This window comes from Podarcis tiliguerta, assembly GCF_965153285.1.
Source record: "Podarcis tiliguerta genome assembly, chromosome: 8".
NCBI lineage: Eukaryota > Metazoa > Chordata > Lepidosauria > Squamata > Lacertidae > Podarcis > Podarcis tiliguerta.
In genome coordinates, this window is record NC_139541.1 from 49,711,805 (window position 1) to 49,834,245 (window position 122,441).

The 122,441-nt window shown below is 48.7% G+C and overlaps 8 protein-coding genes and 1 long non-coding RNA gene across 17 annotated transcripts; 3 read left to right on the forward strand and 6 right to left on the reverse strand.

Annotated features, from left to right (window-relative positions):
• Window positions 1–2,985: 2,985 nt before the first annotated feature.
• LOC310683530 (uncharacterized protein) lies at window positions 2,986–7,599 on the forward strand (the record flags this gene model as incomplete). Its single annotated transcript, XM_083453462.1, has 6 exons — window positions 2,986–3,002; window positions 3,151–3,403; window positions 3,504–3,579; window positions 4,099–4,225; window positions 4,605–4,678; window positions 4,971–7,599. The coding sequence occupies 6 exons, from the start codon at window positions 2,986–2,988 to the stop codon at window positions 5,036–5,038; spliced, it is 615 nt and encodes a 204-aa protein (XP_083309588.1). The 3' UTR covers window positions 5,039–7,599.
• On the reverse strand, window positions 5,875–28,894 carry LOC310683128 (fatty acyl-CoA hydrolase precursor, medium chain-like). Of its 5 annotated transcripts, none has more exons than XM_083452689.1 (15): window positions 28,749–28,894; window positions 21,171–21,265; window positions 18,570–18,774; window positions 17,332–17,476; window positions 16,608–16,741; window positions 15,070–15,223; window positions 13,456–13,560; window positions 13,082–13,186; window positions 12,518–12,553; window positions 11,167–11,307; window positions 10,996–11,076; window positions 10,555–10,702; window positions 9,349–9,480; window positions 7,760–7,832; window positions 5,875–6,262 (listed from the first exon to the last, which is right to left on the reverse strand). In XM_083452689.1, exons 2-15 carry the CDS (start codon window positions 21,238–21,240, stop codon window positions 6,088–6,090), a joined length of 1,704 nt encoding a protein of 567 aa, XP_083308815.1. In that variant the 5' UTR covers window positions 21,241–21,265; window positions 28,749–28,894; the 3' UTR covers window positions 5,875–6,087. The 5 variants fall into 5 exon arrangements, with proteins under 5 accessions (XP_083308815.1, XP_083308813.1, XP_083308812.1 ...); XM_083452687.1 differs by lacking the exon at window positions 28,749–28,894 and adding an exon at window positions 28,686–28,747 and having other exon boundaries at window positions 12,521–12,553; XM_083452686.1 differs by lacking the exon at window positions 28,749–28,894 and adding an exon at window positions 28,686–28,746.
• A 3,845-nt stretch (window positions 28,895–32,739) lies between these two features.
• LOC310683129 (fatty acyl-CoA hydrolase precursor, medium chain-like) lies at window positions 32,740–49,876 on the reverse strand. Its single transcript, XM_083452691.1, has 13 exons — window positions 49,701–49,876; window positions 47,091–47,295; window positions 45,901–46,030; window positions 45,086–45,219; window positions 44,244–44,397; window positions 42,819–42,923; window positions 41,037–41,153; window positions 40,270–40,410; window positions 39,942–40,022; window positions 38,735–38,882; window positions 35,710–35,862; window positions 34,215–34,281; window positions 32,740–33,008 (listed from the first exon to the last, which is right to left on the reverse strand). Exons 1-13 carry the CDS (start codon window positions 49,774–49,776, stop codon window positions 32,822–32,824), a joined length of 1,698 nt encoding a protein of 565 aa, XP_083308817.1. The 5' UTR covers window positions 49,777–49,876; the 3' UTR covers window positions 32,740–32,821.
• A 3,705-nt stretch (window positions 49,877–53,581) lies between these two features.
• On the reverse strand, window positions 53,582–68,838 carry LOC310683130 (fatty acyl-CoA hydrolase precursor, medium chain-like). 2 transcript variants are annotated; one of them, XM_083452693.1, is made up of 13 exons: window positions 68,517–68,838; window positions 65,105–65,309; window positions 64,068–64,206; window positions 63,527–63,660; window positions 63,173–63,326; window positions 62,736–62,837; window positions 61,355–61,462; window positions 60,118–60,249; window positions 59,708–59,788; window positions 58,751–58,898; window positions 55,536–55,685; window positions 53,921–53,993; window positions 53,582–53,807 (listed from the first exon to the last, which is right to left on the reverse strand). In XM_083452693.1, the coding sequence occupies exons 1-13, from the start codon at window positions 68,530–68,532 to the stop codon at window positions 53,630–53,632; spliced, it is 1,620 nt and encodes a 539-aa protein (XP_083308819.1). In that variant the 5' UTR covers window positions 68,533–68,838; the 3' UTR covers window positions 53,582–53,629. The 2 variants fall into 2 exon arrangements, with proteins under 2 accessions (XP_083308819.1, XP_083308818.1); XM_083452692.1 differs by lacking the exon at window positions 68,517–68,838 and adding an exon at window positions 67,731–68,352.
• Window positions 68,839–69,291: 453 nt separating this feature from the next.
• On the forward strand, window positions 69,292–72,776 carry CIAO2B (cytosolic iron-sulfur assembly component 2B). Of its 2 annotated transcripts, none has more exons than XM_083452736.1 (5): window positions 69,292–69,525; window positions 70,076–70,155; window positions 71,006–71,131; window positions 72,309–72,354; window positions 72,562–72,776. In XM_083452736.1, the coding sequence occupies exons 1-5, from the start codon at window positions 69,375–69,377 to the stop codon at window positions 72,657–72,659; spliced, it is 501 nt and encodes a 166-aa protein (XP_083308862.1). In that variant the 5' UTR covers window positions 69,292–69,374; the 3' UTR covers window positions 72,660–72,776. The 2 variants fall into 2 exon arrangements, with proteins under 2 accessions (XP_083308862.1, XP_083308863.1); XM_083452737.1 differs by lacking the exon at window positions 69,292–69,525 and adding an exon at window positions 69,853–69,885 and having other exon boundaries at window positions 70,015–70,155.
• Window positions 72,777–74,843: 2,067 nt separating this feature from the next.
• Window positions 74,844–84,335, reverse strand: MATCAP1 (microtubule associated tyrosine carboxypeptidase 1). 2 transcript variants are annotated; one of them, XM_083452706.1, is made up of 7 exons: window positions 83,958–84,335; window positions 79,883–80,529; window positions 78,334–78,477; window positions 77,719–77,851; window positions 76,198–76,503; window positions 75,773–75,870; window positions 74,844–75,180 (listed from the first exon to the last, which is right to left on the reverse strand). In XM_083452706.1, exons 2-7 carry the CDS (start codon window positions 80,456–80,458, stop codon window positions 75,016–75,018), a joined length of 1,422 nt encoding a protein of 473 aa, XP_083308832.1. In that variant the 5' UTR covers window positions 80,459–80,529; window positions 83,958–84,335; the 3' UTR covers window positions 74,844–75,015. The 2 variants fall into 2 exon arrangements, with proteins under 2 accessions (XP_083308832.1, XP_083308831.1); XM_083452705.1 differs by lacking the exon at window positions 83,958–84,335 and adding an exon at window positions 82,343–82,470.
• Window positions 82,522–95,308, forward strand: LOC310683153. The gene is made up of 2 exons (XR_014514304.1): window positions 82,522–82,831; window positions 95,094–95,308. It is a non-coding gene; the product is annotated as an uncharacterized lncRNA (long non-coding RNA).
• LCAT (lecithin-cholesterol acyltransferase) lies at window positions 88,015–102,540 on the reverse strand. Of its 2 annotated transcripts, none has more exons than XM_083452703.1 (7): window positions 102,362–102,540; window positions 95,314–95,470; window positions 94,363–94,478; window positions 92,748–92,843; window positions 91,470–91,694; window positions 89,475–90,705; window positions 88,015–89,139 (listed from the first exon to the last, which is right to left on the reverse strand). In XM_083452703.1, exons 1-6 carry the CDS (start codon window positions 102,441–102,443, stop codon window positions 90,101–90,103), a joined length of 1,281 nt encoding a protein of 426 aa, XP_083308829.1. In that variant the 5' UTR covers window positions 102,444–102,540; the 3' UTR covers window positions 88,015–89,139; window positions 89,475–90,100. The 2 variants fall into 2 exon arrangements, with proteins under 2 accessions (XP_083308829.1, XP_083308828.1); XM_083452702.1 differs by lacking the exon at window positions 102,362–102,540 and adding an exon at window positions 99,560–99,728.
• A 558-nt stretch (window positions 102,541–103,098) lies between these two features.
• On the reverse strand, window positions 103,099–119,258 carry LOC310683122 (uncharacterized protein). Its single transcript, XM_083452673.1, has 6 exons — window positions 118,991–119,258; window positions 115,886–116,525; window positions 108,286–108,427; window positions 107,386–107,598; window positions 106,522–106,659; window positions 103,099–106,434 (listed from the first exon to the last, which is right to left on the reverse strand). The coding sequence occupies exons 2-6, from the start codon at window positions 116,475–116,477 to the stop codon at window positions 105,360–105,362; spliced, it is 2,160 nt and encodes a 719-aa protein (XP_083308799.1). The 5' UTR covers window positions 116,478–116,525; window positions 118,991–119,258; the 3' UTR covers window positions 103,099–105,359.
• Window positions 119,259–122,441: the final 3,183 nt, after the last annotated feature.

Genomic DNA, 122,441 nt, shown 5'->3' on the forward strand with positions numbered 1-122,441 from the left:
TCAAGGAGCTGCAGCATGGCTGAAGGGGGGGGGGATCTTGGTCTGCCAGGTCCTAGTCCAAAGACTTTTTTTTTACATCAGACTAAGTAATCAAGACCAATTAACATTACAAATACTTTTATTTTCCATATACTGTGTCTATGTGAATGCCTATACAGTGATACCTCGGGTTAAGTACTCAATTCGTTCCAGAGGTCCGTTCTTAACCTGAAACTGTTCTTAACCTGAAGCACCACTTTAGCTAATGGGGCCTCCTGCTGCAGCCGTGCCACTGGAGCACAATTTCTGTTCACATCCTGAAGCAAAGTTCTTAACCTGAAGCACTATTTCTGGGTTAGCGGAGTCTGTAACCTGAAGCGTATGTAACCTGAAACGTATGTAACCCGAGGTACCGCTGTATGTCTTGTTCTGATTTCATGTAAGTCACTGTGGGAGCCTTTTTGGCTGAAGAGGGGGGTAAAAATACGCTAAATAAATAAAGGCACAATGTAATAAATTACTGAGGTTAACTAGCATTAATATTTAATGCTGTATTGTTTTTAACACTCGATTGGGAGCTGCCCAGAGTGGCTCAGAAAACTCAGCCAGATGGGTGGGGTATAAATAATAATCTATTATTATTATTATTATTATTATTATTATTATTATTATTATTATCATTATCAGCATAGCCCCCTACCACCCCACTGCACCCCCAGTTGCAACAGGAGCTAATGTGTGTCTGTTGCACCCTCTAGTGGCTGCTTGGTATTTAAATTCACCCAGTTTCACTGGAAGTCATTCCTCCGCAAGGGTGTGCTTGTTTCATCATTAAAAGCCGCAACAGCCCTCTACAACTTCCAGTATCAGAGGCAGTGAGGAGTGCCCCCAAATACCAGTTGCTGGGACTCCCAAGTGGGGGAAGCCCTGCTGTTGTTGCTGCGCTCTGGTCCTGCTTGTGGGCTTTCCAGAAGAGGATCTGTGGTGCTACCATGAGGACATGAAGCTGGACTAGATGGGCTTTGAGATACAGGGGGGAAATGGAGCTGACAAAACAGGGCAGTTAAAATGATAATATACCAGGGTGTCCAGACCTGACTAGGACCCGAGTGTCCAGGGTTCAAATCCCCTCTTGGCTATAAAGCTCACTGGGTGACCTTGGACCAGGTTTCAGACTCTCAGCCTAGCCTACCTCACAGGGTTATTGTGAGGATAATTTGGAGAGGAATTGTACCTTGTACCCTACTTTGAGTTCCTCAGACAAAAGGTGGAGTTTTCATGTAAAAAAAAACAGTAAAACACCAAGAAAGGCCTCTAGGTGCACAAACATGTTTTTAAAAAGATGCCTATGGGTGAGAATCCAGGCAGAGAGAGAAGGCAGTTCTGTTACCAGAATTTTTATTAAGGTGTGTGTGTGGGGGGGGGTGTTTCCAGTTAAACAGGACACTGCAGCCCCAGACCATCCCCCAAACCAACACAATTCAATTTTGTAAATACTTCCGGCTTCTTCCATGTGGTGGGTGGAAGTCCTGTTGCAACTGTCTTTTGAATAAAGATCAGACCTACCGGCTGCTATGTTGCTCCTATATTCCTGGCTGGTGTCTTTGTCTGGCAATCCAAGTGAGCCCAAGGATTTTACTATAACAGTTCCATAATCCAATGAAGCCCACAAATACTAACATTTAATATAACATCCAAACCACTAGAACCAATAAAACACAATGACCAAACAATGGACCACTAGCCATCAACTCCTGGGCAGTGGCGTAGCGTGGGTTGTCAGCACCCGGGGCAAGGCAAGTAATTTGTGCCCCCTAACCCGTGGATTTGCGCCCCCTAACCCTAACCCCAGATGTTGCGCCCGGTGTGGCCGGCCGCCCCTGCACCCCCCACGCTTCGCCACTGCTCCTGGGCAAACAGGTGAGTTTTAGGAGGTGCCAGAAACTGGATCAGAGTCATGTCCTGCCTTATTTCCTTCATTTCTCCAAAGGAGTGCAAAGTTGGGAGGATTTGGGGGAACTCTAAGGGGAGCCTAGATGCAGCTGCCTAAGCCTCCTGCTTTGGGCTAAATGCAGGGGTGGGTCAGGGACTTGGCAGCCACCTGAAGTTACCAAGTGGTGACATGGGCCTGGCAGAGAGAGCATGCCTGGAGCCCAGAGCCCACTGGTTCCAGTCCTTGGCCAGGCTCTGACCTCACAACCGGCTGTGGAATGTTTTGTTTCCAGGGAGGCCATTTGAATTGTTTGAAATGATCCTTGTGTCAGTTGGAAGCCCTGTCAGTTGGATCAGTTGAAAAGCCTTCAGATTAGTTGACTTTGTGGACATCTTCAGAGAAACCTCTTTCTCCTTTGAATAACTGTCTTCATCTTTGGAAACCTCTTCTTTGAATAACTGTCTTCATTTGATCCTTTGACACGGGAACTATCTTGCTCCTTTGGAGAAATTTATTTGGCTTAGTTGTTGGTCCAGTGTGGTATTGGTTGCACAGAAGGTAAAGTCACGGGCTAGAGCGGAGGCATGCCCAGGTTTTAAAGATGCTCCTGGATTATTTGAGCTTTCTAAATCCCATGCTGGGTGTTACATGAGCCAACAATTTTACCAGGGAGTTTTCCAAAGAATTTCCCGTGTTTCCTTTTTTGTCACCATCCAAATTGCAGCAGAATTACCATCTCCCCCGTCCCAAATATTCAGTATTTTTACACTTTAAGGAAATGTCTGGATTTTTTGGGCTTGGGCTGCTTTGTATGCCACGGCAGCTGCCAGCCCGAGCCGGGGAAAGAGGTATGAGGTGCAGCAGCCCTGTGTGCCTCTTTTGCTGGCTTAGGTTGGCAGCAGCTCAAGCTGTCCTCCATTTTGCTCTCCAAGATATGGCAACCCTAGATGGGGAGGGTGTCCCAGGATACCTGCGTCTCTCAATGATTAAATGTTGACGTGCTTCCTAAATTTTGGAGGTTGTAAGATGCATTGAGCCTGCCTTACTAGGGAAAGACAGAACACAAAGGGATGATGGTGAGGAAGATTGGGCGAGTGTTTATACAACCCCCCTCTGCTTGCATTAGTCGGGCTGAGTCTGTAGGGTGTGAGTGTTGTTCGGCTACCCACTTTCCTATCAGCAAACCAGGATGCTTTTGCTTTCTGCATCTGGGCTGCTGCTGCTCATCTGCCTTTCAGACTTGTTTGCTTTGCTCAAACTAATAAAACAAAGCCAACTTTGCCAGCAGCCTGTCAGCCCCGCTGTCTCTCTCACCCTGTCTCTCTGCCTCCTTCGCTCAGGGTTGACCTGAGAGCACCAGCGCAACCAGAGCAAGGAAATCCTCCAGAGCGTGAAGAACAGGCTGAGGCAGGCGGAGAACCAACATCAACTAGGCACCTACCAGAATTGTCTCTGCAGAACAGCAGCCACCCGCTGGCCGTGGAATTCCAGGTAAGGCCTCCCCTCCGCCCTTTGCCCTTCTCTCAAGTGACTGACCTTAGCCTGCTCTTCCCTCTTTGAAATGATGCCTTTTCCTGTCCCTGCTGTGCAGAACCTTGACGTGAAGGACCATCAACTGATCCATGAGGGGCCTCTGAAGTTGTGCATCAGCAAGTTGAAGACTATGGGTAGGTGGTTGGAAGAAACAACCTCTCCTCCGAAACACAAACACAAACACACACACACACAGAGAGAGAGAGAGCGAGCAAGAGAGAGCACAGACCTCTTATAGTGGAGGGTTGTGTGTGCTTCCTCTCCGGTTGGCTTATTATATCTCCCTTTTCTATTAACATGAATCAATGTGGGCTGTGGGTCTCTTGAGTCTAAAAGACCTGGAGAGCCACTGCTGCCAACCAGAGGAGACAAGGCTGAGCTAGACAGACCAAGCAAAGGGACCTCAGGTGTATTTAAAAAAGATTAAAAGAACCAAGCAGTTTTAGGACATGATCCCTAAAACAAATAGAGCCTCAGCAGTTGAAACGCACATGGACTACATGGGTGCAAGGGCCTGATTTGGTCCGGCATCCTTTGTCCCTCTGACCTGTGGGGCCTTTGGTCTGATTCTGCAGCCTGACACCCTGATATTCTCCTTGGGGTAAGTGGAGCAGGTGAGCAACAACCCCCCTCTGTGTGTGTGTGTCTCTTAGGACCTTCACATCCTGCTCTCAAAGACCTGGTCATGTTCCTGAAGCGAAAGGGGCAGTGGCTGCGAGAGCTCCCCCTTAAGTCCCGTTGTTCCTCTCAAGACCCTCCTTGTCCACCCCGTGGCCAACAGTAAGAAGGGGGGCCATAACACCACGGTTCCTTGCTGCCCCCTTGCCTGGGAAAGGGTGCCTGGTTGATGGGAGGGGTGGTTGGGTGATGATTGACCTCCCTGCGGTTCTCTGACTGCAGTAGAGTTTAAGCAGCTCTGCAATGGGTATTTAGACTTGGAAAACAGGGCCAAGGTGGGCATCTGCTCCTCACTCATTGGGGTTGTTTGGCTCACAGCGAAGAGAGTTGGCTTGGGCCATCTCTACCACCCATGGAGCTCATGGGCACTGAAAGAGGCAAGACTAGGAAATGTCCTGGACAGCAGCTCCCTGTCTGCAAAAAGCCTGGTGGCACCTCAAAGGCCGACTCTTTTTATACAGAGGGTTCCCTGTCTCAACAGAGGTGGAGTGGCCAAGCATGCAGACCATCATGGACCTCATGGGGCAGATCTCAAGGAATATCAAGAGGCTGAAGGTGAGAGGAGTCTTTTGGGGGGAGGGTGTGAGAGGGTGTCCTGGCAGGCCAAATAAATAAGGGTGGGTATTCCAGTCCCACTTCCTCCTCTGAAAGCTCTCAGCCCCAAGAAGTTTCCCATGTGGGCATGTGGCCCTTGGGGTGGAATAGAACCCCTTGCCACTCAAAAGCGTCTGGTTTAGAACCAGGGAGCCTTCTTAGCTGGGTGAAGGGGATGGACACCCCCCCTGTGGCAGCTGCCCTCCTTCTTAGAGCCCCTAACTCCCCCTCCCCCTGGCTACCCCTTTTGCAGGAGATAGACAAGGAGTGGTGGCAGCGTTACACGGGAGAGTCCGTCACCACCTCTCCCCAATCATTTGAGATCAGCAACGCCCTGTGAATTGCTGCAGAAGAGGAATATCCAGCAGTGGTGGAGCATTCCCCGCCTGTGCCTGGGGTGGGTGCACCATGGGGGCAAGGCCGTGGGGATGGGGTGTGCTGCCAGAGCGACCCCTGCCCATTGCTGCAAAGCTGGGCACACTCACGGTGCCCCACAAGCCCAGCATCACTTTGTGAGCAGGCCCGCAAGTGCAAGTGCTGCTTTTGCAAGCTACTTAGGACAACTTTATATATGTCTCTAGGATACTTGTTTTAGCTTTACAGTCATACCTCGGGATGAATAAGCTTCGGGTTAGGCATTTTCCGGTTGCACTCCACGGCGACCCAGAAATAACAGAGCGCATTACTTCTGGGTTTCACCGCATGCGCATGCACAGAAGCACCGAAACGTGACCCGCAGATGCGGGTTATGTTAGCTTCAGGATGCGAACGGGGCTCCGGAATGGATCTCGTTCGCATCCCAAGGTACCACTGTATTTTGAAATCAAAAGGTTTTATTCAAAATTTGCAGTGTTTTGCATTCAAAAAAGTGAGTTTATAGGCCTTAATTAGTAACATTATGTTATGCGTTATTGGTTTGTTACTTTTTTTGTTCTTTTCATGTATTTTGTGCTTTTTTTAAAAAAAAATGTCTTCGTACATTTCCCAGATTTTTTGTATATACATCGTACATTTTCCATTATAGGTCACTTCTCTTAGGACTTCCCAGTCCATCACTCTATGGCATTCTACCTGCCCTGCACCTGACATATCATGCTTAATGGAGCTGTAGGGAAGGAGGGTAAAAATGGTCTTGTGGGCAGAATGAGGACGCTTCATCAGGCCTGTGGGCCTAAAATAAGCCCTTCAGTTATGAAGCTTGCAAATGTAATAGAACCCCATCTATATTTTGTTAGTGATCAACAAATTGGTGGGCAATGGACAATAACTGACCAAACATCAAACTGTGGATAACAATTCTCTGTGAAATCATTTCCAGTGAAACAAAAAAGTATCTCCTGTGTTGTAGCAACCTGAGCCTGGTTAAGGGTTTATAATTCAGTTCGCCTTTGGCTTTCAGCTATTTTTTCAGGTAAGGTCTTGGTCCAAAAGTTAACTGCTTGCTCCTTCAGCTTCTTTGCTGGCTTCTGCTTTAAGCCTATTTCCAAGTATTGTTCAGCCGCATCGTACCGGGGCCAGTTCACCAGGCCAGCACCGTTCGGGTTCCTAGAAAACATAAAAAGAGGCCATCAGCTTCCCACAGGACCTGTTTTCCCAAATATGCTCACTCTTGTGGGTGATGGTGGGACAATTTGGGGTCATTTCACTGGAAGTAGGACCCTGACCACCTCGCAAGGCACACAAGCCAACTAAACAGGCTGCTGCTCTTCCCACTACACCCTCCTGCCTATATTGCTGTGCAAATCTATGTTTTATGGCGCTGATTGTGGGTCAGGGGTTTTGCTTCACTGACACATCCTTAAGCCTATAGAACATATATCTCACCACCCTGGTCACTTGCCCCCCCAAACCTCCAGCCGGCCAATGTCCTTAAAATGTAGCGCCCAGAGCTGGAGACTAGACTACAGGTGCTGCCTGGCTAATGCAGGATAGACTGACTCTATATGGTTTTCAACAATCTGAACATGATTCTGTCAATAAAGCCTAAGATTGCATTAGCTTTCAAAGCAGTTGCATCTCACTATTGGCTTATGTTCATCCTGTGATCTTCTAAAACAGGGGCGGCCAGCCCTCATGTGCAAACACTCTTGTTGGAGTCCCTGGACTCTAAGCGTCCAATCTTTTTTCCTTTCTTTAGTTGGTCTCTGACCTTCCTAGAAAGAAAGTTATCAACCAAAATGTGCAGCCACCCTTTTAAGCAATTTTTATCTGAAATGAGCTAGCATGACATCTTCAATCTGCCAAGTGAAGTCAGACCTCTGATTGATAAATGAGATGTCTGACCACCATGCAGTAAGGACCCCCAGGGTCCTAAACAGCTGCTAATGTCCACTTGCCTTTAGTGTGCTTTCTTCACTTATGTATTTTTAGTGGTCCTTGAAATCTCCGTAGTTTATATTTCCTTTTCCTCCAGCAACTGGGATGCATTTCTTCTGTGGTCAGCCCTCCCTAGAAGTTATTTTATTGCAAATACTACACAGTAAGTGTGTGTGAATGTTAAATAATTCCTCACTCAGAATGGCAAATTCAAATGGTGAAAATTTTTCAAAGAAGCCGAGGTATGTCTCCTGTTTTGCAGGAGCTGGAAGCCAGGCCCTCATTAAGAATTTGCTGTATTTTCACTTACAGTACAAGGGTTTATACATCTCCTTCAAAGTAAGTGTTTAATGGAGCTTACTCCCAGGTAAATGGGCATCTGATGGCAGCCTAGACTTTAGTGTAGGATTGACACTGGAGAAAAAAACAGGGTTATTCTGCCTTTAACAGCTGTATCTCCACAATGAGGGCTAGCAGGATATGGCTGGCTTCAAATGCTAAGCAATAGATTGTCCTGTAGGAGTGTATGTGTGAGAGAGAGTAAAGGAGCCATGACTGTGGTCTAATTTTGTGTTATGCCATTTGTGTTATGCCACACCTTCATGGCAGCCATTTTGTGACTTGTGCCCATAACATTCTCTCAAAATTCAAAATGCACCCACTGGTTCAAAAAGGCCTATATTACAGTAACACAACACCAGCATTCTATTCTATTCTATTACTCACCCACTGCGAGCAAAATTAGCCCAATATTTCATAACCGTTTTGCTCAGTCTTTTCTCTTCCTCTGTTGCATCACCTGCAGACAAGAGACAAAAATACAGATGTAAGCCATTTTTAAAGATTATGGGATAGTTTTCAACTTTTACTCAGGGTAAATAATTGCAGTGGGTGTACTCTTAGTAAAGCTTCGCTGAATTTCACCCATTGGATACAACCATGGTGTTCCGCTGCCCCAGAAGCGGTATAGTCATGCTGGCCGCATGACCCAGAAAGCTGTGGACTAATGCCGGCTCCCTTGGCCTGAAAGTGAGATGAGCGCCACGCCCCATAATCGCCTTTGACTGGACTTAACCATCCAGGGGTCCTTTACCTTTTTTACCTTTTCTATGTATACCAAATACAAAAATGCAATACAATAATAATATCACAATAATAAAAATCACAACAAAGGAGCGATATAAAATATTGCTATCGGACTGGGTGGCTGGTGGTCTGGAGGATTACTTGCTCTCTGTGAAACCAAAGATGAGGCTTTGGAGATCTTCTTGGAAACTTAATGGGGAAGCAGAGTGTTAATGCTATGAGCCCTTCCTCCTTACGCTCTGCCTGTATACAGAAATAATTCAGTTTCTCTTGCGTAACAATAATAGCTTCATAACACACAGAGTGGCTCTTTGGGGGGGGGGCGGGGGAGACAACAGAAAAAATGAATTATATAAAATTCCTATACATTGCTACAGGTCACCTAGCCCTTAATACACTAGTGGCCAAAATTGTGGAAACCTTTTGGGAAAAGTGAATTTCCAAAGTTTGATGGCTCATAACACCTGATTGGCTCTCTAAACACTCATGCTCATTGGCTACATTCAAATTAAGGAAAGCTACTGCATATCAACCTAAGCAAGTTGTGCTTCCTTTTTCTGGTTATTTGGCTATAACTTTTGATAGAGTACAGATAACTGAACAAACTTTGCTGCATTCTTCATTATCTTTCCATTGATATATAATTTTATGGTATTACTCAAAAAAAGTGGTGTTATGAGACATCAAACCTCAGAAATGCACTTTTTCCAAAACGTTTCCATAATTCTGGCCAATAGTGTAGGTCACTTTCGTTCTGCTTGATTGCAGCTGGAGTCACAAGATACTCACTAAGGAGTCCTATAGATTAGGGAGACATGCTTCAAAAGAGCTTCACTGCCTGGTGCAAATGGAACTCCTGCAGCTTTCGTCCATAACTTCACTCCTCTTGCCATTTAGGCTCAGTGAGAGTCACTCATGCAATCAATGCTGGGATGCCAGGACCAGAAGTGAGAGGGGTGGGAAGTGTTGGATTGGCAACAGTGGCTCATACCTTCACAACCTTAAAATCTGACTGCTGTTAACAAATTGCATGTGGATCTGCCTTGGACAACAATTTAAGAGTCTTCAAAATGCAGCCACCCACAGCCCCTCTGTGACCACCAGCAATCCTGAGGTTTAAACATCCTGTTTAGATGTGATTACATGGCCATCGTTTGCAGATGAAACCAAAATATCATTAGTTGCTAAAAATAAAATGTAAAAAGTTTTAGAGAGCAGAAGCACCTCACCTGCTAAGAAAGGCTTCCCCAAGACAAAGCAAATTTCATCACCATGGTCCGCTTTAACATAGTCCGGTTTAAAGCCCAAGGATGAACTTGGACGGTGCTGAAATTCATACACATAGGCTGGATAGCCAGCATCTGAAAAAAAACCAAAGATGTTGTTAGAAGGGGGCATTCTCTGGCACATTACCCAAAATAAACATAAAGCAACATGTTGAGTGAGTAGCTGGTGGAAGAAAACAGGAGGAAACCTTAAATTTATTTATTTATTTACAAAAACCTTTTCATTTAGGTCCAGAATGGTCTGCTGTGGGGGAGAAGTTCTGGATTCAGTCTGTGAGCCAGTTCTAATTGCCCACTCTTGATTTTGGAACTGGAACCGGAAGTCATTTTTCAGAGAGTTGATGACAGTTTGATCACTGCTTGGGGGCAGGTGTTCACTTCACTTTATCTCTCGGGAGAAAGAGGCTTTGAAGAGTTTTTAATTGTTTCCAAAACCAGAGGGACTCACCCATACTCTTGACTTCTTTCCATGTGGAGGTTCCAGGGGATATTCTCTCAAATAGCATAGCCACTATTTCCCAGACTTCAAACTGAAAACCAGAGTTCCTGGTAGAAAGTAATCTCCATCCCTCTACCCCAACCAAATGCTTGCATGGCCATTCTGAGAGAGCCACAGGCAGTTAATGCTGAAAGCCAGCAGCTCAGCGGTGGAAGCAAATAAATGCTTCACACACCAACAAACCTGGGCTCAGCATCTGCAGCTGTCATGAGTGGAGACATCTTGGGTGGAGGGGGGAATCAATTCAGGAGGAAGGTGCTCCACATTTTTGCAATTTTTGTGTGAAGTCCTCATGAAAACCCACAAGCATTTTAGTGCAAGTTTCGCCTAACAACAAATTTTTGCAAGCAATTTTCCCTAACACAATGCATTTTTATGTGTATTCACTAATATATGGATTTTTTTTTCTTCAAACTTTCCCCAGATGCACACACTATTTGGTGGGGAAATTGCATCACAAAATTGGGAGAAATGCTAATTTTGAAGGCTAGCTATGTTTCACTTTTGTTTCAGAAAGTGTGAATTGGTGAGGTTCATGTTAAAATCCCAATGAAATCCAATTTATGCCTCATTCCTAGCGAGCAGCTAGCTCACTTCTAACTGGCCAGTCAAGGCCACCTGTGATGCAGCAACTCTGACAGCAAACTGACCTCTGTGGAGTTTCGCTGTTAGGATGGCTGGAGCAACAAATACCACATCTCCTAGCAGCTCGAGGAGTTTGTCCCTGAGCTGTACAGGGTCGCTAACATCCTTCAGATATTCATTGGCAACTATAGGAACATGCTCCGGAGCGACACCCTGCAATGGGCAGATAAAGGCAGGAAGAGTTATTGAACAGTAGCTTCCCCCATGATCAAGGACAAGGGCAACATTGAACCACATTATTCCCTTCTGCTGGGAACCCTGTAATTTCCCTTCCCTGCCATCCCCTTGATGAAGATGCTGAAAAGAGTTCTTTAGACGGCCAGAAAGCTGCCAGTGGATATCAAGCATCTCCAAAAAGCCCCCCCTTGCCACCCCAAGCAACAATTCACTTGGGGAAGTACAGCTAATGACATTGGAAAGTCCATCAGTCTGAGAAAGCCCCTTACCAAGATTTGCTCTGAGCTGCGCAGCACAAGAGTGACCGTCTCTCTGTCAAGCCCCTTGGTGGCATCCGGCAACTGCAGCATCTAGAGGAGAAGAAGCAGAGCTCCTAATTCTAGATATGAGCACTAGGGGGCTCCAGAAAGGTGCATGAAAATACACACACAATGTCTTACATTAGGAATAATCCATCCTGCTTCATGGTTATTGACGCCTATGATGAATGGAACATTATTAATCCTTTTCTCTTCAAGGAGGTCCCTGGGGTGTTTTGGAAGAAATACACCATCAACACTTGCAATGTAGAACACAGTGTGCTGGAGGGAGGGGAGAATAAAAAAAAAAATCAGTTATTCGCTTTTGCTTCGGTCTTCAGGGCTGGAACTTTCATTTATGCCTAACATAAATATGTCCGATGTTCTGCTCTTCCTCTTGCTCTGAAAGGCAGGAGGCATTCTTGTGGTGAAGCCTGTTTGTGGCCCACACCCTTGCTGGTCAAAGGGTCAATGCCATGAAGAGTACATGAGAAAAGGGCCAGCCCTGGTTGACCAGGCTGGCTCTGTTTAGCCAGGTGGGTGGGGCTCCATGGGCTGTTCTGTGAGACTGGAGCTGGACTAGGAGCTACTGTCCTAGGCTTTGTTTTCCGCAGAAGACTACCTCTCCATCAGTGGCAAGAAGTGAAGGTTTTGCAGCATCAAATGGCACAAGATGACTATCTCAGGCTGCATACATACACCCGTATCTTAGAAGCACATTTCCCCGTTCCCAAAGATCCCTGGGAACTGTAGCTTATCTATCCCAGAGTCGCAATCTATCCCAGAATGGTGCCCTTTGGCATCAATGAGACAGGGAGAGGTAGCCATGTGTGGGAGCAAAGTTTAGCTTGCTAAGTAGGAAGTTCAAACCCAAGGCTGCTTCCTCAGAAACGCTCCTTGTTCTATGCACAGGGCCAGCTAGGCAGGTGGAGCCGAGGTATCATTAATGCACAGAGGAGAGCCAGATATGTCAGGAGGGGTGGTTTCCATTTTGGGGGCACCAGGGAACATTTTAAATTAGGCCATGTCTGTAAAGTGGCTGGGGAAACTCAGCCAGATGGGCGGCGTATAAATAATAAATTATTATTAAATTATAATTATTATTACAAAAAGGTCTGGTTCCATTAAAAAGAAAAAAGGACTAGGATGCTGGTACTTAACATCAACAAGATTACAGGACATCTTATAAAATGGGGCTGGGGAGTCTTTTTCAGCTTGAGAGCCAATGCCAATAGTAGGTGGGGGCAGATGCAGAAGGGACATGACTCTTATCTTTACACAGATGGGGGTGGGTGGCATCCAGCCACATAAAAGTGTGCATCCAGATTCCATTTATGGATCCTGAGGTGCAGAGAACTCTTGCCTGCAGTTTGGAAAAGAAGCAGGCTTAGAGCTGCCCCCAGTAGGCTTCTGTTGGTGCCTGTTCTCATGGTAAGTGTTCTTCACTTGCTTCCCTCCCCTCAGGCCATCCTCATCCCATTGATTTACTCACTTCTTCTTCTGAGCCAAGATGCATTGTGGTGAAATCCTGCAATTACAGGAAGAGGAGAAGACAGGTGTCACATGGTCTTTTTCCTATTTAAAGGTCTGCAGACATAAATCACTGAGAAATTGTCCTACACACAGGAAAACGATGAGAGCTGTGCACAGGGCAGAAGAGGGCAAAGCCCCAGAAGAACACTGCCTTGGAAGGAAGCGGATTAAACAACCAGTGGGACATTTGCAGGAGCAGCTTCTCTTCTGGGCTTGTGCTGCCAGCCTGCTGGACAGGCTCCAAGGTGTGAGGAGCTCCACTCACACAGGGCGTTCTACTCTCTCCCTGCCCTTACCTGTAGTGCTTCCCACCTCCCAACTGGTAACATTTCATGGCCACTAAGCATAATCAATTCTCTTGCAGTGATGGAACAGGGATAGGAGGAGTAAAAATGATTGTGCCATTATTATTATTATTAACAACATCTCTACATTTAGTTCCACTCTGAGATTCCTTAACCTCTATCAATACTTTTATCTCCCTATCTAGGCAGAGGGCAGCATCAGATTGCAGCACATTTACCATCTTGAGAGTCGTCTGTAGGATCTCGTTCTCCGTCTTTCCCTTGAGGCAACGAATCATCTCAACTGAGCTGGATGTCGGACAATCAGCAGTCGCAGCAATTTTCTGCAACCATGAGAAAGAAACCAGTCCTGGCTGAGCGTCAGAAAGAACAGGCTGTTCTGCTCCATCAGGAGAAGCACAAATAATTTTAATACTTGTGTGGACACAGCGAGGTGTAAACAAAAGGAGCAGAGGAGAAGAAACAGGCCACTTCACGTTTTGGTTTTTTTGTTTTAAAAAGTGCAACACAGCTCCTTGGACCAGCACACATGCTCAGCTCTAGCTGCCCTCCCTTGCCATCCATATTATCAGGGCTATTTTCACACACTGACCTTTGCAAACTTTTGTGGATCAACCTTTGTGAGAGCTTCCATGACAGAAACGCCACTTTCAGAGATGGCTTTGTGGAACAAACCTTTTGACAGAGGAGATACGACCTGAGAAGGGAAGCAGGGAAAACAGACATCTCAGTCAGGGCCTTGCCATATCTCTCCTATTTCCAAAAGGGTGGCAATGTCCAAGCATTCCTCTTGAGGGCTGCTGGACTTCCTCAGGGTCTCCTCAGCGAGAAGATCTGTAATGCCGCCTTCACCCTGGGCCTCATCCCTCCAAAGTGCAGGCACAGGTGAGGGTGGCAGAACTATGGCACACCCTCAGTTAAGGGGAGCAACAGTGGGCCCCAACACACAGAGCCAGAGCCCTGCATTAACTATGTGAGTGGTCTGCAGTCCACTCCGATATTCTGAAGGTCTGCCGAAAGGAAGTTTGAAAACCAGCGCATTAGCGCATTGACCCTTAATGTGGATGATTAGCAATTCTGACACACTTCAAACCTGCCTAGGTTCAATTGTTCCCCACTAAAGCAGGGAGGGATGGTCTCCCCCAGAGAGACAGCCTCCTTGGCAGGTGACACCATTTGTTGCCCTTTGAATGTTAACCCATACAGCAGACCCTCCAAGTGTCCCTATTTTCCAGGGATGTCCCTGATTTAGAGAAGCCATCCCAGTTTCTGATTTGATCCCAGAATGTCCCTCTTTTCCTTAGGCTGTCCCTATTTTCATTGGAGAAATGTTGGAGGGTATGGAGTTATTTGACTCCTGAGCCGTCTGAAGTCAAGCCTGCATAGGGAGGGGTTTTTATTTTTAATTTGTAATGTTATATTATGTTTGTATACATGTTAGAAGCTGCCCAGAGTGGTTGGGGCAACCCGGGAAGATGTGTGGAGTATAAATAGTAAGATTATCTTTATGGAATGGGACATCCCTATTTTCACTGGAGAAATGTTGGAGGGTATGAAACAGCTGTCACCAGCTTGCCTCATAAGCAGGGCCAGGCCTTGAACCCCACCCCACATTTCACTATTGGTTATTATTATTATTATTATTTATACCCTGCCCATCTGGCTGGGTTTCCCCAGCCACTCTGGGCGGCTTCCAACAGAATATTAAAATACTGTACAATAGTTGATTAAACATTAAAATCTTCCCTAAACAGGGCTGCCTGTTTAGAGCCTGGGGGCGGGGCTGGTTAGAGAACCACTGACTGTTAGAAGGTTAAATATGCTTTTTCCAATTTCTATCTGAGTAATAGAAATCAGCTATAAGCTTATTCTCAAATTAAACTGCTTCAGAGTGACATTAACTTGCCAAAAAAAAAAAAAAAATGCCTTCAATATCAGTTGCCCATTTTGTTTTATAAGCTTTCCTATTCCAGTTTTTTTAATGCAACATTTCAATTAAAACACTCTCTTGAGTTGTTTTCAGGGTAGTTTCTTCACATTATTAATCTTAGGTTTATAGAGCAATATAACAAATGTAATATTTGCTAAGTTTTATAGCTAATCACTTGCAATAGAAGGCCTGGAAATTCTATGAACAAAAAATAAACAAATGAATCATAAATAATCATAAATTAAATAGCACATGTTATGATCCCCATGAACCTACATGGGCAGAGACACTGAATCCACCTGCAGACTCTCCAAATATAGTAACTGATCCAGGATCTCCTCCAAAGGCTGCAATGTTCTCTTGGACCCACTGGAGAGCTGCCACTTGATCCAGGAGGCCCCAGTTTCCACGTGCAAACTCATCACCAGTACTAGAATGAAAAAGAAGCACAGAAATGATAGGCTCAGATGGTATTTGGGGATTCAGAAAAAAAGACATCTACAAAAGGAAATAGTAAACATTCCTTATTTTCACTTTGTTGAAAAGCAAATGGAAAGGAGAGATTCTCCTAGCTGAATTACAAATTTTCATTCCTTCAAATGCCCTAAGGCTGTCCTAATATCTGTTGCCAATACTAAACCAGTTCAGGTAATGATCCACAGCATGCCTGTCATCCTGGACATGTGTAGTCAGCTGTAACATTTGCATGCAAGGACTGTATTGTGTATGTCAAATGTAACACACGTGGGCCAGAGCAACACAAACCACATCCCATATATCATCCTGAAATTCATAGTGCAATTTGTTTTTATATGCATTGAATCTTTACTTGCAGAGACCCTGTTTCAAATGTTATGCCTGCATGCAGGTGTTAAGAGGTCTTGGGACGTAGGACAGGCATGACAAGGAACAATGCAATCCAATCTTAGCCTGGGGGGGGGGTGCAGATGCAGTACAGCACCCTCCCCCATGGTGCAAAGACAGAAGATCTGCCAAACCTGATTAACTTTTTGAAAAACAGCCACAATACAAAACCTACCCATGGGCATGCAACGAGAAAATGCCCTGCAATAATTCCTTTTAATCTGGTTACCCTGAAATGAAGCAGCCTCTCCAGAAGCAATGATGTCTCAGTGGACCTGTCTAGATTTGACCACATGCACATTGGAGGGGAGGAAGGGGCGTTGCGGAAGATGTGAGTATCTGAATAGAAGTTCCACTTGCCCAGTCACTGACAGCCAGTCTTAGAGACCTGGGCTTGAAATCCAGGTTCAAATCCCCACTTAGCCTCAGGCCAGGCACTCTATCGCCTCTTCTACTTCACAGCTTGCTGTGACGGCAGAACAGGGACACGAAAGCTGTAATCCTAAAAAAAGCACAGTCCAAGCTCCTTTGTGCCCCTCCACCCAGCCCTGGAAGCCTCCAGCAGCCTCCTACTGGCCACCACCTGCAAAGGGCCACCACCCATGGTCACTTGATGGTATGATGCACGATGTGGTCTCAGTGGTGTGGCACTTTGCCTGCTCACTCTCCCTGTCCCCAGGGAGAGGGCTCACAGTTTGAGGCTCCAGTGTGTTGTCAGCAGTGGGAAAGGCAGGCTCCATTTTCCCTGTGGCCCTCCAGCACTGGCCGTGGAAAGCTTTTGGTTGCCACCAAGCAGTCCATTCTGTCCCCCACGAGGGAGGAAAGCAGCAAGGGTGGCCTGTGGGACTGTCCATCCAATCCCTGAGAGGAACACCCAGGTGGGGACCTTTCCTTCTGCTCCACTCACGTTTCAGGCACAGTCTTGAAGGAGCTGGGGACAAACATCTTACCTATAGAAACCAAGAATGCCCAGCCGGTATTGAATCGCCACCACCACCACTTTTTCAAAAGCCGCTAAGGCAGACCCATCGTATGTGGACGCAGCACCCACCAGTAATCCTCCTCCATGGATCCAGACCATCACCTGAAAGCAAAAGATAGAATTTGGGGCTCCTGCTGGGTTACCTGCCCCATCAGAGGGAAATAAAATGTTCAGAGTGGGTTTGATGTCATGCTTCACTTGTATGTTTAGCCTGGAAAAGAGGAGACTGAGAGGAGATAGGATAGCCACTTTCAAATATCTGAAGGGCTGCCACATGGAGGAGGGAGCAAACTTCCTTTCTCCTACTCCGGAGGGTAGGACTCGAACCCATGTTGCAGGAAAGGCGATTCCAACTAGACATATGGAAAAGCTTTCTGACAGTAAGAGCTGTTCAACAGTGGAACAGTGTCCCTTGGGAGGTTTTCGTCTCTCCTTCCTTGGAGGATTTTAAGCAGAGGTTGGATGGCCATCCAGCCATGGATGCTTTAGCTGAGATTTTTTGCCTTGCAGGGGATTGGACCAGATGACTCTTGGGTCCCTTCCAACTCTAAGATTCTCTGATTCCTTCAGTAGTTGGATCCTGAGCTGTTTAAGGCTTTGTATGTTTATATAGATGTGGACTACATTTGGCAGGCTGCTTGACCAAGACACATAATAGGGAGTGAAAAGCCCTGAAGAAGAACATGACTTACTGGTAACTTGCTGTTCTTGTCAGAACGAGCCGGGGTGAAGATGTTTAAGTACAGACAATCCTCAGAAATACTCAAAGAGACCTTTTCCTTTTTGTTAGTAAACATATCTGACAGCATTTGTCCCACTTCCGGATCCTGCAGACACCTTGACAAAGCAAATAAAAGAAATAAACTAATTCAGTACACACAGTGCGAAAAAAGCTTCTCATGTTTGACTGTCAGCAAACACCAATTGAGTAGAGAGGAAGCAAAGTGTTGCATGTCTTAATGCATGGGGGGAAGCAATTCTGGTGAACTGCTTTGTTGAAGAATGCCAACAAGGGACTAAAACCCAGGGCGGCAGCCTGTCCCCGCCTGATCTGATATAGTCTTTTCCTTAAGTGGTGCTGCTGAACAAAGGCCACCAAGCCTCTAAGACAAGCCTTCTGAGTAGCTGGCTGTTGCCCTCCCTTTGCTGGGGCACAAGTTTCAGCTTTCAGCTCAGTTTTAAAGCATTTAAAAGCTAGTTTGTTTCATGGAGGTTGGGGGGGGGCGTCCTGGGGAAGCAAAGCATCACTCTGGGGCGGGGGGAGGGAAATGCTGTCTTAAAAGGGAACAATTTCTTGGGGGGGAAGGGCAGGGGGATCCTTGTAGGGGGTGATTCAATCAATAGGGACATAAATATGTAGGTTTCTGATTGGCATGCAGAGTGCATGGTAACCTGCCTGCTTGGTGTGAAGTTGCAGATGCCACACACTGTCTAGAAAACTATAGATCAGGGTAGTCAACCTGGTCCCTACCGCCCTCTAGTGGGTGTTTCAGGATTCCAGGTGGGCGGTAGGGGGTTCTACACCACATGTTACTGCAGCACTAGTGGGCAGTAAATAAATTTTACCATCAAGAAAGATGCATTACTGGTTGGTAGGTATAAAAAGGCTGACTACCCCTGGTCTAGATAGACCTAATAAAAAAAAGAAAAGAAAAGAAATTGTGGGGTCTGGATGGCATTCACCCAAGAGACCTCAAATGCTGATCCTCTAACAAAAATAGGTAATTTATCCCTCAGATGAACCTCCATTATCTGAGGACTGGAAAGTGGCAAAAGTAACACTAATTTTCATATCCAGGGGATTTTCATATCCAGAGGGCATTCAGAAAATTACAGCCTGGTTAGCAAGTTCTGTTAGGTCAACTTTTCTAACAATCCCAGCAGGTAATACTTTTTCGGGGTGACCCAACTTCCCCTGCACTTGACTTACATTGGTGGGTAGGAAGTTGCATCTCTCAGATTGCTCCAAGGTTCTGCCGGCTGCGGTTGGGAAAACCGTAGTGGCCCAAGAGGTGGCTTTGCGTAGGGAATTCCAAGGAAAACATCCACCTTTCTCTCAGCACCACTGACTTGGACCTGCTGGCCCTGGAGCTTCCCATTCTTGGTAAGCACTTGTGGAGGAGAAGGATTTTGGCCTGCGTGTGCATGTAACAGAAATGTCTGAGTCAGAGAACCATTGCTATTCCTGCACAGGAGCTGCAGAATTTCAAGCTTCTAAATGCTAGCTATTCAGCTCTCCGGTGTCAGAAGCAGGGTTAGATTTCACATCTGGAAAAGCCTGGGAGTCCTGAAGCAATGCTGCTCTGGCCTTATGCCCTGGCCAAAGGTAGCACAAACTCCACTTTCCGCAAGCCGGGCAGAACTTCTCCTTTGGGGATATCCTTGACGGACTTAATGCACCTTTTTACACTTAATCAAATCGTAAATTAGAGGAAGACTCAATGGCCACCTAGGTTGTGTACACACCAGACATTTACACCACCCCCCAAAAAATCCTGGAAACTATATTTTATTAAGTGTACTGAGAGTTGTTGGGAGACCCCTCACGGAGCTACAATTCCCAGCAGCAGAACAACTCTTGGGATTCCTTTGGGAGAAATATCATGATTTAAATGTGCTTTAAAAGTATGGCATGTGTGCCACCCTAGTCCCCACCCCACCCCTGTCCACACTCAACTTGATCCAAGAATCACTGTCTTTGAAATAAATCTTCTCTTGCTAATATCTCTGCCTTGGTCAATGGGGACACCACTGTTTGCGTTTCCTCTGCCTCATCACACTGTTGACTGCTGAAAGCTTAGCATGTGTACCCACACAGGACTTCCCAACCTCTCTCTCTCCCTCTCATTCCTCCTGGCTGAGAACTGAGTGCAGATGGTGTAATTATCTGGGATTCATTCTGGGGAACTATTTACTCCACTGGAATCTTCCCACCCAACCAGCGCACTGGTTTTGTATTCTCCATGGGTGTTTTCTTAACAACAGTCCCACAGCTCCCCTTCCTCTTCCACCTTCTCAGCAGGAGGATTGTACACTCCCCTTCTCTTTTACCCCCCCCTTTTCTTCTGCACAATTTGCTTAGTAACTTCCCCTCCCTCCCTCTGTGTTCCTTTCGATCATATTTTAATCCCAGGCATCAACAGCAGCGGGAAGAGACTGTGTGATTTGGCAGCATGAACGTGATTGTAAATGCAACCTATTAGGGCTTCAGCATGCAAAACAAGAAGAATTGTCTCAGTTTAGCAAGTTTTGTCTTGGTAGCAGAGTTATATCCCAGGTGGAATTTACACACATATTAAAAAACGCCATGAAAATGTTTTTTTTTTAAAAAAAAGTTTTGAAAAATACATAGAATTTTGCATAGCTCATTCTCGCCATCTAGTGTCAAATTTGTATATTTCACTTTACAGCACAGTTAAAACGTTGTTTTGCTATTGTTGTTTGCAACTGTGTAGCTGAGTCCCCAGTTTGAGTTCCCTCACGTCAGCTTGGCCCACATGAAGCTCCCCTTCTGCACCTCAGTGTCCTCCTCTGCTACCATCTCTAATCCTGGGTTTGGGGGCTTAATGTGCCTCACAGGCCATAACTGGAAGTGGGGCAACCTTGCAGCTGAGGCAGGAGCCCAAAATGCCCACTTTCAAAGCTTTCCAAGTTGTCAGGTGGAGCCATGATGCCATATTAGACCTGAGGCTCCAGCTGAATGGGAAAGCTGTGGGATCAGAGACCTGTTGGGTGATGAAATATTGTTTGGCTCAATAAGCCAGAGGTCTAGAAGGATGGGCATTAGAGGGAAATAGCCACCAGAGCCATCAATTGCCCCCAAGTCAAGGCCCCAGTGAAGGGCAGAGTTACACACAGCTCAGGGACCTTCAAACCCTTCCCCCACCGCAGCATTTCCACTTCTGAAGAAGGTGCCTGGGATGAGGGAGTTAGGAAACTGCCTGACCCTCACCTCCAGCTGCCTTGATGAGCTGCTGGCAGGACTTCTCCACATGTACCTTTCCTCCACTCTTTCTAGGCATGAACCATACCTGCTCTGGAGGGTAGGACTCAAACCAATGGCTTCAAGTTGCAAGATTCCAAATAAGCATTCGGAAAAGCTTTCTGACAGTAAGATCTGTTCAGCAGTGGATCAGACTCCCACGAGAGGTGGTGGACTCTCCTTCCTTGGAGGTTTTAAATGACCTAGATGAACCTTGGGGTCCCTTCCAACTCTAAGATTCTATGATTTAAAGTTTCGTGTACAAGTGCCCTTTCCCCCCATCCTGCCACTTTCTCCACAAAAACCTGCTCTTTAAAGCTGAATTGGAGCAAACATCAATTTGTGGAAACCACGAAGTTGCTCCAATTCAGCTGTAAAGAGCGGGTTCCCATAGACAAATCTCGGGGGAAAGAAAACAAACAAACACTCAGACACAGAGCATTAAAGATCCAGGCAAAAGCTAAGCATGGATAATTGTTTTATTTGTTTGCATGATGGTTGTTTGCAAATTTGAATAAATTTTTATATATAAAAAATCTAAAATCCTACCTTCAGCTGTCAAAACGGTGGCCCAGGAGGCCAGGATCAGAGGGAGCAACCAAGCCATTGGGCCAGCCATCGAAATCTTCAGCCCACTCAGATGCCTGAAACACAAGTAGCTTCTTTCAGTGCAAAGGTTGGCATTGGCAAAGATAACCAGTAAGGATTGTGTAACATCTGATGCCAGGAGAGTTCAGTTGCAGAGGAGAGGCCTGGAATTAACCTTGAACAGGTCCAGCAGCATCAACAGCAGCAGCAGCTCCATCTCCTTTGGCAATGCCATTAATAATTAAGCAGGGGGTGCACTTGAACCCAAATTGATTCAGAAGGACGAAAAAGGCAGAAATTTAATAATACAAATTAAAATCTAGGGAGAGAAAGTGATACTGGTTGGTATTTACGCACCTAAAAAGCAATTCTTTTCAAAAAAACTATAAACAGAGCTACTTGAATTTACAGATCAAAATATTATTTTAATGGGAGACTTAAATGGAGTTCCAACTTTAGAGAAAGACAGATCAGCCAGGAAAAAAGACACCAAAGAAGGTAAACTGCCAAAAACATTTTGTATGCGACAATGGCCGCGAGAGTTCTACTAGCAGAAGGATGGAAGGATGAAGACTGAAGAAACCCCAACTAAAAAATTGTGGCGAGAAAAACTGATGGACTATGCAGAACTGGCAAAACTGACATAGAAGCTACAGGACAAGGATAACTGTGACTTTAAAGATGAATGGGAACCCCTTACAAAGTATTTGAAGATGCAACAAAGTGAACTGGACTCGTTGGCTGGTTTTGAATAAACATTCACAAACTTTTTATTGAGAATAATCAGCTAAATAGTGAGGATCTATACAACTTTGTAACATGCAGAAAACAGCATTCTCAGAGAAATCAAAGACTGGAACTGATGGAAGCTGGGGGGGGGGTTGTGTGGGAGGGTGGGGGAGGGAGGGAAAATGGGGGAAAAAATAAGGATGATACGTTTCTGGATAATATGTTTTGTTTTAATTTTGAATAAAAAAATTAAGCAGGGGGTGGGGGAGGCTGTCAAGGGAGGCCGGAGTCTGGAACACAGTCTGGTTTTAACCCCTGGAATTTGCAAGATGCAGGACTGTGCTCATTCACCAGCAGAACTCTTGGAACACAGATTGAGTTGCCCTCAGTTGACTTCTGGCTTTTATGCAATGCCACCCCTGAACTAATCGGCAATAGGGGAAAGTATTTACTGACCTTACACAGTTGTTTGTAAGAATTGCAACATTATTATATGCATGCAAAGTACTCTGTTGCCAAGGCTCTAAACTTTGTTAGACCACTGAATTTAGATCAAGAGTCTGCACAGAACTCCTCTTTCGGATAGAATGGCAACAGTACACTTAGCTTGGCCAGAGTAATGTGGCTCCTTCACACTGAACTGAATGCAAAGCTGAATTATGGGGCAGCAAGGCAACAGTCCTAAACACATTCTGCAGCAATAAGCAGAACTTCGTTCCAAGCACATATATTTAGCATTGATGTCTTTTATTGCCAGAGTTGAAACGTTACATGCACCCAATTGTGAAGCTATGAGATATTTCAGGGGTGCCAGCACATTTCTCAGGTTTGTTTTCCTTAGAATAAAGGTCACTAGGGACAGTGGCGTCTTTTTTTGCGATACATGATTTTATGTAGCCACACATGCAGCCTGAGCATAAGACAGAAGGGCTCCCAACACATCTTGCTCCCCTGTGAGCTTCCTATCTCCCCTCTTCGCTGCCCCAGCCTCTGTGGTTGCTGACAACCTGTTTGTTGAGCCTTCATTCTGATTTGCTTGCAGGGAGGCTATGCAATATTGTATCAAGAAAGTGTGCCTTTTCTGCTCCCTTATCACAAATAAGTGTGATGGTTTTTGTTTTTGTTTTGTTTTTGGAGTGGGGAGCAAGTGTATTAAGCAAGAACACCAAATCAACTCTAACCACACAACCTGAATCTGCTTCGGTATGGGACCGAAGACCTCCTCAAAATATCAACAGATTGGAAGTACCCCATGTCTCTTCCTAGCCCAGTTCAAGATTCGACTGTCACCTGGGACTATTCACTGATAACCTCCAGCCAGGTGAGGAGGACATACCTGCCCCCTTTCTGGAAGCATCTCCAGTTAGTAATTTCTGTAGCAACCAGCCCCCTGCAAATAAATATTTAACAGACTAGACCAGAGCCATTAACCTTAATGAAGACACTTAGTTTAGCAGGTCTCTTTTTCTATAGAAAACAGCCTCTAAAACAGAGTGATTCTGTGTGCTTGCTGCCGTCACTGTCTTGGAGTGTCATGTGCTGGGGCCACACAGCATGGAAAGCAGCACACAATAAAGATGGCTTTTATCATTACTGTATCACTTGTTGCCGCACACACCTTTGGCTTTACGTTCAGCGCCTGCTGAAGTGGTGTATCTGTCAATCACAGCATGCTGCCTCTCTTTGATTCCTTCTGGGTCTCTCTGCCTGTGCATGTGCGGCTGTTTCACACTCACACATCGTAAGAGTTGTGTGTGTGTGTATGTGAATAGAATCATAGAATCATAGAATCATAGAATCATAGAGTTGGAAGAGACCACAAGGGTCATCGAGTCCAACCCCCTGCCAAGCAGGAAACACCATCAGAGCACTCCTGACATATGGTTGTCAAGCCTCTGCTTAAAGACCTCCAAAGAAGGAGACTCCACCACACTCCTTGGCAGCAAATTCCACTGTCGAACAGCTCTTACTGTCAGGAAGTTCTTCCTAATGTTTAGGTGGAATCTTCTTTCTTGTAGTTTGTATCCATTGCTCCGTGTCCGCTTCTCTGGAGCAGCAGAAAACAACCTTTCTCCTTCCTCTATGTGACATCCTTTTATATATTTGAACATGGCTATCATATCACCCCTTAACCTCCTCTTCTCCAGGCTAAACATGCCCAGCTCCCTTAGCCGATCCTCATAAGGCATTGTTTCCAGGCCTTTGACCATTTTGGTTGCCCTCCTCTGTACACGTTCTAGTTTGTCAGTGTCCTTCTTGAACTGTGGTGCCCAGAACTGGACACAGTACTCCAGGTGAGGTCTGACCAGAGCAGAATACAGTGGCACTATAACTTCCCTTGATCTAGATGCTATACTCCTATTGATGCAGCCCAGAATTGCATTGGCTTTTTTAGCTGCCGCGTCACACTGTTGGCTCATGTTAAGTTTGTGGTCAACCAAGACTCCTAGATCCTTTTCACATGTACTGCTCTCAAGCCAGGTGTCACCCATCTTGTATTTGTGCCTCTCATTTTTTTTGCCCAAGTGCAATACTTTACATTTCTCCCTGTTAAAATTCATCTTGTTTGTTTTGGCCCAGTTCTCTAATCTGTCAAGGTCGTTTTGAAGTGTGATCCTGTCTTCTGGGGTGTTAGCCACCCCTCCCAGTTTGGTGTCATCTGCAAATTTGATCAGGATGCCCTTGAGTCCATCATCCAAGTCGTTGATAAAGATGTTGAATAAGACCGGGCCCAAGACAGAACCCTGTGGCACCCCACTAGTCACTCTTCTCCAGGATGAAGAGGAACCATTGATGAGCACCCTTTGGGTCCGGTCAGTCAGCCAGTTACAAATCCACTGAGTGGTAGCATAGTCAAGACCGCATTTTACCAGCTTCTTTACAAGAATATCATGGGGCACCTTGTCAAATGCCTTGCTGAAATCAAGGTAGACTACATCCACTGCGTTCCCTTCATCTACCAGGCTTGTAATTCTGTCAAAAAATGAGATCAGGTTAGTCTGACATGACTTATTTTTCAGAAATCCATGCTGACTATTGGTGATCACAGCATTCCTTTCTAGGTGCTCACAGATTGTTTGCTTAATGATCTGCTCCAGAATCTTCCCTGGTATTGATGTTAGACTGACTGGGCGGTAATTATTTGGGTCCTCTCTTTTCCCCTTTTTGAAAATAGGGACAACATTTGCCCTCCTCCAGTCTGCCGGGACTTCGCCTGTTCTCCAGGAATTCTCAAAGATGACTGCCAGTGGTTCTGAGATCACATCTGCCAGTTCTTTTAATACTCTTGGATGCAGTTCATCTGGCCCTGGAGACTTGAATACATCTAAACTAGCCAAGTATTCTTGTACTGTCTCCTTAGTTATTCTGGGCTGTGTTTCCTCTGCTGAATCATTTCCTCCAAATTCTTCAGGTCGGGCATTGTTTTCTTTATCGGAGAAGACTGAGGCAAAGAAGGCATTGAGGAGTTCAGCCCTTTCTGTGTCCCCTGTTTGCATTTCACCATCTTCTCCTCTGAGTGACCCCACTGTTTCTTTGTTCTTCCTTTTGCTGCGAACATACCCATAGAAGCCTTTTTTGTTGCTTTTAACCTCTCTAGCAAGCCTGAGTTCATTCTGTGCTTTAGCTTTTCTGACTTTGTGTCTACACGTGCTGGCTATTTGTTTGAATTCCTCTTTGGTGGTTTCCCCCCTTTTCCATTTTTTGTACACATCCTTTTTTAATCTTAACTCAGTTAAAAGTTCTTTAGATAGCCACCCTGGCTTCTTTAGGCACCTTCCATGTTTCCGTCTCATTGGTATTGCCTGAAGTTGTGCTTTTACTATCTCCCTCTTAACAAACTCCCAGCCATCATGAACTCCCTTACCTTTTAGTATTACTGTCCATGGGATCTCACCCAGCACTTCCCTAAGTTTTATGAAGTCGGCTTTCTTAAAGTCAAGAAATTGAGTCCTAGTATGCTTGGCTGCTCCTTTCCGTTGTATAGTAAACTTCAGAAGAGCATGATCACTTGCGCCTAATGATCCTTCCACTTCTACCCCATTAACCAGGTCATCGACATTGGTTAGGACCAGATCTAAAATGGCTGTTCCTCTTGTTGCTTCTCCCACTTTCTGGACAATGAAGTTGTCTGCAAGGCCAGTGAGGAATCTGTTTGACCTTATGCTCTTGGCTGAGTTTGACATCCAACAAATATCTGGGTAATTGAAGTCCCCCATTACTACTATCTCCCTTCCTTTTGCATGCTTGGCCATCTGTTCCAGGAAGGCATCATCTATGTCCTCCGTTTGGCTTGGGGATCTATAGTAAACTCCCACAATGAGGTCACTATTATTCTTCTCTCCCTTAATTTTGACCCAAATGCTCTCACTTTGGCTTTGAGGTTCTAAATCTTGGATCTCTTCACAGGTATACACATCCCTGACATATAATGCCACTCCTCCTCCTTTCTTGTCTGGTCTGTTTCTCTGAAATAGATTGTATCCCTCCATTTTTACATTCCAATCGTGGGACTTATCCCACCAGGTTTCAGTGATGCCTATTATGTCATATTTAGTTTGCTGTACCAAGAGCTCAAGCTCATCTTGTTTATTTCCCATGCTTTGTGCATTAGTGTACAGACATTGAAGTCCATTAGTCATTCCCCCGTGTCTCTTATTTAAGGATTTTTTCCTCCCACCACTAGGTCTGCTTGCTGTTTGCTCCATTTGGTCTATGACATTTGGATGATCAAATGTGCAATCACTCACTGTTGTAAGCAGCAAAGCAGTGTTTCCTTTATAATCTCATAATGGTAGTAACAGCAATCATTACACAAATACACAGGCTTGCTGTTAACAACCCATGTGGCTTGCATGCGCTGCCATGTGGTGCCCACGAGGGGAGAGATGCTGTCAGTCACAAGCCCTCTCCACACCAAACAAACACAGTGATATGCAAAAGCATCACATTTGCTCATCCGCAGGCAGTAGTGGAAGCAAACCCACCCCAGCCACTCCTCTTGGACTTAGGATGACTCTTAGGGAGCAGGCAGCACTTTGCCACTGGCAGCTCCTCTGAATGAAGCTGTAGGGGAGGGCTAGGGAATAGGATCTGGCTGCCAGGCTGTATTCTGAGCTCCCATCCCAACCCTTGTGAGCCCCCTTGGCAGGCAGGTGCAGCTGCCGACCTGCCACTCACCTGACCACAATGCTGGGTGACCCAACTTCAGGGGGAAGAAGCAGGAGCTGTAAAAACACACCTGACTCTTCCCTTTCTTCCCCTGCAGCCACACTTGAACTCAAAGAAAGAAAACCCACCCAAGGGGGCTTGCAGGTGCCTTTAGCAAGGATCTGCTGATCCTGCAGAGATTTTTGCAGGCACCACTGATCAATTGCTGGCACCTTCTAGTCCCACTTTTGGCCATTGACACTGATTGACTCCAATTATTATGATGACTGAAATACAGCTTCCTTATACAGTATACCAGATTTGCCTGGCTCCAAGCCCGGCCAGGATTCTGAGCCTCCCATCATGTAAGGCTGTCAGGGTAAAGAAAGCTGAAATGTTAATGCAGTTGCTATGTGCAAGAGCAGTTCTGCACAAAAGAGCTGCTTTAAGAAGAAAAACACAACAAATATGTTTCCACCAACAACCGAGAAGTGGGTGGGGGTGGCCGTGATAGATAGTCACCCAGCAAAATGTTACCACACATGTAACAAAAACCCTACAACCCACAGCCAACCAGCCACACTCTTTAGTGGATCCAGTGTTGGGTAATATGTGGATTTATATTGGATTTTCTTCCCTTCTCAGAATATCTGTGAATTGGGAAAATCCAGATTTAGTGGGTGTAAAGTAAGGGCTGCCACTTGGATGTGGAGGCTGTGAAGAAATGATATTAATAAACAGAGATATCTCAGTTGGTAGAGCATGAGACTCTTAATCTCAGGGTTGTGAATTTGAGCCCCATGTTGGGTGAAAGATTCCTGCATTGCGGGGGGGGGGGGTTGCACTTAATGATCTTTATGATCTATGTTTCTATATTTAAATGTAAATGCATCCATTAATTGGACACATAAATATTTAAACCTCAAATCCACATTACATTCCAATGTGGATGAGCTCACAGTTCCATGAGAAGGAAGTTTCCAATCCTAACCTAGAAGCGCGGACAAAGTTCAGAGCGAAATAGGTAGAGAGATAAAATCCCATCTCAGCCTCACAGCCTTTTGAGTTTGTAGGGATAAAGCTGCAATCCCTCTATCTATCCTCACAGAAGAAACGCCGCCCGCCCCCCGGACTCGAGAGGACCCACCTGAGCCTTACGGAACTGCCGCTTCTCGTAGGTCAGACCCAATGTCCGTCCTGCATTTCCCCTGGTTAACGTTACCACTGAAACCAGAACACAAAACCAAAGGTACGCAAGCCAGCGATTCCTCGTCTTGGTTGTGTACAAGACGACGCCACCACCGCCCGCACCTTAAGTCCGCCCAGAGCCCTGGCAACCTTCCACGCGCCCTGCGCGCCCACTCACGGAGCCCGTTTCCACTTCAATGAAGCAGCAGCCTCCTCGCCTGCTTTCGGTTCGTGTATTTTTGCACAGGGTTGCTACGTTACAGGTGATTCCTGGCGTTCCAAGGTGTTTATTTCAAAAGCACCAACAAACGCACAGGCATGGCAAGGAGCCATTTCCCTCCCTCCAATTGCCCCCTTCTGCCAGAATGCGCAAAAATAAAAGGTATTATTAAGTTAAATCCAGGGACTCACACCATCCTCCAAGGTGTTCTCTCATCTCCTGCAAACACGCAGCTGGCAAACGGACCTACTTACTAGCAGTTCAGGCTCAGAAGAACAGCGGCAGAGTGCATGCTTGTGATTGGCTGGGCGGGTTGCCCTTAGCCTTCCTTTATGAATGGAACTTCACAGGAACTGTTGCCTTCCCTGGATTTCCGAAGTTTTGCAGCCTCATTAATTGGCTTTTCATTCAACGTTGAAGATTGTTAGTGGTTCCCTTTTCTCAGCTCATTTAGCTTAATATCATAAATTCATTAAAAAAAAAAAAAAGGAATTGAGGGTGCCCACCTCAAAATTCGCTTTGGGCAACCGCAAATCATACACCCCTTCTTCCAAAACAGCATCCTCCTCTACTAGATGCTTTTGGATCCTGCTTCTACTTCCGCAAGGTACTGTTACTTGCATCAATAGTCAAAAACACTTAGAGTGGAAGGAATAAGTAAATGGAGAGGGGGGGGGACCAACCACATGTGGCCCAGAGAGTATCTTCTCCCAAGATGACATGGGCTCCTGCCCCACCCAGTGCGTCTTGTGGGCGCATGGCCCAGTCAAGGGCATCTATGCACACCAAGTCAAAATATGTTTTAAAAAACAAGGAAGCACAGGGCGAACACTCAAGAATGTGCTGTGGGACAGCAGAAATCCGCAAAGTCTACCCTAATACTGGGGATATCTTTCGCCTGCATCTAATTTACTCTTGTTAAACTTGTCTTCCTGCACTGCATTTCTGCCTCTAAACATTCTTACTGCTTTCGTTCATATGACAGCAGGGTGTTAGAAAAGTCATTCTTCACCTATAATTTCTTATGCACTTTTAAGCAGTCAGTACAAATAATTCTATGCTTCTTCTATTTAGTGATCATAGCAGATCTTATTTTAAGCCTGTTAATGTGTGGCTGTTCTAACTAAGCCTGTGTAGTTTTAAAATATATTGGAAAATTACTTTTACTGTGATATTTCAGTTTTTTTCCCATTTTACTAAAGCTATAAGTGAACCATATGTGCCAGCAAAACAAGTTATTTGGCAAAGCAGTGGCAAAAACCGCTTGAATAAAACTGAACAAGGGATCAAATCTCCACTGCTAAACTTGAAATGCTATTAATTTTTCACTATCATAGTAGTTGCCTTCTAAAATAAATCTTACTCTATTTTATTGAAATGTAACGTTGGGGCAGAAGAATGGAGAGTAGCTTTTTCTGGGGTAAGCGAAACAGAACTACAAAGGAGTGCATTTGGCAACCCCTGAGGTCATAAGCAAGCAATATACATGATAAGAAGGATGGCCAGGAGGACAGCGATCATTATCACCTTTATGTGAGACCTGTTTACTGGCCCTAAGATTAACATCCTAAGATTAACATATGAGAATAGCTACATCAAAGAAACTTGCCCACTATCTTTATGGCCCAGGATGCCTGCCTGGTGAAGCAACTGGGCTACGTATGTCACTTGTCAAGCAAGAGAAATGCACAGTAGAGGAAATGGCCAGAGATGCAGAGGGTTGTGGGATTTGGACAGAAATTATTGTCAATAATTGACCCAGTCAACACAATGCATTCATCGTGGACACAATGCCTTGATGCATATTTTATAATTCCTCATAGTAATCCCACCTGACCCCACGCTCTGTATATTTGCACTCCTACAAAAGAGAACCCATTCTTTGACATGGACAGTTTACCCAAAATCTAACATTTTGCTCTGTTGAGTAACTGTGTGGTAAACTCCATAAAATACTATGGTAGGGTATATGTGCACTTCTTCCTTTTTTGTATCAAGTACACGGTTTTGATTTGTGACTATGTGATTATGCTTTAAATTTAATTGGGCAAATTTAGTGATCACAGTACGGCCATTGTAATTGTTTCACTTATTTATGTAATAATTTACAATTTCTTTTGTATTATGGTTTTATTCTTTCAAAGCGAATATTTACAATTTTCACTATTTGTCAGGGGGTTTTGTTTGTTTGTTTTGCTATGGTTCTGGCTCTTTGAGCACTAGCCATATGCTCACTGGAACAAATTAATATTGTTATAGATTTGATGGGGCTCTAAACCCCAGAAATTAATAAATGGTAGGATTTTGATTATGTGGGAGAAATACAAGCTGCAGAGGAATTCCTGGGCTAGCCTATGCAAAACGTCCTGGCCAAGCTAGGGCCATTAAGAAACAACTCCATTGAGAGCCATTGGCAATGCAAGAGAACTGTCCTCCCTCATTGCCCTGAGGTGTGATCAGAGACTGGGGGTTTGGAAGGTTGCAAGGGTAACTGAATATAAGGTGACCGGGAAAAGAGAGTCTTTCTTGAGCAAGGGTTGCTGGGAAGAAGGAAGAAGAGTGGGATCCATCTTGGGCAGGCTGGCTGCAGGCTGACTGGCTGGCTGGGACCAATGCCTTGGACTCTAGGGCTGCACTGCTATGAGGTACAAGCCCCTCTTGAAATGACCATGCTGTAAAATCTGGACTCGCTCCATGCAGACTGAAGGTGTAAATAGTTGAATAAACCATATTTCTTAAAGTGACAGCAGTCTCCACCGTGTCTCAATTCTCCAAAGAACCACAGACCCTGGGCAAGTGCCTGGAACTCCATAGGCTTTTGCCACCACTCGGCTGAGAGAGGGGAAGACACCCAACTTTTGTAGCAATATAAACTGAATTTAGAACTCACTTTGCAGTGTTGGAGCCTAGTTAATTTGCAAGAACAATAAAGGCAGCAACTCTCCTCCACATGAAATGTGGCTCATTTTGCCAAGGAACACCAAGGAGATCTCTAAGTCATCCACGCCCCTCTCTATCTCTCCCCCTTACAAACCCCATGCAACCCATGGATCCTTTTCTTCCATCCAGGAAAATGTGGAAGGTTCTTTGCTTCCCATCGCCAGTGGTATCTTCAGGTAGGGCTGGAAAAGAAGACTCAAGCCAGACTCCCTGGAAAGCTGCTGTTGACATCACTGAATTAGACGGGCCAATGGTCTGGCCAACAGCGTAAGGCAGCTTTCTTTGCCCCATAATCTCTAAAGCCAGCCAACATATAGAGCCTCTGAATTGCCAAAACACATGGAACCGTCTGGCCAGAGGGAGAGAGAGACTCTTGCAGATATTCCCTGACCAGGTGCAAAGCCCAGTTCTCTATTGGCATGCATTGCTGATTAAGCAAACCACCCTTGGAATTCTCTCTGATCAGAGGCTGATCCCTTGGCCTATCCAACCTTGCCCATATTTATAAGGAAAAGTTTGAGACAGACTTTCTGTTTCACTTTCCATGTGCTTTTAACTGAAGCTGGTCAGGATCAGGCCCTCAAGATCCTCCCTGATCAATGGAGGCTGTCAGCCTATTATAAGACTTAGCTAGGAAAAGCACTGGTTTTTGCTTTTTGTTTTGTACTGTGTAACTGTGCTCTCTGCTTGCTTTATATGCTGCTGCCTTTATACAGGCTCCAAGGTTAAGAACTGCAGATTACAGATTGAATTTGAGCTGCCTGTCCACAGGTCAGAGTTTGCAAAGAGCCCCCACCCCGTTTAGATTCCTATCCAACCTGCCAAGCTTTGGATTTCCTCACTAGGTGTTTGAAAAGGGGGGAGGTGGTGGCAGGTCCTCCCAAGGAGGAGTAAATCGTGAAGGACACTTGTCCCACCCTCATGGGCTAGGCATGAACATCTCCCTTCTGTGACATCCTGCCCCACTTATATTTTTCATCTAAAACCCAACAGCGAGGAAGTCAACTTGTCAAAGTGGGCACAATCTTAGAAAAGGTGAACTGCCTCTCCTAAAATAATGCCAACTGCCTGTGCTTGTTTGCCAAGTATTTGCGTGAGAAGTTTTTTAAGATTAGTGACCTAATTGACTAATGAACAAGGCGTTGCAGCCATGCCCAGGGTTATGGGGCAATAAACTCGTTACTCTTCAAATCATTGGCAGGATTTCCTAATTGTTGATGTGAATCACCTGGCATTTCTGCTGTATAAATAATATCTCATAATAGCTAAGATTTTCGGCGTTAGAACATGCGTTGAACAAATGCATTTTTCAGACTGAAATAATTCTTGTTGGAAAGTGTTTGTTCTCAAAACAAACAAAAATAAGCTGGGGCAATTTGGCCACTGGTTACAGCTCCCCATGTTTTTCCTTTCCTTCAGCCATTTTCTTCATTTTTTCAGGCAGTGTCTTTAACCAGAAGTCCACCTTGTTCTTCCTCAGCTTCTCTGCTTTCCTTTGCTCCAGGTTTAATTCCAGATATTCTTCATTCAGACCATACTGAGGCCATTCCACCAAACCTTTGCCATTTGGATTCCTGAAAAGGACAGAGCCAAGAATTCAGTTCATATTCAGCATATTGGTTTTGTACTTTTTGGCATGTACGTAAAGCCACTGAGTGGGGCCATACTGTATCTTGGAGCGTATCACCATCCGTATGCTGACGGCACGCATCTCTCTTTCTGCCACTGAGATGGTTGGTGTGCTGAACTGGTGCCTGGTCATGGTGACGGACTGGATGAGGCTCAATCCAAAACAACGAGACGCTGTTAGTGGGTGGTTCCTTGGTAATCTATCCTCTAGCAAACTCTGTTTTAGATTACAACAATGCACTATACGTGAGGCTGCCTTTCAAGACAGCTTGAAAACTGCAGCTGGTGTAGGATGTGGCAGCAGGACTGATGAGGGAAATGAAGTAGTCTGAGCCCATCATTGGTTCTGGCAGAGCCGCACTGGCTGCCTATCTGTTTCCGGGACCAATTCCAAGTCTTAGTTTTAACCTGGAAAGCCTTATGTGGCTCAAGGCCCTAAAGCAGGGGTCGGCAACCTAATGCCCATGGGCCACAAACGGCCCACGGGGTCATTTTACCAGCCGCCGAGCCGCCCCTGAACTGAGCCGCCTGCTTGGTGAGCCCCCGCGCGCTGCGCTAAACCAGTGTGGGGACTCGCTTTCGCAGCGCTGGAAACCGTGTCTGCGCATGCACAGAAGCTGGAAATCGCATCTGCACAGACACCAGAAATTGTGCACCTGTGATCTGGCCCCCAGAGGGGGCTCTGTGGCAGTGAACCAGCCCAGGCAAGGTAAGCCTTGCTGACCCCTGCCCTAAAGCCTCTCCTCTTAAACATGGGTAGACCTTGTGCTCATTGTTTGAGGCCCTTCGCTGGGTCTCCCCTCCAAGATAGGTTTAGAAGGTGGTGACAAGGGAGAGGGCCATTTTGGCTGCAGCCTCCCCAGCGAGGCCTTCCTGGTGCTGACATTTATTTACATCCTTTCAGCATCAGGTCAGAACGTACATCTTCTCCCAGGCATTTGAGAGAATAGGATTACCAGGATTACTGATGCTTCTGTATTACAATTTTGCTGTTATTGCAGTTTATTGTTAAACTTGATTGTTGATGTCCTTGCATTTGTAAGACACCTACAGATGCTTTATGATAGATATCAAATAATAACAATTATTAATAACAATGCAAATATTTCAACCAGGGAGGCATAGTGTTTTGAAATAGCCAAGAATCTCACCCAGTTCGGGCAAAGTTGCTCCAGTATTTCATCATTTTTCTGCTGAGCTCTTTCTCGGCCTCTGTCGCTTTATGAGAGAAGTACGGGGGGAAGAACGTATTAGTCAAGTAGCATGTAGTAATTCATGTAGAATTTATGGTATTGACTATCAGTAGAGCTTTAAAGAGGTGTTTCATTGTTATCCTTTGCTTAAAATTTGTTTTGCTTCCTCATCTGTTTATGGTTTTTATTTCCTATCAGACGTAAACTCCTAGTACCCTTCCGATAAATTCCCAGAGTGGCTTAGTAACTATATCAACTATCAAGCACTGGGAGCTGTAGTTTGCATGCCACAGAGTTGCAATTCCCAGCACCCCTAAACTACAGTTCCTTTTTTTCTTTTGTTTGGGGGGCTGGGCAGTCTGACAAATATTGAAATCAAATTCCTTGGGCATATTTAAACAGCAGCCTGTGAACTGCTAAAGCTGGTTAATGATTAAATTAATCCTTGATAATGTTGTTATTCAGCCCGCTTCTCCAAGTGGGGAGAAGTTCCAGGTCAGCTCCACTCACCCAAGTTTGGTTGCCTTTGGAAGGAGGTCGCTGAGGCCATCTCATAATATTAAAGTTTCTTTACAGATGTATACAGGTTAAGCATAGCTGGAGGCAGCAGTTTAATGACCCCGAAAGCAAAACCCACATCAGACTTCCAGATAGAGGCAAACCCCCAAAAGGCACATTCCAGAGTTGCAAGACTCTGCCCCTTCCTGCTCACTTATCCTGAGCTAGAAGGGGGAAAGGCCATGTGTCTCTATGGTGCCCAGTATGGTGCCCCACTATGGGGCAGTATGAGAAGGGCGCACCAGCCATGTTCCCGTCGATCCCAACCTCACCAGCAAAAGTTGTTGCTCCCTTCTCAAGCTGCCCTCCCCAAGTGGCTTTGCAAGGCTGGGATATACCGTATTTTTTGCTCTATAAGACTCACTTTTCCCCTCCTAAAAAGTAAGGGGAAATGTGTGTGCGTCTTATGGAGCGAATGCAGGCTTCGCAGCTATCCCAGAAGCCAGAACAGCAAGAGGGATCGCTGCTTTCACTGCGCAGAGATCCCTCTTGCTGTTCTGGCTTCTGGGATTCAGAATATTTTTTTTCTTGTTTTCCTCTTCCAAAAACTAGGTGCGTCTTGTGGTCTGGTGAGTCTTATAGAGCGAAAAATACGGTATCAGATCCTAGTCTCACAAAGCAGTGCTAGCCTGGCTCAGGGAGGGGCAGGAGCAGTGCTTGCCCCACCCTGAAAAATGAACCCAGGGCGATTGCAGCCCCCCCACGCCATGCCTCCTACGCATTCAGAAGACTTAAGGAAAATCCAGCTATTGAGGCAATAATCTCCATTACAAAAGAAGCCAGTCTTGCCCAGCCTTAAGAAAGCCTTCTGACCTTATTGACTTTCTCCTGTGCAACTGCACCTTTCCCTGCCTTATAAAAGCAAAGCAGAAGAAAACATCAATAAGATTCTTACCCATGAAAGCGGTTGACTCACTGCCTAAGAATGGTACCCCAAATACAAAGGCAAGTTCATCACCATGATCTGCCTTCACAAAATCTGGCTTTGCGTGTTTCAATGCACTGGGCCGGTGCTGGAATTCATAAAGGTAGACAGGAGCTCCAGAATCTAAAACAAAAAGTGGGTGGGGGAGGGGAGAGAGAGAGAGAGAGATCAGTGTTTGCAGTGATTACTGGGACACCATACATTACGATGGTTGTGATGCACAGAGCACATATGATCACAGTCATTAGCATGCACAATGCATTTGTTAATATAATGTGTTATATTAACCGCATCACAGGGACACATGTCTTAGTGGCAGCTATAATTTGGACTCCTATAGCAACTGGCTCAGAATGCCTGGGCAGCTAGTCACTGCCAGCTACTGGGAGCAAGACACACTGTCTAGAAGTTGTCTCTGGGCACAAGTCAAAATGTTCATTATGACAGTACATGACTTGGGACCAGGATATCCAGAAGATTGCTCTCATACAAGTCTGCTTGAGTGTTGAGATCAGGGACAGAGGAGGAGAGAGAGAGAGCTTCTGTCTGTGCCACAAATACCTGAAGAAGTATATTTGGCAGAAATTTCAAGAAAGGGGCTTTTCAGTGACCGCTCCTGGACTTTCGAGATCTTGGCCAAAGGAAGCCCACACAGCCCATTCTCTGATGACCCTCTATCAGCAAGCAAAGCTAGTGTGGCACAGAGGGTGGAATGTTGGACCTAGAACCTGCGAGACCCGGGTTCAAATCCCCACTTGGCCATGCTGCTAACTGCGTAACCTTGGCTAGTCACTGCCTCTCAGCCTAAACTACAGCAAAAAGGTTGTTGTATGGGGATTAAATGAGGGTGCTACCTTGAGCTCCTTGAAGAAAAAAAGAGAGTGGAATATAAATGCAGTAAATAAATTGGGGGGGGGGAGGGGGAATCAGACAGGGTTTTGGTCTCCAAAGTTTACTTACAATATCAACTGTAAATATGGTGGCATTAGTTTCATGCAGTGCTTTTTCCTGGGTGGACACAGGGGGACGCACACCCCCAAAACATTTTGTGAATCTTTGCACTTTAGCCCATTTACTGTATTTATTTTCCCCGATTTGAACTACCGTATTTTTCGCCCTATAGGACGCACCGTCCCATAAGGCGCACCTAGTTTTTTGGGGGGGAAATAAAGGAAAAAAATTATTTTCCCCCCAGGCGCGGGGTTGGGGAAGCCCGAGCTTCCCCCGACCCCAGCCCCCAAACAGGCAGCTCTCTGCAAGCCGTGGGAGCCCAGTGCTGGCTCCCGCTGCTAGCGGAGAGGTCCGCGAAGACTGGACGCGCTGAGCTCAGCGCGCGCAGGCTTCAGCATGCAGGCACCCCTCCGCCAGCAGCGGGAGCGCTCCCGCTGCTGGCGGAGAGGTCCGCGAAGCCTGGACGCGCTGAGCTCAGCGCGCGCAGGCTTCAGCATGCAGGCACCCCTCCGCCAGCAGCGGGAGCGCTCCCGCTGCTGGCGGAGAGGTCCGCGAAGCCTGGACGCGCTGAGCTCAGCGCGCGCAGGCTTCAGCATGCAGGCACCCCTCCGCCAGCAGCGGGAGCTCTCCCGCTGCTGGCGGAGAGGTCCGCGAAGCCTGGACGCGCTGAGCTCAGCGCGCGCAGGCTTCAGCATGCAGGCACCCCTCCGCCAGCAGCGGGAGCGCTCCCGCTGCTGGCGGAGAGGTCCGCGAAGCCTGGACGCGCTGAGCTCAGCGCGCGCAGGCTTCAGCATGCAGGCACCCCTCCGCCAGCAGCGGGAGCGCTCCCGCTGCTGGCGGAGAGGTCCGCGAAGCCTGGACGCGCTGAGCTCAGCGCGCGCAGGCTTCAGCATGCAGGCACCCCTCCGCCAGCAGCGGGAGCGCTCCCGCTGCTGGCGGAGAGGTCCGCGAAGCCTGGACGCGCTGAGCTCAGCGCGCGCAGGCTTCAGCATGCAGGCACCCCTCCGCCAGCAGCGGGAGCGCTCCCGCTGCTGGCGGAGAGGTCCGCGAAGCCTGGACGCGCTGAGCTCAGCGCGCGCAGGCTTCAGCATGCAGGCACCCCTCCGCCAGCAGCGGGAGCGCTCCCGCTGCTGGCGGAGAGGTCCGCGAAGCCTGGACGCGCTGAGCTCAGCGCGCGCAGGCTTCAGCATGCAGGCACCCCTCCGCCAGCAGCGGGAGCGCTCCCGCTGCTGGCGGAGAGGTCCGCGAAGCCTGGACGCGCTGAGCTCAGCGCGCGCAGGCTTCAGCATGCAGGCACCCCTCCGCCAGCAGCGGGAGCGCTCCCGCTGCTGGCGGAGAGGTCCGCGAAGCCTGGACGCGCTGAGCTCAGCGCGCGCAGGTTTCAGCATGCAGGCACCTCTCCGCCAGCAGCGGGAGCGCTCCTGCTGTTTGCGGAGAGGTCCGCGATGCCTGCATTCGCCCCATAGGACGCACCCAGATTTCCCCTTCATTTTTGGAGGGGAAAAAGTGCGTCCTATAGGGCGAAAAATACGGTATAAAATGGTGCTTTTCTTGAGTCAGAATGAGAGTACCCCCTAAACATATTTTTAGAAGAAAAACACTGGTTTCATGGAAGACATTTTATCTGTGTGGGTCTAATGGTTTTGAATGTTATTTTGTATTTCACTTCGTACTTTGCTGTGGTTCCACTGGGCGGAAAAATGGGGTTAGAAATTGATCCATAATAAATAATCTGCATACTCCACCTGGCATAGGATCAGAGGACAGGTTGTGGGGAGAGCAAAAGGGTGAGGCAGCCTGAACCCACCCCCCTGGACCAGAAGCATCTTCCCTCCCCCTCCCCGCAAATATTTTTTTCTCATCCGGGTTGGGTTCCAAGACTAGAACCCAGCACCTCTTGACAATCATGGAGCCTCTAGAAATTTCCCCAATGCAAGAGCTTCTAATGAGATCTTATGATGAAGGTTGGTATATAAATCTAATAAATAAAATAGATAAATAACGCTTTGCTGTGGTCATTCCGTTATTTCAAAAGTGAATTCACCTCTGTGATATCTAGCTATCTCAACAGCAGGAGCAACAAAGACCATATCTCCCATCATGTCCAGAAAGCGATCTCGTAACTTGACACGGTCCTGGGTGTCTCCCAAGTATTCATCCAGTGCCATCTGCAGAGGCTCAGGTGATAAATTCTGCAAGGAAAGGAGGAAGCAGGCACATTAGAGAAGGCCATGGGAACCACCTCCCCTCGTTCGACATCCATTGCCCAGCAAATGCCGCCAGGGAAATGGGTGCAGCAGCTGGGCTCTTCCAGGAAACAACAGCGACAACACATGACAAGGAGAGGAAACCTCTGGCTTGTGGGCCACTCACAGCCCTCAAAGCTTTGGGATCAGCACCCACACATCTGCTTCCTGCCCCCAAACATGGCAATTAGGCTTAGGAGGAAATAGGTTTTTCCCCCTCCCCAAGGCTAATTTATCATGCAAGGAGAGAGGAATTGGAATGGGCTGGGGAGGAGCTGGGAAGAAAACAACCCTCTCCTCAATTGCACCTTTGCACAACGGGGTTAGTGAAAGCATCCCACTCATGTGAATGGGAACAATCTCAGGGATGTGGGAGGAGAAAAGGGGAGAGGCAAAAGAAAGGCAGATTTAAATGTCTGGGTTAAGGCTGTGTGTAGGTGGAGGGGTGTAAATGATGCACCCCTGATAGGGAAGGAAGTAGTGGGGAATGAGTGATGAAGACTTAATCCCACCTCCCTGGTTTCCATAAAAGCAGGGGAGGAGCCAGAGACCTCTACCAAAACTTGGAAGTAAAGAAGGGGTGTCCAACAGGTTGATCCAGATTTAAGACATGCAAAGCGGCAGCAGAGATGCCCGTTTGCAAAAGAAAGCAAAGGGGCCGCTGGGTTTTCCTCCACTGCCACCAGCTGCTTGTGGGTGGATCTCACACTCTGCAAAGGTGCGGAGGGTCCCCAACCCCCAGCCACCACACCCAGAGTTTTTGTTCTTGTTTCTGTAACTGGCACCTGATGTTGTGGATCATTTGATCCTAGATGCATGTTTAATCCCTGCTTTAAAGGCTGCAAAAATGAAACCACAAAGGGCTGGAAGGGAAAGGCCTTTGGAAGGGGCCGGCCCTGTTTTGCAGGTGTTTCTTCTGCCCCTCTTTATGTTATCTCCCCTTTCCCATACACACTGGAGCTTGTAGAAAGCTCAGTAAGTAGGGCTTGTTGGCTTCTCCCTTACCATGGAGGCGGTTATCCGCTGAAACAACGCAATGATGGTCTCCTTATCCATGCCTTCAGTTATGCCGGAGATGTTCATTACCTGTGGAATTAAATAGAGACTTCACATTCAATATCATCCAAGGAATATGGAACCCTGCGTTCACTCCTTTTACCTGAGTTTGTAAAGCCACAAAAGACATGGTAAATCCATAAAGAGGATGAGGAAGAAGGGAAGGAGGGGCAGGGAGTTGCAGCAAACATATTTTGCTTTCAAAATATTATTCAAAAGCACCAGACTCTATTGCAGCCACACATCAGGGTATAAAAATAAATTGTGAGCAACTTACCGCAGGAACAACCCATCCGTATTCGTGATTATTCACACCTAATAGATATGGGACAGTGTTGAGTTCCTTTGAGGCCAGTAGTTCCTCGGGTGCCTTTTGAATGAACTCTCCATCAACTACTGCGGGGATAATCCCAAATCCCTATTTGTTTTTAAAGAAAAGTTCTCTTTAATGTGTGTTGGATCCCTAGAAACAACTGCAAAAGTTATGTATAATAAGAATGAAGCAAAACTGGACAATTCCAAAAGTAGAGACCTAGGAATCTGCCTTAGTACAAGCCAGACCACAATATTGACCTCAATATTATCTCCACTGACTGGTAGCCACGCTCCAAGGTTTTGGGCATGGGCCTTTCCCACTCCGACCTGGAGATGATGGGATTAAATCTGGAACCTTCCACATGCAAGCCAGATTCTCTCCCACTAAACTGTAGCCTTTCCCCAAAGTGTTAATATACTTGAAACCCGACCAAGAAGGATTTGGAAAGAGAAAAATACATGTGTATTTGTATGAGGCAAAATGACGAATCGCCAAACAGAAAGACCCTGGAGAGGCATGGGCTTAGTCCAAACAAACCTTTTGGCATGTGTGCATAGTTGTCCCCTTGGATAACAATGCAAACTCCCTCATGTTTAAATGTTTTTCATCTAGGAAGATTCCAACAGTTTGTGACCCACGTACCTCCCGACCCAAATAAACAAAGGAGAGCAAAAACAGAGCGGAAGAGCATCACATTATGTGGATGTCGTTGAAGTTTTCAGACTCACCATGGTCAAGTTGGTATTCAGGGTTCTGAGTTCTTCTTCTGTTTTGCTCCTCAAGCAATGCACCAGCGCGGAACTGCTGGCCTCACAACCAGAGGCTTTTGCAATTTTATGTGAGAACTTTTGATGGAGGAGGGGTGAATAAAATAATAATACAGATTAGAAGAGGAGGAGTTTGTATTTGATATCCTGCTTTATCACTACCCTAAGGAGTCTCAAAACGGCTAACAATCTCCATTCCCTTCCTCCCCCACAACATACACTCTGTGAGGTGAGTGGAGCTGAGAGACTTCAGAGAAGTGTGACTAGCCCAAGGTCACCCAGCAACTGCATGTGGAGGAGCGGAGAAGCGAACCCAGTTCACCAGATTACAAGTCCACTGCTCTTAACCACTACGCCACACAGCAATTGGCACTACATTGACGGTGAACAGTCACAACAGCCTGACATTTCCATGGGCTTGTTTGAAGCAGAGCTTAAGGCTGTCACTCGTCTCAGGGTGGTTGTCATCCTGAAACAAGGACCCCTGTCTTCATGGACAAGGAATTTCAACATCTTTTAAGCATCCATGATAGGCCACAGGGCCAGTCTCTCTCTCTCTCTCTCTCACACACACACACACACCAAAACCGGGCAACGTGCTGTTGAAACAAAGCATGGCACGACGACATCTTTGCTTTTAAATCCCCACCCTCACTTACAGTATTCTTATTATTTCTTGTCTATAATTTCCTGTTTATAACCCACCCTTCCTCTCCAAAGGGCCAGGGTGGCTCAGTAATGAAACTGCATAACAGCATTTTTAATGCATTTCATTTCTCCCCTGCTTTCATCCCAAGGAGGCCCCCAGACCACCAATTCAAAACAACACTAAAACTTACTGTAAGCAGCAGTTAAAACCAGCAGTGTAAACCTTTTTGGTCAGAAGCTTGCATGATTTTTTTTTAAAGAAAAGGTGTAAACATGTTTCCTGAAAGCAGATAAAGTCATGTGGGGAGGAGGGCTGCTGGATTTCATGGGGAGAGTTACATAACCTGGGGAAGGCTGCCCTCATAATGCCCCATATCTGATTCCTGTTCTTACTGATAGGACCATGAGTTGGACGTTTCCCAAAATTGCAATTTTTGTGTTATTAATTTTAGCCCTAATGTTAGATATTGTGCTGAGTGATGAGGAGTGTAGGAGTGCAAATATACAGAGCGTGGGGTCAGGTGGATTACTATGGGGAATTATAAAATATGCATCAAGCCATTGTGTCCGTGATGAATGCATTGTGTTGACTGGGTTTAATTCATTGACAATAATTTCTGATCAAATCCCACAACCCTGTGCATCTCTGGCCATTTCCTCTACTGTCCATTTCTCTTGCTTGACAAGTCACATATGTAGGCCAGCTGCCAGTTGCTTAGCCAGTTGCTTAGCCTGGGGCATCCAGAGGTACCACTGTACTGTAAATCACAGTTCCATGTTCCCTCCCAGCAAATTATTGCAGGCTTTCCTTAGGCATCTGATTGGCCACTGTGAAAACAGGATGCTGGACTAGATGGGGCTCCCTTGGCTACAGAGCTCTGCTCATGCTCAGAGGCTCTCTCTCTTCCATCTTTTTGAAGGCTTTGATTCACCCCTTATATCAGTCTGTTTTGATTAATATCTGAGAGATGCTTAAGCTGCAAACTTTCAAACTCAAACTCAAACTTTCATTCCCTGAAACAGTCCAAAGCAATTTGGGAACCAGACTATTGCTCTCAAGGGTATTGTCTCCCCGCACAACAACAGCAGACTCACCTGAGCAAGGACTTCTGGGCAGCTAGTGATGAGGCCTGGAAGCTGAGTGACTCCACTCTCAGAGATGGCCCTGTGGAACAAGCCCTTGGACAAGGGGGACAGAAGCTGCAGCAGAGGAAGAAGGAGGGCAGGTGAGAGACACAAAACAAGGCATTCAAAATCAAAGGTGTCTTTTAATATGGCATTTACTGTATTTATTTTCAATATTTACATACTGTCCCCAAACTAAAGTTTTCTGTGCAGTTCAAAAGTAATAATTAAATACAAAAATACATTTTTTTAAATTTGGGAGCAAAATCCAAGGCAATGCATTCACGATCTCAAGTGGAGTGGAGTCACATTTCTCAAAACCTACTGGATTATCCCTGGATCAGGGCAATCTAAATTCACAGGTTCAATTCAATCTAAATATCAGCAGGAGAGCAGCTGTCTGAGGGGGATGTCTTGTGTAGGGCATTACAGTCGTACTTTGGAAGTCGAATGGAATCCGTTCCAGAAGTCTGTTCGACTTCCAAAATGTACAAAAACCAAAGCGTGGAAGCTCCTGCCAATCAGAAGCTGCGCTGGACATTTGGCTTCCAAAAATAGTTCACAAACCAGAACAGTCACTTCTGGGTTTGCAGTGTTCGGGAGCCCAAACGTTCGAGAACTAAGCTGTTCAAAAACCAAGGTACGACTGAACGTAAATGGGAATGCAAACAGCTTCAAACGCACATTAAGCTCAGGTGTGAACAATCCTTGCATTATCTCAGTGGACAGCTGGCTGTGCTGGGTGTAATGGGTGTGCATTTTACCTTTACTCACTGCTTTGGATGCAAGCTACAACCTTGTTTTGGTTTTCCAAAGCTTCAGGTGTAACCACCCTCCTCTCTCCATGCAAGTCAATGGAGACAGTACTGTCTCCATTGGCTGACAAGTGGAAAACAAAGCCTTGCAAGCCCTAAATAGAGTCTATTCTCCCAAAGGTGGATGTGGGCTCCCCCCACCAGCACTGTCTCCATGGCACAGGTGGCTCTGAAGGCAGCTTTGGCAGATCTCAAATGCCCAGTGAAGCTCCTGAGCTGAGCAGGTCCAGAGTTTTGGAGCCAACCTGCTTTGCTTCAGACTATTTTGTGGAAGACGTAACATTTCTTGCAAAGGCAGCTGTTGTGTCTGAGTACTAGAGCTGAACGGCCCTTTCAGCCCTTCCATACAAATACCCTTCTCTCCCCCAAACTATCTTAGTTTTGCCAGTAGTGTCCTTTAATATGGAAGAAGCACTTTGTTGTTGGTCTTGTTAAACCAGAAATCCTTGGAGATCTACAGCATAAAAGTGATTTGCAACTGGATTCAGATCTTTCTTCTGCCCACCTCCCAGCCCCAGTTTAGAGATCTCTGGCAGAGTTCTCAGAGCCTCTGCGATCTCCATATTTAGTGGATCCCTACCTGAGCACCAACACTAAATGCTCCTGCAGACTCTCCAAATATGGTCACGGAATTGGGATCTCCTCCAAAATGTGCAATGTTCTCCTGAACCCACTGGAGAGCAGCTACTTGATCCAGCAATCCCCAGTTTCCACGGGCATCACTGCTACCAGTGCTAAAAGAAAGGCAATAGTCAAGCGATGGAGAAACTACTAGATGGTTAACATGCACCCCCCACCCCCAAAATGATCTATCTCTGCTCTGCAAGGAGATAAGCTGAAGGTTTGACCTGAGAAGCGAGCAGTCTTCTGCCTCAGAACCACCACTCTGGAATGGGCAACAGCAGCCAGGTAGCGCAAAGTGAGAATTTCCTCCAGGATCCTTCTCATTTCAGCCATTCATGTGTCTCCTCTGTCGCCCCATTTTCCCTTTCATTCAGCCCTTCTTTCGGGACCCTATTGCTTGGGACTTCCAGCTTCTCAACTTTGCAGGCTGTTTTCACTAATATATGCCTTTTCTTCCACATTTCCCCTAATATGGGTTTCCACATGCATTTTCTGGCTGGATAACTGTATCACAAAATTTGGAGAAATACTAATTTCAAAGGGAAGCAGGTCTTTTGGTTGTGTCTTATTTTGCATGGTGCAAATCAGGAAGATGCAGCGATGAAGCAAGTTGGATTCCCCTCCTCTTCCCTTTTCTTTACACCTCCCTTCCTCTCCTTGCAAAGCTTTTTATTTATTACTCCTAGCAAGAGAAGCAAGAGAAGCAAAGGCAGATCTAATCTTCACAAAAGAGATTGCATGTGCCCTGTGTACCTTTAAGTTAGTGCGGTTTTTTTGAAGTGTTAGAAACTATCTCACCTGAAGAATCCTGGGAGACCCAGCCTGTACTGAATCACAACGACTACCACCTTTTCATAAGCAGCCAAGGCTGATCCATCATTCATAAAAGCTCCACCTAATATCAGAGCCCCTCCGTGGATCCAGACCATGACCTGGGAAAATACACAAAATAAAAGGAACTCGTTATAACAGCAACATCCCTGGCACAGATGAACTTGGTGTTAATGGGGCAACAGGGCCAGCACTAAAAGAGCTTTCAAGAGAAGTTGGGTGTTTTGCACCAGGAGCCAGTGGAGCAGCTGAAAGGCAGAATCCATGCCATTGCAGCAGTAAAACCGCTACCACATTTGCAAAGCTACTAAGCAGGTTCCAGTATGGTTTCAGATTGGATGGGGAATCAGACTCTACAAGGGGTTGAACCCAGAAGCCCAGCTGCAGAGCATCCAGAGTGGCTGAGGAGATCCAGGGAGTGGATGGGCAGCTGAAGGGCTTGGACTGTGAAGAGACGCCAGTCAAAAGCTGAGGAAAAGGAGGGGGAATGTCTCAGAGAAGAGTGAACTACAGACTGAAGGTAAAGAGTTGCTGCTGATTGTTTTCTTCACTCCATGTCTGCCAGCTGTGGAAAGAAAGGTGCAAGAAGCCTGTGTGCATGTGCGAGTGGAGCACGGGCAATTAAAGGGGGAGAGCAACAGCCCCATAATACTGTGGGTTGCTGTTTCTGTCCTCTGCCCTGCTGGCCTCAAGAGCAACTGCCTCCGATCCTGCACTACTTCTGGTTGCACATTTGCAGGCAGCATGAGGCAATACTCGTAAGGAAGGCTTTGTTTGCTTACAGGCAATTTGGCCTTGGTGTCTGGGGTATAAACATTCAGGTAAAGACAATCTTCGGCCATTGCTATGTCAGGAAGCGTCATATTCATCATCTTGCTAAAGTCAGGCAGCCATCCCAAGTCTTGCAGACACCTTTGAAACAGATGAGAAGAAAGAAAAGGACGGTAAGGAGAGCGGAGCTCTTATCTGTCACGCTCATGGCTGGGATGTGTGTGAGAGATTTAAACAGCTTTCACCACCACCTGCCTTCTCAGGAACCCGGAGAGATGTAGCCAGTGTGTGCCTGGCAGGGGCTCCAACTGAGAATTCAAGCTACAATTCACAGGATTACTCGGGAGAAACCAAATTGTTGTAGACCAGAATACATTTGCATGCGGGACAGAAGTTCATGGATCTGCTTGTCTCCAGTAGCCACTGCTCCTGTGTGCGTTTCCCACTGACTCATCGCTTGACAAGAGCCTTGCGTGCTCTGCTCCTCATTAACCAGAAAAGAGGCCTTGGGGCATTCAATGTGGTCAGACTGGAAAAGCTGGAACTGCAGTTCTTTTGCACAGAGGCTCCTCTGTCGCCTGCTGCCTTAAAGATGGACATATTTGCTTAGCAGCCCAGCCCCTGCTCTCAGTTCCATGGGTGGTGGTGATAGGGGAAACACCCCCTAAGCAGCACTGCTGATGCCTAGAAGCAAACTGTGTGGACTGTCCAATTTGCGCTGCTCCCACAATCACCCCCACCACCTGAAAGGAGGGCAGGTGAACAACACGGAGTAAAACCTCCTTATCCCTCAGCTCCAGAGGTTGGCGGTTCCTTGGGGAAATTGGTTGCCCTCTGAATGCTGGATTAAACGGGTGCAAAGTCCCTGTGGCTTGGAAGACAGATACTGCCCCAGCCCTTGGAATGGAGCCATGAGGAGGCTGTTGTTGCCTCCAATAGACTCATGACGGGTTTGAGGGCTAGGGACTATCTTCCCATTTGTTTACTTAAAGAGCTATAACCCTTTCTTCCCAAAGAACTGTGCTCCCAAATAGCTTTCCTATCTTAAAGCAAGCTAGAGTTATCCAGACAATGTTTCAGGTTTTGCCCCTTTCTGACCTGACCATTTTGCTACCAACTAAAAGCAAGACAGGAAAAGGACCTTCATATTAATCTAGCCCAAGGAGGATGTCCAGCAAAGTCACATTTGGCTCATTCTTACACGGGAGGGATAGACGTTGACTCCCTCACATGGCTCCACGCTTCTGCTGGTTGCGGTGGGGAGAATCTCAGGGCTCCGACCGGCGGTTTGGCAAAAGGGATCCCAAGGAAGACATTCACAGGCTGGTCGATGCCCTTCACGCTGGCCAGCATGCCCTGCAAGGGCCCATACTTGGTAACCACTTCGGGACGGTCATTTCTTTGGCCTACAAAAGATGAACATGAAGACCAGGGGCAGGCGGCCTTGCAAACAAGGAGGCGCTTCTCACAGCATCATCCATCATTAATTTTACTTGCCATAAAGACTTATAAGGGGGTTGCAAATAGAAAACAAGTCTTAAGAATATGGCCAAACACAAATGCAATGAAAACAAACATCCTTAATAAACAAACCCATGAAACAGCAAAACGTAATGGTTAAGAATGAATGGGAAGTCAGGAGATCAGGGGAATAGTTGCACCTAAAAAGGGGTGTCTTGATGGACAGATGGAATGCTACTATAAATTGGGAGAGCATTCCACAACACGGGGGCTGCCTGTGAAAAAGCCCCGCCTCTTGTGTTATTCCTCTTTTAAAGCCATCCAAGTTGGTGACTGTCAGCTGCCTCCTGTGGGAGCTAATTACATTGATCCTGTGTTTGCATCTTGCTTTTCTTCCCAGGAGGCCAGGGTTGTGTATGTTTTCTTTCCCTCCCTCTTTTTACATTCGCAACAGCCTTGCGATGTAGGTTAGACTAAATTAATATATGTACAACAGCTCTTGCCGACAGATTGCTGAAGCCAAAACGATGCGATGCAGGGGCCTCAATCCCCATACAATGTAGCAGTCCTGTCAAATCCTGTTGACACCCCTGTTTGGAGGATATTGAGTAATAAGCAGCTTTGTGGTATTCCCATGTGCTAACCCACCAAAGCACCCTGTATTAGCACATTTGAACGGAAACAATGGATGTGAGGAAGTCCTGATGCAATGTACCCACAGAGGTTAATGTCTCTCCCCAGCCCCACTTGCCCTGTTGTGAGGAGTTGAGCTGCATAATTCTACAGAGCCTCCATGTTCAGAGGCGGTCGTATGCCTTGGAGTCACAGGAGCTGGGTGCAAAGAACAAGGCGAGGCCTTTTGTGAGCTTTTCCAGCCTTGCACCTTGTCCTGGCTGGCTGGCTGCTCTTTGGACAAACCCCAACCCTGAGCAGGTGGATCTGATTACAGTGTAACAAGTCTTACGTAGTTCGTATCGTTTGAAGTGTTCCTAATAAGAGATTATTAAATTAGTGGCTCTTTTGCCTTCAGATTCTGCTGCCGCCACCATTACTTTTTTGCTACTCATCCTCAACACGCACTTCAACTTTTTTTTTCAATGAAGGTGTTTTATTAGTACTTTATCGTTACCATCAACTTCCCCAGGAACACTTTTGCAACTGCCCAAGGAGCAGAGGCTGAATTAAAATGCAGAACCACTCAGGGCTTAGCCACACTTCCCCTCACCCTGGAGAAAACTGCCTTTTAGCAAATGGCAATTCAGGTTTTCTCCGGATTGACGTTTGTTCCAATTTAGCACTAAAGAGCAGGGTTTCCTTGGGAAAGAAGCAGGGCAAGGGGAAAACTGCTTGGACCCATGCTGTCTAGGCACGGGACAAGCAGAAGTGTGAATGGGACCTCAGGAGTCACAGATCAGCCCCTGTCACCTGTGGGCTAAATGGCCCCTCACGGCCCACCCCCTTTGGAAACCTGATTTGTTCAATTGTACTCGAGTCTGTTTTTCAATTCCAGGCCAAAATATTTTGATTTGTCCAGGCTTCTTAAATTCACTGTATTGTCTTAGTTTGTTGAATAGTGGTTTGGCATATTATTATCTCAGCTTCCACAATGCTGTTTTTATTTCTTGTAATTGTTTTGATATAGTATTGCTATTTGATTTTTATTTATTTTTTTGTACACCCTGGCATTCACGTTTTGGATGAAGGCAGAATTGAGATATATTAAGAATAAACAAATACATAAATAATTCTAAAATAAATTCTAACTCTTAACAATAATACATAAATAAACAACTTCAAACAAAACAGCGGAGTCTGTATTGGGAATTCTGCCCCAAATATTTTCTTCTTCTTTTGCTATTCAACTCTTTTTTCTCTTTTTTCTTTTTTTTTTGACACACACATCTATAAAGGATAGATTAAGGGGCAAACTATACAATTACCCTGGCTAATAATGCACATGTCTCATTTGTAATAGTGCAGGTTTCCTATGAAATATTTAATTTCAACAGCTCTTGACTCACCCACTTCAATATCATTTTTCCTCTGTCAAAGAAGTGTGTAAAGCTATAGCATGCATTTGGTGGTATCCCATTTCCCCTACAATAATCAAGACTGTTAATCCATCTTAACCTAAAGTTGTCCTGCCTGTTTTTGTCCTCCAAATCTAATAAAAAGAGTTAGTTGGCTATTGAAGCATAATCCCTATTGAAGCATGAACTATGTGTTCAATGAGGTTTACTCTTGGGGACCTACGCCAAGGATTGCAGCCTATGGGTCCCATCAGCGTAGCCTTTGCCTGAAAGGGGTCTTCTTAAACTTCCCCACAATAAGCAAAAGAAGCTGTATTTACCCCCTGCTGCAGTTCCAGCGATGGACAGGCCACAGAGCAGAACTCCAAACAGCCAACTCTTGCCAGAAGCTGACATGTTCTTCCCTGCCTGAGAGAGTTTGTTGCTTTGCTTTCAAAAGCACAAAGGTCTCCAAGGGGGAGGAGGAAGTGCCAGCTAAGGGTGTGTGGTGAAAGGAGCACCAAACGTGAAGGGGGAAAGGGCCCAAATAAGGGCTGAAAATTGAACTGCCTTTCCATTACGCCCTAGGGCAAAATAAATCAAACAAACAAAAAACCCGCCTGTTCGGAAGCTGTCCAACTGGGTCTTATCAATGCAGCCTAAACAGAGCGCTTCCAACATCTGACACAGGGAAACAGAATTCCTCACTGCAAGAGGGAGCGGTCCTGGCAACTCTCAAAGAGGCCGTGTTGAAACTCACCTCTCTGCAGAAATGGCCTGGACCCGGGAGCAACCCTGGGCTGGTTCGTTGCAAACACTCCCTTCACAGGCAAGGCTCCCAGCAAGCTCCCGGCTCCCCAGGACTGCACTGACTTTCTAGATCCATTTCAGCTGAGCTTTAGGCTTGGTTTTAAAACAGAAAGTATTTAGGTCACATTGTCCAGCTGGTTGAGTTTTATCTGGATTCTTCTCATGCCACCCAGCGTCTGTTCATGCCTTTAGCTAGCAAGGATTCCCAGCTTTATACTGTGGTACCTCGGGTTACAGACGCTTCAGGTTATAGACGCTTCAGGTAACAGACTCCATTAACCCAGAAATAGTACCTCGGGGTAAGAACTTTTCTTCAGGACGAGAACAGAAATTACACAGTGGCAGCAGTGGGAGACCTCATTAGCTAAAGTGGTACCTCGGGTTAAGAACAGATTCAGGTTAAGAACGGACCTCCAGAATGAAGTAAGTTCTTAACCCGAGCTACCACTGTATAGATATGTGCAGGTTTTTAGCACTATTCTTCCAGGCAGCTGCAATCATAGAAATAGGAAGTCCCCAGGGTGTGAAATGGATCTGTGACTATAGATGCTGTTGTGTCTTCATAATTGTAATAGAAGTAGTAGTAATTGCTTTCATTGTAGTGGAACAATGCCACCCAACAAATTTGTTAATTTCACCTGGACCTGCAATGTACAGCTGTTCTATTGCTATTCTATTGCTATTTCCCTTACAGGTGGCCCTGTGCCCAACTGAGGCTAGCAGTCAGGCTGCTGTGCTGGTTTGTAGTCCATAGGAGGAAGGACTACAGGGAAGGAAGGAGGGTTGTGAATGCCTTTTCTTCTCTGCTCTGCACTCAACCAACAAAAGTACATGCCCCTCCTTGGCCATTCATTAGCCCCAGTGTGGGGTAGGAGGCCCGCCTTATCAGCGACCTCTGTCCTTATCAGGAATCTACAGTTGTTTGCAATTCTTCAGCTCCGGATTCTCCGCTTGTATTTGCACCTGGAGCTCTCTTGGCCCCCTACTACAGTTTTGCACCAGGGTCCAGTGCAGCCTGAGCTTATCCTCCCTCTTCCGTTTTTGCACCCAGCCCTCACTTCTCTTCCCTAACCTCAACCCATTTCTATGCTAGATCCAGCCTCTCTGGTCACTTAGAATGCCAATTTTTGCTTCCCTCCTCCAGCCCAAGTGTTGACCTGGCTCACCTTTCTTCAGCAACCCTCCCACTTCAGGAAGCAAGTTATTTAAGTCACCGTCCCTTTAAGTCTTCCAGCCACTGCTATGGGGTGCTCCAGAACAGACTTCTTTGGGGCCATCTTGTTTCCCTCCCTGGCTTCTCTCCACCACACTTCCCTTCTCCTTGTATTGGTTGCCTTTCTTCATTCCGGTGCGAAGCTCTAAATTCCCTCTTAGACACCTGGTTTCCCTTCTGGTTAATGATCTGTGTGGTTGTTTTGCTTCTTTGGGAGGATTTGAGGAGAGCACAGGGGCTGAGCACCACACCATGCAGGGCTCAGGGCAACCTGCAAAGGGGTGCCTGCATTTGGCCACCCATCACCACGGCTTTTGGGGACAATCCACATTTGCAGACTGTGGCTGGTTCGAAAAGGTTTATGCCTAGCACCTCCAATAACTCCAACACACAGTCACAAGTCTTTAATTGAGGAAAGTGCTTCCTCTGAGCGCATGCAGCCTTCCGTTGCTTTCTACCTGCTTCATTTCCCAGGTCTCGCAGTCCTTTCTGCCCCTGCACAGCCCAAACATGGGTCATGTGCATTCCTGTTGTCTGTCCTGTCTGTCCATCTTCTGCATCCTTAGCGCCCCTCCCTGCTCCTTAAATGGGAACAGAAGACCTAGTGGCATAGCATGGGTGGGGCCACAGCAGCGGTTGCCCTGGGTGCAAAATTCTTAGGGACACAAAATTTCAACAAGAAAAAAATAAAGGTACCCCTGCCCGTACGGGCCAGTCTTGACAGACTCTAGGGTTGTGCGCCCATCTCACTCAAAGAGGCCAGGGGCCAGCACTGTCCGAAGACACTTCCGGGTCATGTGGCCAGCGTGACATCGCTGCTCCGGCGAGCCAGAGCCGCACACGGAAACGCCGTTTACCTTCCCGCTAGTAAGCGGTCCCTATTTATCTACTTGCACCCGGAGGTGCTTTCGAACTGCTAGGTTGGCAGGCGCTGGGACCGAACAGCGGGAGCGCACCCCGCCACGGGGATTCGAACCGCCGACCTTTCGATCGGCAAGCCCAAGGCGCTGAGGCTTTAACCCACAGCGCCACCCGCGTCCCAAGAAAAAAAATAGTAGTAATAAAAAAAATAGTGCACCTTTCCCCTCACACAGAAAATCTCCCAATGTTTGCATGGGCGAACGGAGGAGCGGATTTGGGCGATGGCTGGGTGCCAGGGCATGCTCTGCACAGGCTTTAAAAAGATACCTGCTCCTGACCAATCCCCTGTCCTGCTCTCTGCCATGCTTGACACTCACGGGGCACCGTGACTGCCACTTGGGTAGGTCGCTGTGCCATTTCCCCTTTGTTCCAACCTATCAGCTGGTGGTGCAGGGATATTTGCCTTGCCCCGGGCGCTGGCAACCCACGCTATGCCAGTGGGGGGATCTTCACCCCCCAACTTAGTCTGCCCATAGAAATGAGTTGGTGTAAGCTTTTAGTCTGGACAGGGTGGTGTGTTTATGGAGTCCATGCTCCGCTTTTCAACGGACTAGCCAATTAATTATCTGTAGCTGTTTTTTGCAGTTTCACCCAGCACAGGTGCAACTATTTTGGCGCTATGTGATAATAAGCAGTCTTTTGTTTTTATCCATATTGGGGCAACAGGATGTTTTACTAACTTTCTGTGGTACACCGTCACTGTAGGCCCAATATTTTGAAATATCACGTTTCTGTTGGTACATGTTTGCATGTGTGTTGGTGCATAACAGGGACACATGGAGGTATGGGTCACGCACAGAGTCCTGATCCAAAACGGGGGGGGGGCATCTCTTGCATTTGCCCCTTTAAAAAACGAGAGGCTGCCCCATCAGCCTATTTGAGCCTTTTGTGAAGGGTGAAACTTTTGAAGGAAGACCAAGGAACAGATACTTTTCTGACAAAAAAATGGCATCTCTTTATTCTGAAAGTCTAAATGTAACACTCTATTCATTTTTATCATTATTTTTCAAGTTTTGTAAATCAGAACTATTGTTACTGTATACTTTTGACAATGCAAAGATCTGAAAGTAAACATTGCATAAAACAAAAGGTAACTTTTATCTAGGCTTAGTAACAATGTGCATAACTCCTGCAGGAAAGGAATAAACATAATTTACAAGATAGAGATGTTTATTTAACTAATTTTTCTATATTACCTACTCTCCATCATTTTGCAGCTCAGAATAAAGAAATATGGTGTATTTGTTTTGTGGAAAAATATATTTTAACAAGTAACTATCATTTGTGATTTTGGTGCTCTGTTTATTGTCCGTAGCTGCTTGTGAATTACAATTCCGTGTGTTTTCTTCTCACCTCATCCACCTTCTCAGGGACAGTCTTTAGCCAAAATTCCACTTTTTTCTCTTTCAGCTTCATTGAGACTTTCTGCTTCAGATTTATCTCTAGATACTGCTCCTGGGTGTTATAGGCCGGCCACTCCACCAAACCTTCTCCATTAGGGTTTCTAGGAGCAGAACCAACAACAGACAGTGTTCTGTCATGTCTGCCAAGGCATCCTACATGCCTTCCAGCCAGCCCCACACACCCCCATAACTATCACGGTGGCCCATGACTCACCCGCTGCGAGCAAAGTTAGCCCAATATTTCATCATGGTTCTGCTAAGAACTTTCTCCTCTTCCGTGGCATCACCTGAAGAACAGAGGCAGGCAAATTCATTACGCAGATGGGATCGCTGCAAATACAAATCCACTCCCAACGGTTACCCAGTTCAGTAATTCATTCTCTGAAGCAGAATGTGGGGGGCATGGGGAGCTCGGGGGGGGGGCACACATGCTGCAGCATCCATCAGAATATCTGCAGGAAAGCTTGTGCGTGAAAAGGTGCCTGTCATTTGTACTGATCTGCAAGCACTCCAGTTGGAGAACAGCCTTTACCAAAGGTGTCATGGACTTTGAAGAAGCATGAACTCAGGGCTAAAAGGAGAAACAAGCTAAAGGAAGGCATGATTGCAAATCCTCTCCATGATCAACTCCTGCCTGGAAACCTTGGCCTTCACAGCCACTTACGGACTCACTGTTAAGCCTATGTTTGTGAAAGACCATCTTCCTCAGCTACAAGTGATCTCCAAAGAAGAAGGTCTGTTTCAATGTGTAGTCTTGCCTGACAGCCCTGACACCACATGGCTGGTGATGCTCTGTTCTGAAATGGGCAGGGAAACCTCACATGAATATATAGATTTGTCCATGTCAAGGCAGAGGCTGCAGAAGTGTTTGGTTGTGATGGGCCAGGTGTCCTGGGGTTGTGCCGGAGCCATGCCCCAGGCCAAATGCCCAAAGGGGACTGCAGGAGGAGAAAAGGCCACTCAAAACACTTGGCAGAGGGGGAAAGTGAGGGGGTAAGCTGCCTCCCAGAGAGGCAGAGATGGGGAAGGCCTGGAGGTGGGAGCCTCCCTTGAAGCACAGCCCAGGGCTCATCCAGAGCTGTACTTGTCCTGTGCCTTGAATGTGTGGATCCAAGCAGGTTCCTGCTTGTCCAGAAAAACCTGCTCTTTAGCGATAAATTGGAGCAGGCATCAATCCGGAGATGTTTTCTCCAATTTGGCAGTAAAGATTGGGTTTACGGGGGTGGGGGGGGAGCTGCTAGTTTGGATGAGTGCCAGTATCCTACAAGCTTCTTTTGCCTAACAGTGAAGAAGGAGGTGTCCTCCCCATCTTCCCCCCACCCCCAGTTAAAGGTGAACTGGTTTGGGGGTTTTCTGGTCCTTGTGCGCCCCCTACTGACCACAGGTGGGAGTGGCTTCTTCCTGCTTCTGCTTTCCCCCATCCCCACTGTTGGTTAGATGCCCAGCAGAGCCCCAGAAAGTGGGCCACCCCTATAAGAACCGCTCAGGCCCTTCCCATGTTCTGCGCCCAAAGGGAGCCTTGCTACATCACCCTTTGGTTTCAATTCACTTTGAATGTATTATATTCCTAGAAAACAACATGCAAACTGTTAATTAGAAAAGCGAACAGGGCAGGTGATCAGTCTGTCCACCTCTGCCGCCAGTTCTTAGCGTAATCTGCAGGCACCAAATTCCTGTCACGCCAAAAGGGTTTCAGCACCGCAGATGACGGCAAACCCAACAAGCTTTGAAGGGGGCGCCATGCCTGCCTCCTGTGCCTGGAAGCTGCCCTGCCCTACGGCAACCTCCCCCAAAAGAGAGTCCTGAGTCACGGGATAGCCGCTCTTTACCATGCAGGCGAATGTCACCGGTGAGAAATGGCCCTCCAAAGACGAACCCAACTTCATCTGCGTGATCCGCTTTCACGTAGTCTGGTTTGGTATCGTGGTACAAACTGGGACGGTGCTGGTACTCGAAAAAGTAAGTGGGAGCCCCGGTCTCTAAAGAGGGAACAAAAGGAGGAGGAGGCTGAGAGAGAAGGCATTCCCTAAGGACGGTGGCTCCCTGTCCTTTGCCTTTCAGCTGCTAGGGAGGGGGCAGCCTTCAATTCAGGTCTGAAGGGTCTCCTGTACAATCAGAGGGGCTTTCTGGTAAGATCCAGGGAGGCTTCATTTTAGCTCACCAGGCACTCTCTGCTTCAAAAAGCCCCAGGGGAAATTATAAGGCTTTCACATCTAAAAGAAGACAATATTGGCACCCTCTGCCCAGCTTCCCTGTGGAGGACATTCCACACATTCCACAGGTAGAGGTGCCACAGCTAGAATGCCCCCCTCCTTCCTTTTTCACCCACTTCACCTCTGCCAATGAGGAGCCAGAGAAGTGCCTAGAATAGACCTTTACAGAACTCAATGGTTTGTGGTCTGGGAGAAGGCAGAACCTCCTCCAGGTGCCCAGAGGCCTTCCAAAAACTGTGTGTAATTATGACAAGGCACTATGATGCTGGGAACTTATAGATTATGGGGAAAACAGAAAGATCAGCTTCTTCGTGTGGTATCCCTGGCAGCTAGTACATATCAGAGAGGATTTTCCTGGTCTTGTGGAGTCTGCAGGGCCAACCCTTCCTGCAGGCACATGATCCAAAGCAGCTCCTTTCAGTCCACTCACACAGCCTCCTCCTCAGAATGCAGCCTCATGACTTTGCCTCTTGAAGGGACAGCATGTTACTGCCCTCTGGGCCAGTCAAAATCCTGCCTGCTGAGGTCTGTACCGACTGAAGCTTCCAAGAGGTCTACAAAGGTCATTGGCTCAGAGGGGCAGCCATTCTTCCCTTCCCACTATCTCAGAACACCCCAGGAAACAGTGCTACTAGTTGCATTCTTTTTCTGGGTGCTTCTGTGGGACATGCTGTTAGAAAAAGGGGAAAGAAAAAAAAATCCTCAGCCTGTTTGTTTTTCAAGGTAAAGCTACCCACCACTAAGGTTCTAAGATTTCAACTCTGATCCTTATCTGACCTTAGGGGAGTTTCCACACCATCCCCACGGAAATGACCCCCAAAAGCAAAATACTTCTGATCACCCCTTTCAGCTGGCAAAAGGGTCTGCAGCCACGAAGGCCGCTTGAGTCTCCTGTGACAAAGTTGGATCCAGGAGAATCCCTCAGCTTTCTCGAGGCAGAGCAACCCTGTCCAGAGCCGACTGTGCACCATTCCTCTGAATCTGGAGACCATCTGCCCACAGCCTTGTCAGGATGAGTTTCAACCCCACTTGGATGATAGCAGCCCTCAAAGGCTAGAGGTTGACAAACAGAGGAGGGAGGAGCATGTGTTTGGCTTGGTGGTTCAGAAAGATGCCACCAATGACCCCTCCACAGAAGCTGGACTGTCCATACCTCAACACCAGGGGGCCTATCTTGCATGCAGAAGAGCTGGAGGTCCCATCTCCAGTGAAAAGGATCAGGACGGGAGGAGAGGAGAGGAGAGGGGAAAACCCTCTCAGCGTCAGACACCAGAGAGCCACTGCTGGCATAGATGGACTAAATAGGCACAGTTGATCCAAGGACTTGATCCTGTACCCCTCTTCTCAGGAGCTTTGTCTAGAAGCTTGTAACACACTTTCCATTTGCACAAAAACACTATCTAGATCCATAGAAACATACAAAGCCTATGAATCAAAGGCTTTGAAAAACTACCTTGCAGATTTAGTGCATTTGAAAAGAGAAACCCTGAAAAGGTGCAACGGGGGTTATGCGGGCACTTGTGAGATGGGTGCAGCCGTTGCACCAGAATCTCATGTTACTCCCGGTGGGACTTCTTCATGACCTGTTCCCAGTGGCTCAGTCAGCCTTCATCTTTGACCAGGCCTGTATCTGCTAATGGGTGAGGAAGTTCATACCTTGGCCTTTTTCACCCACAGGCTTTAGTCCAATTCAGGAATGATTTACTCATCTTGTTGGTGCAGGGATCAAAGAAGCTGGCATTGAACTCAGCCAAGTGTACTCTCCTTTGGTAAGCACAGAAGCCCACGTGACCCCCAACGATGGGGGGTGGGGATGTGCCATGTGAGGAAGGTTCTGGGTGTGATTGCTCGCTCGGTCGCTGCTCAAGGGCTCACATAAATCACGTGCCGCAGAAAGCAAAGCTCTACGCTATAACCAGGCCAAGAACCAAAGGTTGCTGAAAACTGACTAGGACTTAAAATAGTTAATAGAAATAGTTGCAAAAAAAAAAAAAAAAAGCTTCTAACTAGGAAAGAAACACCACACAGGAGCTGGTGAAACTTAGCTAGGAACTCTCATTGCAGCTACACAGAATAATGATTGCAATTCTGGGGTATCATCACAGGAGCTCTCGACAATACAGATGAAGGAAATAATTGCTGCATCCCTACAGTTACTTAGGTAAAATTTGTCTTCTGAACTTTCAGTGATGCGACTCATGAGCTGCAGAATGCCTACGTGATGTTTCCATCAGTGGTTTGGCAAGAAGCAAATCTGGTATCAGAAGCAGATATTGTGCCTTATAGTACAATTTAAACCAGAACAATTTAATTCTCCCTCCCATCCGAACTACTCAGATAAAATGCTGACTGAAAGTGCGTGACCCCTCTTGCCTATTTACTCACATGGATAAATCTGGTCTTCTCCCTCAAAGCAGTTGTGGTGCCAGCTTATGTAAATCTTAGACGCAAGGAATTACAGACCTACTGGATGTCCTGAGTTTACAGTGTAAAGTACTGAAGTGGCAGAGGGGGAGACAATGCTTGCTTGCCACGCCAGCACTTGGAAACTGCAAACACACACAAGAGCTCTGACTCCAGACTCCCCACGCTAAATTCCTGAAAGTCTTTGATATCTGGAAATAATTTTGTTCCTTCCTCCAAGTAGAACTGAACTTGAGAAATTACAGAGAGTCTCTTGGAGCCAAACTCCAGACACCTCACAGTCTGGCTCTGGGGATCCTCTGAGGGAAATGGTGTGCCTCAAATGGCATGCGTCACAAGTGTTTTAATGTCAAGGGGAGACTTTATTATAAGTGACACCTGGCGGGGGCAGGGGACACTCTTTTTACCTCTGTGATACCGTAATGTTTTTATGGATGGGATAACAATGAACACATCTCCAATCAAGTCCAGGAACCCATCTCTGAGCTCATCCAAGTCGTTGGTGTCCCCAAGGTACTCATCAAGTACCATTGGCAGGAGTTCAAGTGGGATCCCCTGCGAGAGAAGAAAAGAGATGGTGGGAAATGGCCATTGCTGGGGCCGGGGGGGGTCCCCTCCTTTCTCAAACGTGCCCTTTGTTACTTGATTTGTGCTACAAGTGTGTAAGAAGCAGGCTGACCGAGAAAAGCCAGCCGCTGGGGCGGGACAAATGAACTGGATGCTTATTTCTGTTTCTGATCAATTTGCCTTGGGATTCTGGAAAGCACTCCCCTCCATGTTAGAGGGGGCTAAGAAGGGTGTGCTGGTGGAAGCATAACTGGCCTTGGGCATCATGTCTAGCCTACCTTGGGAAAGGGAGTCAAAAGGTTATTCTCCCCAATCATACTCTGCCTCTGCTACACCCATGTTCTTCTGAATGGAACTGAAGCAGAAGTCCTAAGGCCCCCTCCCAGGATTGGGTCAGGAATGATCTGGGGGGCTTTGGGGAAGGCCACTGGCTGGGAACATGTGAGGGCTGTGAAGCTTCCCCCCCCCCCCCGTAAGCAGCTGCTTCTAATGGCCTCAGGAGAAGGAGAGGGACAGGGGTTAGTTCCCTCTCTTGCCCCCTTCTCCTCCTCCTCTGCCAACCCTGCAAGCAACCATCAGAGCTAATGCCAGAGCTCCCATTCCATCCCTATGAAGTCAGGAGAGGACTCCTCTGGATCCTAACTCCCCCCATCACCAGTCACCTCTCAGCCTAGGCATGAGTTGCCCCATCCAGGCAAACATCTACAGGGTGGTGCTCATAATCAATCCTATCTGCAGAAAATTTATTCTCCAAGTTTCTCAGAGAAAGGATGCAAATCAACAAAATAAATAGTTACCAAAATGGGGAAGATTGCTTCTGAAGTAGCACGGATTCTGTCCCTGTCTCCCACGTCCTTAAACCCTTCCAGGGACCCAGTCTGCATCAAAAGAAAAAAGAAGGGTTATCTGTGCCTTTGAGAGAAACTCCAGAGTAATTCTTGGTTGGGAATGTTCATTTGTCCGTGTTATTTAATTATTAAAACATCTTTGTTGAGATCCATTATTGCCCACAGTAAACCAATTCGTCTCCAAGAACTTCTGCTTGAGAACATCTAATGAGCCTTTGGGGTCTAAAGGAGTAGGTTTATGCTTAGAAACCACCACCAACCATTAAATTCATAGCCTAGTTGTGAGGCCCCTCTTGTCACAGGGATTTCATGCAGACATTTGGGGGGAGAAAGAAAAGGCATTGCTAGCGGAAACTTACCACACGCGAATTCCAGCCAAATTCATGGTTGGTGACTCCGACCATGAGGGGCACAGCACTGACCTCCCTCCCAGCCAGAATCTCCTCTGGGGTCTTCGGCATAAACACACCATCCAAAGCTGGCCCTAAGCCCTGAGCAAAGGGAAGGAAAGAAGGTGTTTAACTGAAGGGCCCAGGACCACTCCCCACCCTCCACCCTGACCAAGCCAAAATAGTCCGGGAGGAATGAGGAGCTCAGCCTGTCTTAGCACCTCAGTTGCCTCTCCTGATTCAGATGGAGCAGAGGGATAGAGCTGGGTGTCACCTGCCTATTGGCAGCACCTTCAAAAATCCTGATGACAGCTCCCAGCAGTTTCATAGATGTTCAATAGCATGGGGGACAAGATGGAGCCATGAGTAACTTCCCATGAGCAGAACCAAGGAAGTACAGTGCCCCCAAACCCCACTTCCTTGAGTGACTCCTGAAGGCTGTTGTGGTTAATGGCATTGAAAGCCACCAAGAGATTGAGAAGAACAAGCAAAGTTGTATTCTCCCCATCTCTCTGCCAACTGTTTAGTGGACTGTTTAGTGCAGCCTCACCCTCTTCAGTCAGGTTTGGATCAAGTCTTACGCCGCCTGAGCTCTAGCCACCAACCCTCCTGTTTCAAGGCACGCAGGATACCAGAGAACCAAGAAAACTGATGTGTTCCACAGTTTTTGTCTGTTTTTAGTTGTTTTTATTGTACATCGCCTTGAAATTAATAAATCAATAATATTCTGATCAAATAAAAGATATATTTAAACATGTACACAAATATGTATTTAAATCCAATTTCTGCACTTTTTATATTCTGTATTTATATTGCAGTGGTACCTTGGGTTACAGACTCCACCAACCTGAAAGTAGTACCTTGGGTTAATAACTTTACCTCAGGATGAAAACAGAAATCGCACGGCAGCCACGCAGCGGCAGTGGGAGGCCTCATTAGCTAAAGTGGTACCTCAGGTTAAGAATGGTTTCAGGTTAAGAACAGAGCTCTGGAATGAATTAAGTTCATAACCAGAGGTACCACTGTACACTAGGACAAAAAGGAAGCTATAAGACGGGCTGGTCCATTCCTCCTTGCCCTCATAAACAGCAATACACACTTGGAGCAGAAGGTCTTAATGAGCACTCCAGGTGGTTCCCCTCACTGGGAGGGGAGAAACAACTGAGCAGGGCATCAAGGCTCTTTCCTGATCACTCATGTCACTTACCTGCCTGCTAAGGTCAGCATGGATCAGCTCTTGCTCACTCTTCTGCCGGAGACAGTGGACTAAGACGGCTGAAGTGGTCATCTCACAGCCAAAGATACGGGCAATTTTCTGTATATGTACACAATGACAGGAACTCTTATCTGCTGCCATCGCTGGCACAATAAGCATTCAAAGGGTGGAGAACAGAGAGCCCACCATTTGCCAAACTAAAAAGTGGCAAGTGCCCCACCCCATTTTCACTGTAATTCCCACCTCCTTTTGAGGGTCGCTTTAGAATCCACCAGAAAGCACTATTGTGGTGTGCCGGCCTTAAACATGGCTTTTGGGGTGAGTTGTGACCCCAGTATGCATTCATCTTGTTGCCAAGGAAACCTGATGGAAAGGGTTTCAAGGCTGCCCAACCTGCTGTGTTGCCATGGAACCTTTGGGGCCCCAATGAGAAAAAATGTCATTTTGGGGTATTATTTAACCTCTCTAGGTGACTACCCCAGTCCCCTGATCTGAAGGAACAGCTTTCAGCAGGTTTCAGTGCCCTCCATATATCCTTAAGAATGCTGGAGCTCTGGTGACACAAAGCAATTGTTTTGCCTGTCCTTTTATCCCTGACCCAAAGGAACAGGTGTTTTGAGTCTTTACAGTGCATCTTGTCCTCAGCATGTAGGCCCCAAGACCAATATACCCACATTAAAAATTCCCCAGTGTGTTATTTTCAGGCCCCTAGGAGCAGCCTGCCCATTGCCCAACCATCATGGTGGGCATGAACGGCCCACCATCCTCACCCTATAGGAGTAGGGCCCTGTCAGGGTGCTGAGGGACCCATTTTAATCACATCTCCATGGCAGGCCTCCTCCCGTCTATATACCAACAGGACCATTCCTATGTCAGTGGTCCCTCTCCCTCAGCCGAAAGCAGCACAACATACCTCCCAGCTCCATTTCTAAAGGGCAAGAGTGCATATTGCTACTACCTGGTGCCCTTTTGTTTTAATCCAGATTGGCCCTGTGCCTCACCTGTTACCTGTTACTAATTCCAGTCATGGCACTGAGAGAAGCTGTGGTGATGGGTTGTGGTGAGATCTCGTGAGATTTCAGTAAGATCTTGGCAAGAGCTCACCGGAAGTTGCCACTGTTTCGTTTCTGCCAGAGGTGGAGGCAGCAAGGGGGACAGGGCGCCTGCAGGGCACCGCCTTTTGGGATTCCACCGCCTGGGGCGGTTGCCTCAGTCTACCTCATATGTGAGCCGGCCCTGCCCTGCCTTCATGACACTGGGGGACTCCACCCAACTTTTGTGACCTGGGCCGTGTTTAAAAAAGAAAAGAAAAAGCCAGCATCCTTGGGACAGAAAACATTTTGGTCTCATCTGGTCAAACAAACAAACCTACTTCAGCAGACTTAGACCTGTTCTGGAAGACTATTGGAAGCTGTGAGACACCGCTCTCCAGGATGGCTCTGTGGAATAAACCCTTTGACAAGGGGGACATAACCTGGCAGAGGAGAAAGGACACCATTGGCAACAGACATTATGCCCTGCCACTGACCTAACAAAAGCGCTGAACATCAAATTAGGCCTCTGAGTCCCCATAGAACTTACACCTATTGCACCCAATTCCTTCTTCCTAATCTTTCCTGTAGCCAGAGCAAAAAGGGCCACTTTATGGGTTCTGCAAGTTAGCAGTGACTGCTACCCCCACCCATCCTTTCCACAGCTTTGAGAGTATGTCAGAGATCATTCTTTTATGTTTTGTAAAATGTCCACCTGAGAATTAAGCAGTCTATTACTATAATAGAAACCCCCACCATATAACATTTGGGAACTCACATGGGCTGAAGCACTCATGGATCCTGCAGAGACACCAAAGAGAGTCACCAATTCCGGATCGCCCCCAAAAGCTCCGATGTTTTCCTGGATCCACTGGAGAGCTGCCACCTGGTCCAGAAGGGCCCAGTTCCCTCGAGCACTCTCGTCCCCTGTGCTGAAAGGAAAGCATTGGCAAGGAGCAGCAAGCTCAGCGCTCGGGTGGATTTTGGAGAAAAGGTTGGCACTTTGAGTCAATGCCAGGTCCTTCCGAGGGGTTTCGGATGCACAAGTGGAGAGAAGAGCTGACCCGACAGGTCAACCCAACGCCCCTCTAGTGAAAAGGGCCCTGGAATACCTTTAGCCAAAGCCTCTTACCTGAAGAACCCCAAAATGCCCAGCCTGTACTGAAGGATGACCACCACCACATCTTCGTAGGCAGCTAGCGCGGAACCATCAAACCTGGAAGCTGCCCCAAATATCATGTTCCCTCCGTGAATCCACACCATCACCTTCAAAAGAACAGGGGCGGCAGGGAATGACCGGAAGGTCGCTAGAGAGCATTTTTCATAAAATGTTTTTGAAATAAATAGCACATAATAATTGGACATGTAGACAATTTCAGAATGGATGGCGAAGATGCATCATCACAGTCAGGCAATTTTGCAACAACAGACCTCGTGACCATTTAGTTTTGCATGCAGATCAAGATGCAGTTATCCAGATTTTATTTTATTCAGAACAATTAAAGAAAGGATGTGGCGTAACCAATCAAAATTGCCCTTTGTAAGAACAAGAGAGGCAGAAGAGTCTTCAGAGTAAAATGACATTGGCAAGAGCCACTGCCATCAACCCAGAATCTGCTGCCAGCCCCCTTGCTTTCAACACTGCTTTCAGTCCATTTAAAATATGTGCTTACTGGCAACTTGGATGTCTTGGAGGAATCTGCGGGAGTATAAATGTTTAAATACAAACAGTCCTCGGAACTTCGGAAGGGCGGGTGCTTTTCTTTCCATCTCTTCTGAATTCCTTTGAGTATATCCAGATCCTGGGGGCACCTGCGGAAAGGACACCCCCCCACTCAGCAGTACTTTGGAAATAACAGAGTGAACATACTAGCTCAAATATAAAGATAATAATTTGCAAGAGGTCGCGAGAGGTGGCGTCAGGGAGAAACTGACATTGGTCAGTTTAAAGGTTTACTGGCAAAGCTGTGGACTTAATCATCTGTTCTTAGTTTTTTTGTTTTTTAAAAAGGGCAACAAGAAAGGGGTCTTCTTGACACTCTAATCTTAGAAAATGGATGACAATGTTTCAGTCAATCAGAGAAGGAGCACTCAGCCTTTCTGTTCAGAGAATTCAGTATACATTGTTTTAGTCTGAAAACAGGATATCCTCTGTTAATAGATCTAAATGCTGGGAATACAGATGTCTTAGGAAAGATGTGCTACAAATGTGATGGGACTATTAGCCTTCACAAGCTTATTGGAACATAATATTTCATGCCTTCTATCAAATAATTAACCACCCTGAGTTTAGAGCCTATTAGCATTGAATTAATATCATTGCAAATTATTCGTCTAACATGTTCAAATAATTAATTATGAATTTACTGAATGCAGCTAAAATGTTGCGGGATTAATAGTGAAAGAGCTCTCAGCCTCCAATGGCTAAGGGCTGGTTGCTGAAACGTCTGGACTGCTCCGACCCATTAAAGTTACAGATACTGGAATTTCTGTGGTGTCCGTTCTAAGTTAAAACAGAATTTTATTTCAGCAATTAGACCTGCTTTGTTTCCAGTGATTTCTTTCTCAAAAAATATAAAATGAATGAATTCTTTTAAAAAAGATGATGATGGAAACATGCTGGTGGTTCCCAGCACCTCCCCTCAAACATTCCTCTGCTGGTTTTTATTTCCCCAGTGCAGCCAAGAGGATCCAACTGCATCTCTCTTACACCGCTGGGTACGTGGTAGCATCTCTCACGCCATCCCATGGCTCAGGCGGTTGAGGTGAGGAGAATCTCAAGGAGCCAGTGGGAGGCTTTGCAAAGGGGATGCCCAGGAAGACATTGACCAGCCGCTCTGTGCCCTTTACACTTGCTTGCGTCCCTCGAAGCCGTCCATATTTTGTGGCCACTTCTGGGTGGGCGCCTTCTGGACCTACACAATGCGTGCATACAAATAAAGTTTTTTAAATGTGTGAAGTCGCAAACACAGAGGCAAAAGTATAGAATTATATAAAACCAGGGGGCCAGAGAGCATTGGGCCTGACCACACCCCTCCCCTAGAAAGGTCTGTGCAAAGCCAAAAGCAGCCTCCCTTCTCCCACCACACAAAGGACATAGAATCATAGAGTTGGAAGAGACCACAAGGGCCATCGAGTCCAACCCCCTGCCAAGTAGGAAACACCATCAGAGCACTCCTGACATATGGTTGTCAAGCCTCTGCTTAAAGACCTCCAAAGAAGAAGACTCCACCACACTCCTTGGCAGCAAATTCCACTGTCGAACAGCTCTTACTGTCAGGAAGTTCTTCCTAATGTTTAGGTGGAATCTTCTTTCTTGTAGTTTGGATCCATTGCTCCGTGTCCGCTTCTCTGGAGCAGCAGAAAACAACCTTTCTCCCTCCTCTATGTGACATCCTTTTATATATTTGAACATGGCTATCATATCCCCCCTTAACCTCCTCTTCTCCAGGCTAAACATGCCCAGCTCCCTTAGCCGTTCCTCATAAGGCATCGTTTCCAGGCCTCTGACCATTTTGGTTGCCCTCCTCTGGACACGTTCCAGTTTGTCAGTGTCCTTCTTGAACATGAGAGCAGCCATCCTCTGCAGTCAGCACTTTGAGTTAAAGTGGGTTTTCTCTGGTTGTAGCTTTTTAAAAATATACTATTTCATTTTAAATGTTGGCAGCTTTTTCTGTTTAACGCCGTTTTATGAAAGAATCTTGCAGACAACAGCCCTGAGGATCATCCCAAAGAGAGTCCTGCAGTCACCTGGTAAAAACCATGAAATTGGGGAGCTGGAGAGGAACCCGAAGGTCATCTAGCCCAACCCACTGCAATGGAGGAATCTCAACTAAATTAACTATATGGCTATCCAACCTCTGCTTTAAAACCTCCAAAGAATGAGAGTGCACCACATCTCATGGGAGTCTGTTCCACTGTTGAACAGCGCTTACTGTGAGAAATATCTTCCTGAGGTTGAGTCAGAATCTCATTTCTTTTAACTTGGAGCCATTGGTTTGGTTCCTCGCCTCCAGAGCAGAAGAAAACAAATTTGCTCTATCCTCCATGTGACAGCCCTTTAGATATTTGAAGATGCCTATCATGTCTCTTCTCTGTTTCCTCCTTACCAGGCTAAACATAGCCAATACCCAATTCCCTCAACTGTTCCTCATAAGGCTGGGTTTCCAGACCCTTGATTTCCTTCTTTGGCACATATTCCAGCTTGCCAATACTCTTCTTAAATTGTGGTGCCAAAAACTGGACACAGTATTCCAGGTGTGGTCTGACCAAGGCAGAACAGAACAGGACTATTGTTTCCCTTGATTGGCACACTATACTCCTCTTGATGCACCCTAGAATAGTGTTAGGTTATTTTGCAGCTCCATCACACTGTTGACTGATGTTAAGCTTGTGGTCCACTAAAACTCTAGATCCTTTTCACATGTACTACGGGCAATCTTATAAGAACATGCGGTGCAGAGGATAGTGTAAATAAAATGCTACAGAGCCTCCCCCAATGGCTTTGGTCCTGAAGCCAGCACATGCAGTTAAGTGGCGGGATATCACTTGTTTTGATGCCTTTAGCTATCAGGAGGTGGGGAAGTCTTCAACCAATGCAAATTGCCTTTCCCTGCCTCTCCACCGCCCTCACCTCCTATTGGTAAATCTTCACCCTACCACTGTCATCTGCAACCCATCCCTATGCATTTTCCAGATACTGTACAATGGGATTTACTGCCAAGTAAGAGAGGAAACGTAAGAGAACACATCACAGAATCAATTTCTAGTCCCTCTTCTCTCTCTCTCAGACATACACAAAACTCCCTCACCCCAATCTTTTTTAAATCCAGCAACCATTTCCCCCCCCTGATGAGTGGCAGTTGGAGCAATTGAAGTGCTCTTATGCAGAGTGTCAGATACAGGAATGAGATGGGCTGCTCTTTGCAAGAGAGGGGTGAAGGGTGGGAGGGAGCTGCTGGTGAATTCTAAGTTATATTTCTGAATAATGCATGAAGATGATCTTAGATCAAGTCAGACCATTGATCTATCTTGCTCAGAACTGTCTGTGATTGCCAGTGGCTTACTGGAGTTTCTGACAGGGGCTTTCCTAACCCTACCTAGAGATGCCACTGGGGATTGAAGCTGGGGCCTTCTGCATGCAAGACAGGTGTTCTACTACTGAGAAATGTCACTGTATCTTCTACAAACTAGAATAATAATACAAAAATGGTGTAACTGGAAAAATGTAAAGAGGTGACTGACACAGACAGAGATGCTCCTCTTCACTCTCCTCAAGAGTGGATTGCAAGGGGCTATTTCACTCTTTATCAGTTAAAATGAAACACTCCCCTTACCTTTGCCTTCAAGGATTCTGAAGCCAACAGTGCTAATTGCAGCAACCCAGAACAGGGCACTCCATGGGGCTGATGCCATCATGCTTTACTGCCCCTGGGCCGCTGCGCCTTTATATGCTTTCAGGGCAGGGTACAAAGATCGGCATCCCTTGCAAAGAAAAACCGGGAAAACGTCCAGATACACCTAGCATCAAGCTATAATAACACCAGACCAGTGATTCAGCTTTCAACAAAAGGGAAACATTAACTGCAATGTGAGGAAAGGTTACACAAAAGCTGCCAAACCAGCTGGCGCCAATGGAAAGGGCAAAGTCTAAAGCAGGAAAGGGTGCCCGTGCCCCGCTTGGGCCCTCTTTGGCTGGCATTCCTGCCAGAGGAGCAGGAAGGAACATGTGGTGGTCCTTTGGGTGCTGTGACGGGTGAGAGAAAGGCTCCTAGGAGGATAAGTCAATACCTCTTCCCTCACTCCCTCTCCTCCCCACCAAGTAAAATGTTAACTGATGAGGGCAGATCCACGTCATGCGTTTAAAGGGCATCCAAACCATGGGTCAGCAACCTTTTTCAGCCATGGGCCGGTCAACGACTCCTCAGAGCATGTGGTGGGCTGGACTTTATTTTGAAAGAAAGAAAAAAAATCCTATGCCCCCCAAAATAACCCAGAGATGTATTTTAAATAAAAGGACACATTCTCCTCATGTAAAAACATGCTGATTCCCTGACCGTCTGCGGGCCAGACTGGGAAGGCGATTGGGCCGTATCCAGCCCATGGGGCCTTAGGTTGCCTACCTCTGATCCAAAGCATACAGTTTCCCTATCAGCCTTTCTCAACCTGTGGGTCCCCAGATGTTGTTGAACTACAACTCCCATCACCCCTAGCTAGCAAGGCCAGAGCTCAGGGATGATGGGAGTTGTAGTCCAACAACGTCTGGGGACCCACAGGTTGAGAACCGCTCTCCTGGGAACTGTAGTTCGATAAGGACGATGGACATTGTAGCCCCGTGAGGGGGAAGCGACAGGTTTTTCCCCCTTCTTGCTGCAGGTAGCTTTCTCCACGGGGTGGGAAATGCGGCTTATGGGCTGAAAAGTGGCCCTCGGCCTCCACCCATTTCCCTTTCACAGCAGAGCCACCCGTGACTTTTGGGGCTCCGAGAGGACTTTTTCCATTAGTAACTCTCAGCCTGCGACTCTCACAGTGGACTCTAGGCTGCTGGGTGGCCTTCCTGGCAGGGAGGCTGAAGCCGCAAAATCCAGCACTGAACAGGCAGGTGCGACTGGATGGCCTCCCAGCGACCCTTCAAACCGCGCAAGGAAGGCAGAGGCGGCAGTTGCCCAAGGTAAGGGGAGAGAAGTCTGTATATGCTCAGAGGCTACTATCTGTCTGTGCACGAACACTCAGGCGTTTCCTCCCAGCAACTCGCACTTCTGCAGCGGGGAGAAGGAAAATTAGAAACAAAGCGAACCCGGAAGCTCCCGCTATAGGCAGCGAGATGGGCTCTTCTACACTCTTAGCTCCACTGCAGTAAGGCTGAGCGCGTTACCGGAAGCGCGTCACGCCGAAGCCATCTCCGCTCAGCGTCCTTCCGGTGTGGGGAAGTGCTTGGCAACGGCGTTCGATCTAGTGGGCTGAGTGCCGCCGCCGTCGCCATGGTGGGCCAAGATCCGTCTGCCTCGCCGGCGGGCGGCGCCCTGGAAAACGCGAACCCGCTCATCTACCGGCGCCAGGGCGAGCGGCCCGTCACGGCGCGCGAGGAGGACGACGAGCTGCCCGACGCCATCGACGACCGGGAGATCTTCGATATCCGCATCTGAGCCCAGCCGGGGTTCGCCTGCCAAGGGGGAAAGTCTCCCTGGGGCGGAGGGGGCGGGCCCGGCGCTTCTCGTAGTTCTTAGAGCTTCTCCAGTGGCTCATGGAAGTGACGCCTCCCGCTTGCAGCGGCGCCTGAGTTGGGGTCGGGAAGGCGGGTGCGGAGCCGGGCAAGAGGGGCTGAGCCCGGGGTGGGGCTCTGGGTGGAGCAGGCGCGGTGGGTTTGTGTCCGGGGTGCGCAGATCGTGTCACTTTCACACGCTTTCACTCAATAAGCAGGTCGGTTGAAGCAGGTCACATCGATATACAGTAGTCGTTTCTTAACGCACTTCGATGCGTTTTTCGAGCCGAGTAAGTTACAATCTGTCAGGAGGAGGCAAGTTCTACCTCATGAACCTATTTAGATTTCTTTGAGGGTGTCAACAAGCATGTAGATAGAGGTGATCTGGCTGACATGGATTTTCAAAAGCATCCCCACAGGGCCTGTTGCTTTGTGCCTGGCCATGCTTTGCTAGTGGAGTGTTTTTCCTTGACTTTCTACATCTCATTCGTTCCATCAACGACCCAGAGCATCCCTTAACATTAGAAGAACTAAACGTCGTAGAACAAGTTCGAGTCAAGGTGAGTGTTGTTGGCCTTTCTCTGCCTTTTCCAAGCTGTAGAGAAAAAATGGCCACTTTTTGAGCCAGAGGCCGGCTGAACAGGCTGTAGCCCATGTCACTAAATTCATGAAAACCAGGTACAAACAGATCCTTTAGGAGAGATGCAGCTTCAAGGAAGAACAGGTGTCTTTCCAGTTTTGCCTGGCCTGATTCTTAAATTCCCCATTTCACTTCCCCACTGCCCAGGAGGCTTTTTATATAACTGCACCTGTGTGACTTATCCAAGCTGCTACCATCATGCCCTACGGTGATGCCCCCTCCCATCTCACCACCACCTGGTTAGCTCAGTGGCCCTTGGCTCAGACTCAGACACTATATTCTTTTAGATAGTGTAAGTGTGGGGTTTTGTGTCAGCGTCAACTGGGTAGGTTCTCTTTCTATTCACTTGTTACATTTCCTTGGTGGTGAGAGGGATGGGGGTGGGGCCAGGGTGTTGGCTGTCTGTAGTTGGCTGCAGTGAGGTTTGTTTGCATTTGTAAGGGGGTGGGATTGTTGGGTCAAGTTAGCCATATTGATTCTTGTGCTGTGGATGGGTTCTTGTTGGGCTATGTATGTGATAAAGGGGAGCAATTTTGGGGTGAAGGTGTTCTCTTCTATTTGTCCCCAGGTTGCTTGGTTTTCTTTGTGAATTCCTGGGCATCATCTTCAGACTGAGAGGAGTCTAATTCTCAAAGTACAAATGCAGAGTTAGTAAGATGCAGGGAGACAAGCCAATTAGCTCTTTTTCCAATTAGAACAGCATTTTATCTGGTTTAAATTATGACTCTCTGTAAAAAAATTGTGATTGTGTCGGGATGGGTCTTTCACAGGTAAATGATGCTGAGAGCACCGTTTCAGTGGAATTCACCCCCACCATTCCTCACTGCAGCATGGCAACATTAATTGGCCTTTCAGTCAAAGTGAAGCTGATCAGATCCCTCCCAGAAAGGTTTAAGGTGAGTGAATGTAAATGGCCAAAAGGGCGATGGAGAAATTCTGTTTTCGTTGCATTGGGTGGACATGAGGGGCCTTTGGGGCTGTTGAGGCATTGCTCTTGAGTGATCAGCTGGAAGTAGAATTGTACTGGTAGTTCTGCTTTTACAGTGTCTGCATTCCCCATTGCAAACCTGCAGTGCTCACCAGCCATGAGGAGAAATTAGAATTCTGCAGAGGGGATAGAAAGTGCGGTGGCAGCTGCAAGTTCCTGTAGCTCCTCAAAGCATTGAAAACCAAGACAAATGTGGGAGACAAAACAATGACCTGGGTCAGCAACCTTCAAGGGGAACTCCAAAGTGCTGCTTTGACTTGACATTCTAGAGTGTTGTGAAGGTGTTGCAGGGGGTGGGGTGGGGATATAAATTCAAACAGCCAGTGGTGCCAGAAGACTTGATCTGCCCTAGGAAAGGGCCCCAGACAAACAGCTGGCTTGGCCCTTGGGGAGTAGCTCATGTTTGTGAGACCACTGCTTGGCTCCCAAGAGGCAGCAACTACAGCACCCTGGACAGCAGCATGAATTTCCCCCTTACTTGCTTCCAGTGACTCCCAGTTTCAGAAGCTCTTGCTCATATTGGCACTTGACAGGCTAGGCATCAAAGGGATATGTGGGCTTTCCTTCTCCCCTTTGTTTCTCTTAAAGCACCTGAGGCTACCAATTGCAGGATCCCATGCAGCTTTTTGGAATTTGACATGCTGTAAACCAAGTGCCGTTTTTTCAAATCAATAAGGAAAAGGGTCCCTGGCTGCCCCCCAGCCCCACCATTGATCAGATGCCTTCTTTCAGTTGTTTCAGCCCCTTCCACTCCTGCTCCCTAGTGGCTTCTTCATATCCAGTGGTGGTGGGGCATTCCAAAGCTTTTGATCAAGGCATTCTGCCCAGCCAGAGTATTTATCCCACTAGAAGAATTCTTGGGTTGGAATTAGAAACAAAGAAACTGCCAAAGTGACAGCGCATCCTCACCAATGAGACACAGAATGGAAGGGAGGGAACTGGTGATGGTGTGCATCTGAGCAACCAAATTAAATTAAGGTAAAATTGGATTAGCGAGGTATAATTTTATTATTCCTCCAGCTGGTTCAACCTGGGGGAACGTTATTTGGTGACACAAATGATGCTTCTTCTTTTCTTCCTCCCAGGTGGATGTCCACATAACCCCTGGAACACATGCCTCAGAGCATGCAGGTACGTTTGAAATTCACCACAAAATACCCCTCAGAATAGGTCACTTACATTCCCTTCTATATTTGTTTTGAAGCAAAGCTGGAAGGGAAGAGTACAAATACCACTTGGAATTTTTTTGGTGGGGTCCTAGCCCTTGAGCTATACAGCAGAGGAGGATGGATGGGTGGGTGTCTTCACTAACTCCTCTTGTGGGGTTCTTTTTCACAGTAAACAAGCAACTGGCTGACAAAGAGAGAGTGGCGGCTGCCTTGGAAAACAACCACCTGTTGGAAGTGGTGAATCAGTGTTTGTCTGGGCGCCCCTGATAATGCATGCTGGGTGGGGGTGGGGTGGGAACAAGCAGGAGATGCTCTTGTACTTGTATGTGAATAAAATAATTGTGATTGTTTTGTTTTTAAATAAAGACAATGCCCTTTTCCCTACTTAAGCTTGTCTAAAAGTATTGGATTAGAAACACACGTGAATCTGAAAAGTAAATCATGAAAACTGAGGAACATGTTTATATAGTATAAATTGAGGACTGGACATCAAAATACCACTCTTACAAAGCTGAATATTTTATAAAGGTCTGAATGTTTCTGGATTAGAAACATTCCCACGGACAAAACTTACTGTTCTTGGGTGGCTTAGAAAACAAGGTGGAAGAAAATCCTGCAACCAAGTAAAATCCTATTTTATAAATGTGCTTCCATCTTTTAGGAAATGGGAGGGCACTTGGAAGGAGATTTTGTCAGTTATGAAAGAGGACAGGTAGACAGGTGTGTTTTCCAGAGCCTTGGCAAACAGGGCACATGATAGATAGACAGTATCTGACATTCTGCAACTGCATTGACACATCCTACCACATTTTATGGAGATGGCTATGGCTGCTGTTTAGCCTTCAGATTGAGGCAGTTGCAGAGGCAGCCTGGTGGGTGAAATCTACATGGGTAGGAAGGATTTGATACCAGGGGTCAGGATTGCCCAAGACCCTTTACATTGAAAGGGGTGGGTTGTACCATCCATAGGTTCATGACTGTTGGTTGCTTACTGGAGGGCTAGTAGAAGCTGGTGAAGGGAATGACATGGGGTGTGGTGGGAGATGCCCCTTCTCATTAGTCAAGGCGGGGGGCGGGCACATGTGACTTCTTTCTAAAGTATTCAGAGAGCAAAAAGGTTACCCTCCCACTTCAGTCTGAGCAAGGATTTGAGCTTGGCCGTGCATGAAGATTTCTGCCAACCTCCCCAGCTAAGCACAACAAAAGCAGAGGAGAGTCTTTATTGAATGGAGCAAAATCCGTTTTACACCAAGGAGCCCAGCAGTGGAAATGGCTTTGACAAACAGTGTAGAAGCACAGGTAACATCACCCCCCAGTTGAGGTAGCATCGCAGGATGGAAGGGGTTGTTTTAATATGAATTTATATATCACTTAATGCCAGAAGAGACTGTTAAAGCAACAGCTTCAGACTTGACACCCAAGGTGGCCCCTGTGCACCTTTACTCCCTCAGATTCTCCCATTTTATTTGCTTGAGAAACACTACCAAGGTCCTTGGCTCCATTTAAAAAGGACCTGCCCTTGCTTATCAAACACATCCTTTTCTAAGCTAAAGCTACCTGCCCTCCCACACCTCCCTTCCTTGCCTCCCTCCTGCCTCAGGGTGGCCACCAGTCTCTCTCTGCACCTCCCCCAAAATCCTTGGGCACAAACATGTTTGGTTGTCAAAAACACAGCTGAAGCAACCCCAGAGCACCCGTCACACTGCACATGCCAACTACAGACAACTGCTTACACTGGACAAAAACTTTTGTCAAAGGACTAGACGGAGCTACTTGCGTCTACTCATGGACCAGCAGGTCTTTCAGAGAAAGCAGCTTCCTGCATTCAAGGCTGTGGAGTCCTGCTGCATTCAAAGTAATTCAGGAGATGTCGAGTGCAGCTCATTGCCTGGCTTGTGAGCTCCCAAGGCATCTGCCGAGTTGGAAGCAAAAGATGCTGGCCAAGAGAGAAAGATCTCTGTCTGATGCAACAAAGCAAGTTTTTCTGAAAAGCTGCAAGCTGACTGAGATGGATATGAAACACACCTGAAGACATGTTCTAACTTTGCGTAAATGGGTTCTGTATCTAATTCTTGGCGGTCAAACCCTGGAAGACATGTCCTTGCGGCGGCTGGTGACCTCTGCGCCTGCTCTCAGTCAAATGGTTGAATTGGTGAACCAAACACACTGGCTTGTGCAAACACAGGACAGTCAACCTCCCTTAGAATTGCCTTTTTTGTTTTAGCAGGATCAAAAGTGATGACTGCCAGCCTGCTCCGCAGAAGGGGAACATGCCACATTCCATGTATCTTGAGACATTTTGAAATTACTTTAAATGGCTCCAGATTGGAACACTCAGCAGACCCACCTGCAAAGGTTTCTCCTTGAATAGCTGGAAGACTGCCTCATCCCAGTCTTCATTCACCTAATATTCAACCAGAGACCCCAATAAATAAAGAATAAATAGTAGGCTGTAAGCCAGTAAACTGTTTTCAGCAGGACCACAATCTGACACAACAACTTCTTTGAAGACCCCCAAAGGGCCTATTCATGATTACAGCACAGCCTGTCTTGGGTGACAGCAGCAAAGGCTGGAGGAGCCATAGCCCTCTCCCTCCCTCCCTCTTCCCCCTCAAAGGCCGGCTCATTCTGGCAGCAGCTGTTCCAGTTCCTCGTCACTGAGACAGTTGGTCGCGACAATGTGGTTGAGCTGCTGCATGTACCTCTCTAGATCGTGCATGAAGTGAGGGATTCGAGCCTTCTCCAGCACCCCGTATTTCTGAAGATTACTCACATCTTCGTAGGAGACCTGAATTTATTTATGTATAAGAAAAAGAGCAACTGAAAATTAGCAACTCATTCAAAGATGAGGTTTCAGTCTTCTTGCTGGAAGCCACCCACCCAGAGTGGCTGGGGCAACCCAGTCAGATAGGTGAGGTACAAAAAACATCATCATCATCACTGCAATACCAGAGAGTTTTGTGTAACAGACCAAATTTACCTCACCTGAGAGCCAGTCTGGTGGAGACTCCTACTGAGGGCCAGACAAGATGCATTGTGGGAGATTCACAATCAGAACTCCCTAGTGCCTCTTGGGTTAAAAACAGCCATTTTGAGACAGGACTGTTACAATGATAAAGGGGGAGTGGGGAGAGAATAGACATTCTATGCCCTTTGGAGGAGGATCAAGATGAATTGGAGGGCCTCACTTGGATGGAAAAATTAGGTTTTCTTAGCTGAGGACTGTTAGAGGACTGTGCTGTCCTCCCTTCTTGGTCTCTTCCTGCTCTATCCACCTGCCTCCAACTGGAGGAAACACCAGAAGCCAAGCCAAAGAAAGCCCCCCACAATACACACACATGGGGGGTGGGGGAAGACCACAGAGCAGGCAGAGCTGTTACCTTCCCCAGGGCAGCCAGCAGCTGGAAGTTGATGGTTTGTCGATGTCTCAGGATCCGGAGAATTCCATCCAGGTACACTTGATCTTTACTGAAACACCCTGAAAGAGAAAAACCACTGACACATCCAGCATAAGCAGGACACTTTGGGTAGGCTTTTCCTTTCAAAGTGACGTCCAAATACTGGCAAGAAATATCAGTGCCCAAGAGTGGAGCTGTCCTTCGCAGGTCACCTATACACCATCCCCCAAGCAGCTATCTTCTTGTGATGGTGAAGGGTGGGAGGGTGGGGATTGAGCAAGGAGTCCTAAATCGGAGAGGAATTCTAGCAAATGCTGCTCAAGTGGCCAACCTCCAGAACCCTGAGGGCTGGGAACATTTGCATCTCTCCAATATTGAGCATCCTCATGCCATGCAAAGGCCCTTACCTGGCTCGGAAGTGTCTGTCTGGCCTCTCTTGGCCCGCACACAGTATTCCCAGCGCACCCCAGGGTCCTGCACGTAGCGCTCCAGGTCATGGAAGAGCTCGCAGAAGGACATGTGGCTGGCCCGGTAGACAGTGTAGTAGAGAAGGGCTGCCCTCCACAGGAAGGGCTGCTTGCGGAAGAGGACGCTGTGCAGGCTGGCCAGGCCTTCCTCAGTGGGATTTGCTGGCTTCAAGCCATAGTGCTGGCGACCTTCTGAGCTGTGCCACGGCTGGTGGGCATTGTTGACCCCGCGGATGTAGTGGGTGCCTAAGGCAGAGGAGAGGCATTTCCCCATCATTACTCCTCCTTCACAACTGGCTTGCCTCAGCTTCCCCCCTCCCCCACTTTCCAGTCCTTCGCTGGGTCAATGAATCACAGCGCAAAATAGGACTCACGTCCTGGGTTTTAGGCTGCATGTCCAGGGGTAGGGAAGTGGGTCTATCAAGCGGGTGGGACCACTCCGTGCCCATCACCTGATGCCTTTATGGCATCGGATGACAACTCGAAAAATTAGAAAGCCTTGAAAACCATGAAATGAATCACTTAAAAATGTGTTATGTCAGGCTTCAGGGAATCAGCTTCCTTCCCCATGGCCATAAATGAGGAGATCAAACAAAATGAATTCTTACCAGTTAGTTTCTTTAATAAGCACAGCAAAGGACAAAAGAAAGCGTCAACCCAGAGTGGCGGTGCTCCTAATTAAGGCTTACACCCTCTCCGTCCCTGTTAATCTACGTCACTCCTACGTCTTGTAATTTGAGCTTGTGCCCTCTGAGCATTCTGTTCTGAGACTTTCTGAGCTCTTTTCGACCTTGGGAGGGCAGAGGAATGCTGTCCAGAGACTGTGAATCTGTTAACCCTCTCTCTTCCAGTGTTTCTTCTCCTAGCTGTTCCCCAAAGAGTATTTCTCAGCTTCTGCCTTCTGAACTATGCCCCTCTGCAAACCACTGTTCCAAATCTATCTGTCCTGCTACTCCTGGGAATATTCTGGAGCAGGAGTGGGTGGAGGTGGTGGCTTCCACCATTCCTCCTCAGCATGGTCCCTGATAGTTCATTAAACTAGATAAAGCCTGACTTATTATTAAGCAGCTTCTTTCAGTCTGAGGAGGCTGAAATCTGTTCGGATATAGCAGTGGTATCATAATGGAACTTGTATTAGACATGAGCCTTCCCTTGATTTTCACAGCCAGACAGCATTTGACAACTAGGCCCCTGCCAGTCAGCACCCAGACCCTCCTGCTCTTCAGAGTTCTAGGTCTCTGTGGCACCGAACAGAATTATTAACCCTCTCCAGAAACCAGCCAGAGTTCAGGGCTGGGTAGTCCAGCTGGTACATCCTTCCCTTGGAAGAAAAACTGATGTCCCAATTCCTGGCAGACAATTCTCCACTCTCCTCCCACCCTGTGCTCCTTTAATGCCCTTCCAGGGCACAGAGGGTTGGGGAATGTCCCGGGACTTTGCTCCTTCTTCACGGATCCTGACCTATTTCATGGCGCAACATGCCCTCCAGCCAGTTCTGACGAGCCCCAGAAAGGTTGATGGCTAATGTTGGGCGGCTGTTTTCCACCATCATCACTGCCTGAGACAGCAGGTCCTCGGTCAGCTGAACCACCACCTAGAAGAAGATTGGGGAGCAGGGCCTGTATTTGCACTCTGAATTGAGCTGTGAGGGAGTTCCCATCACAGGGCCCAGAATGGAGAAGAAGCTTTGAAACAGAAGAGGGAAACCACAGGCCATCCATCCATGCATGCATGTGACAACCAAGACCATCCCAGCATTTATCCCCCAAGATTCTGAGCCTGCTTAGGAAACCCAGCACAGCTCTTGGGAGGTAGGTCAGGCAAGGAGCAGCGCAGAGCTCCCATGCAGATTCCCGTCCTGGCAGGACTCCAGTCAGTCCATGCAGTCTCTAGGGGAGAGTCCAGGGCTAGTCCCAGATGTGGCTTCCCACCCTCACCATCCCGGCTGGATGCAACCCCAAGCAATTAATGCCTGGGGCAGGAAGGATTTTGGGGTTTCCAAGGGCACTGCGCAAAAGGCTGTCAGGGTGCCTCCCTGGGGTCATGCAGAAGGTCTTTTGCCAGCATTGGACTCACCTCTCCAGAGCAGCCTTCCTTCTGCATGTACTTCCTGACAATGGACCAAATCTGGCATTTGCTGAGCAACTTCCCTCCGTTGGATGCCTCAAAGTTCTCGTAGGTGCTATATTTCTCCAGCACAGCATCAATGATTCCAATAGCCTGAAACATACACAGCAAGTGAGTTTCAACCCAAAACTGTCTGCTTCTTCTATTTAAAATAACAACAATATTTTTAAAATGTTTTTTGGCTACCAGATACAACGAAAGAACTCCCCACCCACACCTGAAGAGAGTACACCTGATATAGTCAAGATTAATGCATAATGTTAAAGGAGGTCCAACGCAAGCTAGTTGAAGGTGTCCTTCAGGTGCTGGCAACCTGGATTCATTCTGCTTTTTAACTTTGTAGGAATTAAAACTAAAGCAAGTTGAATAATAGGTGTCTGTCCATTAGTTATTCCATTGTTCCTGTGGCTTATTTTAAAAGGCACAATCTGTATGCATGTGTTTTGCCTTTTTCTCCATTATGTGTTTCCCTGGATAACCAGAGACTATCTTGGATATTTATGACCTGTAGACCAAATAGACAAACTGAAGAGCATGAAGGACAGGTGGTTGCCATCATGAGATCACCCCTTCCTCTGCCTCAGCTAGGAAGCCCTAAGCAGCCCAGCCATCAACACAGAGAACTGAGGCCATGTTGCTCCACAGCAGGCAGACCTGGCTAACCAGAGGCAGCAAGCCTCTGTGATTCCTCAAAGTCTGGCAACTGAAGGAGCTGGTCAAGTTTTATTCTAGCCTGGCAAATGTCTTTCAGCTCCCCTCTGCAAAAGACGACTATGGACATCTTCCCTCAGAGGACAGTTGTGAGAATTAACAAGAGGACTCAAAAGTTCTAACACCACCACAGAAAGAAGAAGTAGAAAGTTTGCTCAGCCCAAAACAGGGTAGCACCAGCTGTGAGCAGAAGACCCAATTCAAACTGCCACCATTCCCTTAGTCTCAGCCCTCCAGTCTGCAATATGGAGGCAATGATCCTGACCCAATGTGCAAAGGTACGAGAGTCCAGTCACCCCTGCTGCTTGCCACTGGTCCTAGCACCTGGGCTGCTGAAAGAAGCATCTGATTTCCAAGTTTCAATCTTCACCCTGTTAAATCCCTGAGTCCTGGCATCCCACAGTAAAACACTGCCTGGATGTTGGGGGAGTGGGGCATGTGCTTATGTGTGCCAGGATCAGAGCAGGCTCTCTCCCTCCAGTGGCCTGACTCCGTTTCTTTGGACCCCCTTGCCAAACTAGAATCTAGAAAAGTAGGTGAGCCTCTAGATTCTGCAAAACATTTTGCCCCCCTGCTCCTTACAGGGTTATTGTGAGGATTACTGGTGCACACAGTATAATGCCAGGATGGGTGCAGCTGCGCTCCTGCTGCTGAGACCCAAAGCATCTTTCCTGCCTCTGGGAGGCAGAGACTTGCTGGCTCAGTCTCCTCGCAGCAGAGCAGAGGGAGGAGCAGCCATTTGGAAGAGAATGGCAAAGGCAGAGGGAGCAGGGGGAACTTTTCTTACCTGTGAAATAAACTGCCCAGAGGCCTCTTTGTATTTCTCCAACACGGCTTCAGGGACAGGCTCTGCGTATTCAAACTGGGGGTTGTAGGCGTAGCAGGCCCCAAAGAACTTCTCCCTCTCTTTGTCAACGTTCACCGGCCGCAGGGCCACCAGCAGGCAGGGACTTTTCCTCTTGGCCCCGATGCACCTCTCCGCCTTGGCTTTGGGGAGGTGAGGCAGGGAGGCGGCACTGCGGATCTGCCCCCGCGCGCGGTCCCTCCGGTTCACTGCGCAGATGCTCTCGCTCCGGCGCATCCAGCTGCAGGGATTCTGGAAGGCAGGGCAGAGGCCCACGGGGGGCGGCACTTGGGGCTCTGGGTTCTGGAGGCACTTGGTCTTGGGGGGCGCCCGCTGGCCCGGGCTGGAGGAGTCTGAATCCAGAGAAAGGGAAGGAGAGAAGAAGGGAGGCACCCGCAGCCCCTCATAGGGACGAGAGGCCTCCTTCTTCCCGCTTCTCCGCTGCTGCAGGCCAGCACCAAAGACATCAGGCTGCTGTTCCTGCCGCCGAAAGGACTGCCGACCCGAGTCCAGCACCATCTTGTTTGGGGGCAGCCCTCCGAGGGGATGTCATCAGGCCAGCTCGGAGGATTCTTCGCTCGGAGGAAGCCCTGGCAGCAAAGAAAAGGAGGCACAGGCTTCAGGCTAAGATTCCCTTCTCCACAAAAAAATGGGTAGCTAAGTTTGATCAGAGTCATTAAAACAAAAAGAGAATTTGAAGAGCTCCGCAAGGACCTCTGCAAACTGAATGAATGGGCTATAAAACAGCAAATGCAAATGCAAGTGAAAGCAAGTGTAAAGTGATGAAAGTTGGGGCAAAAAGACTGTTAATTTCACAAGTGCACTCATGGGGTCTGAACTGGTGGTGTCTTACCAGAAATGAGACCTTGGGGTCATAACAGATAGCTCAGTGAACATGTTGACCCAGTGTGCAGCAGCTGTGAAAAACACGAATTTCATGCTAGGGATCATTAGGAAAGGAATTGAAAATAAAGCTGGTAATATTATAGTGCCATTATACAAATCTATGTTGCAACTTCGTATGGAAGAATGTGCCCAGTTCTGGCTACCTCATTTCAAAAAGAATATTGTAGAATTTGAAAAGGGCACCCAAGATGATAATGGAATGGAGCGACTCTGCTATGAGGATAGTTGCCACATCTGGGGCTTTTTAGTTTAGAGAGAAGATGGAAAAGAAGTGACATGGTCAAAGTTTCTAGAATGAGGCAAGGCATGGAGAGTGGACAGAGAAAAGCTTTCCTCCTTCTCTCATAAGACTACACCCCATGGGCTTCCAATGAAGCTGAATGTTGGAAGATTCTGAACGGCCAGAAGAAAGGACTTCTTCAAGCAGAACACAACTAAATGATGGAACTCACTCCCACAGCAACAGCCACCAATTTCAATGGTTTTTTAAAAAGGATTGGACGGATTCATTCAGGAGAAGGCTGCCAACAGCTGCCAGCCACAATGGCTCTGCCCTGCCTCCATGGACAGACTCAGTAATGCCTTTGAATACTGCAGAAGGGGAGAGTGCAGATATTGTGCTGAGGTCCTGCTTGTGGGTTTCTTCCCTTTGGGGCATCTGGTTGGCCACTGTAAAGACAGGATGCCAGACTAGAATGTCTACCATCGACCTGAGCCAGCAAGTCTGCTCTCACGTACTTCACAAGCTGCGAGGCGGAAGGGTGCTGCTGCTGCTGCTGCTGCTGCTGCTGCCAACAGCAACATCTCTCCTTTTGCCTGTTCTCCTCGCAAGAGGCAGCTATGGATGGTGACCCAGTAAGCACCCCCACAGGCTTCGCATTATCTGAAAACATGAAGAGGGACCACAGGTCCTTTCTAAAGTCTGATGTGCTAAGCTTGGCTGCCATTACTCAGTGAGGAAGAGCAGGAGGAGACTCTCAGTGTGTGTTCAGTCACCCTTGTAGTGACTACTTTGCATGTTCTATGGCCAGGTTATTGGCACTAAAAATGGGCTCTAAGTTTCCTCCCTGGCTTTGGGCTTCCTCCCCCTAAGCTCTAAGCTCTACTCAGAGTAGAACTAACACTGGCTACAACCCTTAGCTGTCAGGATCCATCAATATTTCCCATCTGAATATGTTTCTAGGGTCCTTCTGAAAGGCAACTGTATGCTCTGCCCTTGAGCCTGCCGCCACCCACCCTGAGCATGTTTGGCCATGGTAGAGAGAAAGAGGAAGAAGGATTTCTGCATGCAACAGGGAACTGATTTAAGGGATTCCCATCACAAAAAGCAAAAATGGATCTCTGAGCCCTGGTTCCCAGGAGCACCTGGCTAGCCAGAGGGACCTTTAAAGAGCTGGTTGACAAGGGGTGAAGTCAAAGGGCAGAATGGGCAGGTCTAGTAGCCACTATTCAACAGGACAGCTAAGGACTGTGTCTCCATGTCCATGAGCAATATACCTCAGATCTTAGGGGCTAGCTGCTCCTGAGCTTCTCAAAGGCAGGCTTGGCTGGCTGCTCTGGGAGACAGAATACTGGCTGGGGCAGGCCTTGGCCTGATCCAGAGAGGAGATTCTTATGTCATCATAATGGACAGGAGGCAAGCAGGGAAGTGGGGGGGGGGGCAGGAGGACTAGTGGAAACCCCAGCACAGCACAGCAAACTCACACCACTTGCACCATCTGTGCAATTCCACAACTGAAGGCAGAGTCTACCTTCAAGCATTACTGAAGGGAGCAGCGAGCAGGGAGCAGGGAGGAGATGCCGATTCAGCTCCTTGCCAAGGGCACAAGGAGCCTAGGAATGCATCTGTATGTAGGAAGCATCCCTGGAGCAAGGCAAGGGAAGCTGCCCCATCCAGATTGAGCCCCATCAGCTCTGCGAATGGCCTGGGGACCACAGGAATTGCAGGGGCTCAACAGGCGCAGGTTTGCCCAGCATGACCCAAAGGTAAAAGGTAAAGATAAAGGTACCCCTGCCCGTATGGGCCAGTCTTGCCAGACTCTAGGGTTGTGCGCTCATCTCACTCTATAGGCCGGGAGCCAGCGCTGTCCGCAGACACTTCCGGGTCACGTGGTCAGCGTGACAAGCTGCATCTGGCAAACCAGCGCAGCACATGGAACGCCGTTTACCTTCCCACTGGTAAGCGGTCCCTATTTATCTACTTGCACCCGGGGGTGCTTTCGAACTGCTAGGTTGGCAGGCGCTGGGACTCAAAGGTGGCTCTTGCCAAATCTGCTCCCCTTATTTATGGCAGAGCAAATAAGCAGGCTGATGTTTGCTTGTCCTTGCCTCTCAAAAGGAATCCAGGGCTCCTCCTCTCCAAGTAGGGGAAGCAGGTGATTGGAGGGTGCTCCAAAAGGAGCACTTTGGGCTGGGACAGCTGCTGGGGCATCTCCAAGGAGACAGGCAGGCGGTCAGGACTTAGACTATGATTTGGGTGAGGCCAGACCTTATTCTCTGAGCCGGGTGGGAAAGAGCATGTAAACCAAGGGTCCTTGAGGCTACTGTTAGTGAGGTTTCCATGCCTGAGGGATCCCTGAAACCACCGTCAGCCTCCCGTTCAACCAGACAGGACCACGAAATTTCACGCTCTCCCCCATCACACAATAGATCCTGGAGGTTGGGTTTCCCACACCTTCTCCGCAGCTGGATAGCAGCACCTGCAGGAAGACCCCACGCAGAAACAAAAGCCCTGAGACACCCCGGAGCTGAAGCTGCCTTTGGGGAGATCCTGAAGATCAGGATTTCATCAGACGGGGGTCCGGGGGGAGAGAAACCGGGTTCAGACGCCTTGCTCAGCAATAGGCACGTGGGTCGCTAGGTGGATTTCGGCCAGCTGCTCTGTCTGCGCCAGACCCTCCTCGCAGGGCTGTTGTTAGGATCACTGGGGGGTTTGTCCCTCGGAGGCTCACCGGGACTTCTTTGCAGGGGATCGCTTTGTGGGCCCGCAGCTATCCAAGAAAAGCGAGCCCCCGAACCGCCTTTTGTCCTTGGGAACCCCGCCCCGCCGCGAGAGATCCCGCCCGCCGGGGGTTCCCTTCCTCCACCCCACCGTAGCCGCCCCGGTACCTACCCGGCTGCGCTCCCTCCTCCTCCTCCTCGGCCCGCTTGATCGGTGCGGCGGAGGAGGCGCGGGAGGGTCTGCGGGGCGGGCGGCGACGGGGGTGGGGAGAGACAGACCGACAGACAAGGGCTCCGAGCATGCTCAGTGGCGCTGCGGAGGGAGGCGCGCCCGCGCAGCCAGACCCCTCCCCGGGCAGGCGGGCTCCAGCGACCCCCGAAGAAGCGGCGGCGCCAGGGCGGCTCCCGCTCTGGACCAGGAGGAGTCCGCCGCCCTTCGGAAGCCGAACCGGGCTGGGGATCCAGGCGCTGCCCTCTCCCTTCCCCTCGAGGCTGCGGGAAGCCCTTGGAGGGCCGCCCAGGGCAGCGCTTGGGCGAAAGCCTTGGGCGTGTCGCAAGGGGCGGGTAAGCGCGCTCTGCCCCCTCCCCGGGGACCCGAAAGGAGGGCCGCCTCTCCAGTCCCCCCATTGCGCGCATCACCTGATGGCATCGGTGCGCCTTTGTCTCCCAGCAGCTGCCGGCCCGTGGGGTGGGGGTGGGGGTGGGGTGGGGAGTCCCGGGTCCCCGTCCCTCTTCCTCCCACTCCAACGCCTCGTTTCGCTTCTCCTTTTCTTTTTGGGAGCGTTTCATGGCTGGGTATTTTTAAAAACATAAATTGTCTTCAGGGGTGATGCGCCAACTTTAAACATTTTAAATGAATAGATAATTAGGCCGTTTAATCCATTGACCCACTGAAACACAGGCGCTTAATCAACTCGGGTTTCGTCAAGCGGGCGCGGAAGGCACAAAGGCTTTCTTCTTCTGTCTGCCTGGGACAGGGCAGGTAATGGTCCAGATCTCTTCTGCATTGCCTCAGTGCGCCTGCGCTCTCTGGTGCCTTCCTTGCCAAGGCTGGAAGGGTCGGCTGGCGAGGATTAAACCCAGGCACTGCTCAGCGACTCTCAGCTGATCTGCGGGAGGGGGGCGGCGGCATTAAGCTGCAGCAATAAATAGCAACAACAAGCTGCTTTCACTTCTGCCATTGCAGGTCATTCCACCATTTAATTTTAAACTGTCATGGTTTTTTACCAGGTTTTGCCCTAAAGCACAGCCATAAGCTGTATTGTTGTTTTTTTGTCTGCGTTGAAGTGCAATTTCAACAGCAAATCTAAACACAGAAAGAACCAATTCCCTCACACCCTTTCAGAATGAGTCCCTGCAAAGGCCTGACCCCAGGTGCAAAGCAGGGGCTGGCCCAGCTGACTGGGAATTTAACATATCACAAATGTTTGGCAGTGTGTTCTCTTAAAAATTAGCTTTTACAGCTAATTTTAACAAACATTTGCCATTTTATTATGTATTTATGTTATGTATTTTTGTGTTTTTATATTGTACACTGTCCTGAGATCCTCAGAGGAAGAATGGCATAGAAATAAGGCTGTGTTGCCTGCAGGCAACAGCTCAGACCTCAGGCAGAGATGCACAGTTGGGAGACTCAGGAGTGAGGCTGGTATGCTGCTAGTGTTCCGTCAGCCTCCTTCTCACAGGCAGTAGGTGAAGTGGCCAAGTTGGGCTTAGGCAGGTGGCAGCTAATGTGAAGGAATGCTCCTCAATATGCAAGGCCCTGCCAGGGAGGAACTAAGATAGACTGAAATCAAGATACACTACGTCCACAGCATTCCCCTGATCCACCAAGCTTGTAACTCCGTCAAAAAAAGAAACAAGATTTGTCTGGCATGACTTGTCTTTGAGAAACCCATCCTGGGTCTTAGTAATCACAGCATCCTTTTCTAAGTGCTCACAGACAGACTGGGGTGGTGCTGCCCCACTCTTGGGATAAGAAAGGTTTGGAAGGGTTGGGTGGGGTGGCCACTTCTCCTGCAGAAAGGGTGGGAGCTGCCCCCTATCTTGGGTTGGAGGGAGTGGGAGCAGGCTGCTCCCTTATCTTGGTTTGAGGAAGGTTTGGGGGCTGCCCTTTCTATTGAGGTGATATGAGAGCTGCTCCTTCTCTTGTGGGGGTGCTCCTGGTGGAAGCTGCCCTCTTCTCCCCTGGGGGGCTTTGGTGTTAGCTGCCACCTTCCCTTGTGGGGGGACCTGGGAAGGAGAGGGTGTTGGGAGGAGCTGCTTGCCCTCAGGGTCTTCCAGGCACCCTGTGGGCTGAAAGGGAGAGAAAAAGAGAGGGACACTTAATTCATTCATAAAATTATTTTTATACTGCATTGTCTCATACACATGCGTGCATGCACACACACACACACACACACACACACACATTCATTGAAACTGTTTACAGCAATCCAAGCCATAGAATGATTAAGGCAGGCATTCATTAACCCTGTGTCATGAATATAACACATGTGGATAAGTGCATGTTTACAAGGATACAGAAGCACAAACAGTCCCATTCGAGGAAAGAAAGTGCTACTGATAAAATGCCAGTTGTCCTTTAAATTTTAAATCCCCGTAGGAAACAGCAGCCTCTATAGGAAAAATGGTGTAAGTAGCAGGCTTGGCTCTGCAGAACAGCTTGCCGACATCTCATCCATCAAACAGCATGGGGAAAAGCAGAGACACACACCTTGTGGAAGTTGGTATTATTAAATGTATTTCTTAAAGGTGTATACTGCCCTTAATCCACAGATCTCAGGGCGCTGACTACATAAAAATGCAATATAAAAGCACAAAATACATGACAAGAACAGGAACAAAATATAAACCAATACCCATCCCAATAACCAATAACCCCCCACATAATTAATAATGTTATTAATTAAGGCCTATAAACACACTTTTAGGAATGAGAAACATTGTACATGTTTGAATAAAATGGTTTGGTTGTAAATGAAAGCCAAAACAAGGATCCCAGGGACAAAGTAGTCCTGAGTGGCTGTGGTGGTCAGATCAGGGGCAGCCACAATCCCCTGAGTGTGACAGCACATTCTTGACCTTTCCAGCAAACTGCCAATGGGCAATACTAGACCTAACAAAAGACCTAAAGAGGGCTATCTACTCATAAATAAAGGACTATGTGAACAGACACTAATTGTAATAGCAAAGAGATATACTAATGTTGGCCCCAGAGGTGAAAGAGACACTTTGACAGGTCAGGGCTTCAAATTTCCTCTTTTTGTGATATAATATGACCTTGTAGTACATCTTTGGGGAGTGGATTTCTTTGGGAAATAGAACTCTTTTCCCCCAAATATTTTTTATTAATATTCCAAATTTTTAACAAATCAGTACCTAATTACATCATTTTTAATACATTTTTTCCATTAAGTTGACCTCCCACTCTCCATCGTCAATGTGCTCCTTCTGTCCCCTATTTACTGCTTTAATATTACGTTATTTATTTTCAATTCACATTCCATTTCAGATGGAATCTAATCTTAAATCCAAAATTATTTTTAGTTTACATTTTTGTCCTCCCTTATCCCATCTCCCTCAGCTGTCTATTTGTCAATTCCCTTAAAAAACCAAAACAGAATGAAAACAAAACAAATGAGGTTACTCTGCCCCTTGCCACTCTACCTTAAATCATTACTTGTTGTCTCTGTATTATTTCTTTCTTTTCATCTTGCTTGTATGTAAATCTGGATGCATCCTTTCTATCATTGTTCTCCTTTCACCAAGTCCACACCTGACCACCTTGCAGTGTACACACATTAACATATGTACAGACAGAGATAAGGTACATCCAATACTCAATCTTGAGATTACTGAGACCCTGGGAATGCAGCTAAGTCTGCAATCCTGAGTAAGCCCAACTGAACATAGTGAGATGAACTTCTGAGTAAGTATGCATAGGTTTCTGCTGTGAATCCTAAAGACTGACTGACATGAAGCAACCAAGCAGAGCAAGCACAGAAAGGAAAAGATAAAAATCAGCACCAAGCAACCAAAAACAATTAAAAAAAATATATCAAAATGCCTGTGCCGTGATCATTCCAAAACCATTTCTCCTCTTTAAATTAAAAACAAATAATTGTGCCATCCCCAAAGCCCCAGTGTCAGGCATGAGACAGAAAAAACAAAATACATTCATAGAGCTTTCACAAACATTATCTCATAAATCCTTTCAACAGCCCTTCATTCCCATACAGAATTGGTGGAACAGAGGACTAAAATTATTCAGGGGTGTTACCAAAGAGAGAACCAAGAGCAGGGGGAAATATTTCAAGTGAGAGCACTTTGGGAGTACTTTGGGGGGACTTTTCTCTCTCTCTGTGAAAGTTGTCTTAAAACTTTTAGCGTCCATGCGGGTTTCCTTCCTTCCCCAACAGCACCTTCCTGGAAGCAGTATTGGCTTGGGAGATGGAGAGTGGAAGGATCTAGCCCCTAGCCTCCGCATTCACCACACATCAGATAAATCCAACTGGGCAAGTTCAAATTTAGCTTGTCTCCTTTCCCATTTCAATGAGTCCTAGGCTAGAACCTGTTTACTGCATCAGAACTTAGCTGTGCAACTTGCCAAGTAATAAAGGAGAGATATTTTCCACTCGTGGGCAGTGTGCTGTTCTACCCTATCTCGCTAATGTGATTGGGCTCTCTCTTGGAAATTTTCAGGATTACAGAGTTAGTTAAAATGAATCCTGCCTTCCTTTTATAACAATTATCCCTGCCTTCATATAACCTCCCACACCCCTTTTCCTCACCAGGATCTACCTTACCTGGATAGGTGAGCCCAGGGTCACTCCAGGATTAACTGTGCATAACTACAGGCCATAAGTTGGGAGGCCGGCTGGGCAGCTTGGTTGGGGGCTTGGGGTACCTAGACACGGCCTTCCCTTCCTTTAGGAGGGGCAGGCCAGTGAGGAAACTGCAGGCAGAAGTGGCTGTGGCCATGGGTGTGCTAAGCATGTTGCTGATGCCATGCAGCTTGTCTATGGGATCAGGGTGCTGAGGCTGCCCAGGGCAGGGGCCTTGAAGCTGGCCAAGTTCTGCACAGCATAGGGACGTCCTCTAAGAAGAGGGATGTCCTCATCACCACCATGTTTGGCAGTGCAGCCAGAGGTGAGGGCACCTGGGCAGCTGCCCTCCATCTGCCCCACAGCCAACATTGGGGAGCCAAGGCCAGAAAGGGGTGGCAACCAGAGAATGAGAGAAGCCCAAAGCCAACGTGATATAAAGACTGTGTAAAACTGCGGCTTCCAGATTTGTCTTTAGTCTTCCGGAGGGGGGGGGCAGTTGGAGGAGATGGGGAGGATTTTTCTCCCCTCCTGTTATGTACTGGGTTGAATAGGATCCAAACTGCAGCAGTCTGATTGGTCCTAGAACAATAGGATTCAGAATGCAGCAGTCTGATTGGTCCTAGAACAATGCAGCAGTATGATTGGTTGGCAGGGACCACCCAATCATGCTCCAGATAGAAGTGAATCCACAACCTGATTGGCTTACAGTAGAATTCCGGCATTAGCCAATCATGTGCAGCCCATTGTGTAAATAATGTATATAAGGCAGATACTTTGAGGGGACTTTCATTCATTCCTCCTCACCACTATGAGCTGAATAAAGAGCATGAAATCACTTTGCGACTCTGAGTATATTTCACCTCCTCTTGCTGCCACCCCTTTCTGGAAGATGCAGTCAAAGCCAGAAGCCACTGTTGGGCAAAGCCTTTACATGTTGGCATTAGCTCATCATCCTCTTCTTCTGGCTGCCACCCTTCTCGGGTGCCCTGTTAAGCTTTAATAAAATTGATACAGCCTATACTTCTTGTGTTTAATGTGTCTGACGATGTGTATGTCTAGATATACCCACAACTCCATTCATACAATGAAGGGGCTGCAGCCCAGGAAGGCATATGCCATAATAAAATGTGTTGGTCTACAAGGTGTCCCAGGACTCCTTGTTCTTTTTGAATTGAGTAAATAAAGCTCTGGGCTAGTTCACCTGCCTACCAAACTGAAAGCATGCTAGGGGAACATGAACTCTCAGAGGCCCCAACAATCACACCAGCGATGGAAATTTGCCATGCAGCTGTTGGCAGGAGCAATTTGGAGGAGTCTTTCCCTCTCAGAGCAAGCGGGGAGGCAGGATCCTGCAAGGCACCTCTGCATCCAGCTGTGTTGCACATAACACTGTAGACTTTGGGGGGTGGGGGGCACGCATGAGTCATCCTGCTTCTTGTCTATGCAGGAGGAATAAAGTGACCCCAATCTCCTCAGCGCAGGGCCTTCATTTCTCCTGTTGGTCTTTGTGTTGGGTCTCTGAGAAGCCTCTTCCTCCTTTCCCTGCTTCATCTTCTGTAGCTGTGGCTTCCCCAAAGTTTCCCAGCAGGATTTCATTGATGTAGTTGAGGGTGCGGTTGTCAAAGATCATGTTGAGATGCTCCACGCCCGGCATCTCCACCACGTGGACCTTCTGTTCCTGCTGGCCATGCCATCGCTTGCAGAGCTCTAGGCTGCGGCGGCTAACGCTGTTATCCCCATCCCCATACACAAAGTCAATGGGGTCCTCGTAGGGGAAGCGGTCGTTGTAAATGTAGGTTTCCACAGTGGGGAAACCCGTGCCATAGATGCAATACACCTCAACCCCTGGGGCAGGCAGCCCCTTCAGCAGGTCCTTGGTGTCGTTCCACATGTACCAGCCATCCTCAAAGTTAATGTCAGTGAAGAGGCGTTGGTAGTCCCGGTAGGTGTAGTTGAAGGAGGGGGTAGAGATGAAGGCATGGGTCTCGGGCCAAGCTATTGTGTCTGGGAACATCCAGGGGCTGGCTGTGGTCATGCGCTTCTCCTCACGCAATTTGATGCTGGACATAATGGGGATGCCCTGCTCATCACCTGAAATGCAGACCAGCTTGGTATCAACTGCAGTACTGGCATAGACCTCCAACCAATCTCCCAGAAAGCTCAGGAAATGGACTTGAAGGCACATTCAAATCATGTTTCCCACTTCAAAGAATTCTGGGCATTGTAGTTTGTTAAAGTTGCTGAGGATTGTAACTCTATGAGGGGCAAACTACAGAGCCCAGGATTCTCTGAGGGAAAGAAGGAGTTTAAAATGTGCTTTAAAGGTATAGTGCGTACATAGCTTTAGTCTTTTTATGTTTCATACCACACAATAAACCAAGTATATTGCAGTTGAACAGCACACATCTGGAAAACTGCAGGAAAAAGAGACTATGGCTGTGTACATTCTGCATCTTTAAAGCTCAACTGAGTTTTATGGAAAACACTGAGAAATCCCAACACAATCCAAAGAGAAACATCTCCATTTTTTTAGCAGCAATAATAAAAAGAGTGGGAGATGCATCCCGCCCCCCGAGATACTCATGTCTAGATTAGTTTAGCAGGAGGCAATAAAAGACAGTAAATCTGTGCTAGAGGCCTGAGAGCATTTTTGTTTTTAAAAAGTGCATTTAAGCTCCACCCCCATTTTGATAGCCCCACCCCCATCCCTGAGCCTCAAGGGGCCTGGCAGCAACCCCAGACAGTGGAAGAGGAGGGGAGGGGAGGTCACGCAAGTAAGACGTGCACACAGCCTTTTTTTGAGTCTGGAGGGACCAGATATTCCGGCCCACCTCACCTGCTGGCAAGCAACTCACCTGAGGCCAGGACCCTTATGGGCTTCACTGCTCCCCCCCAAGGAGCCCCCAGGGAGATGAAGCCCCGGATGTTCTGGCTTTTCCAGGCCTGGGACTGCTGGAGGAGGAAATAGAGGATGTTGAGGTTTCCCAGGCTGTGTCCAATGAGGAAGACAGGCTTCTGGTAGGCCTTGCGCATTTCCTCCACAAGGCTGCGCAGGTCGCAGAAGTATTCCTCTTGCTGATCTGTGGAGACATAGTTGGGGTTGCTGGATCCGGCCAGCCACATGGCCTTGCTGGCCACCCCAGTGGCCATCCAGGCTGCCCCACGGTGTTGCAGCAGATGGGGCTGGGATGCATCTTTTCCCAGCCCTATTTGGAAACACTGCCATGGGGGTCTGAACCCGAGCTATTCTGCATGCACAGAAGGTCAGAGGTGGAGATTTGCGCAAGGCCTCCTCACGAGTCCTTGCCAGTTGTGTGACTTGAACAGTGTGTTTTTAAAATGAGGTGCTGAAGAGGCTCAGGTCCTTCAGAAGCCACACTCTCCTGTCTGCAAACTCTGACCACTAGTCAGGGAAGCCTGGTGCTTCAGAAGCACCAGATATTGTTTTCTTGTATGTTCCCAGCAGATTGCAAAGACTCTGACCCTCAAACCTGAGGCAGCCTCCGCTCTGCTGAGCAGCCAGAGGCGGTGGAATGTACGACCAGACCTCATTACAGACTTCCAGTTGGTAGAGCATGGGACTCTTCATCTCAGGGTTGTGGGTTCGAGCCCCACGTTGGGCAAAAAGATTCATACATTGGACTGGATGACCTTTGTGGTCCCTTCCAACTCTACAATTCTAAGATTCTGTTTTTTAAAAAAAATCAGCCATGGGAGGCGGGATTTGCACCAGGGCTGTTATGATGGCGAAGGAAGGTAATAGTTGCCCTTTCCTTCTGTGCTGTTTCCCTAAAAGCTGCCTTAGCCACACAGCGACAGGTATGTGTGTTGGGGGGGGGCATTTAAACCCCCCCACTCAAGAGGGCTGCTTTCACCCCTCTCTCCTTGCCTTGACCTCACCGTCATTCCATGGTTGCTAACAACAACAACAATAATGATAATAATTTATTATTTATACTCCGCCCATCTGGCTGGGTTTCCCCAGCCACTCTGGGCGGCTTCCAACAAAATATTAAAATACAATAGTCTGTCAAACATTATGCTTCAGGGGAAAGCATTCCTGCTTCCCACCCCTTGGCCCATCCGCTGAGTCCTCCTCACAGCCCCCTCCCTAGTTACCCATTTGTACTTACCGGGCCCAATCCTCCAGTCATAGGGGGCGGCGCGCACGGTTTGGTCTCGCACATAGCCATTGTTGACGAGGTGCTGCACCAGTGTGTGCATGTACCCTGGAGGTAGGAGGAGAGAGGAAGAGGTTAACAGGAGGGGGGGCAAGGGGAGGAAGGCTGGGTAGGTGACCTGTTGGAGGGGACCACTTCCTGCTCTGAGGGCTCTCTGGGTTGCTCCAAGCCTCATTTGGTCCAGCACGTTAGGAGGCAGGAGTAAGGATGCCAACTCCTCAATATATAGCTCCCCCCGACCCCACCGACTGAAAAAACCCTCTGGTACCTCAGGTATGGGCACAATATCCACTTCCCAAGGTGTGGAGTGAGCAGCTTTTTATTGTTGTTGAAGCAGGAAAAGGCAGAAATTGCACCCTTTTAAAAAAATATTTTCAAGAAAGTAGGGAAACCATAATAAAACACTAAACATACATGTTTTTTCCTAGCTAAAGATTCTTGTATTCTGGTAAACGCCTACAAAAAGGAAATTCTGGACAGTGGGAAATGGTTGGGCAGAGTGGGTGGTGCATCAAAAATTTCTGGAAGGTCCTCTTTCTTGCATGCCTACATTCAGTGCTTTTTTTCTAGAAACACAGTGAAGTTGTTACAGTAAGTGGCACACTTTTTAACAAAAGAAAAAGAAGAGGTGCTGGTACTGTGTATGCTTGAATACCCCCTGGGAGAAAAACACTGCCTACATTACAAACTGAAAGTGGCACACACAGAATACCTTTTTCTAAAGAAGAGGAATGAGGGAAAGCCACAAAAGATCATGAGCAAGGAGGAAGAGAAGCCTTTCCCAGCTAACAGATGCCCCCTAAAAACCCACAACAAACCTACCATAACCTACCCTGCACTCTAGCTCAGAAACAACTTCCCCATGTCACTTCCGAAGTAGATTTGAGTCAGAAGTGGGCACGTGTCATTCACTCAGTAATAAGTCTGTTCCCAGTCATTGCTGGGGGTGGTAATTACTGATTTTCACTAATTGTTTTCTATGCATTTTACTTTAAGAAAGTAAAAAGAAAGTAAAAAGAAAGTGAGGAAGTGTCGTGAAGTGCCCGCCACTCCAAGGGGGAAGAGGAGCAAGATCTGTTTGCTACTAATCCCGGAACAAAACTGGACAAGAATCAACCAGGGGAGGATATTGCAAGGAAGATGACCCTAACCAAAGTTTGGGGGTGGGGAGGAAAAACCACCTTTGCTTCCCAAGGCTCCCTGTTTACTAGCGAGCACTGCAGAAGCATCTTGGAAATGGGCCTTGCTGCTAGATAAGGCAGCTCTCTATGACATGCCATGTAGGGCCCTCATTTTAATCCCATTGTGGAAAAGCCTCTCTTTAGCAATGCTCAAGGCATGGGTGTAGCCAGGATTTTTGTTGGGGGGGGGGGGCAAGCCTTTCATTAGGGGTGCAGAACCTCAGTTTGCTATGTATTTTTATTGATTTTTATTGATGGGGGCAGCGGCCCCTCCTTCCACCCCTTGGCTATGCCCATGGCTCAAGACGACTCCAAGCAGACTGAAGCAGCAAATTTCCTTCCTCCACCAGAGAGATGACTGATTTGCAGGTAGCAATGCTTCCTACCAGCCAGTTTGCTCCTGTCCAGGTATTCCACTGTGTGGGTTTTGCCAAACCCAGGGACTCTGATTTGGACTCCAGGGGCATTGGACACCCTCCGAGTTGTCCTGTTGTAGATCACTCTGTGGGCAGAAGGCAGATTCAGGTGCAAAGCAAAGCAAAACACAACCACCATGCTGGGATTTTCATTCCTGGCTATTAAAATGTCATAGAAAATACTTTAAAATAAATAAATCGTAATGATTACTATGTCCTGCCAACCTAGCTCACCTTGGAAGGGACGAGAGGATCAAACCTTTGTTCCTTTCAGTCTACCTGAGAAGTTCAACATGTGAGGAGGTCTGAGCTGGTTGCTCCGAGCTCAGACGGCATGGCTCTCACAAGCAACTCTTGAGTTCCTATACAAATAACTTTTACCACTTTGTAACAGCCAAGTTTTACTGCCTGTGCAACTTTTCTGACTGATGTATAGAAAAGCACATGAACCTGACCTTTGAAGAGTTTGAAAGTAAACCAGTTTTTAACCAAACATGTGGTCTTTCCTATGCTAGGACAAGAGGGAACTCACAAGGGCCCATATTTTAAAGGTCTAACAGTGTATATTTTTACACTTTACTTGGTGTTGTGATTTTAAATCTTGACTGTGGTTTTCTCATTGATGAGTATTTGCCCCAGGTTGGGATCTTGGCATCCAGGAATACTCTTTTTATACCTATTTTTTTCCTTGCAACCAACAGACTACAGTCTCCATCATTGGCCATGCTGGCTGCTGGGATGGAAGAGAGTTGGAGCCCAATGCCAGCACACCAGGTCCCCGTCCCCTTCCTGTGCTACTTTGTACTTCCACATACTTCTGGCTTCCACCATGGATGAAGCGTCCCTCACCCTGTTTTGGCTCAGTTTTCGCAGACCCTCACAGAATAACAAGCTATAAAGTGGCTTCAGCCAGCGACGTACTTGGTATTGTCAATCCAACAGTCAACCCCAAGAGGCAGGAACATGTTGAGGTTCAGCCAGATGGTGAAGAAGTCATCTGTCTGGCGGTAGCACATCCAGTTCACCACATCCGGCTTGTCCAGCTTGGCCTCTAGTTGGTTTCCCAGGCAACCAGGCACTGAAAGGGACCAGAGAAAGAGGAGTGGTAGCCTGCCTTAGTGGTGCATCTAAAGCCACCTGTGAAATGGACTAAAAGTCCTGGAGAGATTGCAGTTCTTTTGTAGCAACTAAAGAATGTGAGCAGGGTGGGATGGGAGGTTGCTATATTTTCTAGAGGCCCTGCTCTTGGTGCATGGGAATTTAGAACTGATGAAGCTTTCCCCATCATGGATATAAATGGTGGGCAAAGCTTCACCTGTCTATACCTTGGGAACAGGAGCTAGGCCACCAAAACAAGGTGGCAACCATTTTCCTAGCAAAAATGTACAGCCATTTGCCTGTGTGGTGAGGAGAGTTTCTTGCTAGGCGCTCCTGTCCTTGTTAGCCAATTATGCGCCTTCTAGATGTTGTGGACTACAACACTCTTCAACCCCAGCTAGCGCAGCCAAGGCTCATTGGCTATGGAAGTTGCAGCTCACAGCATCTGAGTGTACAATGTTTTGGCCACCTTCTGCTGTAAAGCACCCAGCAAAAGCAAGACACCATTGAGAGTCTTTTTGTGAGGATCTTGCGGTAGGTGCAATGCCTATAGGATATTCATGTCACTCAGGTGTTTTGGAAATGCCACAAGAAAAGAGGATGGTGGTGGTTCCCAGCCCCTCCCAGCCTTTGCTTTATTCCTTCTGAATCTCAGCCTCTGGCCTGTGCCTTTGTCTGGGACAGGGGGATTCTCGAGTTTGCCTCCATGCTGGGTCCTGGAAGCACAAGCAGGCCTGAAGCCAGTTGCTTTGAGGTCTGAGGAAGTTTCTGTCACCTCCTGTGGCCAGCCTGCGCCTTGAGATCAGCTTGTTTACTGATCTTAATTGTTTTTATTTATTTCCAAAACTTTTTTTTTTTTGCTATGGCAAAAAATATGTTTTTAAGTAAGTTAAACAAAGCAATACAACAAAAATAATAGTGCAACTACAAAAAAGCTCAGCATTTCTGGAAGAGACTTAAATCGTTGAGTACATAAGACTACAGTATTAGGGAAGCCAAATTTTGTGCTGTACCTTGTCCTGTGTGTATGTATTTGTTGTATATATGATAAAATCCCACCAAATTTCTTTTCAAAACTTAACACATAAGGATATTCCCAGTAGCTGCAGCCCTGCCAAGTGGTCTTGAAGGACCGTACAACCTGGAGTAAGTAGCAATTACAGGGGAAGAAGAGCCTGCCTGAGCATTAGTTGAATGCTTTAGTCTGGTAAGTCTTTCCACAGGTTACCCTGTGAGACGACGTGCTTATTGCAAAAAGCAAGGCATGAGGAATCACTCCTGTTTGTGTGCTTGGGTGTCCTGTGCCCCCTTAATGTAAAAAATATACCTGTTGATCCCACATGGCCAGAATGCCCGTCTTCCTCCAAGAGTGGCTTCCACAGAGTCTCCTAGTGGATTCTGCCCAAAGGGCAGAGTGAGATTTCAGTCCAAGGGAGCTGCTTTGTGTTTTAGACTCCTGGCAAGGTCTTCCCACAGATGCTCTGAAACAGGTGCCCTGGTGGGATCTGGAGTCCCTTACCTCTGGGGGTTGCAATAATGTGATTTTGCCCATGCTTGTCCTTAATGAACCTGCCATCCAGTTGGAGTCTCAGAACCTGCTGTCCACATGTCAGATGGAACAAGATGGTCATATTCCATACTGTACCACTTTAAGGGCATATGGGGGTGGTGTCATATTTTTGAAAGCTCCCACACATATATGTGAAAAGCCTGCACACAATGAAACTCTGAAGCCACAAAGGATGGGGGCAGCATTGTCATGGCCCACACCATGGGATGGATGTTGCTGCCTTTGGCCTAGCAAACACTCCTATCTGAAGCTAGAAGTAGTGCAGTCCAGGCTTCTGCCACTTTGAGTAATGTTCTCCACCAACACGTGCAACAGAGAAGACTGTACCACTTTGAGCTGTAGGTGTGGAGTGCTATTTTTACTGTCCCCAAATGTAACAAAGCTCTCTGTAAGTTAAGCGCATCAGATCTGGGAGGAAGATTCTGTCAGGGCCCTGGGGTTAGGTTCAGAATGGAGGAGGGAATTGCCCTCAGAGGGGGAAAGTAGAAAGTAATGCAACAAAATACAGAATACAAGTTTAAATGATAAAAGTTGCATTAAATTTGTATGTAAGGCTATATAGGAAAGGCTGGGTTGAATCCCACAGCCCTGGCCCTGTCAAAACCTCTTCATGGCAGGACGCTGGTGATGAGACTGGGGGTGGGGAATGCTTTAAAGACACCTCCTGGTGCTTGTCCTTTTTTCTTATCCTTTCCTAGGAAAACAGGAACCAACTTAGATCACTTTTGCTCTCTGGCCAAAGAGACCATTTTTTCAGAGCGCCAGGCAAACAAAACAAAGTCCGGTCAAGGCCATTCAGTGGGACAAAATACTGTGCAAGATTATTGCAGGCAGGATCAAAAAGGACGGAGACAGGAGGAGATTCCCAGGGGGTGGGGGGGTGGGGGGGTGCACATACATGGGATGGAGAGGCCACTTTTGGGCCAGGAGTCAAAGGTAGCTCACCAGATTCAACACAGGACAGAGGAGGTCCTCTGCCTTTAACTCTTGCATTATGGAAGTGCTGATTTTTCTGCAGCGGGGGAGAGGGAGAGAGCCACCAGCAAAAATAAAATAAGAATTGCCTTCCTAGGTCCCGCCCTCTTCCCAAGATGAAACATTTCAATCCGCTCTACAGTCTCCCACCCCAACCTATGGACAGAAAGGAACTTGCCACCCCAGGATGTCCTTCTGCTCAGCTCTCCCTGGTCTATCTAAGCATGACAATGCTGTACCTCTCAGAAAGGGGAATCAGACACATTTAGGAGTTTGTGCTTGATTAACTTGGAGGCCAAGAAGGAGGAGATGCCAGGCAAGACACACTGCCTCCCTCTAAGCAAGACCCAGCAGCCACACTTCAGCTCAGTTAGGGGGCTCAGGCAGCTGGATGAACCAACAGAGTTTATTCCCAGTTTGACCATCACCCTGCTAAGCATGCATGTCAATGGGTTGCTACAAGGTGAGCTTGTAGCTTCCATGTTAGATGTAAATGGGATAGATCTGCCTCCAGGTACAATCAGATGAGATGGACCATCTCATCCAGCCCCACGCGCTCTTGCCAAGGCCTCCTTCATGTGGGGCAATGAGGGAGAAGCAGGGCAATGCAGGACTCATGGAGAGGTTACTGGCCTGTGTGGTGTAGTGGTTAAGAGCGGTAGACTCGTAATCTGGTGAACCGGGTTCGCGTCTCCGCTCCTCCACATGCAGCTGCTGGGTGACCTTGGGCTAGTCACTCTTCTTTGAAGTGTCTCAGCCCTACTCACCTCACAGAGTGTTTGTTGTGGGGGAGGAAGGGAAAGGAGAATGTTAGCCGCTTTGAGACTCCTTCGGGTAGTGATAAAGTGGGATATCAAATACAAACTACTACTCCTCCTCCTCTTCTTCTTCTTCTTCTTCTTCTTCTTCTTCTAGCGTCTTACAGGAGTGTCAGGCAAGGTGCAGTCAAATGCTGGGAGGACAGAGGAGAGCTTGCAGCCTTTCCTCTGGGAAAGTGTCCCCCACATGCCCTTTCCTCCAAGGTACTCCTCCAAGGGAAATAATAGCATGGCTCTCCTCTAGACCTGGGAATCCCACTAGTGGTTCTGTGACATCACTTTGATCACCGTTTCACCAATCTTCACCTTTATCTCAGACCTATTTGCATACCAATGCGTACCACAGAAAAGGCCAGCAGCCCAGCACTGCCCACATCCGCTTCTAGGTATCCCAGCTGAGCATGTCAGGCCCTGAACTATCCTAGCTGTGAGCTTAATCAGACCCTACAGATCTATCTGATTTGACTAGCATCTTTTCCGTCATCCACGTCTCAGGGGAAGGGGCACTACTGCAGCCAAGCAGCCAAAGCAACCCAACACAGACTCTTCTCAAACCTCACATCAGCCGGCTGTTCACAAATGACCACCCTCAACTATCCCACTGACCCCTCCCACCATGCCAACACTTTGCCTGCAGTGGGGAGCTGGCCTCCCCAGCCCCAGGACTGCCACTGCCCCCCTTGTCATGTGCCCCATGCCAACTTACCAAGCACCACAGGGGGAGTGTTGTTGGAGAGAGCTGCTTCTGGGGTGGTACTGGGTGGGAAGAGCACGTTGAAAAGCCAGAAGGCATCTGCTGGTTGCCAGAGGACAAGAAAAAGGACAACTGCAGCCCCAGCTGAGCTCCCCATTCTGGACTCTGCTCTGTCCCTCCAGCCACTGCCTCTGGTGTAGAAAGCAGCAGCCTTTCTGCTGGAGTACAGTATTTGTAGGAGGGAGGGTGAGAGGGCGGGATGTGGGGAAATCATTAGCAGATTCTGTGCATAGAGCAGCCCCATTGGGCTGCCTGGGCCTCTTTTCCCCAACCGTTCCAGGAATGGGTGGCAGAGGAGACGTGACTTGTCCTCCCAGTATTGAAGGCCTTGTTCTCAATCACCCAAAGGGGTTTGGTTGGCGCTGGAATTTGAAAAAGCTACCCTCAAGTAAGGAGGAAATCTTACTGACTGATTGATATTTCCGGAGTAATCAAAACCATCTGATGCCAGAGATTCCTGTCCATATGACTACAGCTTGGAGCCACAAATGCAGCTTTCAGCAAGACCCCTTCTAAAAGCTTTGCATTCCTCACTGTTTGTCTGCAGGCTAAAAGCCAACCAAAAATGGGACTTCTGTTTGCAGGAAGCTTATGCATACTGTGGCAGTTCAGGGCAATCAGCTGCAAGTATCTGCTCCACACCAATGTATAATCACTTCCTGGCTCAGAAAACAAAGAAAGATATAAAGGTTAAGGTAAAGGGACCCCTGACCATTAGGTCCAGCTGTCGACTCTGGGGTTGCGGCGCTCATTTCATTTTATTGGCCGAGGGAGCCTGCGTACAGCTTCTGGGTCATGTGGCCAGCATGACTAAGCCACTTCTGGCGAACCAGAGCAGCGCACCGAAACACCGTTTACCTCCCCTCCTGAGTGTTACCTATTTATCTACTTGCACTTTGACGTGCTTTCGAACTGCTAGGTTGGCAGGAGCAGGGACCGAGCAATGGGAGCTCACCCCGTCATGGGGATTCGAACCACCGACCTTCTGATCGGCAAGTCCTAGGCTCAGTGGTTTAACCCACAGCGCCACCCGCGTCCCAAAAGAAAGATATACCACATCAAAAAATCAGTGGCACTTTTTGTATCAGTGTAAATTCAGTGGAACATAATAGCAGAGCCCAGTGCATGCTAGCTAGCACCAACTGGTGTGAGCATGAAGCAGGAACTGTTGGTATTATCAGCAAATGGCTTCAAAGCTTCATAAAAATTAAGTGGTGTATGTGCCCTTGAGTGAAGTGTATGTGCCCTTGATGGGGCCGCTTCTCAAAGCAAGCACACATCTCTCTCCCCCACTCCCCACTTGCCCCCCTACACAGTCTGTCAGCCAACTTACTGACTGCCCTGACCATGGCTGTTTTACCATGCTGCGAAATACAAAGAGAGAAACTGACCTCTGAGCAAAGTACACAACTGGATGCAAAGCAGCCAAAGTTGTGCCCCACTCTGGGCTCTCTCTGTATAGGGAATGTAGTGACCTTACCACTTTATTCTGCAGGTTACAGAATCTCAGATAATTGTATTACCTTTGGCTATATGTCAGCTTGTGCAGATGCCTCATACAGAGTCGGAGCACTGAACCCAGCATGGTACTCTCTGACAAGGAGGCCTTAGGCAAAGTACCTTCCCCAGCCTGACTGCATAGGAGACCCCTTGCAGCCTGGCTGCAAAGGATTGCTCAGCTTGCAAAATTTGTACATGCCCCAAACGTATTTGGCAATTTTGCGATGGCTTTTGGCACACCTCTCTTAGACTGCATGTGCCTCACTGCCTACCCTCCAGCAACTGTGTGGGTCAGGGGCACTGGTGAGACCTGGCCAGCCCTTGTGAAACTTAGGCTGGCCAAGACTGGCAAGAGTTTATATAATAGGCAAATGTGGTGTCTCCTGACATTTGTTCTTTCCCATTGTTGCCTTTGGCAAGCCATTTGCAGATTCTTCTCTACCGATATGGAGTGGAGAGTGGCTGTTTTCATTATTTTTATATTGTTATTGCAAGCTGCTTTGATTCCTTTTAACAGAAAAACAGGACCTGAATAGAAACTAAACTAGCATCATTACTTCATGCCCAGAAGCAGCAAAGCTCTAAATGTCAGATACTGGAGGGCATTTGCCACCTTTGTTGTTTCTTGGAAGGTTATGAAGGTGAACCAGGGATGGGGAACTTCTGTGCCCTTCCTAGGTCCCTACTCAGAGCACCCACCACCCATGAACCCCTGCAGGTCTCTCTGCTCTGATCCATCTGTTTCCAAGAGCAGATTAGTTGGAGGGGCACCATTTCAGCAAAACGGGCTAAGTCCCAGCAGGGTTGTGACTTCCAGGATGTGTCTTGGAGCAGGTGAAGATGCCTGGATGTTGCAGGACTTAAGCCTTACATAAAACAGGTGTTGGGATGAGAAGGCTCAGCCTGGCCTGACTAAAAGCAGCCCCTGCAGACCAACAGCTGCCAGTGTGGTCTCTGTGCCAGAGGAGAGGAGCTGCTTGGCCTCTAGGGCTGGAAGGAGTTAGCCAGGCAGGCACTGAGAACCACCGGGGAAGCCAAAATCAACTCCTGAGCCTGAAAGTGCTCAGCACCTGGAGACCCCCCCCCCCCAGCCAGCATAAGCTGGAGAAATGTGGCAGTCAAGAAAAGGGCTCTGAATCTGACGAGAGAAAAGCTTGGCCAGGGTCTCTGCCAAGGCTACCGCCCTCAACCCCCCCCACCCCAGGGCTCTAGCATGGAGAGGGGCGACTCTGATAAGCTGACACCAGCCTTTACCTTCAGTTTTGTAACCCCAGGTTAACGCAGCTTTCCAATTTATCTGTCCTCCGGTAAAAAATAAAACAGAGTTCTGTCTCATGGCATCTCAAGACTTAAAAGAGTAAATATGGCTGAGGCAGGGGAGGATGAGAGAGAGAATGGTAAAGTGTGAGGCCAAATGGCTATGAATTCACAAGCCTCTCGCCTTTCATGCTTTCCCTTTCTAGAACAATGTGCGTATTTGTACAGCCAGTAACTGAGAACAGCACTTTGTGGGGACTCTGATGAAGGGGACTCTTGTCCACAAAAGCTCAGGCCGTGAGGAACCACCTCTCAGGCTTCAAAGGCGCCACTAGGCCTCTTTGCTTCCAAGAGGCTCTGCCACGGCTGCTTTATTCTGTCCCACCTTTAGAAAGGGTCGCCATTTAGTCCAAACTTCCCAATGCCAGCTGCCCTCCAGATGTTTGGGCAGCTGTGCTGGCTGGGAATTGTAACCCAAAACATATGGAAGGCACCATGTTGGAGAAGGGCAGTTTCAGGTGTTCGTAGGAGGCAAGGTGTGGAATTGCCGCCTACATCACTGTCCCTTGTCCTATTCAGAGACACAAACTCCCCTGTGGCAGCAGCAATGTTGAAGGTGGAAAACAGCCACAGGGGCCCCTCTGCAAGGCAGGATTAAAGTGGGATCCTCCTCCTGCTGCTCACACCCATCCCCACCCAATGTTCCCCTGAGGGAGGAAACACACAGGCGGCTTCAGAGTCCAGCACAGCCATTTTATTGGACTCCACTTGCTGCCTTAGATCCAGTCAGTGCACTTGATACAGAACCCAGCGGGAGCTCAGCAATCAAATCCCCAATTCATTTCTTGCCAGCAAGAAAGAAGGATAATAATAATAATAATAACAATAATAACATAATAATAATAATACACAGAAAGCTTATTTTCCTGGAAGAGTTTCAGAGAGAAGATGGAGGTTTTGGTGTAGGGCATAAATGGGGAGGCGGATGAGGATTGGCAGCACTTCAAGGGGGGAAGGAGGGAGGAACACAATGGGGAGGGGGGTGTATGTGATGCACACACGCACACACACACAGAGACACACACAGAAGTCCCTCCCAGCATGGCCAGGAGCCATCCTCTGTGGTGGCATCCTCCTCCTTTGGCCCTCCTTCATCCAGCCCACCCAAACTGGCAAAGTCCTTCAGGAGGACAGAAGAAAAAGAAGGGAAGGGAAGTAGGGGCAACATTGCTGGCAAACGGGGGCGGGGGGGGGCAGGAACAGGCAGGGAGAAGAGCATGGCTAGTTGACTCCTAAAAAGTGCATTTGCTGCCCAGGGAAACCCCTGGGCTTGCGGGGGGAAAGGGATACAGAGCCTTCTCTATGTTACATTAAAATAGACTATTCTTAAAAAATATTTCAATTGCTATAAAAACCTCACCTCTTCAGGCTTGGCAGAGCTGGGGTGCTTTGGAAGAGAAATGCATGCGGCTCCTCGGAAAGCGGTCCAGGGGGACTGGCCAGAAAGAGGCAGGCAGCTCACAGCCAGATGCAGGGGGTCCTTCCAATGCACAGGCCAGCAGGGACTCAAACCAAGCAGCTAGTCCGTAAGGGGCAGGGCGAAAACAACATGGATAGTGCTAAAGGAGAGGGATGCCTTCATAAAGGCAAAGCAAGAGCCCCATCAGCACCCCTTCTGGACCCACACCCAGCAGTTAGGAAAGACCAAGAGGGGGGCGCTCTCAGCCCTGCCACGGGTGCAGTGCCGCAACCTCAATCACCTGGCCCATAGGAGAGGTGGTGACATTAGTAGCCGCTTTTGGCATTGATGCTCAGGAGTTGTCCTACCCCACAGGGGGGGGGGTGTCTACTTTTGACCCCAGATTGGTGCTTGATCTGCACCTCCCCGCAGCCTGGCTCTGATTCCAGCTGGACTGGGAGGTGATGGGGTAGGAAGAGGCGGCCTCGGCCAGCCAACACTGTTGGACTCCTAGCCCAGGGAGGAGAAGAGGCAGCCAGGGGCCTTCCCAGGGCACCTGAAGAGGAGCTTGAGTCCAGGCCTGGGTCTGCTGCCCCTTTGCAACTACAAAGCTTGCCATGTCAGCTTAAAGCAAAGGCAGCCACTAGCAAATGCAGGCCAGAGTTGGCTTTTTGGTCCTTCCCTGGCAGGAAAGGGGAAGCAACATCCAGGAGCTCAGCTCAGACAGTCACAATCTGGGATGCCTCGACAGGCACAGCCAAGCAGCATTTGGAGGCCGGGGCTTGGAAGCAGAGCAAAGGTGGCCGGGAGCAACGTGGCTTCCATCTGAGTTGGCCTTAGGGGCAAGAATGGCGGCCGCTGAAGCTGACCTGTTTAGGACAAGTAAACCTGCAGGGACCCACATGGCAAGACTCACATGGGGAGCCTTGCTGGGGTGGTGGGAGAGAAAGTTTGCCCATTGGCCACTGTAAAGGAGGTTGAAAGAATCTCCACCCACAACGCCTCTGTCAGCTTTAGGACCAGGGACATCCGTTTTGCCTCTGCAACAGGCACCCTTGGCCTCTAGCAGGGGGACATAGGAGGAAACAGGCCTCCATAGACCCACTGGCCTCTCTCCAGCTGAGCTGCCCCAGAGCTCCCAGCGGAATCGGAACTGCCGATTTGCTGTTGAGAAGCTCTGGGCACACAAACACCCACACCCTGGTCTTGGGTGGAGATTTAGGTTCAGCATGCTGTGAACTAAGGGGGTGGGGTGGGAGCTGTGGCCTTTGGGCAGCATCAGCTGGGACAAGGGGGGAGAGGGACAGCCATTTGGTTCACCCGATTCAAGCAGATATACAGAGCGAGAGTCAAAATGCAATTCTCAGGCAGGCAGGCAGGCGGGTGGGCAGGATGGTGGCAGCCGTTCACTGGGAGCAGAGGATGATGGGAATGGAGCGACCCGAGGCCCTCTGGCTGGGGGCCTTGCCCTTTCCACCAACGCCGCCATCCCCCTCCTCGGCCCACATCCCTCTCTTGCAGATGCAGACACACGGCTCAGATGACGTGGCAACAGTTGAACTGTCCCAGAGAGAGGAGGCTCTCCTTGGAGGCAGGCCGCATCCGGAACGCGAGGGCCTTCTCGCAGAGCGGGAACTGCAGGATCCGGTCCTTCAGGTTGGCGTTCTTGCCCTTGGCAGGGTCCAGCTTGATCACGTCTGCCAGGCCCTCACTGCCGTTCCGGTGGCCGTCCTGCTTCGGCCTCTGGGCTGGTCCCATCTCAGGGCTTTTTCGGAATTGGCCTTCCGGGTCTGAGGCTGGGCTCATCTCAGCAGCTCTCTGGCCACAGCTGCCCCGAGCCAGAGTCTCATCGTCATTCCGTGGCCCGTGCTCTTTCTTCAAGAGTCTTTCTTCCTCCCCCTCCCCAGCACCTCCTTTCCCTGGGGGGGTGTTGTTGTTGGCCTCTTCCTCCTTCCCTGGGGGCTGCTCCCTTCTGCCCACTGCCTCCAGGTTGGCACTGCCCTTCCTCCTCTCCTCACTGCCTCTTGGGTCTCCTTCTGCTGGCATTTCTGGGCCCACCTGAGTGCCCGTGCCTTCCTCCCGTTCGCCTTGCAGGCATGGAGGCCTCTGTGGCGCTGCCAGGGAGAGGCCACCCTCAGGCCCTTGAGGCTCCGGGCCACCGCGGGCCTTGGGGAATCCTGGGCCGAGAGCCTTCCCTGTTTTGTTGTGGGACGCAAGACTCCGGCAGAAGAGCAAGGAAGCCTTGGCACTCTGGAAGTCGCTCATCTGCTCCTGGTTCAGGGAAGATGTCCTCCTGCGGAACAGGCCAGGCTTCCCCTCTTCTTCCTCCTCCTCCTCCTCTTCCTCCTCCGAAATCTGCTGCAGGGCGGGGGTGCTCTTGGCAATAGGGGTCTCGATGAGTGAGGGCCGGATCAGGGCTCTGATGGGCTGCCCGCACCCGTGGAAGCTGGAAGGTGACTCGTCCTCCCCCAGCGCAGAGAAGGACAGAAGGGACTTCCCAGAATGCTCTGCAAAGGCCTCCAGGGCGCTCTTGGTTGTGGGCAGTGGCTGAGGGCTTTTGCCTGCGGTGGGCAGCGGTAGGCTGGGGTCCCCCACAGCGCTGAAGGAGCTTCTGAGAGAAAGAGGCGAAAGGGAAGATGCTCAGAAAGCTGTGATAACGGTCAAAGCAAACCCTGGCCCTAAGGAGCCCAAGACTTGCCTGCTCTGGACGTGCTGCGCCAGGTTGTAGGCCAGGCTGGCCCCAGGACTCTGCTTCTCCTGCTTCTCCCGCAGGATCCTCTCAGCCAGCAGGAAGTAGGTGGCAGTCACGTGGTTGTAGCGGTTGGCCTCCAGGGCTCTGTGCACAAGGGACGCAAGGGACAGAAGTCAAGGGGACCCTCGGAGGACCCTGCAAGGGGCATGTAGTGGTGATACAAGGGCAAAGGAGGTGGGGAGGGGGAAGCAGCCTCAACTCCAGGAAGGACAAAAGAGGCAAGATGCCAAAAGCCTCTCCTGGCAGAAAACCCCCAATGCTCAGAGGGCACTCACTGCCAACAGGCTCGTCTCAACCAATGAGATGCTTCAGGTCAAAGAGGACCAGCCTATCCCAGCCTGAGACCCCGCAAGGTTTTGGACTACAACTCCCATCGGCCCTAGCCAGCACAGCGGTGCTGGAAGTGACAAGCACTGGCTGGGTCTGATGGGAACTGAGGTCCAAATAATCTGAAAAGCCTCAGGCTAGCCAAAGCTGACCCAACCCAGGAGCGAAGGCAGGTGGCTCCAGGGCAGAAGTCCTCCACATGAGGAAGGCAGGTGGCTCCAGGGCAGAAGTCCTCCACATGAGGAGGACCGCTGCGTCATGGCTGCTGCAACCTTCCTTATGACTCTTGAGGACAGCAGCCCACAGCATCTGGTGAGGGGTTAGGAAGGAGGGCAGGGCTAGCTTGAGGAGGCAGCCCCCAAAGCACTTACTTCCAAATAAGTCCTCTCTCCCTGCTTCCCCCCCCCCCCAATTTCCTCCCAGCCAACCAGAGCCCCGTCGGATGGAAATTCAGATTCCTCCTCCCACCCTTGGGAGACTCACTCCTGGATGGTCTCTTGGTCCGCAATGTTGCCGCACATCATGGCTTGGATGATGATGCCGTGCTCTTCCTCCGAGACCCGCCTGTGCGACGTCAGAGGCAGGAGGGAGCGGCTGGCAGGGGAGGGGTCCACACCTTGCAGCCACGGGTGGCTCTCAATCTGCTCCAAGGAGGCCCTTTTCTGGGGGTCCCGCTGCAACATCTGGGCGATCAGGCTGTCCAACAGAAGGGGTGTATGGGGGGCAGTCACGCGGAGGCCCTCAGATATCACATCTTTCCCGCTCCCCTCCTATGAAGCCCCACACCACCCCAGTCCCCACACAGATAGGCAGCAGCAGGCTGAACTCCCCACCCCACCCCAACCCAACCCATGGCAAGATCTCTTCCCACCCCATGTGTTCATGTGACTGTTGTCATTGCTGGTCTCTGAGCGGGGGCAGTCAGGTCCTACAGGGCTCAGTCAGCCTTAACACCCCCCTCCTTCCCCATGGACAGAGTAAGCCTGGGACAAAGGGGGAGCATGTGAAAGGGCCCTGTGTCCCATCTCAGGCATGCCTGCTGACCTCCCACACCATTCCCCACAGGGAGCAGGCCCAGTCCCGGGGGAGGGGGCGAGGACGGAAGGATCCAGAACCCTCATTCTTCCCCAACCTTATGCCCACTAGGGTCTACTCTACAACAACCATGCTGCTTTGGGCAGAGCCTGGAGGGCACAGGGTCAGCAAAGGGGCAGGGCTACAATCTGGGGCAGGTAACCCAGGTGCCTTCTCTCTGTCTGGAGGAAGGAAGGAGGTGCAAGACCCGGTTGCCACACCTGGTGAGGGCAGGTGGGGTGATGGGGGGACACCCTGCCTGCATGACAGGTGAGGGGGGAGTGAGTTGGGAGGGGGGTCTGGTCGTACTCTGCACACTCGGAGGAGACATGAGGGGGGGTCTCATAGCGACAGTCCAGGATCATGGTCAGCGTCTCGCTGTCGTTGGCTTCCTGGAAAGGCGGGTGCCCACAGACCAGCATGTACAGGATGACTCCCAGGCTCCAGACATCTGGAGAAAGACAGAAAGCAGGAGAGAAACGGTGATCATTTGCCTGAAATAGAGAGACCCCCACACAAGCACTCCAACAAGTTATTGGCTTTCCACCACAACACCACTTTGTAAAACTAAGGCTGCTGCGGAAGAGGCAGGTAGCCTCAATGCCACAGAACCATGAGAGGGATCATAACCTCTCCCCAACCTCTGCTGGATGTCTACCCAGTGTCCTATGGAGATCCTGCGAGTGTCAGACTAGGACCTGGGAGTCCCAGGCTCAAACCCCCACTCAGCCATGAAGCTCCCTTGGTCCCTTGGCCACTCACTCTCAGCCTAAACTACCTCAGAGGGTTGTTGTGATGACAGAATTCGGAATAGGAAAAGCAAGTACACTGCCATGAGCTCCCTGGAGGGAAGAAGGTGGGGGATAAATGGCATAAATGCAGGTGAGCACTCCCAAAGTTCACCAGCCCATCTCAGTTCCACAGCCCTGAACCAAAACGTTGTAACTCTTCATTGATCAAGCTCAAACAACATGTGGCATTAATTGCAAGCATTTGATGAGCTGCATGGGGCCTTACAGGGCAGGACCAGCACTTTGACCTTGGCCTTGCAGCAGCTTGGCAGGCAGTGCAAATACCACAAGCAAGGCGTTTTATGCTAGGGGGGTCATTTGCCCCCAGAAGCCCCCTGGCTCCCAATGTCTGCACCAGCTGCAGCCTCCAGATCAGTCCCAAGGGTAGTCCTACTTACACCTCATCCTGTATAATGTATACCTTCCAGCTCAGGACTAAGATGAAAAAGGACCGGCACACCATAAGCAAAAAAAGCCTGTTATTTGCAAATCCCCCCAAAATGGGGGAAAGGGGTGCTCAAGGACCTGGGCTGGCCTGGATTTTGGAGGGAGGGAGGGAGGGAGGGAGGTGCAGGGCCAAGGAAGATGAGAGGAGAAAGAAGCAGCAGTGAAATGTGTGGAGGAGGACAGGAAAAGGCTCCTTCCATCGCCCTCTTGGCCTAAGAGCCAGAGCCCACCTTCCTGGCTGGATTCCAACTCCTCCTCACCATCCGGCTGAATGGCTGGGATGCTGGCTGAAGGGAGGAAGAGCCCAACAATGTCTGGAGGGCCACAGATGATGTTGTCTCTTGCCCCCTGCCCCCAACTCAAGATCCACCCAGATGAGCTCTGGGTTTGGGTTCTCTGCAGACGAGAGCAAGTTGGACTCTCCCAGTAGGGCTGGACAAGGCAGGGAAAGAAGGCAGCTGGAGAGGGGGGCGGGCAAAGCTCTTGGAGGCAGAGGAAAGGAGGGGACAGAGCACAGATGGCCCAAGAGATAAGCAGTGTGGTGGGGGCCTCAAATCCTTTGGAGCATAATCGGCTCAGGCAAGCCCTTGGCAAGAGCTGTTTCTTCCGCCTCCTGCTAGGCGCTTCTGCCCAAGTGGGTCAAAGGACCCCAAGGCCACCCAGGGGACCTTTCCAATTTTACACTTGCATGCCCACCCGATAAGCCTAAAGCTGTTCCCCATCCCACCCAGAAAGACTGCAACTGCAGCAACCCTCTCTGTTGTTCTGCTATGCATTTAAATGACTCGGGGCACAGTTCATAGCATGCATTTGCATCAAACTTGCAAGTGCTACTTTATCAACACCTGCAGGAAACTGTGATATGTGCCTGGGTCTCCCTAACTCTGCACCCAGGTTTAAAAACTAAGGAAGGGGTGGTGGAAGGAACAGGAAATGTCGGGTCCTGCTATAAGAGAACTGAAACTCGGCCCCCCTCACAACACCCTTGACAGCACACTGCCATTAGGTGGACCCTACAGAAAGTGGGGGTGATTGTCTACTGACAGTTGCAGGCAGGTCCGAGATCTGCGAGGGATGTGCGCAGAGGTAGGAGTGTTGTTGGGACACTCCCTGGTTTCAACAGAACAGGTTGCAGCAGTAGCACTGCCATGCTTGTTGAAAGAGTCTTCTTACTTCCCTTTCCCAAATCAACAAGGAGAGAGACAATAATGGGCAACAGTCTCTCTCTCTCTCTCTCTCTCTCTCTCTCTCTCTCTCTCTCTCTCTCGTGTGTGTGTGTGTGTGTGTGTAAATCTCAGGGTGGAGAGGTGGCTGTAATATTAAAAACACCCACCCTCACTGTACAGCCTTCAGCTGTGGGGTGAGCCATCTCTCCTCCTACCAGCAGCATCTGAAGGGCACATGAAGGTCCTTGGAAAGCAAAGGCTTCTCCTCCTCAGGTTTTTATTATTGTATGGGTTTTTTGTTTTTTTTAATGGTGAATGAATATTCACACAACTATCTGTGCATTCATTGCAACTATCATCATCATTCATTATCATCATCAACAAAACTGCTCCAGACATGGGGTCCCACTGGTGTCATCACTGGTGCTCATTGCCAGCACTGGGACTTGCTTTCTTTTGCAGAGCTGGGCCCTGGGGAGGAAAGGACCCCCTGAAATCAGCAGAGCCAGAGGCCCCCCTTCAAAGCAGATGCCTGAGAGGCTGCACATGGACACACCCACCCAGACTTCAGGGCCCTACAGCATAGCTATGATCTTTCCCTTCCAGACCAGTGTGAAGGCTGGCTATCTGGCTAATTATTCCAGGAGCAGAATGTTGGCACTTGCAAGGGAGATGCAGGCAGGGAGAGGGCTGCCCCTGCCACTCCATGGCGCCCCAGAAGTAGTTCGGGACTAGGGAAGCCCCTCCCTGCAGTGAGGAAGGCAGCAGTGCCTGAGGCAGAAGGGTGCTCTGGAATGCTGATGCAAGACTAAAACCGAATGCTTAACAAAGAATGTGGCCTGCAAAAGCTGCCCCCAGGTGAGAGATAGCAAAGTATTGTATGTGACATGTTCCTCACACCACTTAGGGCACATCCACACTTCCTCCTTTTCCTGTGGTTTCCACACAGAAAAACCACTCTTTAGTGCTCAGTTGGAGCAAACAGCAACTCAGGTTTGCTCCAAATTGACATTTGCTCTGATGCAGACTTAAAGAATGGGTTTTCCCTTGGAAAGGAGTGGGACAAGGGGAAAATCGCTTGGACCCATGCTTTCTAGGCATGGGAGAAGTGGAAGTGTGGACGAGTCCATAAAGAGAGGGGCTTTGTGTGTGAGGGGCATGTGACTCCAGTGGCCTCCCCATTTCTACCACATCTTGTTCTTAACTGGCTAGGCTGCTTACAGCAAGTGGGTTCTCACAGTTATTCTCAAATCTCCGTCAGCGTGTTGCCACATGGTGGGAATGAGGTGGACCTTGGACAGCCGACGGGGTGTGTGTGTCCACCACTTGTTACTGCAAGCAAGACTTGTTTGCCCACAAACCAATGACCCCATCAGTCAACCCAACTCCAGCCCACTCCCCCCACCCTCCAGCAACAGGCTGGGGCCCCAGGACCAGCTGCAAGTCCCCTCAATACAGGAAGCAAGGAAGCCACTTCTAAGAGGGGATACTGACAAGGGGCACGGTGTCAATCTGTCTCACTTTCACACACATACACTGAGCTAGGACACAGGGACTCCAGGAAAAAAGCCCCTGCCCCCTCCAGTTGCTGAGAACTGTGGAGCCAGGCCTTGCTTCGCCCACACATTTGCCTCAGTTTGACGGCTTGGCTGTGAAGAAAAACGAGAGGTTATCTCAGGCTCCTACACAGCCGGCTTTAAGAGGAGACAGGAAGCAGGAAGCAGACTGCCAGCATAGAGGAGCAGCCGCTGCTCTAAAGGTACTTATAAATAGCAGCCGAAGGGGTGCTGCTACGCAGTCAAGACCCTCATTGCTGCAGGTGGCCAGGAGGGGGAGCAGCAGGGAGGAGAAATCAGCCACTGGGGGACTTGAGGGTGGGGTGATGCATGCACAGGGGGCGGGGGCAGAGAAGGAGAACACCAGCTGTTCTGAAACAGAGCATTTTCCTTCTAAGGAGCAGAGCAGCAAGTTGCTGTTCACGGGTAGCTGGGCTCCCAGCAGTCAGGGGCGTAAAGAAAGGTCTCAGCTGCCAGGAGGGCTTGCAGCTGTCTGTAACGTAGGCAGGGCCCTCAACTAAAGGGTGAAAGAAGAAGGAAGTGGATGCAAATCTGCAATGTTCTCAGAACAGGCACATGGCCTCAAAGGTGCAGGATGCTGCGATTTCAGCTTTTGGTTCCTCTTGGAACTTTGCATTAAGATTTGTATATGGTTGAATAGGCAACAGGTGCTGCTCACACAGACATCAACCCCGCTGCCCTCATGTTGTCATATCTGGTATCTTATGTACACTGCGGCCAGCAAAACCAACACACACACACACACACACACTTCACAAACACCCCCTGCAAAGCCCAGGGGCTAGCAAGGCCATGAGCTCCCCTGGAGGCAGCAGGGTGAAACCTAGAGCATCTTGCACTGGCTCAGCTCCAAAGAGCACAATAGGCTCAATGAGAGAAGCAGCTCCATTCAGCTCCAGTCCTGTTCTCACTGGGCCAGTCTTCCCATTAGGCAGAGCGAGTGGGGCCACAGATGCAGCAGCAGCTCCCTGGCTCTTCCACCTGAGGCCTCCACTTTTGCCAATCCCCTTTGGGTGCCATCCAGACAGAGCTCTCTGTGCAGCCTTGTAAGCTAGCTCTGCTGCCCTCCTGCGCAGTGGAGAACAGGTGGAAGGAAGAGTCGGCTGCCGCTGCTCTGAGCAGCTCCTGTGTGTGGCATGGGAGGGTGCCACAGGCAGCAGGGTGCCTTGGGCTGCCAACCCTGTGGTTCTTGGTGTCCTCTTTCAAACCCAAACCAAGTGTAGCTGAATGGCTCAGTTGCCCCCATTTGAGGAGACGAGCACAGCAGGAACCCACCATGGCATCCTTCTCAAGCCTTTTAGGGATCCCACTGGCCTTAAGCTGCTGGATGAACTCTCTTGCAGGCTAGGAAGCTGTCGCCTTTCAGAGTTTAGGGTCTGCCTAGGCAGAGGGCTCCCTTTGTACACTGCAGGATGGGGATGTGCCCTGCTCAACAAGCATCTTTTTGTTTCATGCATGGTAGAAATGTTAGGGTGGGGACGGGGAAATAAGCTTCCCAAAGCTGCAGAAACCTTCCTAATTTTCCAGCCCATTCTCAAGGCTTTTGGCCTCCTGGTCAGTGGACCAGTTTGGCAAGCTGCAGAAATGGCTGGCTCTCATACGCACACAGCTTGTTATTTCCAGAGCCTGAAAGAGCCATCCCTGGCTGTCTGAAGTAGTGGCCATTCTCCTCCTCATGGCTCCGGGACCATTGAAAAAACAAAACACTCTGCTGGGCAGGCAGGAAATCCCACCCATTTCCCTCTGACCTCACCTCTTCCTTCCCAGAGCACCATTTCTCACTTCCCAGGTCAAGAGGCTGCCTTGGCAAAGGAAAAAGAGGAGGGGGGCAGGAAGGATGGAGCAAAGGAAGCAGGCGAGGGTGCTCAGGCCCTCTGGCAACAGCTGTCTATGAAAGGCTGCAAAATGCCAACAATCCAGCCCTGTTCAAGGAGTGGGAGAGGCAGTCAGAACAGCAGTCTCTCTCACCCCCTCTCTTTCTAGAAGCAGCTAATCCAACCCCTCCTCCCCTCCGCAATTTACTGAACAGCACCACAGGAATGGGAAGAGAAAACCAAGCAAATGCCACAGGTGACTCACAGGGCTCCCTACAAACACACACTCTCTCTCTCTGTTCTGTTCCAGGCTACCAGGGTGCCCTGCATGCCAAGGAGCAGCATGGCATGAAAAGGGCAGTGGCTAATGGGGCAAGGCCACCAGCAGACCAGCAGGCCAAGGGTCAGCTGAGCAATAGGGTGTGAGGCCCAATAGGCCTGAGCGCCCTGTGCTGTGCAGCCCATGCTCCAGGTCACAGGGGGGTGCCGCTGTGGGGATGCCAGCCGGGAGAAGCCACAGCCTGGAGGCAGGCTCTGCACCTGTCAACAAGCTCTGCTCTTTCCTGCTAGCAGCCGCAACCAAAAGTTCTAAGCAGGCAAGCAAACAGACATATACGCACACACACAAACCTCCCTCTCACTCACCACATCCTGCCCTGCCCAGGCTTCTTCTCTAGCTCAGGCAGCCTTTGGAGGTGGGGAGGGGGTCTGGCCAGGCACACAACTCACACTAGACATTTATTCCTGGCTGGGCTCTCACTCGCCTCCTCTCTTGCAATCCTGTGGAAGCAGTCACCAAGAATGGCCACATATTGGTGAACCCAAGTCAAGATACCAGTTGCCAACATGAGACTCAAGCCAAGTTGGAGGGCTCAGAAAAGAACAGGGCGGGTGAGTGATTACTTCCTTCAGCAGCCCCCCCCCCCATGCCTGGCCCCACCCTTTAAGGGAAAAGGCCACAACACCCAACCATCCTGGGCCTACCTTGTAGACTGTTATCATTTTGCTTCCTTTGGCTCTGGGGGTTGTTAGTTCATTAACATTGGAGATTTTTGGGAATCAGGAAATGACCTGAATTTTTGCAAGACTGATCATTGTTCAGTATTCATAGATTCATTCTGGATGGCATTGCACCATGCACCATGGTGAAAATCCTTTTTTTTTAAATGGGGAAGAGGGTTCTGTCTGTTCTGTGTTTTGAAATAACCCACACCCTCTCCTCTAAATGTATTTACAGAGATTGAATTAACCACCAAATGGTGACAACATGGCAGAAACTTCTATCCTCCTAACCTTTATCTGTCGCCCATATTTTGAAGGCTGACTGCCCTTTTCAAAATCTGGAGAGCCCTGCTGGATCACACCAAAGGGCCATTTCATGAGCTTGGCCTCTTGCTTTCTCTATCAAATCCACAAAGAGGACATGAAGGCCTCCCTCTGTTGTGGCATAGCTCCAGCCTCTGGTATCAGGTGTTTTGGACTAAAACTCCCATCAACCCCAGCCAGCATGGCCAATGACCAGGGATGATGGAACCTTTAGCCCAAAACATACCAGAGGGCAGATTGGCAAGCCAGAGAAGGCTGGATAGCTCAGTTGGTTAGAGCATGGTGCTGGTAACACCAAGGCTGCAGGTTCAATTTCCGTATGGAAGAGCTGCATATTCCTGCACTGCAGGGGGTTGGACTACATAATCCTCAGAGTCCCTTCCAACTCTACAATTCTTCTAGACCTTTTATGATGTTATCTGGTCTCCACGAAGGACCAAGGCTTTTGTGTGGCAAGCCCTGTCCTGTGAAACTCCACAAGCGTGGCAAAAACTGTCCCTGCTTTCTCTCCGACGTCTTTTGATAACTGCATAGCTGGGGCAGGCCTTCAGAATACACTTTTTTTGTTTAACCAACCAGCGTTCACCAGTGCTTTTAATTATGTTTTATACATGTTTATAGTCTGTTTTGTGTATTTTACATGCCATAAGCCGCCTTGCTATATTTTTCGAAAGAGCAGGTTATCCAGTTTCAAATAAAATAATAAATAAGGTGCAGTAGGTCTCAGGATGTCCCTCTCCGCCTCTTGCCAAATCTTCCCCCTTCAGAGCCCCCCCCCCAGCTCTTACCGACAGCAGGGGCATCGTACTCGTCCCCCAGCAGGATCTCTGGGGCAGAGTAGGCCAAGGAGCCGCAGCTGGTGGTTAGCATCGTGCCTGGCTGGAAGCAGTTGCTGAAGCCAAAGTCCGTGAGCTTCACCACGCCCTGCTCTTGGAAGAAGACCACGTTCTCGGGCTTGAGGTCCCGGTGGACCACGTGGAGGCGGTGGCAGTAGGAGATGGCGTGGACAATCTGGGCAAAGTAGTGCTTGGCCTTCTCCTCCCCCAGGCCTCCCTCATGCTGCATGATGTGGTCGAACATATCCCCGCCGTCGCCCAGCTCCAGGATGAGGTAGAGCTTGGCGTGGGTGTCAATGACCTCATACAGGCGGACCACATTGGGGTGCTGCACCAGCTTCATGCAGCGGACCTCTTGCAGGAGGTGAGCGGCCGCCCCACCATCCAGCTTGCTCTTGTCAATCACCTTGACGGCCACCCGCTCCCCCGTGAAGACATGCCGGGCCAGCTTCACCACCGCAAAGTGGCCCTTGCCCAAAGTGCGCTCCAGGTCATAGAGGCCAGCAATCTTCCCTTCCGAGAATGCCCGGGCGCCGGCAGCCATGTCCACAACAGCCTCCGCCTCACAGGGGTCTCGGCATGGAGGTGGGGGCTGCAAAGAGAAGACGCAGAGTGAATGGAGGGAGGGGAAGCCTTCTCTATGGCCCTCTTCAAGCCCCCGACATGGGAGGGAAAGGCTCCCAGCTCCACTTTCAGGAATTTTGGGGCTGCAAAGCATACGCTAAAGGAGCCCTGGCCCAGAGGACTCATGCAAGCAAGCCAAGCCTTACAGGTTCCTTACGAATCTGCAGATTTCTACTCGAATTGGCATTGGCACCTTTCAGCTGAAAAGCCTAGTGGCAGCGAGAGGGACAGCAAAAGCCATACCCTGGCCTTCATCTGAGGGGCTGATACAGCTTCCTCAGACTGTTTTGGTGATGCCACTGCCCCACCTTGATACATTCTGGAACCAATCCTTTTTTTGATGACAGCCCTGCCACACAGAAAGGCCAAAGCTCACCACAGTTAAAAAAGGAATACGTATTTCAGTAAGAAAAAGGACAGATTTTAAGAGGTTTCCCACGGATACTTTACATACATTTCATAAACAATGAGGCTAATCCAGCTGCTAACCCATATTAAGGGGGCTGCCAGATGGTCATTATTTTGCAGGAGACACCCAAGCACAAACCAGAAAGCTAAGTTTACACAAGGAAAGAGAATTCAAGAGCTCTTTCGCCTGAGCACAACAAACGCTTTAAGAAAGGATCTTGACTTTCTGTGGTTTGGAAAGTGATGGGGGGGGATGCACTGGAAAGCTGGGGGAGGACTAATGATCAGTGGGAAGTTGTTTTTAAACTCCTCAAGCAAACCAGGGTATGGGCATGATGAACTGACTGGAGACAAACCCACTGTGTAAAATTTGTGCAGGAAATCACAAAGAAAGCCTACTAAATGGGTCACCTAAAAGGGCCCCAATTGACGGCTAAAGGGTGTTCCTCATTGTCTCAACCAGGCCTTGCAACACTTGGTTGATCTCATTTAGTGTTCCTGGCTCCCCACCACCACCACTAAAGCAATAGCCTTATTAAAAAAATATAAAAATAAAATATTTATATACCACTGTATCATAAGAAAAATCAAAGCAGTTTACAATAATATCTCTACAGAACTGAAACAAAATTTAGAATCGGAGACCAGGTATTTATTATGGAAAGAGGTGCTCTTAATAGCCTGCAAAAGCAACCTGGCATCATAGGAAACTTTTCAGCAGGCATTTAAAAGCTGAAGCCAAAGGGGCACCAGCGAAATCTCTCCTGGCAGAGCCTGGCACTCCAGGCTCTATTTCACTTGCTAAGCCTCACCAACTCAGGAGACGCCAACAACAAGCCCGCAAATGATGCCAGAGAGCTGGGATCAGAGGGCTCAGGACGTCCCTGGAGTACCCCGGCCCTACTTTGTGCAGGGCTTCAAAAGTTAACACAAGGGCCTGAACCCAGCTGGGCAGGAACTGGGCAGCCATCACAGGGTCCTTCTTGCAACCAGCAGCCATGACAGGATGGGAGAGAGAGCAAAGCCTGGGGAGTCGTTCGGGGATTTGCACCCGATTGGGGTTTCTCTTCTCCTTTTTCCAGGCTGGCTTCCCTTGGCCTTGGCGCAGCCACCCCGTCTCTAAAGAAGATAGAAATTAAATCCACCCCCCCCCCGCGCCCGCCCGCCCGCAAGGAGGCCTAAAGAGCAGCTGGCTTTTAATCAGGCGGGGACGGACCAATTCCAAGCTCGGAAAGGGGGGTCCCGGCGCTACTGTGCGTCCCCGGCCAAGGTCTAACCCGCCGGCGACACCAGGCTCCTGCATCCTAACCAAGTGATTTTGGCAAGGGGCTGTTTGAATAAGAAGATTGCGGGGGGCAGACACTAGTCTTTCTATTGCAAGTGGATTTTTATTTTTATCTCTCCTGATTGGGGGAGGGAGAGAGGGGGTTGATCGGCTTGCGGAAAGTCCGCAGCATATCCAGGTCGCCTATCATATGCCCAGCACCCGGAGCCAGGGGGACCCCGATGGCCCGGCTCGCCTCCGGGCGCCCTAAATCTGCCTGTGCCTGCTGCAGGACGATCATGCGGCGGGAGAAAAGCCGTGCGGGCGGGGGGAAGCTCTGGTGGGGGCCGCCCCAGGACTTGCTGTGCAGGGCCGTGGCGGGGATGGCGAGGAGGGGCGCCTGCCCAGCGACAAGGAGCGGGCCCCAGCTGCCAGGATGGGCCGTGCGCAGAGTGCCCCTGAGCGCGTGCAGAGTGCCCCTTTTCCCGAGGCGCCGCCCGGGGCTGAGTCGCTCTCGGAGCCCCAGTTTAGAAGTCCCCGCCGCCTCGGGGTAGTCGGTGCAAGGCGAGGGGCAGACGGAGCCCGGCAAACAGAGGGGGCGCTGCTGCCACCGTTGCAGCTTCGGCCTGTTCCTGCTCCTGGTCGTGCTGAGGATCGGGGGGGGGGCATCGGGGGGATCCGCAAGGGGCCGAAGCGATGGACGGGGGGGAGGGGGGTCTACCCGGAGAGGCTTTGCTCCACAGGCCCTTGAAGCCACTCACCGGGCGGGCGACGCGGCTCTTCTTCCTCCTGCTGCTGCTACTGCAGCTGGTGCTCCTCGGGGCGGGCGGGAGTTCCGCGGGCGGCGGGTGACGTCAAGGAGCTCCGCGGCGGCTTCTTAAAGGGGCTCGAGACGCGAGGGGAGCCGAGCCAGAGCAGCCGCGGAGCAAGAGAGCGGAAGGAAGAGGGAGGAGAGCAACAGCGGCCGCAGCGCCCCCGCTCCCGCGCGCGCATCTCTTCTCCGGGCTCCGCTCAGCTCGCCTGCCAACTTGCAAACAGGCCCCGGGGCGGGGGGGGACAGAGGATCAACATCATCCCTCGTAGGAGGGCACGCAGATGGCTACAGGCGCTCAGGGCACCGCAAAGAAGCAAAGCTCTCCATCCCCAGTCCAGATGGGATTCGAGTTTCAAATGCGAATCGGCACATGCTCAGAGGCTTCCCTTATATTTGGGTTGCTTCCGTCCACCTTCCCCCATTCTGTAGTCCCAGGGAAAAGGAGGAAGGAGGGAGTCCCTGCAGCTACTGCTCCCCCCCCCCAACACACACACATATTGTGGCCCTAATTTGAACGGCAGATCCCAGGAGCTGCATTTTACCCTTCAGCAAAGTTGTCATCGGCGCATGTGCCGCCGCCGCCTGACATGTACACACCTCAGCTTCACTGCCTCTTGTGTTTTCAAATCAGATGGCAGCTGGTTTGAGAGAAGGAGCACTTTCTTTCCCAAGAAGCTGCATGATACTGATGGATTGTGGCCAACAACCTCATGTGTGAGATTGAATGGATTCTACAAGTCCTCTTCCTCCCCAATGCAGTATTATGTATGATTATTCTAAAGACTTGGGTGGTATGGGAATGTACTCAGGACAAGGGCAAAATAAAATCTTTTTTTTTTTATGTGGTTCATTATAAGAACTGGAGTCTGTGTTTACATGGTGGAAACTGTTACGAATGCAGAGAGGGAGGTGGGCAGGATCCATCCACTTCCTTAAGTTAAACTTGGGAGCCCTCTAGGTTTGGAGAGGGTTGGGCTGCGTCAGAGCTTCTCTGCCTACATTAGGCAAAATATGTGACAAATGTGCTATCAATTCACAATCATATGAAAACTCGGATATGAATATGACATAATATAAACTGAGGCCACATAAAGACAAAACAAAGATGGTTTGGTTAGCTTCTATGATCTGGAATAAGCTAGACCACCTCTTGGTGATATGTGGTATGCCCTGGAGGAGCAGAATTATAGCACCTGCCTTTCTATATACAATCAGTTACACCTGACTTGATATACCCTGGAGCATGAGGACCTCACAAGTATCCTGGCTGCAGGCCTTGGTGTTGAAAAAAACACCCACCGCTTCCCATCAAGCCCCGAGATCCTCAACAGTGCCTCCTCCAAGTGCAGATTAGAGGGGCGGGGAGGGAGGGAGGAGGCCCTTCTCAGGATTAGCCCTCACCCCTGCAATGGAAGGTTTTCCCTAGGGAGGCTTTTGGTGCTTCTGCTGGTGGCTTTTTTGGCACCTGGCAAGACTTTTCTGTCCACCCAAGGAATTCTTTCACCTTTTCAGTAAGCTTTGTGCAAAGCTGATAGTGGTGTTTTGCTTCTGCTTTTATCATGGCTGTGTCTTGTGGTTTTAGCTTTTATGATACCGTTTTAGCTCTCCATAGAGATCAGATGAATTTGTGTGTAGTTAGTTGTTAGCCTTTTTTAATATGTGTTTTGGATTCCATGGAAGCCTTTTCCAGCTGTATTACTTGTAATTTTTGATGGTTATGATTGGTTTTCAACTTTTCTGGGGCAAATAACAAATGCAACTCAACAAAGAAACATCACCCTCACCCACAGTTTTGTGGCTTCGCTTGATTGACTGCTGCAATATTCTTGAGGTGGGACTGCCTTCCAAGGCAGTTCAAAAATCTCAGGTGCTAAATATGTGCAAAATGCAGGAGCAAACAAAGGAGACAGGTGCCTGGCAGATGGAGATGGTGCACACAGAGAAGTCACTTCCCCAGTGGGAAGTGCTGGTTGTGGTTATCACATGCCCTGAACCCAACAGCTGAGCTTTCCCTGGCCCCTGTCCTCTCTCAAAGACCTGTCTTCTTCAAAGGCCAGCCTATGTGGGTCAGCAATAAAAAAAAACCATTGGTGGCAATGAAGTTAACTCTTTATTCAAAGAAACCAAAGCAGTGCAGGCCTTGTGATCCCAGCAACTCTTCCCAGTAGGTCTTGCTCCAATGAAGCAGTTGTGAGGACTGCCTAAGTCCCCTCCTCTCCAGGGTATTTTCTAAGCATTTGGAGGCTGTGTCTGCACGCAACCAATTTCTCCTCTGCCCTCTGCGTGTTCTGGGATACCCGGGGAGAGGGGAGCCGGCGGCAGGAGGGGGAGATTCCCTGGACTCTTCAGCAGCCTGCCTCATCTCCCTCTCCTGGCCCTCCTCCTCTCTAGCCTCTGAATCAGGACTGCTCTCTGTCCCAGCTTCTTCCTCCTGCTCACTAAACCCTGTTGCCTCTTCTGACACTAAACCCTGTTGCCAGCTTCTGACACCTCCTGCTCCTTCTTCTGCCTCTGGTCACTAATCATCAACCGGCCACTAATCCCCTGGCTCTGGCCTTCTTCCCCTAGGGCAGGGGTAGGCAACCTAAGGCCCGTGGGCTGGATGCGGCCCAATCGCCTTCTCAATCCGGTCCGTAGATAGTCTGGGAATTAGCGTGGTTTTTATATGAGTAGAATGTGTCCTTTTATTTAAAATGCATCTCTGAGTTATTTGTGGGGCATAGGAATTTGTTCATCCCCCCCCCAAAAAAAAATATAGTCCAGCCCCCCGCATGGTCTGAGGGATGGTGGACTGGCCCATGGCTGAAAAAGGTTGCTGACCCCTGCCCTAGGGATTCCCTTGGGGGTTCCCCAGCTGGTGCTTCCTACCACTCATCTGCATCCAGCCAGTCCATGACAGCCTAGCATCTTGCAACCCTGGTGCTTCTTTGCCTGGGCAGCACAACTCAGCACTGCCAAAGGTACAAGGGAGTACAGGGAAGGGATTGTGATGTCTGGCACAGAGAGCTGACCAACTCATATTGGGTCCTCAGGTTAACTTTGCCACATTTAGAGTGAATAAAATAAATGTTCATTAGAAAAAAGCAGTTGCAACCTGTTCTGTAAGGAAGAATTGTCTGAGTTGTGCAGGAGAACTAAACAAAATGTGGTTCCTGCTACTGCTCTAGACTGAACCCTTGGCAAAACGTCTTCCCGGCAGGGGTGGGTGAGAGCAACAGAAGGGGATGGAGAGGATCTTCTGCAGCTTGTATCAACTGCTGAGCCCCCCTTCTTCCTCCTGCATATAGTTTTATTTGTCATCTCTCTCTCTCATACATTCTGCCTGTATTTCCTGCCTTCTGGGTCATTTCCTGGGCGAGTTAGTCTACTGAGGTAGCTTCATTCACCCCAATGTTCCC

Excerpts from the sequence above, each read along its gene's own strand:
- LOC310683129 (XM_083452691.1), bottom strand. The coding sequence starts at position 49,776 with ATGTCAGCTTCTGGCAAGAGTTGGCTGTTTGGAGTTCTGCTCTGTGGC. Across the intron at positions 41,154-42,818 it reads GCCCAGAAGTCCTTGCTCAG|TTCTCACATAAAATTGCAAA; the intron begins GTGAGTCTGCTG and ends CTCCATCAAAAG. Across the intron at positions 34,282-35,709 it reads TGAGTCAACCGCTTTCATGG|CGACAGAGGCCGAGAAAGAG; the intron begins GTAAGAATCTTA and ends TCTCTCATAAAG.
- LOC310683122 (XM_083452673.1), bottom strand. The coding sequence starts at position 116,477 with ATGGCTGCCGGCGCCCGGGCATTCTCGGAAGGGAAGATTGCTGGCCTC. Across the intron at positions 108,428-115,885 it reads GTACGATGCCCCTGCTGTCG|ATGTCTGGAGCCTGGGAGTC; the intron begins GTAAGAGCTGGG and ends GTCTTTCTCCAG. Across the intron at positions 106,660-107,385 it reads GACCAAGAGACCATCCAGGA|AGCCCTGGAGGCCAACCGCT; the intron begins GTGAGTCTCCCA and ends CCTTGTGCACAG.
- LCAT (XM_083452702.1), bottom strand. The coding sequence starts at position 99,704 with ATGGGGAGCTCAGCTGGGGCTGCAGTTGTCCTTTTTCTTGTCCTCTGG. Across the intron at positions 94,479-95,313 it reads TGTTGGATTGACAATACCAA|AGTGATCTACAACAGGACAA; the intron begins GTACGTCGCTGG and ends TTCTGCCCACAG. Across the intron at positions 90,706-91,469 it reads CATAAGGGTCCTGGCCTCAG|GTGATGAGCAGGGCATCCCC; the intron begins GTGAGTTGCTTG and ends TCTGCATTTCAG.
- CIAO2B (XM_083452736.1), top strand. The coding sequence starts at position 69,375 with ATGGTGGGCCAAGATCCGTCTGCCTCGCCGGCGGGCGGCGCCCTGGAA. Across the intron at positions 69,526-70,075 it reads CGACGACCGGGAGATCTTCG|ATCTCATTCGTTCCATCAAC; the intron begins ATATCCGCATCT and ends TTGACTTTCTAC. Across the intron at positions 71,132-72,308 it reads CCCTCCCAGAAAGGTTTAAG|GTGGATGTCCACATAACCCC; the intron begins GTGAGTGAATGT and ends TCTTCCTCCCAG.
- MATCAP1 (XM_083452706.1), bottom strand. The coding sequence starts at position 80,458 with ATGGTGCTGGACTCGGGTCGGCAGTCCTTTCGGCGGCAGGAACAGCAG. Across the intron at positions 77,852-78,333 it reads AGGAAGGCTGCTCTGGAGAG|GTGGTGGTTCAGCTGACCGA; the intron begins GTGAGTCCAATG and ends ATCTTCTTCTAG. Across the intron at positions 75,181-75,772 it reads TGCTGGCTGCCCTGGGGAAG|GTCTCCTACGAAGATGTGAG; the intron begins GTAACAGCTCTG and ends AAATAAATTCAG.
- LOC310683130 (XM_083452692.1), bottom strand. The coding sequence starts at position 67,812 with ATGATGGCATCAGCCCCATGGAGTGCCCTGTTCTGGGTTGCTGCAATT. Across the intron at positions 65,310-67,730 it reads CAGAATCCTTGAAGGCAAAG|GTCCAGAAGGCGCCCACCCA; the intron begins GTAAGGGGAGTG and ends CGCATTGTGTAG. Across the intron at positions 53,808-53,920 it reads GCTAACTTTGCTCGCAGCGG|AAACCCTAATGGAGAAGGTT; the intron begins GTGAGTCATGGG and ends TTCTGCTCCTAG.
- LOC310683128 (XM_083452686.1), bottom strand. Across the intron at positions 15,224-16,607 it reads GGCATTCTTGGTTTCTATAG|TACTGGTGATGAGTTTGCAC; the intron begins GTAAGATGTTTG and ends TTTTCATTCTAG. Across the intron at positions 10,703-10,995 it reads GCAGCTCAGAGCAAATCTTG|GGTGTCGCTCCGGAGCATGT; the intron begins GTAAGGGGCTTT and ends TGCCCATTGCAG.